General features: G+C 41.9%; 3 protein-coding genes across 4 annotated transcripts in view; 2 read left to right on the forward strand and 1 right to left on the reverse strand.

The window, feature by feature from the left end:
- Nucleotides 1-30925: 30925 nt before the first annotated feature.
- pcdh20 (protocadherin 20) lies at nucleotides 30926-73326 on the forward strand (the record flags this gene model as incomplete). The annotated part of the gene is made up of 2 exons (XM_080730300.1): nucleotides 30926-31063; nucleotides 70705-73326. The coding sequence occupies 2 exons, from the start codon at nucleotides 30926-30928 to the stop codon at nucleotides 73324-73326; spliced, it is 2760 nt and encodes a 919-aa protein (XP_080586426.1).
- A 23694-nt stretch (nucleotides 73327-97020) lies between these two features.
- tdrd3 (tudor domain containing 3) lies at nucleotides 97021-122806 on the reverse strand. 2 transcript variants are annotated; one of them, XM_080729280.1, is made up of 13 exons: nucleotides 122630-122806; nucleotides 120123-120207; nucleotides 117991-118056; nucleotides 114506-114666; nucleotides 111863-112004; nucleotides 111143-111214; nucleotides 109680-109829; nucleotides 109030-109182; nucleotides 107103-107280; nucleotides 106300-106428; nucleotides 103060-104117; nucleotides 101672-101797; nucleotides 97021-97160 (listed from the first exon to the last, which is right to left on the reverse strand). In XM_080729280.1, exons 1-13 carry the CDS (start codon nucleotides 122665-122667, stop codon nucleotides 97116-97118), a joined length of 2403 nt encoding a protein of 800 aa, XP_080585406.1. In that variant the 5' UTR covers nucleotides 122668-122806; the 3' UTR covers nucleotides 97021-97115. The 2 variants fall into 2 exon arrangements, with proteins under 2 accessions (XP_080585406.1, XP_080585405.1); XM_080729279.1 differs by having other exon boundaries at nucleotides 108997-109182.
- A 7348-nt stretch (nucleotides 122807-130154) lies between these two features.
- Nucleotides 130155-144179, forward strand: part of LOC308287880 (protein diaphanous homolog 3-like) — a gene marked incomplete at its 5' end in the record, with an annotated part of 315168 nt that continues 301143 nt past the window's right edge. The window contains one exon of the mRNA XM_080729203.1: nucleotides 130155-130289. Coding sequence (XP_080585329.1) covers nucleotides 130155-130289 — 135 coding nt within the window. The remainder of the gene's footprint in view (nucleotides 130290-144179) is intronic.

The following is a 144179-nucleotide window of genomic DNA, read 5'->3' on the forward strand; positions in this document are numbered from 1 at the left end:
CTGTGCGTGAGTGGATGAACCTTAAAATGAACTCTAGTAACCTGACTGTGGGACAATACTGTAAAACATTGGCTTTTGGTACTTAGATATAATATAAAAATATAGATTTACTTAAATCAGCTTAGATCAGATATTTAGCAAACGTTTTGGTACAAAAATATTTACAATGTCATCACATCATATCATCAAATCCCCCTTTGATCTGCCTCCAGGGCAGATCACTAACTAGTGATGTGATACTTGGCACATTTTTCAGAAAAGTTTAAACTCCCCCTTTGGACTTCTTTTAAGAAGTCCACCTAAACTGGGTAACGTTTCTGAAAAATATGGTGAGCGGGGGTCAACAGAATCAACACTTGTTTTTTTAATAACTTAGAAACAATAAATGGCACCCCCTTTGGGATGCAACTAACACATAAACAATGGCACAGGATTCTATGTTTCTGATGACATCTATTTCATACTTGTCAGTTTCTATCTTTTGACCATAAGGTCAACTTGGTCCCTGAATCCAGAGTTTTCACTTGGTTGGACAGACCACAGTTTTTAGCCACTGACATGTCAGTCTATAGTGGGGTATTGTTGATCAGATTCCCTAACTTTTTCTGTTACAATTGTGATCAACATACCCCTGTCATTCCTGTGTGACTGTCCAACTTTACTTTTTTTGGTTGTAAGACAACATCCATAAGATGACATCAGAAAACATGAATTGACACAAGACCCCCTTCGGGGTAAAACAGAAATCAGTGCAGAAAATACCTAAAACTATATCACCTAGTCCTTTGGGGATGCTAGGGATTCACACAAGCAGGGAAAAACAATTTCTTATAGAAAACAACGGGTTCAATGTGTAAGTAGACTGGAGGCTGGTCTATGCGTGGGTGGATTAAACCATCAGTATGTAAAAAAACAAAAGCTCACTCAAATGCCTCCTCGTAAACAGGAGGTGGACGGACCTGGTCCGTAACAAGATCCAGGAGAGGTTGGTGGACCTCTCCTTCGGTCAGTTGGGCTAGCTGGAAGTCAGTAGAAGGGTAAACAGTGCGGACAGCTTTGTTAATCATGCATTTCAACATTGGTATGGCTACGAAAATGATGAGCCCTACGATCAACAGGACTGGGAGAATGGTGGTGACAAACCAGTTGCTAAAGCCCCCTAGTAAGCTAAAGTCAAACCAAGTGTTTGGAATCTGGGGCTGTGGGATGGTAGCTATGGCATCACGAGAATGGGAGATGAGGGAAGAAATGTTAGCATGATTATTAGGGATTAAGAAACAACATTTTCCACCTAGCATTTTGCACACACCACCTTCCTTAGCCGTCATCCAGTCCAGGGCAGCACGATTTCTGAGGACTACTGTCCTGATTTGGGACTGTTCGTTGGTTAGGAGCTGACCTGCCAGCTGGAGGTCAGAGAGGGAGTCATGTAACATTAGCAGCTCGGCAGCTAGAGTGTTAATCTTTTTCAGGGTGAACTCTTCAGTTACACCAGAGGTGATAAAGGTGGTGGCACCTAGGCCATAGGCCATTTGGGAGTCTGAGTCAGTCCATGGGTCCTTGAATGTGTAACCTGGATATTTGGCCCTAATGTATTCTAAGTTAGTCTGAGTCTGGTCTGGAGTGGCCCAGGCAGTGGTGGGTGTTAGGCTCCTCTTAACTCTATTGTGGGCATTGTCATCTTCTGGGGGAACAACAGGGTAAATTATAACACTGGTAAAAATATAACCCGGGTGGCAGCAGCCGTTCCATTTGGGTGGGAGAAAATGTCTTGCGGCTCTGCCGCAAGTCCACACAGCTGCATAGCTGAGGTGAGAAACGGATACATTAAACCATGGACATGAGACATTTAGCAGGGTGCCATCTAGAGCCACAGAGGTGCAATAACCGTCATTAAGATGGATATTGCGTTCGCACAGAGATATACCTAACGCTACAGTGCCTGGGGAGGTGTCGTGGGAACACAAACATACGGGGGCCTTGATGGGTTTGACAGGTAGAACGTGAGTACGTTGGGTCATTGATTGGGCTGGTTCAATACACTTCAGGGTACCATCTAGGGAGGAGTTGGTGATGGTTATGTTCCTGTCTATTAAATGGGACATTGCTAGTAACTGGAGCATGTCACGGGGAGAGGTGCAGTTTTCAGTGGAGCTATCATGGTCAGTGAGAGAAATGGGGGTTACCCTAAGATCAGGACGGTGATGGACACAGACCCAACAGTCAGCGTCCTGCATTGCATGGTGGGCGGCAATCGCTGCCTTAACACATGCAGTATTACCTTCACACCTCTCCAAGTATCCGTGGACACGATGTTTGGTGATGTCTGGCAGTTCAGAGTTGAGGTCTCTAGTAAGCCATTCATCGAGCTCCTCCTCATCATTGATTTCTTCTTCATAAATGATGCGTTCAGGAAGTTTAGCTGTGGCGTTAGGTTTGGGAGAAACGTCAATAAACAGTTTAGCATAGGAGTCTCGTCCGGTCAGAGTTAAACCTAACCATAATTGACCTGTGTCGCCAAGTTGTGGGTTTCTTAATTTCATGATCACATAAGGACCAGCCCGAGCCAGAGTTAACCTTCCGTTAGCTCGCCCAGTTGAGTCACCATCAAAGGATCCCCAATGTTCCCTTTGGGCTCTGCAGTCTCCGTTATGGCGATTGGACAGGGGGCGGGATCCTGCAATAATTTGACAATTGTCCTTGCAATTTCCTAAGCATGCGTATACATGATAACCAGTGCCGTAGTAAGTATACCAGTACCCTTTCACGTGAGTGGAACAATCCACTCCCTCAGTACAGAACATGTAATGATGATAATAATCTGATGCTTGGTAACTTCCGGATATGCGGTTTGCACTTTGGACAGGAGTTAGCAAGTGTACAAACATCCATATTTTGAGGAGCGTAAGTACAGTCAAGAGCATGGTATACTTCAGACGGCTGGGCTTGGTGTTCCTATATATCCTAATATCACTCTCTGACTTACTATATGTTTTCAGATCTTTCTTTTAAATCTGGGCGTAGTCAATTTCTAAATTATGTGTAAGTGTAGGTTCTTATCTAAACGCCCAGATCTCTCAGTTATCCTGTTTTGGCGTCAGAGGTGGTGTTCATGCAGTTTATCAATGGAAGTTTCTGTGGAGACATAAAACAACAAACATTAGTACATGACAGCACAACATTTAACAGACTTACTATCATTTGAGCAAAATCTTTGAGTAGTGTGCTATTACACTACGTTCCCCACCATCCCCCTTATGTTTCTGATACAGGACTACATTGAAAATGCCGTCCTTCTCGGAAACATCTAATAAATGGCTTATTGGCTTCCTCTGCTGCAGCTACCCTCAATCTTCTTGGGCAGCCCTAGTAACCTTGGTCTTGGGCGTAATTTTGGTTCTGGCTGAAGTAGTCAGTCATTGCTGCTTGTACGGCTATGTGTATGTCAGGTGGGGCTGTAGTGGGGGCTGGTGGGTTTTGGCCTGAGAGAGACCTTGGAGGGACCCGTCCATCCCTGCGGGAGAGGGTGCTGTGTAAGGGGGGGGGGGGGGGGGGGCAGGTTATATGGACTGTGAGTGGGTGCATTTTGGTGTGACGGAGGCGGCCCCTGGTCGCTTCGCTGATTTGGAGGGAAGCCCTCATAATCCTTTCTTTTCCTCTCTTCTGCTCTTGCAACCTGTTCCTTCCATTCTAACAACCTTTCTCTTTCCAACTCTAGCTTTCTCATCTCCTCAATCCTTCAGCTGGGTGTCTATCCCTCACCCTGGCCCTTTCGTCATCTAATCTCTCTCGCTCTGAGCCCTCAGAGGAGTGAGCATTTTCACTTCTCTTTCCCCTTGTGTCAGAGCTCCTCCCCTTCAACTTACTTTTCTTTCCTGTTTTCTCATCCTCGCTGGAGGACCGTCACTATCTTTACTTGCGGTTTTCCTTCTTCTCTCTTGCTCCCCCTTCTCTTACTGTTACTCTTTCTTCCCCTTTCCCCTTCCTCAGATTCCTGACCAGGGGAGCCTCCTATGGGTGTTTCGAGTGATATGGGTGTTCCTAGAGTTGCTAAGTTAGGGTAGCAGCCTCGCATGGGGTCTAGCGGGGTGGACTTCAAGAACTTCTCTCTGTATTGGTCTATTTGTTGCCACTCACCGTTATCAGTTAAACACATGGGGCAATGAATTTGAAAAGGCTCTGCAATACGGTGTAGGAGTTGATCGTGATTCATTAATTAGGGTAGCACTCCAACTAAACAGTTCACCTTCAAGGTTAGAAGCGCAGTAAACCAGTGGACGGATGTCAGACATTGAAAATTCCCAAATTGTAAAATCTCAAAGGTTCTCTATCCAAAAAGGACCTTGGTTCATATAAACAGAATTCTAACGGGTGGTGAGTACAAATAGGCTCTGCAATTGGACGGAATGGGTCTGTTCTGAAATATAATTTATTGAAATGTATAGAACTATTAGAGTCTGTTTGTCCTTCAGTCTCCTCTCCTAATGAAACAGAGACAGCACTGACGGGTTTCGACCTCAATTATCCTTGTTCCTAATTGTGCCCTATTTTCTAAAATCTCTGTAAACACACAATGGCAATAACCAATGACTATGTCGAAACACCATTCAGGGCTGGGAGTTGAACTATAACCTATAAGTTTCCCATCTCTTGTAAAGTAGGCCGCTACAGTAGTACACATTGACAATTGGACTTCTTAAATTTGACTGTTCAGCTCACAATATTAAACATGCAGGGATTATCAGCCCTTCAATGATTGGATTGGGATTGTCAGCAGGGGGAACAAAGTCCTGAGGCGGAACCGGCGCTGCAGCAGGCACCCCAGATGGGACGTCTGGGCTCTGGGGCGGGGCTGATGCTACTGTAGGTACCGCTGGGACGTCTGGATCCTGAGGCAGATCAGGCACTGAAACAGGGGCCGCAGGAAGTAACAATAGGAAAGGAGTTGACTGATTAAGAGAACGACGCTCAGCGTCTGGGGGCAAGAATGGATTAGCCTGCTCAACTTTAGGGAGTGGAGTCAATGGAGTAGCACAAGTCCGACCTGTGCACTTGTGGTCTTTCCAATTAGGAATAGTGCGGCCTGCCTGTAAGTCACTCAATATTAGTCTTGCTCTGAGTTTGGTAATTTGGGACGCCCAAGTGTGGGTCCGTCCATATCCTAATTTCACCACTACTCTGCTGCCTTCCGAGTTAGTGGACAATTCACAGAACCTCTGGATTTCTGGGTTGTTCCAGATTACAGTCGGGTTTTTCGGGTTGTATGTCACCGAAATCGCGACATGTTCAGAGAACCCTTCAGTTTCAGGTTCGGAAGTGAATGGATCTCTGTCGGGCAGCAGAGACACAGATCCTGATTGGTGCTGGTCAGACACGTGCCTACAGTTTGCTAGAAAATGTTTGTAATGAGTCGTAGACCAACTTATAGTCGGGGGAAAGTCCCTCTCGGTGGAGTTTCTAGAGTGGAGTAGTACTGTGTGTATGGGCCTTAGCCCTTCATTTTGTGTTTGGGAGGAAGAAATAATGGTTTCAGTTTCTTCCCCGGGTCTGTCGGTTCTGATCACAGCTACCAAACACTCATTTGGCAAAAAGGGGAAAAAGGGAAAAGCCCAGGGATCATTTCTTATACTTTCCAATTCTTTTAGAGTGTAACTAGTTCTGGTCCACCCAGAAGGCTCTCTAAGTGGTTTGGGGATTTTTCTCGATGTCTTGCAACCCTGGCTCACTGGTTGAGTCATAATTGGATTGTCTTTGCCTTTTGAGAGTCTGTGTCCTGATTTTTTAGGTCTCACTAATTTGTCCATGTGTCTTCTGAATTTCTATGAACCAATGTTTATGATAATTGACGGCAATTTTAAAACACCAATCGAGACTGGGAGATGAATTATAACTTGTTAGTACACCAGCTTCAGTAAAATAGGCTGTTACTGTAGTACACATTGACAAAGATATTCTTACTTTAGCTGTTCGTCTTACAACAGTACACAGGCAGGAATTGTCAGACTTATACTAGGTTTAATTAATGATTTAACACTGTTTAAGTATTTTTTATCCAAACCATCTAATGGTCGGAAGCTTCTTAAGACTTTCTAATTTCTGGACTCTTTGAGACAGTCAAGATTGGTTTTTATTCTAAAATGTTCAAAAATGGTTTTAATTCAAAAATGTTCACTTAGAAGGAATCGCGCGGCGCAGTCAGCGAGGACAGGGCAAATAGTCAAACCAACACTTACAACACCTCAAATGACAACCTTTGGTCAATCACATCTCAAACTCGACTTGTACTTGGCATCTTATGCTATGTGTATAACATTACCAACTGACTTGCTTGTTTGAAACTGTTAACCAATATTGTCAACGCTCACAATAACCACACTCACTAAATGCCTGCCCTCGCAGTGAACCACCAATATCAATAACAACAATATACATGTCCCATGCCTCAAACTGTAGTCCCCGATTTATATGCTGACAATATATATAATATATATGCTCAGAAGGAACGCTGGGATGTATTCTATCTACTAAAATTATTTAGAGAGCTTACAAAATTGTTTAACTATTTTTAAAACAGTCCGTTATACATTGAGTTCATTCAAATCATCAATCATTCACTTTATTCCATTCGCTCTCACAATCTCTCACAGTCCCTCTTGTCCTCCAGAGACACTGTTTAAACATTCACAACACGGCGGAGACACCGTAACAGCCCCCCTTGTACTCCAGAGACACTGTTATTATTTACAATACGGCGGATACACCGTTGTGTTATTGGGAAATGCACTCCCCTCACACTTTTACACATAGGCAACTTCTTTATACTGCGCTCCTTACAGTAGGCAACTTCTTTATACTGCGCTCCTTACAGTAGGCAACTTCTTTATACTGCGCTCCTTACAGTAGGCAACTTCTTTATACTGCGCTCCTTACAGTAGGCAACTACTTTATACTGCGTTCCTTACAGTAGGATGCAGTTATACTACGCTCCCAAGCAGTGTTTGTCCCACAGATTTTACTGTAATATTCCTATCGAACTAGAATGTTTGACAGTTCATACAACAGCACAACTAAATTTAGAACCTATGCCAATGTGCACAATTTCAGTTTAAGAGGTTTGTGCTTACCTTTTTAGAAGATGTAGTAGGCGGCCGCCCGTTGTACTGGATGGAACTGGAACACTCGGGGAAAGCAACAACGCGTTTTTTCCGAAAATTTTGAATCTCGAAAATTGTTAAAAAGGCACAAAACTCATCACGTCGGGGTCACCATGTTTTGGAAGAACCTCTCTCCAAACGAGAAGAACAAGGCTCGAGGCCCGAGCCTCTCTACTCCGCCTAAGTTGCACTAAAACTTCAGAAGGTGAGGTTATGCGTAGAACAAGAATGAGTATGGATGTGCCAGTGAAATCAATACTAAAAACAGGAGACTTCTATTTAAAATAATAGCAGTTAACTTTATTATATCAATACCGTTTGCACAAATGGGCTATTCTAAGTTCTAAGTAAAATCTATGTAAGGAGACAAAAGAGAAAATAATCCAAGTACCGGTACCAAGAGGTTCGTTCAGTAAAGTACACAACAGCCAGCTGTAGTGTTCTCGTAGAGACGGACGCAAAATGAAAGTAACAAGAGTCTTTATAGTATTTCGCAGGTCTTCAGCAGGGGAGGTGAGACTTTCTGATTGGTTCGTGGGAGGAGTCCCGGGCTGGACTCTATTGGATGTTTCTTCAGCTGGGCAGGCATGATTGGGCCACACACTCAGGGGGGCAAGGCTGTCTGCCTCCGCCCCATCACCACGTGATCTTCACTCCTCCTTCCCCCGCCCCTGGGCTGTGCCAGGAATCGTTGGGTTTCTCTTTACAGATAACAGAGAAATGTAGCTTTTCCAAGGCGGCTGAGACCCCGCAAGTGCGTGGGTGCGGGTATCTGCACGTACAGGCTGACTTGTGCAAAACAGGTGCAAAACATCATTCACAGAAGATAACAGAGAAATGTAGCTTTTCAAGGCGGCTGAGGAGTATCGGTGCGCACAAGCTAACTCATGCAAAACAACATTCACAGAGCATGCACTACTATATCATTGGTGACATGAGGTGAGCATGAGCTGATCACGCTCTAGGTGCATGCTGGCGTGCGTGTGAGACAGGACTGTGCGTGAGTGGATGAACCTTAAAATGAACTCTAGTAACCTGACTGTGGGACAATACTGTAAAACATTGGCTTTTGGTACTTAGATATAATATAAAAATATAGATTTACTTAAATCAGCTTAGATCAGATATTTAGCAAACGTTTTGGTACAAAAATATTTACAATGTCATCACATCATATCATCAATACACAGCACTGTGTACAAGCTTGCCCCATGGTTTTGAAAGAGGCAAGGGGTGCACTCAACATCATTCTCTTTTATTGTGTTTGTGTTAACTCTTTTAGTGCTAAAACCGAACAATTTCGTTTCTTTTTTTCAATCCAATACAATTTTTTTTTTTGCTATTTTACTTACCCTGAGCTGCTAGTAGCGACGTGGGTGGTCCTGGCTCGTCCATCGCTTTCCAACGAGCCATGCTACATGTTGCGATGATTTATTCCATTGAAAATGGTTTAGAATAAAGTTTAGAGCCCCCCCGAAACCGAACAATTCCGGTTTCTTTAATAAAATGAATTAAATAATCAGAGGCCTCGACGAAGCCTGACTAAATTTTTTCATCCAGGCCGCCTACAGCGATCTCTTTCCACGGGCCCGTAAACGGGTAACGCCGCCGCACCGCGCCGCCGAATCCAATACATTGTCACATCTTTAGAGCTCATTTTCTCTGAACTGTGTTCCTAGGGCAGCGGAAAAGTTTTTTTTTTGCGTCTGAATAGCTTCAGATCGGTCTTCAAAAAAAAAAGAACAGCCGATAACTAACTGTTAGCTCACTCCCTCCGGTTCACTCTCATAACACTCATTGCAGTGAAAAGCCAAGCCAGTTCTGCCTGGATACCCGGATGTGATAGTGAAGGCTTATGGGAGAATGTCTGGCACTCTAGCGGCACCTTGTGGCCCCTGGCAGTTATCCAGTTAAGTGAAAATTAAATCACTGCACCCTCGGGGTTCCTTGGCAGTTCCAAATGGACCCTTGTCTGTAACTCTGAGAGTGTACAAATGGAACCAAACACACGCTTACGGGTCTGTTTGGTTCCGTTTGTATGCTCTCAGAGTTAGCGGGGTCTTTGAAATAAATAAAAAAACTTTGAGAAACACTGCCTTAAAACTACTTTTCATCAAGAAATTCAACTCCTTTCAATCTTTCAATCCAGACTCATGCCACCCCACTCAGTCCAGGCATGCTCTTCGTGTCTTAATGGGCAGACAGGGCATGCGCGCGCGCGCGGACACACACACACACACACACACACACACACACACACACACACACACACACACACACACACACACACACACACACACACACACAGACAGATAAATACTAAGCACCTACAGGATTAAAATCAGGGGCACCTAATCATTCCAGTGGGCCATTGCTCCTCCCTCACCACATACCTGCAGTCACATTTTGGCTGACATTCTTCATTCTTGACATTGTTGAGGACACGGCGGGCTGCAATATTGTGGATGAATTGTAGGGTCTGAAGAACTTCAGGGGCCTGTCGGAGAGAAGGAATTGTAGTCATGGTGGGAGAATGCTAAATATTCATCAAGGAGCTGGGCAGTGTCCTTGAAGAGAGGCTTTCATAGAATAGGGTGTTGCAGAATGCAAATGTGCAATAAAGGCTTGTGGTTTTTCTGTGTGAGCCTCACACAACAGCTGATTGTTGAGGACACATCAATTTCACTGATGGTCTGGGCTTTCAGTGAGTGGAGCTCCTGAGGTGTCAGTGGCAAAAGAAGGGTCTTGGATTCTCTCTTGAAGAAGAGCAACTTAGTGATGGCAAAGAAAGATTAGCTTGACTTGGTGGACAGTAGGGGTGTCTTCAAAAATTCGACGAATCGACGCGTCGTTTTAAGCCCCCGGAATCGACGGCAATTGTTTGAGTCGAGCCGTCAAAAATATATTATTTTTTATCACACCGGTGCGGTATGAGAGCGCTGGACTGTCATGTTCTTCCTATTTAGTCCCTACTTCCTACTGCTTGCAACTAGACTTAAAAATAAAACCAGTTCACGTGACTTGAAAGTTGCCTTGATCATATAACAAGGTGCTCTTATTTTGAAGTTAACCGCTTTGAAAGGAAATGCGTCGACTTGTTGTTATTCTACTTGTTAAAGCTGACCAAGAAGCAGCAGCGCGATGCGCTTTCACTTTCACTCACTGCCGCAGCTGACTCGCTGAGTGTGGCTCTGTGGTGGTGGTCTACCGTCTAAGGCAGAGGACTGCGGTGGAGTAGAGGACTTCTTAAAAAGTTTTAGATTATGACAATTTGCTTGCATTGTGATGCAGCCGTGTGCCGCTCTGCATCTCTGTGATGTTACATTATTGTTACCTTTAGCCTACTTTGGTGTTGTTTTTCCTCCTGAAGGAACAGGGCTAAATCGTTAGCATGCTAGCGCTTTAGCCCTGTTCCTTTAGCCTTGGAGAGGCATACAATCATTACAACCAGGCAGTTTTCAAAGCAGAGAATCCACCAATCATAGTAGTTTACAACAGCTGTTGTACCGGTACTCTATCAATGCGTCGCGGTCGCGCCTCCTCTCCAGTCATTAAAGCACAACTTTTTTTTACACATAAACGATTCGTCGACGCGTCGGATTAACCCCCGCGACTCGAATCGACTTGATAAATCCTGAGTCGAAGACAGCCCTAGTGGACAGACATAATAAATGATGTCTGTCCACCACTTCCCAGGTGGACAAGAGAGGAAAGGGGACTAAGATTTACCCCTGAGGAACCCCAGTGGATAAATTATGTTGTTAAGAGAAGTGTTATCTCCCCATACGTGATAAGTGTGGTCAGTACAGGTATAAGCCAAAGCTCTATCCTGTATCAATATATCTGAACTCAAAGGCTTATGTTCCACTCACAATTTAGCTGGCATTACAAAGATTTTATTATTCCTTCGTTAATCCAATTAAATAAAATTAAGTAAAGTAAATACTTTTTACAGCTGTTTTGCCCGTAGTCTAGAAGTGTAACAAATGAAGTGCATTCTCTTCCCCTCTCTCTCCAGAATAGTGTTTCTCTTTCACTTATGCTGTGCAAAAATATCTAATCTACAAACATACAACGTGTCACACCACAGTCGTTTTTAGCTTGGAGATCAGATTTTGTTTTAACATAAATGTGAATATTTTTTGGTTTGTCAAGAGATCACAGACAGTCACATAATTAGACAGTGGCTACAGTGATTATGACGGCCATGCATGCACTTGGACATCTCTCCTTTCAATGTGATGTTTTGATCTTTTGATCTCACCACTTAAAGGGGCTCCACCAAATTTTTCATTTGTTTCTTCTTGTTTTTTGATCTTCCCAGTGTCTCTTCCAGCCCCAAAAAACCCAATTCATTAAGTCTAAGACTTGCCTTTCATTTCAGTGATTTTCTGAATGGGCGTGTCTGAAACGGTCCTCTTTTGAAATCTGTCCTCAGTCTAGGTCAAATTGGGCTCATTTCCTATTGGGCCCCCTCGAGAAGGGGCGGTACTTTTTGGGAGGCTATATTCTATTAAGACTATGGGGTGGGCGGGGTAAAGTGGTGCTAAAATTGGAACAATACAGGGAAGATTAGCATGGTGTCAGTGCCATGGTACCATGCTAATCTTCTCTGTATCATTCCAATTTTAGCCCAAAGACAGCGCCCCGTTGCCAACAAAGGGCATTTTGGTATTGCATCTGAAATGGCTTGGAATTAGAGACAGACAGAACATGAAATCTCAATATCCGAGTGGTTGTTTAGGCTAAAACCCGTATAAAACCATATTATGGACCAATATTTATATAAAATATATTTTTTTAATGGTGTGGCCCCTTTAACGCACGGATATTTGCGCTGCAGGGAATGGCAGCCAATACTCAGATTGGTTTGATTAAAGTAACACCCAAACCACACCCATGACTAATTCAGGGCCGTTTAACCGTCTACCGCCTCGCGCAATGAGCATTTTACCGTTTAACTTTGAGCCTGGGATCACCAAGAATGCATTTTATCTCAGGAATATTGCCAGAATAAAGCAGTTTCTCTCTCAAGCCAAAGCCAACTAGTTGGCACCCTTTTTATTTTTATTTTAGATACGCATGGATGCCTCATAGATTTAGGTGAACCAGGTCTGAACTGATGTACTGTAGGCGTAGGCTACTGGTTATTGGTACATGAGAGAGAAACTGGATACAAAACTACAATATTTGAAATGAACCCCAAGTCGCCAATAAAACATAGTCGTTATCCTTGATTATGATTTTTTGAATCACATCAGGAACTTCACCAAGACAGCATTTTATCACGCTTTTATCACATGCAGGCTGGATTGCTGGAATACTATTATTGTGTCTGTTCTTGCAAATCATCAGGAGCAGCAACAGCAACAACAAAACTATAATTAGGTTAGTTATCCAAAAATCAGCTTCTGAATTACTGACCTGAACCAGAAGGAGAGCTTGCAATCCTCCAATTTTAAAGTCATTTAAAATTTAAATATTTTTTCTTTTGTCACTTTAGTCATTATACCAATTTCATCATTGTTTTCTTTTTGGATCGGATGCACTGGATAGGAACTTGACACTTTAATTTGATATGCCTCTTCAGATTTATTTTCAGATATAGCGCAATACATCCAGAAAGAAATGCACTTTGTGTGAAAGACGCTGTACTGCGTTCGGCTGCGTATACAGTAGGTAGGTAGCTGTGTGTGTTTAAGCCCGTAGCCAATCAGGGACCAGAATTCCTGGTGACGCGAGTGGTGAGTCACTGAAGGAACACCTCATGGCGCGCTCTGCTGGTGCACAAGGCGCAAGTTGGCACCTCGACAGAGTGCAGTTCTAGTTTTTATTGTGTTGTAATGGTGACATATGGCCCCTACCAGACACACTTTGTCTAGGAGAGAGCAATGGAAATACTGTAAGTACTCAACACAGGCTCTGTACTCCTCAGTACTGGAATGAGCCCTGTTGGGGTCACACAGGACAGGAAAAGATGATGATGGGAGGCTTACTTTCTAATTAATTGTCTGCATTGTGGCATATAGTATAGCTGACCACACCTTACTCACTGAGATCCAAACTCCAAATGTGAGCCAGGCCACCTCAGCAGGTGGTCTCGCTCATCCCAAGATCCCATCTTGTACTGTAGGTGTGATCGGGTAACTAATGACACATTGGAAAGTGTATATGGCCATTATAGGACCTACTCAGGAAGAGGAGAGATGTGTGCCAGTTTGTACATTGTCTCACCTTCGCCTGTAGGCGTCTTACTTGTTATGAATGTAATTATAGCTGCAGCTACGTTGCTTACGTCACAGTGTACGGTCGGCCTGCCATGTTTTTAGCCTTATGTCATTTTCTAACCTGTACAGGAAAGCAAACTGAACATTTGGCTTAGGGTTTCACTTCCATTTAAGTGTTTGGATTTGAGAGGTGAAGGTAATGAGGGAATTTGCGAGAGGGCAAGAGGGAAGCTGGGGTGTAGATATTGCCAACCTTCTCTCTTCTCTATACTCCTCAAAATAGGTGATGAAATCCAGTGGAAAGGTTAGGGTGGAGCTGGTGTAGTGTGACTGACGAAAGAAGAGAAGATGGAGAAAGGTTTCTGGGACTGGGAGTTAGAATAAGAGCAATGGATTTTAGAGTTGTCAAAGATTGATTCATCCGCAGGGATGGATACGTACAGAGGAGAGATTGGCAGTGGTAATGTGTGTTCATAAATGTTATCGTACGTTTCCTTGCAAAGCTAACATATGACACTATTTTATTTTAACTTTCTCTTTGACTCAAGATTGAGCTGTGTAATGCAGTCCAGATATAAAACTGTCACATGCATTTCATGAATCTGCCTTTCAAAGAGTGTGAATAAAATCATTGAAATATTACTAGATCCATATTGCTCCTTCTTTCTGTTTGATTCCAAATGATCAGAACATGTTGAGTGGTTTGCAAGACAGGATGCGAGTACAAAGAATGTTGACCTATTCATTGTGATGATCGCCCTTAAGTCCTTTTTGGTATTCCAGACACCAAAAAAGGTCAGATTTCTTTCTTATCTTTTCTTTAAATTACTTTCAAGTGGGGTGTTACACATCTATGAGACGTATTGAAGGAGGGTCTGTCCTGAGTATTGCAATATTTTTTTCGCATTCAAGCAAGGCCTCCAATCCCTTTTTGTTTCTTGTCTTTCTGTCTATCAACCTCTCCTTTGTTATTAGATTCAAATAAGGAGAGGGGGGGGGGAGACAGAAACAACAGATGAGTGCTTGAAATATCCTACTGAGACTAGAGCCTCATTTCAGATGGCGTCCTAGAAACATAAATCTCATTAGAATTTTCCAACATCAAGACAATCTACTTTAGAGTAACACAAAATTATGAGTAGAGATTAAAAAGAAAGAAAAAAAAACAGATTTAAAAATAAACATATTGGGGAAAGCCAAACAACTTCAATCCATGCATATGCATAGACCACGTTCCACGAGATGAAGAAGAGGCTCTTAGATATCAGGGGAAGAAAGACACAAATAAATAAATAACATGCAAAGAAATCTTTTGAAACTTTGCGCAAATAATTAGCAATGTTGTTTTCCTGTCATAACTCAGACCCCAAGAATAAGTCCATGTTTTTGAACAATTGCCTAATTAAAAATACTGAACTGCCTAAGTCAGACGCTGCTTGAAAATGTAGGCACATGTATGGAAATAAATACTGTACAAGCGGTTGAACATAAATGTTTTGTTCTCTTTTAAAGTAGTCTGTTAATAAGGAGTAGGAACAATAATGCAATACTACCCCATTATCCCTGTATGGTTGGCTTCATTTTGTCCAAGTTCTTTCCACACCTCCCATAATTATGCTTTATGAATAATGAGAACTCATTATCATCTCAAAATGTTCTTTATTCTCCAACCAAATCCTTATTATCAAGTTGTCAAGACTTTAATTTAATTTCCTCCACTGATGAATGTGGAGCCATTGGGGGTGGAGGAACACTAGACACTTTGATCATTCTTCTGGAGAAGTAAGATTACAAAGTAAAAAACGTTAACAACTACACTGTACTGTATTCCCTGTTTATCACACAAACTGAACAAGTGAGAGATTTATGTTCTCCACGTGCCTTCAGCCATTTAACATATTACTTAACCTCTTGATCGCCATATCATTTGTCTTAGCCAATCATGTAATAGCTTGTAGATGCAACTTTGTCTGGTTTTGGAAAAACAGTGTGTGTGTGTGTGTGTGTGTGTGTGTGTGTGTGTGTGTGTGTGTGTGTGTGTGTGTGTGTGTGTGTGTGTGTGTGTGTGTGTGTGTGTGTGTGTGTGTGTGTCAAGGTCAAGGTAAACTTTATTATCCCGTTCAGGGAAATTCATTTGGTCCAAAGGTGCGAGTACAAAAAATATAAAAATCACAAACAACATCTAACATTAAATACTGACAATACAGTCTGCTGTACTTAAAAATGCTTAAAACATGTTCCTACAGGCTATAACCACTACATGTATCTATCTGCTGACTTTTTTATTTAGAAGTCTGATTGCACAGGGGACAAAGGAATTACCAAACCTAGATGTAGTAATATTCCTTTGCAGCATCCTTCCATTGCCCCGGCGACTGCGTTCCAATTTGCTATGTAAGGGATGAGCAGGGTCACTAAGGATGCGCTCGGCCTTGCTCACAATTAGGTCTTCACATAATTGCGCAGCAGACGTTTGATTGCACCCGATAACCCTGCTCGCCATCTTGATCATGCGCTGCAGTTTTGCTTGGTCCTGAATTCGCATGTTGCCAAACACACATATCAGACCAAATGACAGGATGCTCTGTGTGTGTGTGTGTGTGTGTGTGTGTGTGTGTGTGTGTGTGTGTGTGTGTGTGTGTGTGTGTGTTTAAAGAGAGAGAAAGAGAGAGAGAGAGAGATTTTCGCCTATTTGACAAAAATAGGGATGCCTGCTTTTATGTGGTTAAGATTCAGTTAGTGGTTTTGTTGATGCGTTTTTGCAGTCTTCATGATTTGTCTCCACAATGAGTATTTCAATATTCAATAAACATTAGATTAAACTGTCTGTGAGTGGCCATTTACTGTACACTACTGTACATGTAGCTACTGTATGCTGAAGACGCTTCTTACAATAACTTCCTTCTGTTGGATGAACAGTATAGGCCTGCCCTACATACTGTACATTAGGGTTAACACTGAGCATATTGTAGTATATTATTTACCTAATACATTTATTGATTAATTGGTTGATTGATTGAATACTTTATATTCAGTTGTTTACATTGGGGTCCTTTGTACTCAATTCATTGAGGAAATACATGAAAACGAGATTTTAATTTGAACATAATTAGTGTAAATACTACTATAATATTTTTTTATTTTTTTTATTTGTTTTGGGGCTTTTTATGCCTTTATTTTGATAGGATAGTAGACTGACAGGAAATGGGGAGAGAGATGTGAATGACATGAAAGGTCGTCCGGATCGGGAATCAAACCGGCCAGCAGGCATCATAGCCTAGTATGTGGTATGCGCCTTGACCACTAGGCCAGCGGGCACCCCAAACTACTATAATATTTCTAATGACAAATTGAAAGTTTATGGCTGTTTGAATTATCCATTTAATTTAATCAAAAGAGTAACACCTTTAATGAATAGATAAAAGAAGAAGAAGCGCTGTGTGGGTCTGTGAGTAATATAATAAGTTGTAAACAGGTGCTCTTTGGAGAGGGTATACATATTTAGGACAAAAAAATCTAATTCCATTCATCAGGACCCTGATGAAGGCCACAATTGGCCGTAACGCGTTGGTCGTGTTTTAATCTTGCTGCCATGAATTTAAATAAACATTTTCTACTTTCAACTGAACAGAGCTGCCTTGGATCATTTCTAAGTTCTCCGCCTCATCTTTGCACTTTTTTGATACCTTTTTAACGGAATGGAACATTTTTGTCCTGAGTAAAGGTCGTTGCACACTGCTGCATTTTCGGGCCAAATATCGGAGTGAATTTCGGAGCGCTTAAATAAAAAAAATAACCCCACGTTATGTCAATCACGTTTGCACACTGCTGCCCGTTTCGTATTTATTTTAATATGCGTGCAAAGTTTCACCACAAACGATTTGCAGTGGCCTGTTTTGTTCAAAACGGGCCACTCCTCCGTCCGTCCGTCCGTCCGTCCGTCCGTCCGTCCGTCCCTCTGCCCGTCCCTCCGTCCGTCTGTCCATCCATCTCCTTCTTGCAGAAGGGGAGTATACAGTATTGCATTGTTTGGTCTGTCTGTCCAAAACTTTTTTTTACTTCACCCCCAAGCTGTAGACTTACATTATGCAGCCGGCCATAAACCATGCATGGGAGTCTAACCATGGGAGGTTTGTTTTGAATTTTTAAATCAGGGCCAAAGCTAAACAAGGCCCTTTAGCCCGAGGGGAGACTTGAGGACCTTAACCACTTGAACTCCTGCACTCCCTATTCTGGGGGGAACACTCACTAAAGCTCACAATACAATAGTCGTGTTTTACTAAGACTAGAGGTTTTTTTTAGGTAGTACTGACCGTTTCCCCTCAGAGGATAAACGTTGCAGTCTCACCTCGCCAGAATTCTTTCCACACTTGATTTACTAGCTGTGCTAGTGCATGAGAAATATCTGGCTGAATACATGATAAAATTCAGTTATTTTTCATGGGGGAAAACAACAATAACAACATTAAGGCTTGTTTGTAGTCCTGGAAAGCAGAAACAATTATCCAGAGATGGTGGCGGTGCCACCTCAAAAACCATGTATGTCAGAGGGAAGGCGATGTTAATGTAGAACCCACAGGCTATGGACAGGAGAGACAAGCCTGCCATAACACAGCATTAAAACCAAGTGAGTGTTGGTGAGAGAAAAATGCATAAATCACTGAAACAGAAAATGTTCATCCAATTTACATTATGAGTGTGTGTAGCCTGCTAGCTTTAGCTGACTGACTGCTTGCATTGACTTTTTAGCTCAGAGTTAGATGGGGGGGTTGTGTTTTCACCCCATTCCATTAGTTTGTCTGTTATCGTTAGCTGGATAATTATCTCCAAATACTAGGAACGGATTTGCATGAAACCGTGTGGAAAATGTTGGTCATGAGCCAAAGCAGAACTGACTCACATAACAGCATGGGACTTTGTGTGAGCACATCGGAGGCAAACTCCGAACAAACAAAACCGTGGTTTTAGAGAGTTTTCAGCCACTGAACAAATTGAGGTGTTTGACTATGGTGGAGTGATAATAGCCGACATTAATATACTTAATAAGGGTTCAAATTTGGAGAGACATCTCACCAGTAAGACTCCCTAATCGGGAGATAAGCGACGGCCAGGTCGAGAAATGTGTTTAGCAAAAAAACGGCCTGATGGTGGCGCTAAATGGGACAGATCCATGTTGATGAAATGACTGTAGACATACTGTGTACCGCTTTGTGTGATTTTTAGGCAAAATCTGTAGCCTAGGAGTGTCCAAAAATGTGTTTTGCAAGAACGGGCCTCATGGTGGCACTAGAAGAGGGCCATGTGAGAAATGATTGGAGGTTGTGGTTTGGCAGGCAAGGAGTGTGTGTGCAAAGTTTGGCATGGATAGGGGCAACGTTGGCGGAGATATGAGTAAGGCAAAAGTGTGATGTGACGTGACTGACTGACCTCCACAAAACCTCCACAGCCGGTGGAGGTTTTGATAGTAACTGCGACCGGACGGTCGCAATTACATACTTTTGTGTAAATGATATACAAAAATATTTGAAAGTTCTTTATTTTATTTTGTTATTCCATAATAGAGGATCTACAAGCTCACAATGTGAAGTGTTGTACGTTTTTTTGTGTCTTTTTTTTTTTTTTTTTTTCAGCTTTTGTATGATAAGACATTCATTTTTTCTGAGAGAAAAACAAAACAAATTAATAAAAAGATGAAACGATGCAAGGTTCTGCCTGACAGCGACAATACTGTATTTCTGTTTCTCCTATACGGTGCGTGGCTGTCACCTCGTTGTGAAGCGGTTGTTAGAAGACAAGGTAGTGTTGTAAATTACTGCTTCCTGTGATTATGCAAGTGTCATCCAACACCATAAGGCAGGCTCTCTCTCTCTCTCTCTCTCTCTCTCTCTCTCTCTCTCTCACACACACACACACACACGCCCATCCCACGCACACACGCGCGCACGCACACGGGTGTCACAGCAAATTCTGGGCCCTGGGTACAAGGATTCACTCACATTTTGTGCGTTAACTATTGAAAAATAGCAGATATACAAGCTCACAGCGCGGCACCGAGTGCCGCGCTGCGAGCTTGTAGATCTGCTATTTTTGAAAAATCGTGAAAATGTGTGCGGAGTCTGGATATTTTTCAAATGCATCTAAGGTTTTTTAGAAAAACCTATGTTTCTATGTCAGTGGTGCTCAAATATTTTCACGTGAAGGACCCCCAAAATGATATGTATTTGGCCACAGACCCCCATCTCAAAATATTTAGTTCCAGGGACCCCCCAGAAGCAACATTTGAGTTACAAATGTTCACTTAAAAAGTTTTTTAAAAGATTTGTGCACATTTTCACAACTTTTCAAAAATAGCAGATCTACAAGCTCGATCTACAAGCTTATCTGCTATTTTTCAATAGCTAAAGTTTAAAATAATTAAGGCCCCACCACCTAGGCCCTAGTAACTCAGTCCGACTTTTCCCCCCCTTGTGACACCCCTGCACGCACAACACACACAACACTCACACACGCACTCACGCACACACACACCAATATAATATTAAAATGACTTAGATGAAAAGTGCACCATCAAACCTTTCTGTGCACCAGATGATTTAGAATGACTTAATGGGTTATTTATTCATTCAATCATAATAATATATTTTCCTACAGAGTAACTGAATTCCATCAGTCCTTGCCACTCCCTGGGGCATACAGATGTTTCACATGCCCATATGGTGTCTTAATCTCTCTCTCTCTCTCTCTCTCTCTCTCTCTCTCTCTCTCTTCTCTCTCTCTCTCTCTCTCTCTCTCTCTCTCTCTCTCTCTCGCGCTCTCTCTCTTTATCTATCTTGCTATCTTGCTATCTATCTATGTCTCTCTGTCTGTGCGTGTCTCTCTCTCTCTTTCTGTCTTTCTTTCTCTCTCTCTTTCTGTCTTTCTCTCTCTTTCTCTCTCTCACTCACACACACACACACACACACACACACACACACACACACACACACACACACACACACACACACACACACACACACACACGCTTTCACCTGTAATTCCTTTTACAAAGAAATAATGACAAAAGCAAAACTTTCCACCAATTTATTAGCTCCACCGGCTGTCCCTCCCTCCGTCCCTCCGTCTGTCCGTCACATCACACACACTTTTGCCCTACTCTTATCTCTGCCACCGTTGGCCCTATCAATACCAAACTTTGCACACACACTCCTTGGATGCCTCCAGCCCTGGTTTCTCACATGGCCCATCAGGCCGATTTTTGCTAAACACATTTTTGGACACTGCTCCTACAGATTTTGGCCTAAAATCACACAAAGCGGTACACAGTATCTCTGAAGTCATGTCATCAACATGGATCTGTCCCATTTCCCATATTCCCTCCTGATTGGCTACGATTGCCTTCTAAAGTTTGTGTATGCGACCTGGCGGTCGCTTATCTCCCGATTAGGGAGTCTTACTGGTTAGTATTAGTATCCCTTCATGGAAGTGGTCTTTTCAATTGCTGTAGACTAGAGAGAGAGTATATGATGACACCGTAAATCGTACATGCTCTTATCATAAATATTACCCACACAAGCATTCATGTGTGACCTCAACGTCCCCTTGGCGAAGGCAGAAACAACCTGCCCATCTACCTACCCATCCACCACGTTCTGCTTTGCTTGAATTAATTCCAGGACATTTGAAATATGATGCAAAATACAAAGGCGCCCAAGGCTGACATGTAATACATCACGCAAGCCCCTTATAAACAAGCCCAGACACAGGGTGTATAAAAAGAAAAAACTGCATAAAACAATTCAACCAAACTGCACAAGGGCGTGTGTGTGAGTGGTTCTCAACCTTTTCAGGCCGCGACCCCCAAAATAATCAATAATCAGAGCCCACTTGAAAATCTCAAAAGATCAGTGGTGGAAAAAGCATTACATTTTCTTTACTTAATTAAAAGTATCAATACTGCAATATAGAAATACTCTGTTTATAAAAGTCAGGAATTCAAATGTACTCGAGTAAAAGTACAAAAATATTGGCAGCAAAAATACCAAAAGTAAAAGTAGCTTACATAATGGAAATTAGAAGTAAAAGTATTGGAAATTGGAAATACTCAAGTAAAGTAAAAAATACCTAAAAACTGGTACAGTAAGTACAGTAGTTGAGTAAATGTACTTACAGTAGGCTAGTTATACTTTACACCACTGCAAAAGCTTTCGCGGCCCACACATCTGATCACTTATCACATGGCAGCTGAAAGGTTAAGAGGTCAGAATGCAGGTGTAAAACAGTGGTTGAAGCAAATGTTTCCGGTGTTGGTCATGTGGGTGGGCCGTGTACATTTTCAACCCTACCCGACCCGACCCGACGTTTTCGGGCCGGGTAGGGCCTAAACAAATGTATGCTAATTTCAGGCCCGTTAAGAACTCTACCTGGAGTTCGCAAACCAAAGAGTGGTGGGAGGTGGGAGGTTGGAGGGAGGCGGTAGACTGGCTAGTGGGAGTAGTTCCGCTAGCATGGCTGTGATGACTTCTTGTGGGAGACAGAATGATGTTGCTGTGATGTACCTGTGGACCTTGGTTGTGCTGGTGTAATGGTTCTGTGTCTGGTCCTCTTTGCTCCTCGCATGAGGAGAGAGACTAGGGGACGATGTCAGCAGCCAGCAGGCACTGTCTGGCCGACTGGCATGAACGTGAACTGTCATTGGCAAGGTATGCAATCCCTAGTATGCAGAAATAACACCAAACACTACTCAAAGTGAGGAAAACAATAATTCAATATTTATTATAGCCTATATACTAAGGCAGGGGTGGGCAACTTTGATGATGGCGAGGGCCACTATATTTCCACCTTCATTCTAGAGGGCCACATTGCATATTGCTATGTCCTACTTTGTCATACAAAAAAAGCAAAAATAGCCGATCTACAAGCTCAAAACGCATCGCACCTCTTTTGAATTGAAATGCTGAATAATTTTTTTGTTACATTTAATTGGAATCCTGAAATGTTAAATGTGTATTCAATTTCAAATGCATTTAGTTATACTCATGTTAACTTAATCAACTTAAATACAAATACTATATAAAATGGTAAATGGTGCATTTATATAGCGCTTTTATCCAAAGCGCTTTACAGAGATTGTGCATTACATTCACCCATTCACGCACACATTCATACACCGGTGGCGGAGGAAACCATGCAAGGCACCAACCTACTCACCGGGAGTAATTAGGGGTTCAGAGTCTTGCCCAAGGACCCTTCGACATTAACTCAGGAGGAGCCCGGATTCGAACTGGGAACCCTTCGGGAACCCTTCATGCTCTAATAACGGTTTCTCTACCCCTGAGCTACTAATATAGACTGAAGGAAGTAAAGTGGGTCATGTTTGCATGTTTGTAATTGCAACACCTGAAATCAAAATATATTAGTATTCCGATATTAACCCGCAGGCCGCATTAAGTGAAGATGGGGGCTGCATGTGGCCCCCGGGCCGCCAGTTGCCCATGTATGTACTAAGGCATTAACCACAAAGTCGACAAGTCAACTCAGTCAACTTCATAACACAAGTTGACTCCCACCAGGGAAAGTCGAAAGTTGAGAAAAAAAGAAAATAATTTTTTTCTATCATTATTCTTTCATTATCCTTTTCCAACAGTGTTTTGTCAATGGAATGAAGCACACTAGCACAGGGAGTTTTCACTCAGCCATTAATTAACTAATCTATAACAAACAAAAGCCTTAATGAGGGACAAAGGATCGCTTTAGGAATGAAGTCCAGAGGTACGTAATTTACGGGTTTTGTTTGTTTCCTAACATGATGCGTTCTAATGACAAAAGTGTAGTGCCTGTTTAAATTAATCACATCATGCAATGTAAGCTAGAATCAAGCTTTCAGAATGTTTTGCTTCTATTAAAGAAGTCCATACCACTGAAGCTACTTCGTTTCGCTTAGTCTACATTTTTCATTCGCTGTGTTTGACCCTGTGAACCACCAGATGCCACTGGGCACCCTTGTTGACATGAAAGTCACTAGGTCTACACACCCATAGTTGATGGAACTGGGAGCGTGTTGCTGTTTCTACATGTCATCTTTTCGACAACCAAACCTAACCCAAACCCTAACCCTAACCTCCGTGGGGTGAGTCGCTAACCTGCCGACGCTCCGTTGTCAAAATGTTGTGTTGTCGAAAGAGATTTCCCGGATGGAACTACATCCACATGGAATAAGTCACTGGCTTCATCACATTCAGTCCCATCTCTGCATTAAGACTGGTTCTTTCATCGTTTACCCATATTGTTTTTCTATGATACCACTATTACTGTATACTGGCCTGAAATCCAGACTGATTTGCTCCGTTCAGCTGATTATTTTCAGTTGAACGGAAAAAAGAAACAAAGAAAACTAGAAGCAGTGCTCTTCCGAGCACAGGTCTCCACCAGGCCACACAAATCGGCCTGTTATAGCGCCACCATGAGGCTGATTTAAAAAATGTGGGGCAGAGGTTCTGAATTAGCATCCAGGGAGTGTGTGTGCTCAGTTTGGCAGCGATCGGGCCAACGGCGCCGGAGATTAGCTGGTAACAACCAGGCCACACAAATCGGCCTGTTATAGCGCCACCATGAGGCTGATTTGAAAAATGTGGGGCAGAGGTTCTAGATTGGCACCCAGGGAGTGTGTGTGCTCAGTTTGGCAGCGATCGGGCCAACGGTGACTGAGATTAGCTGCTCACAAACTGCGAGGACGCACGGACGCACACACGCACGGACGGACGGACGGACGGACGGAGGGGAAAACATACTCTCCCTCAGCCTTCGGCTGGTGGAGACAAACAACGAAAAAGAAAAAAAAAAGCAAATCAGTCTGGATTCCAGGCTACTAGTATACTGGCTCTCAACGTAAACTGTATTTTTCCACCACTGATTGACACACCTCTGTCCATCACTTCTAGCTCATCCTTAACAGGATTGAGCAGCTCTTCTACTGTCTGGCAACGCTGACAACATCTCCATCATCCCGTAGCCGACTGCCAAAAATTATCTCAGTGATTGCTAACCACCTACAGTATGGCCATGCAAATACAGTCACAGCCAAACACTGGAAGTGTACACTCCACAGCATCTGGTGAATCACATGTTTCCTCACCGGGGATTCTGCTCAGCACTTTGAGCAGACTCCAGCCATATACCATCTACTGTAGTGTACGCTGCTGCTGCTGCAACCCCCCAGAGGCTTTCAAAGACTCTTAAGCCTATAAAACTCATCCAGAACATAACAACCTGCTTTTCATTTCATCCTCCTTAAAACATTGCATGCCACTCCCAGTACACACCCTCCTCTGGCAACGTGCTCCATGTCTGGAATACAGAACTCTGTTGGTGTATATAGGAACTGCACTCCCATGCAGTACTTACAGGCTAAAATCTGTTACTGATGCTGATGCCTATACTGCAGGGGTCTTCAACGTTTTCAGGCCAAGGACCCCTTAGTTGAGAGAGAGATGAAGTAGGGACCCCCACAACCTTTTCACAGATTCCATATCGTTTCATTGTTTGACAGCACAATCAGCAGTGTATTTTGGATTCATGTCAATTTGTATTGTCAGATATTTAACCACTTGAACCGTCCTCTGTCAATACTTAATACACTTGACCTTTCACTCTGTATTTAGTGTGTTCTTTTTCCCATCTACACCAAACCATTGCCAAAAAATAGTCGATCTGCTATTTTTGGCTAACGTTCTCAGAATATGGACGCTAGGGTTTAAGTGGTTAAATATAAAAAAGGAGAAAAAAAAGTTTCTATCACACAAAGATTTGGAGGACCCCCTGCAGTAACTCTGAGGACCCCCTAGGGGTCCCGGACTCCCTGTTGAAGACCCTTGCTATACTGCTAAGAGTGTTTGTCAGGACAACATCATTTCTATATTCATAACACGTCCCTTGTCAACAAATCTTTTACATATAATTGGTACTACTGAAATACATGCATTTACACTCATTTTGTGCTGCATTTAAATCACCTGGGATAAAGGCCATCTGCTGAATGTCTGAATTAAATATCTAAACTGTTTACTGAACTTCAAAAATGCGCAATGGATTGAAATTTAAAAAATTACAATGTTTTCCCAATCAGGCAGCTCAAATTCCTCATCTGGAGAGAGAATACCTTTTTAATATATTATTGTGTTTGCTACATTAATTGCTGACATTTATAGAGATTATTGCCTCATGAATTGCCAAACTGCTGAGCATCCAGCTTGTCATTTGCGGAGCAGCTCTTACACACCCAGACTGAACTGACATACAGTAGTGCCAGGGCACTGAATTGGCTGAGAAAGGTGATGAAACATGACAGAATTTAATGACTGTGTTTCTGTGTGTGCATGTACACTGTCACCTGACGTGTCACAGCAGAGTTAACCGACAACCGGTGTGTGCGCGAGTGAGAGAGGGGTGTGTGTGAGTGTGTGTGTGTGTGTTGGGGAGGGGGGGGGGGGGGGGGGGGGGGGCAGGCACGTGCACACATAGACATCAAAGGGGGCTTGAGCCCCTGCCCTTTTATCCATCTGTAAAAAAGTGCCCTCTCCAGACCATGATTGCAGTTTTCACTATGGTGAAAGAAATGCAAATGCCCTCTTTCCATGCCATACCTGAAGGCGGCATTCAATAGAATTGCTTCGTCCAAACTCTCCTTAACTTGAATGCAGCATCTTATGTTGAAATAATTGCCCTCTCTGTGTAGAAATCCATGCCGTTACGCCACGTCTCCATTGCCCTTTTTTATGCTTAGTTTTGTGTGGTATCAAGTACTGAAAATAGCCGACCTCCAAGCTATTTTCGATATTTCTACCAAAAGGCCCTTTTAGAAATGTCAGCCCCTGCCTCTCTAACATTCTCTGCACGTCCCTGGACAACAGGATTATCCTTTCAGTCCCAGACCTCTGTTCAAACAGGTTCAATGTGTCTCATTTGGAGGAAGCCCTCTTTTCAGAAGCTGTGTCTCTGTATCCCCCCCACCCCTTAATATCACCATGTATTTCTGAGGATCATGTTCCATTTAGTTTCTGCTACCAGCGTGGCTTTAACCTTATTCCTTTCCTCTCATTGCCCGGGGGCCAAAGGCAAATGGAGGATTCTATTAGCTCAGGCCCCAGCGCTGCAAAAAAGCTTTCAACTCCACCAATTTAACCCGCGCGTGGCACAGCTGTCAAGCTAAGCTGCTGAAGGATGTGATAGGAACCAGTGAGGGGGAACAAAAATACAAATGACCATTACTGTTTGTTTATACCACTGGAAGAGGATGAGAGGGGGAAGACGGTCAGTGAGTAGCATACTAAAGAACATGTGCCTTGATGCAAACAAAGAAAGCCTCAGCATGCAAGATTAACTGTCATCTTAGCCTTGACTGGGTGCAAGGCTCTCATGCAATGATTCAGACATGGTGCAGTGGTGGAAAAAGTATGATTTTTTACTTAAGTAATCAATACTGCAATGTAGATGTACTGTTACAAGTAAAAGTCCAGAATTCAAAATGTACTTGAATAATAGTATGAAAGTATTGGCATCAAAATGTACTTAAAGTACCAAAAGTGTTTGAAAATAGCAGATCTACAAGCTCACAACGCATCACAATGCGACACGTTGTGAGCTTGTAGATCAACTATTTTCAAATATCCTTAGTATAAGGGCTAAAGTGGTTAATGTATGTTTTATAATATTATAATTTATACCTGCAAAGTAACTAGGAACTAAAGTTTTCAAATAAATGTAGTGGAGTAAAAGTACTGTATTTGGATCTGAGCTGTAATGGAGTAGAAGTAAACTTTCCACCACTGATATGGTGGCACAAATATGGTGGCACAAAAGACACATTTCCCCATACTGATTGGGCAATAAAATTCGGGACAAAAATAAATAAGTGAATCTACGCCCTGGATCTGTGAGCTCTGGAGAATGAGACAACCCTTACAACTCTTACTTGTTCTCTAAAGGCTTATCAAGATTTTCCGGAGGCATGACTTTATTTCAAGAGGTGGCTTGAATTCATAAGTGTCTTCAGCTATGTATTTAAACACAGAGAGAGTCTCTATTTGTTTGCCGAGAGCTTTTCAAATTTCCCCAGGGAAATCGGCTTTCAAAATATACTTATGCAACAAAAAAAGGCCTTGAACTCATAACCTAAACTCTACTGTATAGTCCAATGTTGAACACATTGACCTACAGAAACTGAGCAACTGTGCACAGCTTTTTAAGCTTCCCATTAGACATGCCGATTTACGTTTCTTCCGGTGGTTGCTCGGGTCAGCTCGACCAAGAGAAAACTGCTGGATTAACATGGACTTCTTTTCTGTGCAAGCTCCCAAGAGTACAGGCCCTGCTTCTGGGGGTGCATGACCCCATGGCCTTTCCTCTATAGCTGCATCAACATTAGACCAACATTTCCAGTTGTACACAACTTGAAACACATATCCAAATAGCCTATATATTGGCCGGACTATCATGACACTTACTTAGTGCAACCAGTCTGAGCTGGTGGAGGATAAACCCCAATAAAACCCTACTGATTTCATTGATCCCATTGCCTTTCCTCCAGCGCCATCCATAGGCCATCAATTCCATTTACAAACTAGAAATACTGTTCCTACGAAACAGTGTGGCCTTGCATGTAACACCATGTATGGGCACAAAGATCTACCCTTTGGCTGCACCTCATTGACTAAGGGCCCTGCCTTTGTACTGTCGGTACACAGGCAGTGTCTTACGTCATTTTGAGGAGAACTTGACCGATAGATTACGTCATTTTCAGGAGAACTTGACTGATAGATTACGTCATTTTGAGGAGAACTTGACTGATAGATTACGTCATTTTGAGGAGAACTTGATAATAAATAATGAAGATAACATACGTGTGCGAGCCCACAATTAGATATCTCAAAAGTTGAATTGCCAGATTGCCATAAAACTTGCTGAGTAGCCTACATGACTCCCAGTGGATGTAACGCAACCATTTGAGTAGGCTGTCCGAGCTACGTTCTATGACCCAGAAGGGCGGGGATACGAGCTGCTGGATCTCGTTTTTTTTCAGGAGCTCAGCCAGAGCTCTTAATTGCTCCCTTTGAACTTCGAAGGGGTTGTGAACTGAGGTAATTGATTGGGCCATAAAAGTGTCAAGAGTTCGTTAGTGATCTCTCTTATCAATGAAAGCATCAAAGACAACGACCTGTTTGTTGCCTGTCATTGACTTAACCACAGTTACTGGGGGCTTTCCCCAGGCTTTTCTTTCTTGAATGAAATGCCTGGATCCCAGGGCTACCAATGATTTGAGTGACCTCATGGTCCCGTCTTGTGCCTCCCCAAATATCTGGTTGGCTTGTAAGGAGCAGCACAGCTTTAGGGGCAGCTACAGTAGCATGGCTTTATACTCGTAAGTCCTGTTGATAGACAGCCCCCATAACCGCCCCCCCTCATATCCAAAGCATGACGTCAAAATCTGATCCTGTATCGACTTAGCTCCCTTCCCTGGGCTATTGATAGATTTCTGGAAACACCTTGGCATTTCCTTCGCTCTTTATAATCTGCTCACCTCTCATGCTTTCCACTTCTGCTTTATGGTGGATTATCTGGGCCGAGATTCATTCTAACTGCATCCGACTGAATGGCCCGTTACGATGATCTGTATTCATGCAAAAAGTAATATATTTTTAAATAGAAATGTAAGCTATACCTATGTGTAGGCCTACTTGCTGCACCTGCTGACATGATAACAATGTGTTTGATTCGTCTCCCTTTTTGTTTTTAAAGACTTTATTTGACTACCATGTTAAATAAATATAATGCATAAACACAACAGCCCAAGTGAGCAGTATCTCTGTAGCCATTAAACGAAACGGGTTTCTTACATTGATGCTCCTACATCATGCAAGCACCAGTTAAAGTTACTTTCCATCCCTCATATACTGTGTGCACAGTGCACATCCCATAACCCACACACTGCACATCATTTTGGAGCTCATATCTTTGAACGGTTAAGGGCTAGTGTTAATAATAAAAGAAAGAGACCAAGGTTTAACAGGCATGTCTATAGTTCTTTGCAAAACTCAAATATCTTTGCAGATGGTAAACATATTTGAAGAGGGTAATATACAGCCAGCACTGTTTAAAATTGTATCTCTACCCCATGAGGTACAACAGAATTAACAATTTGGCACATCATTCCCTGCCAGAAAATAAAAAGCTTGAGGACTCTTTATTTTCCTATTGCTCGCTTTCCCCGACCACTGTAATGTAATATGCTTCCATAAAAATATAACAGCCCCCCCCCCCCCCCCAACACACACAGACACACAGACAGTCACAGACAGTCACAGACACACACACACACACACACACACACACACACACACACACACACACACACTCTCTCACACACACACACACACACACACACACGCACACACACACACACACACACACACACACACACACACACACACACACACACACACACACACACACACACACACACACAGAGAGAGAGAGAGAGAGAGAGAGAGAGAGAGAGAGAGAGAGAGAGAAGAGAGAGAGAGAGAGAAACAGAAGCAGAAACAAACAAAAGCATAATAAATGAAAAAATAAATAAACACAATGTAATGTTTCAGCCATCCCCATCCTCTACTGTACTCCAATTTTCATATTGCCTGGGGCTCTTGGAAAACAAGGGCCCCCGTTAGAGACCGTGTCCAGCCGGCCTTCTGACTCGGCAGGAAAGCAGATGGTTTTTAATAATGCCCTGCTCTGCGCTTCATGCCCCCCAGCTAATACCACCATACACAGCCACTCCTCCACTGCCCTTGGAACCAACATCTAACAAGCACTGCGTTTCACTCGCCAATGCAATCCAGATCGCGCGCATCGCTCTTCCTTCGTCATCATGGACAGGGGCGTCACAAGGGGGGGAAAAGTGGGACTGAGTTACTAGGGCCCAAGGTGGAGGGGCCTTCATTATTTTATGCTTTAGCTATATTGAAAAAAAGCAGGTATACAAGCTCACAGCGCGCTGCGAGCTTGTAGATCTGCTATTTTTTAAAAGTCGTGAACATTTTTGCAAATCTTTGAATGTATGTATACCGTATGTATTTTTTAAGCGAACATTTGTAACTAAAATTTTGCTTCTGGGTGGTCTATGGAACTAATTTTGAGATGGGGGTCTGTGGCCATTTTTGGGGGTCCTTCACATGAAAAGGTCTGAGCACCACTGACATAGAAACATAGGTTTTTCAAAGACTTTTTCACGATTTCTCAAAAATAGCAGATCTACGAGCTCGCAGCGCGGCACTCGGTGCCGCGCTGTGAGCTTGTATATCTGCTATTTTTCAATAGTTAGCACAAAATAATGCGTAATAATGCATTCCCAGTCTAAATGGGTTAAACCACCTCCCCCTATGAAGAACATCCATGGGGGTCCCGCAGTGAATCCTTGTACCCAGGGCCCAGAATTTGGTGCGACGCCCCTGATCATGGATGTAGTTGTCCTAACCTGCTCTCCAAACTGAACAAATGAGCAGGCACAAGGGCCCTCAGCTCCGGCGCGCTGAGCCGCTGCCCTCAGGCATGCAGGCCGTGGAGTGGCATCGAGTCACACTGGCGCACAGCTCTCAGGGTCAAGCCAATAAACACCAGCCAAACATTGAGGCTGTACAAGCGTTCGAGAATTAGTTTCGTGACTGCTGAATATATTTTGGAACAAATTGTATTCCTAAAAAAGGGCCTATGTTAAATTCATCAGACCCAATGTTTTATCGATAAGCATGTGGCTGGTTTAGCCCTGAAACATGACGGTCGCTGATAACATGACGTGCGACCGTCATGGATGAGGATTTTACCCGGGTTTGCGGAAGCGACTTCGACAGCCTATACAAACTACACAAACATTCAGATTTCACAAACAAAGTGCTTAATAAAGCCTCAAACCTGTCTAAATGCTGGCGTGTTCTTTAACTCATTTGGTGCGAGTCCCGATACTCATGAGAATTTCCCTATGTAGCTCACTGCCTTTCTTCTCTTACCTTTTAACGTGGTCGTGGTGTGCATGATCGGCCTCCAAACAATGAATCGTGCGTGTTTACGTTGTAGCTTCCCGTGTTGTATAAACAGTGAGTGAATGGAACCATCCCATGGCTCGGACGGATGGCGGATAGTTCAGCTTTTTTAGTTCCGGTTTTCGATTAAGTATTTTTTTTTAATTAAAGCTTATTAAATTCTCTGGATTATCGGGCCTGGCAGGGAGCTACATAGAAAGGGTTATTTTTTGGCAAGTACTGTGTTTAATAAGAAGCCTTTTTATCCGATATTTTCTGTTTTCCCATGTATTTCCGGACCCTTCCGGACCCATTTTTGCAAGGCCACGTCCACATCTCAGTGTTCAATAGATGGAGTTGGTGTGCATGGAGAACACCAGGAAATACATGGGAGAACAGAAAACGATGGGATAAAAAGGCTTCTTATTAAAGAACATGGAGGATCCGGGTATACAATGCCAGACAGTATTTAGACTAGAGTTCTCAAATTCTGCCCGAACCCGACCATACCCGAACCCGACCCGACATTTAGGGTAGGGTAGGGCCTAAAATGTATGCCAATTAGTCGGGCCGGGTAGGGCCTCGGGCTCAATGAAAAAGGAAAATGTATTTATTTTTGTATTTTATTACTAAATTCTTTCCAAACCCGACCATACCCGACCCGACCTGACGTTTTTGGGCCGGGTAGGGCCTAAAATGTATGTTAACTAGTCGGGCCGGGTAGGGCTTGTTGATAACTCTAATTTAGACAGGTTTAAGACTTTATTAAGCACTTTGCTTGTGAAATCTCAATGTTTGTGTAGTTTGTATAGGCTGTCAAAGTCGTTTCCGTAAATCCTCATCCATGACGGTCACACGTCATGTTATCAGTGTCCGTCATGTTTCAGGGCTATCGTGGCTGGTTGTAATGTAAATGAGTGGGTGGCTGCTGCTCGTCTTTGTGATTGACTGCAGGTGGCAGATGATTAATGTTCAAGGTAGAGAGAACTATGAAAAAACAGCAACATTGTTGTGTACAGTCTTGAGCCCTTGATGCACAGCACCGTGTCAGTTACGGTGGTATAGAGTCAGCTTTAAAGCATAAGGAAGGATACTTTGATACCTTCTGTGGGTCTGTCAAGGCAATATCATGAGTGGTGAATAGGTTTGACATATCGTCACTGTCGGGCAGAAACCTCGTATCTCCAAGTTTAAAATGTGTATGTTTTATGTAAAGTAAAGCCCTGCTTCATCATACAAGACTGCCGCGATGCGATGTGTGCTTGTAGATCATCTATTTTCACTATTTTAAATCATTTTCAAAATGACAAATACAAAACGAACGGTTTTGGACCTAGAAGGTTTCCACCTGACAACGATGAACAATATAATTAATACATTAATAAATAAGGTTTGAAAATATAGCGTGCAACCACATCTACTTTATCTAGTTATTGGTCTACCAAATGCAGTCCTGCGCGATTGAGCACGCCCACGAGTTACCACTGAGATACATGAATCCATCAACAAGGTAGCCAGAGAAGGACACTTCAGGACGTTCTTGAAGTGACTCCTTTCCCCATTCTAAATCACTTTGACTAATGTTTCTATTAATTACTGTATCTCACTGGGGTGACATTAAAGAGTTACGAGGACACACTGCTCATTCAGGCAAGAGCAATAAGCTTATTAAAGATTTAAATCAAGGATGTATGGGAGTGAGTCATTCTTTTACAAATTCCGCCTCAAGCTTTTCTGTCTTCGGGAAAAGGTTGTGAACTGTCCCACGTACAGTCCTGTTAAGCCTGTAAAACCTTTTATCTGCGAATGCCTCTGGCTGAAGAGGAAATCATGCACCTCCCTAAGTGATTTCTTTTACAGAGGGCAGCGGAATTTGGGCTTCTAGAATTGATTTATTTATATTGTATACAATAACCCCCTCTGCATCTGCATCTGAATGTGATGCCAGGACATCACATTCGGAGGTGGGTGCAGATTCTGCAGAAGTTGCCCGGCTATTAGCTGGCAAAAGATCAAAATCATGCAAAAATATCACTCATTAAAGCTTAGTGAATGAGTAGCTTGTGACGTGTGATGAGGAAAAGTCAGAAATCACAAGCAAAACAAGGAAATACGTTGGGACTGATCACTAAAAGCATGTTGTTACTAGTCTGGGTGGCACAGGGGAGTAGTTTTTGCTCTCCACTGCAGAGACTAATGGTTGGATTCCTCTGGCTTGGCCGATGAACCGGCCATCATGTTCAAGGGTGGGAAGCTGGCAGGGGATGGCGATCTCTGTCACTTCACTAGTGCTACTACAGGTTGGCCGGGGTGCTTGTTCAGCAGAGAGAAGAAATGGGAATGTTCCTCACCTTCAGGTGAAAAGAAGAGGCAGGCAACTCCATTTATTGGGGCAGAAATGTGCTCGTTTCCACTATGCCACATGACCAACTGTGGTGATTAGCAGTATCAGGGACTACACATATTATTATGTGTCCAACGTTGTAAATAGTTTTATGGAAAAACAAAATCGTTTTATGGAAAGGTGATGTTTATTGAATGGTTTATTGAAGACCATACACATTTTGCACGGGAATTACTTATGGAAACGATTTAATGCTTTGCTATAATCATCGGTGATGATGGCTTAGCATATCATCAAGCATCACGTAGCAAGCCTTGTAGTAACAGACAGTTTACAGAATGTTTGCACCGTGGGCCAGGTGTAGAGCTACAGTATGAGCATCATACCATCGTACATCCTATCATGCACCTGGTCCATTAACAGATAATCCATCATCTCAGTGAATGAGCTACTAAGCCACAAAGGAGTTTAAGGAGATAGGCTAATGAGTTCTCTGTGACAGTACTTCAACTCAAGAAAGAAATGTATGGAACCTTAAACTAAAACGAAGGGAAAAAAGGAATATTGACATATAATGATAAATAATCAATGCTAAATACTATATAATATGTTTTGTATTGATTATAGTATTGATTGTGAGTGACATTTAATTGCCAATGTGCCATACTGAAGGAATTCTTTGATGTATTTAATGAATGTGCTGACACTGACAGGTGGCCAACAGGAATAAGTTGGAACAGAATGACAGGCACTAAGGCAGGATGACTGGCACAGGGACACTGGGCTTGAAGGTGTGCTGACAGGGGAACTGATGGGGTGGACGAGAGAGAGGGGAGGAAGACCGAGGGGCTACCAAAACAGAGCAGGAAGAAAAGAGAGAAGGGAAAAATCTTTTAATCCCATCTGCTCCTTCCTCTGCCTGCTTCTTGTTTTTACCCAGCCAACCAATGCCAGAGGTTGCTTTTAGAAAAGCTTTTCGTTTTAGTATTCATCACACACCCTCGCTAGCCACCAGACATATCCCCTCTAGAAATTGAATTAGTATGTAACAATTTAAAAGTATTAATATTCATTAAAATGGCATTTTGCACTAATGCAAATTGCACCAGATGGAAAGTCCATTTCTGATTTAGGAAAAAAAAATGTTTGGGATGTATAATGTTTAATGTATTAGAAAGAAGAGGGAAAAAAACATTTGTAGAAGAGAAATGAAAAGGAGGTGCACAGGCTTTAATAACGCAGCTTCACAAATTACATGAGAGAGAGAGAGCTGCATTATATCATTACGATCAATTACAGATACTGGCAACCAGTAATGCACTGAATGAAGCAGAATCATAGGTGGGCTGTTTTCAAATTATTTCTTACATGAATACACAAGTGGTTTTACTGAACCGCTTAAACCCTATATACTTAGTTGACCAGTGCCCCCAGGGCTCTATACTGGCTCTACATACTCCTTATTTTCTCTCTGTAAAGTCTCTTTGCTGAAAGTAGCCGACCTACAAACTATTGAGGTTTTTGCAATGTGGCGATCTACAAACATTGTGAGCTTGCAGATCTTTTTTTTTTTTTTTTTTTTTTTTTGCTGAATGTTGGCAGCAGAATAGGGACGCTATGGTTCATGTGGTGAATAATATCAATGGTGTAGCAAAAAGGAAGAAAAGACAGTTCTCAGTTACACTTCAAAATGTGCCGTGGCTGGGAACCAAACACTTCATAGCATACCGATTAGATTAATAGCCCATGCGACAGTATATGTTAATAGACTTACTTAGTATAATTTGTATTCAACGTTACTCATGTTTTCACATCGTCTTACAATCACAACCGTTGGTACATAATTGATGTTGACACGGGTTTATTGTGGTGACATTGTGGGTTCTCTAGTTATTTATGAGCTCCCTTAGCTGACTTCCACTTGTTGTTAATGTATTTTCAACTACATCATCAGTATAGGATGCTTTACCTCAATACAATGAATATATGAACCTGGAGAAGTCTCGGGATATACAGAACCCACACCATAAATAATCCACTGTCCAAAGCACTGATAGATGGCCTAGGATGTGTGCACTGAATACTGTTATCTCTACTACTGTATGTCTTCTGTTGAGGGCATTTTGGCTTTGGTGTATGTAGTAGACTTTAACATAGAATCATCTGATCATTGTGGCACAGATTAGTGTGTGTGTGTGTGTGTGTGTGTGTGTGTGTGTGTGTGTGTGTGTGTGCGTGCGTGCGTGCGTGCGTGCGTGCGTGCGTGCGTGCGTGCGTGCGTGCGTGCGTGCGTGCGTGCGTGCGTGCGTGCGTGCGTGCGCCAATCACAAGTTACTAATTATATTTGTATCATTATTTCTTTTTTTTTTTTATACATTTTAAAGTTACAGGGACGCTGATACACATTTGTGAAAAGATGCCAGTTTAGTCATTTTGTCTCATTTTCAGCTGTAATCCCTGGTCAGATGTAATGACAGATACACAGTCTAATCATCAGTGTTTGTGTCATTTTGTAACTCAGAGTATACAAATGTAAACAAATGGGCCCATCCATTTGAACACATGTAGAGATGACCAAGATGACTGTTGACTTAGTTGTGCAATGAAACGTGCCAGTGAAGTGATGCGTAATGTGAATGACAGAACGTGATCTTCACAAGACCAGATCCATGCGGGCTCAGTAACACTTTTGTAGGCAATGGTGTAAAGTAACTATACGCACATTTACTCAAGTAGGCCTACTGTACTTGAGTACAATTTTGAGGTATTTTTACTTAACTGGAGTATTTCCAATTTTCAATACGTTTACCTCTACTCCCTTACATCTCAGAGGCAAACTTTGTACTTTTACTCCGCAACAATTATTTGAAAACTTTAGTTACTCAGTTTAGCTTGCAGATATACATTATTATATTATAAACCACTTTAGCCCTATTTCTGACTTATACAGTAGGCTTTGAAAGGCTTTGAAAATAACAGATCTACGACCATTGTGAGCCAGTAGATCTGCCATTTACTACGTACTTCAAGTACGTATATTTTGATGCCAATACTTTTGTACTTTTACTCCAGTGACATTTTGAACACACTTTTCCTCGTAAAAGAGTACTTTGATATTGTGGTATCGCTGCTTTTACCTATATAAGTCAACTATCGGAGTACTTCTTCCACCACAGTTTGTCTCCTATAGCTTTCTTTCCAAGGGAGAGCAGAAGGAACTCGGTTATGGAGATAAGGGATACAGGCCATCTGTGAGGGCAGAGAGGACTGTCTACCTTCAGCTGTGATGCAGAAGCACGGGTCAAGAGAAGCCATGTGAATCAGCTGAACCGCTCGGCCCCGGCCAACTGGCCCACACAGCTTGAGAACAGAACACAGTTGTAAAGGCTACAGAAATGTTCTTTTTTCTTTACCTTTATTGTAATGATGTTGTTGAGATGAACATGTCTTTTCTAAACTAATTAATTAATTTAGGAAAACAACAACAACAACAACAACAACAACAACAACTGAAAGAAAGATCACTGAAAAAAAAACGCATACCGGTATATCCTTGTTGTCGGGTGGAAACCTTGGTCTGTACAGGTATGTTCAAAACCGTTTGTTTTGTATTTATCTTTTAAAAAAATGATTTAAAATAGTGAAAATAGCCGATCTACAAGCACACAACTGTAGATCTGCTACTTTAACTAGTTTTGTGCGACAGTATGATGAAAAAGCGTACACTTTTGAAATTGCTCGACGTGTCACTTGGAAAAGTTATTTCCAAGTGTTTCGATGGTGAGGTATTACAGAATGAGGCAACATTCATACACACTGCGTGCTTCTCAAAAAATAAGTTCTTGTTGTATTTATAACTTATAGCTCGAGGCCTATATCATATTGACCAAGATGGATGACTGAGGTAAACACAGAAAAGCAAAAACCATGGCACCCAGCCAGTATTCCAGTTAAAATGCCTTTATTAAATTGGCATGTTCAAGGTGGAACAGATAAAAAAATAAAAAAATAAAACGCTCAAACGCTCTCGTCGACATGGCCTTCGTCACTCCTTGTTGAAGGCCATGTAGCTAAAACGCACAAGAGCGTTTTTTATCTGTTCCACCTTGAACATGCCAATTTAATGAAGGCATTTTAACTGTAACACTGGCAGAGTGCCTTGGTTTTGAGCTTTTCTTTGTTTATTTGTTCTCCCCCACCAAAGAGCGCCTCCCAGGCATTTAGCTGCACCAAATGGCTTACTGTGTGCCCAGCCAGTGCACCTCTCTCCACTTATGTAGTTTTGCATGGATGCTGCTGCTGCTCTCAAATGACACAGCACAGTTACCAACATATTGTGGTTCCAATGAGAAGAATGTAAGACAGAGATCACATCGGACCGTGAAATTATCTAAAATAAATCACTGGAAAGAATCACAAAGGAGTACAAAAAGAAAAAAAGAGAGAGAAATTGGAAAAGAAGAAGAGGAATTTGTATTCCCCGGAGACTTTATATTATTTACACAGACTAATAAGAATAACAGGAAAATGTTCTCTGGGCCACATCACATCTGAAAGACTGAACCCAATGAAGGCGCTGGAGTGCACCATTCACACTTGAAATACTTAATTAACCACATGAACTCTAGCGTCTCTATTCTAGAGCCAACAGTCAGTGAATAGAGCCAATCTGCAATCTCACAATGCCTCACATTGCGCCTTGTTGTGAGCTTGTACTTTTTTCTATAATTTTAATTTTGTAGGCTACTACTATTTTCAGTGAAGAAATATGGGAAAAAGGAGCAGACCTAGTATAGGGCCATGGGGGACCCACAATATATATATATATACCGGTATATATATATGTATATATATATATATATATATATATATATATATATATATATATATATATACGTATATGTGTGTGCTGACTCCAGTGCCGGCTTAATGCAAGGGCTTTAGGGCTTTAGGTGTTGCAGCACATGGCACCAAGTTTGGGAGGGGGCACCAAACGGCGGGGAGAAAGTGAAAGAAGACTCAACTATCGTCACAAGAGCACCACAATGTAGAAGTAACGGCTGCTGAAGGAGCGGTAAAACCGCGAAACGTGTCGGTGAAGCGACTAATTGCCTGCACTGAAACGGGCCGTATAGCACCAGGCACCACAAAGGGTCAAGCCTCTATCATAGTCCAAGGTTAGGAGCTATCACCTCTCCGTGGTGTAGTTTTCTAGCTATCACCTAAAAATGTATAACAAAGCCTACCGCGGTGAGGTGATAGCTCTTCACCTTGGACTATGATGGAGGCTTTAATCCGCCCCTGGCTGATTCAAAACCTTTATCATCAAACAACAATAGTGAGTGTCTTTAGGATGAACCGCAGACACACAGCATGATGTGGCTGCGTTGAAGACGAGGCTACAGCAGCCGTGCAGTCCAATCCCCGGGAGAGGGAACAAATGCATCTGGAGTTCCAAATGGGTAAATTAACACTGAAGAAGTCTGCTGGAGCAGGCCCAGGGAAAGGTCACCGGTTCAGTGGAGTGTACTCTAACGGTTCCCTTGGCCAGCAAAGTGAGTGGCTGCCCGGCAGGTGTGTCTCACTAAATCCTGGGCCCTGGGTACAAGGATTCACTCACATGTTGTGCTTTAACTATTGAAAAATAGCAGATATACAAGCTCACAGCGCGGCACCGAGTGCCGCGCTGCGAGCTTGTAGATCTGCTATTTTTGAAAAATCGTGAAAATTTGTCTTTCAATATTTCAAATCCTTCTAAGGTCTATGTCAGTGGTGCTCAAACGTTTTCATGTGAAGGACCCCCCAAAAATGTATTTGGCCACGGACCCCCATGAATCTCAAGATATTTAGTTCCAGGGATCCCCCATGAAGCAAAATTTGAGTTACAAATGTCCGCTTAAAAATACATATATTCAAAGATTTGCACACATTTTCACGACTTTTCAAAAATAGCAGATCTACATGTACAAGCTTGTATATCTGCTATTTTTCAATAGCTAAAGTATAAAATAATTAAGGCCCCTAGCTCCACCTTGGGCCCTAGTAACTCAGTCCCACTTCCCCCCCTTGTGACGCCCCTGGCTGCCGGGGGGGCGGGGCTACCGGGGGGCCCCAATAAGCTTTACAGTGTCAGGCAGGGGGATACAAATAACACTCATATAACACAAACACACAGGGAGGGCATCGAAGCGTGCCGGAGCTCAGCGTGAGCGGCAGATCAGCCGTGGTACGGAGGGAAAACAAGGTGGTGTAGGAGAGGTGGAGGAGGAGGGGGGGGGGGGGGGGGAATTGGCTGGAGGGGCGGGAAGGGGGGGATGGGGGGGGGAGACAGCAACGGGTAAATAGAACCAAGCCGGAGACGTACGGTGGAGACAGCGATGGGTGGATGGAGGAGATGAAGAGGATAACGTTAATCCTGTAAGGCCCGAATTAATTTCCACTTGCAAAAGAAATCAACCAGCTTTCAGATGGTGTTGTAGGAGTAATGTAATGTATTTTTATTTATAAATATATAGTTTTTGTAAGGTTTTATAGTCATAAATCATAAATCATGCTCTAATTTACATTTGGGGGATATTTTTCCACAATAATAACGTATGTACACGTTCTAGACATTCTAATGATAACCCAAAAAATGATTACAGGCATTTTACTTATGCTTTTGTGAGGAATAGCTTCAGTGAAAAAGTGAGATGTTGTTCGTCCAGACTCTGGTATGTCAGCCTCTGTGGGTGGTGTGAATGTCAGCCTCTTTGGGGGGTATTTATATGCAAATATCGTGGCCAATGGCATTGTAATACTAAACAATAGGATCCAATGGTGATGTTTGAAAAAAGAACAGGAAAACAAATGATTTAAACTCTTTTTTTTTTTTTTGCGACAGTGGGCCTTGCAAGGTTAAGGTATAGAGAGAGAGAGAAGTAGAGAGAGCTGAAGGGATAAAAGTGGGGAGATGCGGGGGCGCAAGAGGATGTAATGGGAATGGATAACAATGGAGAAACGAGGGGAAAATTATCAGCTGCGCTCAGGGAAATTGCAGAGTTATATACCTGGGGAGGGGAGGGGGGGTGGGGGGCGTTGACAGCATGAACACATGCGCAAAACAGAGCTTGCATTCACCTTCGGTAAACTGAATTGCCTTTCATACATCACAGCCACGGGGAACAGCCACAGGAGAGCCGCACTCGCAAAGTTCCATTCCACGCACGCGCGCGCGCGCACACACACACACACACACACACACACACACACACACACACACACACACACACACACACACACACACACACACACACACACAAATAAACACAGATAGAGAGCAACTTGAGCAATTCACATTTGCATAATCGGAGAGTTTTCTCAACATGCATTCCATCACGTCGCTGCTGGTACCTTTTAAGCATATCTACCTCTAATCTGTGCACACATGGACACGCAACGTTAAAATGATTATACTTTCCAATTTGGTCCATCTGTGCTGTGTTTTTGTCTAAGACTAAAGGCCTATCCATACTTCGACCGAAACCGCCGTTTTCGGTCAAAAGGTCCTTTTCTACCATAAAATTATATCCCTCGGGATATAATTTTTTTGCACGTCGGAAAACACAACTCACCGAACATTTCGGTCGAAGTATGGAGAGGCCTTCAGACTAAAGACTAAGTCGACTAAGATTTTGATATTTAGTCGACTAAGACTAGACTAGACTAAAACAATTTCAGAAGACTAAACCGGACTAAGTCTAAATTGTATGATTTAGTTTTAAGACTAAGACTAAGACTAAATCAAAAATGTCTGACAAAATTAACACTGCATCTGTGCACCCCCATGCATGGTCCTTGGTCCTGCCCAGCGTCATGCATCTCTCTCTCTCTCTCTCTCTCTCTCTCTCTCTCTCTCTCTCTCTCTCTCTCTCTCCGCTGATGACAGCCATGGTTGAATCCACTTGACCACCTGACACGACCAGCGTGTCATAAATCCCCTTGCTTGTGACTGGACTGCATATCGTTGGGCGGGTGACCTCATCCTCCTTCCACCCACAGCCATCTTTACAGCACTGTAGCGAAGTGACCTTTAAGAAAGAGTCTGGAGGAGGGGAAGAGGCAGACCAGGCACGTGCACACATAGACATCAAAGGGGGCTTGAGCCCCTACCCTTTTATCTGTCTGTAACAAGTGCCCTCTCCAGACAATGAATGCAGTTTTTGCTATGGTGAAAGAAATGAAAATTCCCTCTTTCCATGCCATACCTGAAGGCAGCATTCAAGAGATGAACCTACCGTATATACAGCATCTTATGTTGAAAGAATTGTCCTCTCTGTGTAGAAATCCATGCTGTCACGCCACATCTCCAGTATTCACTTGCTTATGCTTAGTTCAGTGTGGTATCAAGCACTGAAAATTGCCGACCTCCAAGTCTTTGGAGGTCTGCTATTTTCGATATTTCCACCAAAAGGCCCTTTTAGGAATTTCAGCCCCTGCCTCTCTAACATTCTCTGCACGTCCCTGAGGCAGACTGTGGGTGTGCGTGTATGTGTGTATGTGCGTGCGTGCGTGCTTGCATGCGTGCGTGCATCCGTGCGTGTGTGCATGCACGACTTTGTGAGTGTGGATTGTGCGAGGGGGACATGCAGCCTCCCAGACAAGGGAAATAGTGGGACTTTAAAGAAAACAGAGGGAGGCCGGATGGGATGGGGGAATGGGAGGCACGTATAAGCAAGCGTTGCCCCGCGGGGCGATGGGGAGTGCTTGTTTGGTGTGCAGCACCGAGGTGGAAACGTGTGCACGGTCTGCTGCTGACGTGGTGGAGCAGTGGTGCACCTCGAGCAGTGGCTGGGCAGGAAGAGAGAGAACAAGTGTTAACAGATTCAGCGTGATTTGCAGACTGCAACCGTGCCTAGTTACCACTGTACAGGCACGTGCACACATAGACATCAAAGGGGGCTTGAGCCCCTGCCCTTTTATCCGTCTGTAAAAAGTGCCCTCTCCAGACCATGAATGCTGTTTTTACTATGGTGAAAGAAATGCAGATGCCCTCTTTCCATGCCATACCTGATGTCCAAACTCTCCTGAACTTGTGTTCTTTCATCTTAATGTGTGAAAGAATTGCCCTCTCTGTGTGGAAATCCATGCCGTACGCCACATCTCCAGTATTGACTTGATAATGTTAATGTTAACTTAGTTCAGTGTGGTATCATTGTATCAAGCACTGAAAATAGCCGACCTCCAAGCTCACAACGCGTCGCAGTGCAACGCGTTGTGAGGTTGGAGGTCTGCTATTTTCGATATTTTCACCAAAAGGCCCTTTTAGGAATTTGAGCCCCTGCCTCTCTAACATTCTCTGCACGTCCCTCCCCAGAGACGGGAATAAGAAGCAGAGAGTGGAAAAACAGACGCGCTACTCTGCTGGATGCAAGGTCAAAAGGTCACGTGAGAAGAGGACAGGACTGACGCGTTCCGTAGTCGTAGTTGAACGCGTAAGGTAATATCGTCGTTGTCGGGTGGAAACCTCGTATGTCCAAAACCGTTCGTTTTGCATTTATCATTTTAAAAATGATTTAAACTAGTGAAAACAGCCGATCTTCAAGCACACAACGCCTCACACCGCGAGGCGTTGTGTGCTTGTAGATCTGCTGTTTTCACTACTTTTGTCCGACGGCCTTCAATGATGAAGCAGGGCTTTACTTTGTGAAAGAACGTACACATTTGAAACTTGGAGATACGAGGTTTCCACCCGACAACGACGACATGTTCTCTATGTGTTAACGACCTACTGTACATTTTTGTTAAATTACATTTCAAATTCTGATTCTGATTCTGATTCAAATTGTAGCTCAATCTTCTATAGCTCCGTATGCCATTATTCCACTCCCTACATTATGACCACACACTTATACCACACACAAAAATTACATTATGTGAACACGGCTGCAGTCCAAATATGTAATAATGATGTTCACTGTTGCTGACTGATATTATGACCTTTATTGAAAGGATAACCCCTATTCCACAAGTTTTCAACAGTGAATACATTTTGTATATATAAATGCTCCCGGAGAGATACTGCACTGCTTGACCTTGCGCTGTGACCTTGAACTTTGACAGATTTTTGCAGAAAACAATTGTGCAGGTCCTGCCTCCAATTCCGCTTCACTAGCCATGAATGCAAAAAGCAAAAAAAGTTTTCATAATTCCTTGTCTCTTATTAGGAAAACATACGTGGTAGATATATTCTTTGTAAACAACAACAGCTCGTTTCTTATTCCCATATGAGACAAAATAATTAATCACAAAAAAATAAGACAGGAGAGTGAATCAATATGTATATTTAGATGTTTACTGTGCTGAGAGAGGAATCAGACAAAGGTAAACAGTACAGAAATAATGGTTTTTGTGTGGTTTTTGACAGGAGTATAATAAGTGTGGTCATTTGGTCATTCAATGGATGACGTTTAAACAGTTCATAGGATGTTTCTTGTCCACAAGTGGGTTCTATATACGTGGCAAAGAGTTCATTGTAATCCAAGATGTCAGCGAAGCCTTATGAACCAAAACAATCCACTCTTTGTCAAATCCCGCCCCATTTTGCTCTTGTTACTAAGTGGGACGAAAGGGCCAGGGCAGATTGTTTTTATAATGGAAGTGGATGGGGGGGGGATATTTTTTCATATCCTCATTATTGCTATTTAAAGTACCAAAAGAAAAACATCTACGTGATATTAATAAAAAGGGAACACAAAAGTACAATAGTTACATTGCAAAACATTAAGATGAAAGAACACAACATGTATTTTAATTGTAATTCTGCCCATTTAAAATATATTACCCAATCGAATCTCTTAGTTACATCAGACTGGTTCATGTGAACCAGTCTGTTGAAGCTTATAATTATCGAAATCGTTATGACCGCGCAGCGCGGTACTGCGCCCCGGCCGTGCTCCGCATCACCGCACCACGGTGAAAGAACGAAAGGACTTCGTCCCACTGCATAACTCCACCCCCGGTAGCAAAAGTGAATGATTTTTAATTTTTTTCTGGTTGGCCAGTCAGGGAGTCTCACAGACCAATCAGAAGGCTGACAAACGGTGAATTCTCATTGTTTACAGGCTCCATGGCAGTAGATAAGACCTGTTTCTACCAGACAGTGACCTGGTCTTGTGGGTACTGTAGCCTACACCGAATTCCACAAAGCCAAGGTTGTAATCTGGTCAGTGTCACCCAGTCACAAACTGGACCTTGGTGTCGGATGGTCAGTTAGTCATCAATATGAATTGATAAAAAGATGATATAAAGTTTAAATTATAAACCATAACAAAATACCTATCAACATGTTATTCTAGTATGTGTCACCAATTATTTATTTGCTTAGGCTATAATATGTTTGGCAATCAACATTTCTCAGCCGGCCAGTCAACTATATATATATTGTTTAATCCCCAAATGTAGTTGAATGAAATCGAAGGCACTCCAGTACAAACTGTACCAAGAAATTGTGGGACGTGAATTTGCATAAACCGGAGGCTGAATGAATTTAGCAGCCAAAAAGTCAAATGCACCTGTGTTTTCTTTCAATTGTGTTGCATTAAACCTTCTCTTTATCTGAAGAAGCCCTTGACTAAAGATTGGTTTAATTTGGAAACGAGCTAATGTATTCTCCGGAGCTCGTACAGCCGCTCACAGCTGTGCCTTCCGCGGCAGACAGGAGATTCACTGTGCAGTTCTTTTCAATACCTGATTAACACTGTTTGGCCCTCACACATTACAAACACACACACACATTACAAACACACACAAACACACACACACACACACACACACACACACACACACACACACACACACACAGGGGCGTCGCCCAAATTCTGGGCCCTGGGTACAAGGATTCACTGCGGGGCCCCCCATGAATGTTCTTCATAGGGGGAGGGGGTTTAACCCATTTATTTAGACTGGGAACGCATTATTATGCATTATTTTGTGCTTTAACTATTGAAAAATAGCAGATATACAAGCTCACAGCGCGGCACTGAGTGCCACGCTGCAAGCTTGTAGATCTGCTATTTTTGAAAAATCGTGAAAAGTCTTTGAATATTTCAAATCCTTCTAAGGTTCTTGGAAAAACCTATGTTTCTATGTCAATGGTGCTCAAACGTTTTCTTGTGAAGGACCCCCAAAATGATATGATTTGGCCACGGACCCCTTCTCAAAATATTTAGTTCCAGGGTCCCCCCCAGAAGCATAATTTGAGTTGCAAATGCTCCCTTAAAAAATACATAATATTCAAAGATTTTCTCACATTTTCACGGCTTTTCAAAAATAGCAGAGCTTGTGCTGCAAGCTTGTACATCTGCTATATTTCAATGGCTAAAGTATAAAATAATTAAGGCCCCTCCGCCTCCTTGGGCCCTAGTAACTCAGTGTCCCCCCCCTGTGACGCCCCTGCGCACACACACACACACACAGGCCTGCACACATGCATGTGCTGGACTCGTGGCATGCATCTGAAATAATCCCTTACAACGAAGGCTAGGCACACATGCGACAATCGTAATGGATAATAGAGTGCGGAGGGTTGACAGCTGAAGAAACGCTCTGAACACACATAAACATTTGCACAGCGATACACAGCAGAGAAACACAAGTACACACACACACACACACAACACAAGCGTTTGCTGCACATTTCCACACAAGCGAGCAGACTCCTTTATCTGTTTTTCCTCTCTGTGTCACGCTGTCATATCCAGCACTCTCACTTTATTTCTCCATCATTTTCAGGCACAAACTCGCACGCACGCACGCACGCACGCACATACACACACACTCATTCGTTGACAGTGGGGTTCGAGGGAGGTGGAGTCTTCTTTGTACCTTCGCCGGGAAATTCAGGAGTTGTGATTATTATTAAATTCTCATAGCTGTCTGTTTCTATTTCTCGCATGAGCCTTACTGTCCAAGGGAGTTATTGATTGTGGTTTTAATCTACAAATAAATATATCATGCAGGGTTTTTTCCATGCTGGCAGCAATGTTAAAAGAAGGGCACAGCTCATCTGGCTGATGGATGCGAGGGATTGCTGCCCTGCGGGGCCTAAAGTTGGGCTACAGGAGAATTGGAACACCACCCGCCCCTCTCTCTCTCTCTGTCTGTCTCTCTCTGTCTCTCTCTCTCTCTGTGTTTGTCTCTCTCTCTCTCTCTCTCTCTCTCTCTCTCTCACACACACACACACACACACACACACACTCATGTCTCTAAACTATTCTTCTCCTTATTTCGTGTATCATCGTCCGTCCTTGATGATTGGTTGACAACATTTTATTTCACAAGATTTCTTGTTACTTAGGGGAGGCCATGGGGCTGGCTGTCGTCTTCACCCCCTTGCTGATGTCGGCTTAGCCAGGGTTTGAACCACACACCTTCCGCTTGAAGGGCATTATGCACTAAACACTACACCAACATCACTCCCCCTCTAAACTATAAACTGAGGTGAACTAATCTGGAGGTGATGTGTGCATGTGTTTGTGTCAAAAGTGTCGAATTAGCCTTTCAGTGACCACAGTAGAGGTCTTGCACTTCCACTTTCATCCACAACAGCGGCAAGTAAGCGATCTGTGCGTGTGTGTGTGTGTGTGTGTGCGTGCGTGCGTGCGTGCGTGCGTGCGTGCGTGCGTGTGTGTGAAGGTGGATGAGGGTGGGTGGGGGTCAAGGTGGAGCAGAAGGGCCCCCTTGGGAGCTCTCCTGCCCTTCCACCTTTTGAGTGTCCGCGCCTGCTGCTCGTTCCCCAGGGGTGTCAGATGGGAGGCTATAACCAACAAGTGGTGTGTGTGTGTGTGTGTATGTGTGTGTGTGTGTGTGGGGGGGGGGGGGGTTAGAAGGTGAAAGAGGACGCTGATTGCAGGACAGAACGCAGGAAAGGAAAACAGGCGAGTCAGAGGAATGGGAGTGGGACTGAGTTACTAGGGCCCAAGGTGGAGGGGCCTGAAATTATTTTATACTTTAGTTATTGATAAATAGCAGATATACAAGCTCACAGCACCACCGAGTGCCACGTTATAAGCTTGTAGATCTGCTTGAAAAGTCGTGAAAATGTGTGCAAATCTATGAATGTATGTATTTTTTAAGCGAACATTTTGTAACTCAAATTTTGCTTCTGGGGGCTCTCTGGAACTAAATATTTTGAGATGGGGGGTCCGTGGCCAAATACATATTATATTAGTGGTCCTCCACATGAAAATGTTTGTGCACCACTGACATATAGGGTGTGCCAAATGTAGTTCTAAGAGCGGCCATTTCTTGGGTAAACACAGCCTTACACAGGTGTTCTGATTAGACTATAGCATTAGTTCTATGCAATCAAACAATTGAAACACCTGTGTTTTGACCCAAGAAATGGCCGCTAAGGACTACAATGACGTAGCCGCTGGCACACACTATAGAAACATAGGTTTTTTCAAAAGAAAACCTTCAAAGACTTTCACGATTTTTCAAAAATAGGAGATGTACGAGCTTGCAGCGCGGCACTCTTGAGCTTGTATATCTGCTATTTTTCAACAGTTAAAGCACAAAGTTACGCAGTGAATCCTTGTTCCCAGGGCCCAGGCCACAATTTGGTGCGACACCCCTGGCTAGGGGTTGTGAGGGACGGTAATGACTGTGGAAGGAGAAAGCGGGGAACGCTGGGTCTATGCCAGCTAGCCGGTGGGAGGGATGGGCCGAGATGAGAGGCAGCACTGGGGGAGAGAATACAGTGAAGACGAGGCTGCATTAGTAACAAGTCTCTGGCCAATTATACCACTGCTGCTTCTCCTCTCTTCTCTTCTATCTTCCTCCTGCCTCGCCTTCCTCCTCTCCGTCGTCTGTTCTCTCTCACCAATTCTCTCTCTCTCTCTGCTCTCACTTTCTCTATCTGTGCTCTACCTTCCATGTGCTGTCAGCGGCAATAGATCCCTAAATGATACCAGTTCAGCGCTGGCAGGTCTTATCTTGCCCGTGCTACAATAGGTAGGAAGGGATCCAAGGAGAAGATAAGATAGAAACCCAACAGTGAACAGCATTAAAACAGGACGAGGCTTTAGCCGAAGTGCTTTGTTGCCATCTAGTGGCAATTAGACCCCCAGGCCACCCAAAGCAATGGTGGTGATCATTAGCGAGAGTGCATAGCATGCAGGAAGATTCTGTTCTGTTCTATTCTGTGCAGCTACGCATGCAGAATAAAATATTCTGTGTTCATTTAACTCATTGTAAAATGGACCCAAATAATCTCTATGGGTCCATATACTCAGGTTTAAACATCCTATATATACCTCTGACGTCACTCTGACTCAGACTAACCATAAACAAACCCCATATGCCCATATATAGGCAGGACCACGGCCTCGCCACTCTTACATTTTTATCCCACGATTTTGTAACCCATTTTTTCACCCAGTGCCAATTGCCTAAGGCCCTAAGCTGTAATCCTGGGTGCTGCGCTCCCTCAGCGGAGAGAGCCCCGAACTGAGCTCATGCTTCCTTCAGTGCATGAGGAGTGAGCAGGCAGCTTCTTATCACCTGACAGGGGGGGAGCTTCCCCAGTTGGACGTAGCGTGTGGAAAGAACACGTTATTCCAACCCGTTCCTTTCTCCTCATCAGGCGACCAGGATTACTGCATGTTTTTATGCATACCCTAGGCCTAGGGGACAACGGGTATATGCAAACTCCACACAGAAAGGCCCTTTCGCGGCCTCGCCACTCTGACTTAGACAATACCTTAGACAAACCCGACATGCCCATATGTATACCGTAGACATGACACTATGACTCAGACAACTATAAAACAAACCTGACTCCGGCCATGTCACTCTGACTTAGACAATACCATAGAGTCTATGGTATCGCTATGAATATGGGCATGTGGGGTTTGTCTATGCCATAGACAAACCCCACATGCCCATATTCATAGCGGTCGGATCTGGCTCTGGACAACCAGATCTCCATCTATATTTGGGCATATGGGGTGTTTTATCGTTATGTCTGAGTCATAGTTTCGATATGTCCAGATATGGGCATAAATGGATATCCAGTTGTCCAGAACTGCCCGTCCAATCAATATGCCCATATATGGGCATGCCAATATTGAGGGTGTGGGCTGTGGGCATATACTAATAACATGCATGTGTGGTCCTGCTTCCACATCAATGCTGAAACCTGTGCTAGCCAAATGACTGACAAGTGAGATTGGTGTCAACCCTTATTCAACAGCCTATTATGACATCTGACATCAAAGTGGCACTCTATATCAATTAGGAAATGTGATTGGCTGCTACCATTTCTACTCAAGAAAGGCTATACACATATGGTTTCTCATTTTTGACAGGGCACGGTCAAATGTAATCAAACGTTCACAGTTCAGAAATTGATCATCATGAACCTTAAAATATGTTTATGAAAATGTGTGTTTACCGCCACTCAGCCATGTTCACACTTGATAGCACCACTGAGATTACTTTTCTACAGTCTTTTCTCTGTGAGTGAGTTATTCTCTTATTCTATTTACAGTATATGCTTGAATTCGTTGCACATTCGATTGAGACACTGCTGCTATCGATTAGATAGGTCACACTCGAAAAAGAGATCATGTCTCAATGTGTTTTTATCTGGTTAAATAAAGGTTAAATAAAAAAATTAAAAATATACATTTTTGGTACTGCTCATAAATTATAAGCTATTTTTAAAATAGCTTATACAATAATCGAATCGTATCGTATCGCCATGAATGAACCAATATCGTCCTTGTATCGTATCGTCAACCATGTATCGTGATGCCTATCGTATCGTTGTTAAAATGTATCGTTACACCCCTACGATTTTACCTGTCTGAGTGCTTTCTCACTGTATAGTTTTATTAATACACTATATCTTTTTTATATTTATTATTATTTTATTTATTTGTCTTTAATATACAGTATCTTTACAATAGAATGTTTTTGCAGAACAAGTCCCAGCTACATTTCGCTGCTTGTACAGTTAGTGACAAATAAACCTTCCTGCTGTCTTCTACCGCATTGTTTTGCACTGTGTAAAACCACTAACTTGTTTGTTTTTGTTTTTCCAAGATGGTTGCTTTGCCAAGTACTCCTAGCTCTCAAGGGGTCATGATGACAATAATTAAGGTAGTTACTGTAAGTGCTGCATCCAGCATTCCAAATTAAAACGTGTACCTAAGACTGGGGTGTAACAGAGAATGTGTGAACGTGTGTGGGTGTGTGCGCGCGCCCATCTGCAAGCGCACACACGTGTGTGTGTGTGTGTGTGTGTGTGTGTGTGTGTGTGTGTGTGTGTGTGTGTGTGTGTGTGTGTGTGTGTGTGTGTGTGTGTCCGTGTGTCCAGTGACCCATTACAGGTGGGAGTATAGGGGTGCCAGTGCTAAATGGGCAACTAGGAGAGTGGGAAAGACAGATAGAAAAAATAAAATCACAGGACCACAGCAGAAATAATGGGACAGGTGGTCCTGACATCTGGAGCCAGAGGACTTTTAGGAGCTTCCCAGCATCCGCTCACCTTGCGGGTAAATTAGCAAAGTGAGAAAATATGGCAGGGGTAAACGATGCTGACAATCACACAGAGGGTGGGCTGGTCGAGAGAGCCCAGTGGGGAATTCATCATCTGCACATTTTTCATTTCCACCACGTAAAGAAACCGGGCGGAGGGTGGACGTCAGGGCAGTCGGGGTACGGTACGGGTTGAGGGGTGGGGGGCATTACATTATTACAGCTTGACCCGAATTGATGAAGATATCATTTCTACCATGAATGTGGTTAATCGGTTCTCCTTTGCGCTGCAATAAGTCTATATATTGTGGTAATACAAGTTGATTGTGATGTTCTATCAATCCATGGCATGCGATGATGACCACGGATGGAGCACCAAATTGGTCAGGCAATTTGGTGATCGCAGGCTAGTGTAGCTACTATGTGGCTCTGCCACGAGCTGTTTGAACAGGTGCTGGTGCACAAGATGAAGAGAGATGATGTCAGAGGCATCTTTTGTGTGTGTGTGTGTGTGTGTGTGTGTGTGTGTGTGTGTGTGTGTGTGTGTGTGTGTGTGTGTGTGTGTGTGTGTGTGACTCTCATTTCCCCTTGGCCAAATGGAAGGTCACGAGGGAGAAGGTGGGTACAGCAAACTGCCACCGAGCAACACTGACAGCTTGACCCTTGGGGAAAGAAATAGCCTTTTCATCAGATGCACCTCCTCCTCCGTGTTCGCTGCATGCATCCCTCTTCGGCTCCTTTCCACTTTACTCTCACTCCCTCGGCTGCTCTTTCTCCCCTCCCTCCATCTGGACTGTGCCCTTCCCGCCTTCCACTCCCCTCTGTAACTCCAATCCATCTTTACTTAACCTTTGCTTCTCTTACTTCTCTCTATACGCTTTCCGGCAACGCCTGATGTTTTTTCGTTCTTTTTATTTTTTATTTTTTTTTTGTCAGCCGGTGCTCTCGTTCCCTCTCGCGTCTCCGTGCTCTCATTTCACCACCCCAGCCCTCAGGGGCGTCACAAGGGGGGGAAAAGTGGGACTGAATTACAAGGGCCCAAGGTGGAGGGGCCTTAATTCTTTTATACTTAATAGCAGATATACAAGGTCACAGCACGGCACCGAGTGCCGCGCTGCGAGCTTGTAGATCTGCTATTTTTGAAAAGTCGTGAAAATGTGTGTAAATCTTTGAATATATGTATTTTTGAGCGAACATTTGTAACTAAAATATTGTTTCTGGGGGGTCTCTGGAACTAAATATTTTTAGATGGGGGTCCGTGGCCAAATTTCATTCTGGGGGTCCTTCACGTGAAAAGGTTTGAGCACCACTGACATAGAAACTTTTTTTTTTTTTTTTCAAAAAACCTTATATATATTCTAAGACTTCAAAAATAGCAGGTCTACAAACTTGCAGCGCGGCACTCGGTGCCGCGCTGTGAGCTTGTATATCTGCTATTTTTCAATAGTTAAAGCACAAAATAACGCGTAATAATGCCGCGTTCCCAGTCTAAATGGGTTAATCCCCCTCCCCCTATGAAGAACATTCATGGGGGGGCCCGCGGTGAATCCTTGTACCCAGGGCCCAGAATTTGGTGCGACACCCCTGTCCCCAGCCCTCCCAACACTCCCCTCCTCCTCCCATCCTCCCCCCGGCCGTTTCCTTGGGCTCCGGCTCTAATGTCACAAATAGATAATAAAGATGCCATCAAAAGGACACCAGAGGATCCGCATGCTGCACGACGTCCCATCCCTCTCGTAACTCTCTGGAGGGCAGAAGGACACATACATCAACCTGCGGAGGAGCCTAATGGCATGGAATTATGTCGCTGTTAACACCGCGATCCAAATAGATGCACGCACGTACGCGCGGGGAACCATGCCGCGCTAACAAAGTGTGCCCACGCGTACGGAGGCGCATATATTTGCGAGAGCGACTGTATGCCATTAAGTTATCAGGAAAAACGGTCCCTTTACGCCCCCTACTCAACATGCTAAACACAGAGGCGGGGACGAAGGGGAGGAGTGCGTGCACGTGTGCGGGCGTGTGTGGGGGAGGTGTGTGTGTGTGTGGGGGGGGGGGGGGCACATCTTTTATTCCCCCATGTGCCTCCTCCTCAAACCACCACTCAGACAGTGGAGATGGACTGTGCCAGAATGTCTAGTCAGATATGACCTTGAGCCGGTCTGCTGTCCCGTCCCACAAGGTCTTCACTCTCACTGTCGCATCAAACGCTGTCGTTCTCAATAAAAACATCGTTACAGTATTTCAGTGTTGCCGGACATCAGTTGCATTAGCAAAAAGCCACGCGGGAATACAGGCTGATGGCGGATGATATGAGCCGGTGTCAGTTTATGGTCAACTATTAAAAACCATGCCATGCAGTATAAATATCTTACTAGCTCACCCAGTTTACCCGATTCAGCCTGCTTTACGCTTCTTTCTTGCTTTACACAGCAGGCTGGTAACAATGCACATCACACTATTAGTAGCCTAATTGAAAAAAGAAAAATATTAACAGCCAAACAGATAAACATTCTTCATACAGCAATGAACTAGAAATGTTCACCGTTTGTTAAATGTGGTGTGCTGAAGTGTTTTGTATTGATGTGATGATTGTCATCTACAGTATGAGTTACTCAAGGCAGGGAATCGTCCTTGACACTCATGGGTAAATACATTGCAGTGAATGAAAGCCAGCTGGACAGCTTATGAACAAACACTATTTCTGAACTATTGCGACCTTTGTCATATCTCTGCTGTCGGGCAGAAACCTCCTAACTCCAAAATGTTCATTTTCGGGAAACTGAGCTCAAGTGGAGTTAGGAGGTTTTGACCAAAGGGGCTTTTTACTACTTTTCATTGGTTCAATATTATTTTAACCAACACACAGACGTAAAGGGTCTTCAATAGCCCATATTTATGAAAAAAAGAGAGGGCCAATCTGGTGGAGTTAGCTGGTTTGGCAGAAAGTGTGGAGTTAGGAGGTTTTGTCCCAAGCACTTTTTATTACTTTCCATTGGTTCAATATTATTTTAACCAACACTCAGATGTAAAGGGTGTTCAATAGCCCTGATTTATGCCAAAAAATCTAAAACCTCAAAAATGGAGTTAAGGAGTTTTGGCCAGACAGTGACGGATAGGCCTGTAATTATTTCAGGGATATAAAAGAAGACACATACTAGTATCACAGGTTTTGTTTCATGATCACTGGGTTTCTGATGTGCACACTACATAATGTTATTGAGGCATCTAAACAGTGCCAAGTATCGTTTCTGGCAGGGTAGTATTCAAGATTTGGTTGTTAGACTGGCAATGATCAGTTTTGCGATAGTTTGGCACGTTCAGAAACGTGCCAAAGCCTGACTCCCGGCTGCAGTTTGCCAGCCATGTGCAACGAATCTGCCAACTAGATTTGCTTCATAAAGAAAATGACGTTGGTGTACTTTCCTTAAAGCTATACTGTGTAAGTTGCTCAACTAGTGGTCAGAGCTGTATAGCAAACCGTGGTCGCGTCCGCGTCTTTCGGACGTTTTTCGCCGCGGACCGGGCCTCTCGCCACTGCGTCTGCCTCCACCTCGCCGAGATCTATCTTTAGAGGGGTCCCTGGTTCCTGTGCGTTCAGGCATTCCGGAGAAACACACTCCTTCACCCGAGTATGTTGTTATGTTGAGGCAAGCTACTTCCTGAGAAGTCAGCAAGATGCGCCTGTGATTGGCCGGTAGTGTACCATGTGTTTATGATCGGCGATATGATTGGCCAACGTATACACATGATGCAGATGACGTCATTTTGCTGCGAAATTCTCCCCCCCTCACGGCTCATAGAAAACATATAAAGAGAAGGCTTTAGGAAGCTGAAATTAACGGAGTGGGGGTTCTAAAACTTTAGCGATTTAACAGTTAGGACAATTTTAAGATTTGTTTTATAAAAAAAGTTACATGGTATAACTTTAATGTACCTTCCTTGGTTCTCTCTCTTTCTTTTTATTATTACTATTATTATTACCCATGCTGCTGCATTGTCTGAAGGAAGCCGAACAAAAATAAGTTTTACTCTTACGTACTTAAGATGTACAATAACAATACAGTAAAACCTTGAACCCTTATACTGTAGGTGGCTCGTTAAAACCACCTGGAACACCTGAGGAACCTGGTGTGCCCCAGATTTAGACATGTCTGCTGCAATCTCTTCCTCTGCTTCTCCTCACAGGCATCTTTGGTTTGCTGTTTGTAAATTATCTAGTTATTTTGCTGCACTCACATCTCACACTCATCCATATTTCACCCTACTAACAACACTGATTTTCACACTCCATAATATGTTTTGACAGACAGACAGACAGACAGACAGAGATAGTCTGCATAGTTCAATTGCCAGAGCAACTCTGGTTTGACATTTTTTGAGGGAGATACAGTACATCATGATTATGGTTTTGATCCAAGGTTGCGGTTTGTTTGGTACCTTTCCGAGGTTGTGTTGCTATTGTTGAGATATGGCAGCATTTGTGAAAAGGATCAGATATGGGATTGGTGTGGAAGGGATGCAAACTTAAAGAGATTAGGAATAAGGTTGAACATGGTTGAACATGGTGTGTTACAGAATGTATTTTGTCCAGGCGTGGGGGATCCAGTGTCTGTGGTTGTTAGCGCACTGGTTGTACGTTTGAGCAACAGAAGGAGCAGTTAGTAATGCAGTTTGAGCAAGAGAAGTTACGGTTAAAAGAGAACAGGATAACAGTCGAGTAGCAGAGTGGGAGAAACAGGTTGAGCTGGAGAAGTTGCAAAAAGTATATGAAATTGGAGATAGAGCACTATAGGTTGCAGTTAATCTATGAAAGCTTTCTCCAGGGGCTTTCTCCAGAGGATGGCGTGTACGTCTAGTGCTTCCGTTGAGTCTGCACTGGGTGGTATTGATGTTGTAGACTGGTTTAATGAGCGTGCCCCCTCCCCCTGACATATATTTTTTTTACTTTCTTTGAAGGGGTTGCTGATACAAAAGAAAAAATGTCCAGATGCAGACAAAGTACTGATGCTTCAGTGCGTCCTCACTGTGCTGAGGACTGGATGTTATGATGAAATCGGCTGTGCAAAGCACACGTCTTGGTCCTGGAGGCATATAGCCAGAGTTTTAGAAATGTGGTAAAGAGTAACAAGCCTTTTCAAACTATGTTGTTGTCCAATTTTCATTGTTGGTGCTCAGACGAGAAAGTTGTTACTTTAGAATTGTGTTAGAACAGTACAATGGACTGCCATGTACGTAAACTGTAAGAGCTTATTGTTAGTACAGTGTAAGTGCTTATTGTAAATCGCTCTGGATTAAGAGCATCTGCTAAAGGCCTAAATTGTAAATGAGCTAGACACCTTCCATACTTAAATCATCTGAATTGTCTGGTTTTGTGTTGATGCATATACTGTACATTTGTTTAAGTGTGCCGAGGGTCCCCCTCAGCGGGGGACTGTAATCTCTGCAATGGTAAAAATGTCATGAAGTCTGGTCCCTTGCATACCGGGCAAACCGAGGGCACCATGGTATGCAATTATTGCTGTCAGTTATTGGAAGTTCCAGTGTCCTCTGTTGGAATGGTGCAATTGCATGAACTATATGTTCCAGTTTTGAACTGGACACTAGTATGTGTGGACCTACTGTAAGTACTGGATCTGTTCTTTGTGCCATTCATCAACAATGCTTTTGTGTCCTTGTGGGTAGTAAGGAGCGTGTACCAATTCAGAATTTGTGTGACAGAGATTCGACACTCATATATTGTGGAATTAGTTCTGCGTTTTTTCTGTCGGGTGCCCTGCATGTTGAACACTTGGGTGGTGATGGTTTTGGGCAACAACTTGGCTGATTGTGCCATTTGGGCCAGTATGTTGCACTGTGCCATGCTGCTAGTATCCATCAACCAGATGAGATGTTATGCGTGCGCACAGAGCCATGATATGTCTGCCTCAGGCCTGCCTGTTTAGGGGTGTTACATAAAGGCATGTTGCCTGCAGAACATGGTACTGTAGGTAACCACTTTGATTTGTAGGTAACCGCTTCCACTTAATGTACTTTTGCAGAATATAAAATAGTATACTCTGCAAAAGTACTTTGAATCTACATGGTAGAAAGTCCATGGAACTCCTTCTGGTGGAGTGACTGTCTGTGAACTAAGCTTAGAAAAGTGTAGAGGTATTTGGGTTCCACGTTGTTGGTATTTGGGTACCACGTTGTTGCGACTGTCAGGTCGCAAGTTACTATGAAAAGCTCTGTACACAGTATCTCTACAGTCATGTCAACAACATGGATCTGTCCCATTTCTCATATTCCCTCCTGATTGGCTACTATTGCCTTCTAAAGTTTGTGAATGTGACCTGACGGTCACTTATCTCCCGATTAGGGAGTCTTACTGGTAATCCTGTGAACCATCCTGGGAACCATACACATTTAATGTGATACTATCTCCTCCACTCTGAGCCAGCTTGGGGCTAATAAAATAAGCAGGGAGATGTGTTCTAGGATGGAGTTTAAGGATCAACTAATTCATTTTGAGAGGTCTGTAGCTTCTTTTTAAGGATCGTAGGGGTGCTAGTCTACCAGGATGTGCAGGCAAAAAAGAAAAGAAAAGAAGAGCTCTGGAAATATTGGCAGGGGCACTTGTAAGTTTTTCTTTTTTTTTCTGTCTATTAAAGTAGATATTCTCTAGTAATAACATTAGCTTTAACATTTTAGTGCTTTCCTCTCCAGATAGTTATTGTCTAACACAGCCTAAATGAATAACTGCTACAAAGCTTTTGTAGGAGGAATGGGTTGAGCTCATAGCATTGGTTGAGGTAAATAATAGTCCCTTGTGCTCTAACAGGATATCTTGTAGTGTCCTTTTATCTGAGTTACAAGGGCCCAAGGTGGAGGGGCCTGTCTTTAGCTATTGAAAAATAGCAGATATACAAGCTCACAGCACGGCACCGAGTGCCGCGCTGCGAGCTTGTAGATCTGCTATTTTTGAAAAGTCATGAAAGTGTGTCCAAATCTTTGAATATATGTATTTTTTAAGCAATTTGTAACTTAAATTTTGCATCTGGGGGGTCCCTGAAACAAAATATTTTGAAATGGGGGTCCGTGGCCAAATACATATCATTTTGGGGGTCCTTCACATGAAAAGGTTTGAGCACCACTGACATAGAAACTTAGGTTTTTCAAAAAACCTTAGAAGGATTTGAAATATTCAGACTCCGCACGAATTTTCAAGATTTTTCAAAAAAAGCTTGTATATCTGCTATTTTTCAATAGTTAAAGCACAAAATGTGAGTGAATCCTTGTACCCAGGGCCCAGAATTTGGTGCGACACCCCTGTGTGTGGGGGTGGGTTATGACCCCTGCTGTTATCTGGGGTCTCTGTGGCTCCCTGCTCCTTTGTAGGTGGCTCATTAGTATAACCCACAGAACACCTGAGGAACCCGGCGGTACCCCAGTCCAGCTTTATAAGGCCAAATGTCTCAGCAAGTAATAGAATGAGCCGGGACTTGTTGCTCTGGTTGTCAAGGAACTTTTCCCTTGGAACAATGCATTTTATGTCTGGGCAGATCAGAATGTTGCACACATCATGACACACAGGATAACATGATGCAATCTGACAATGAACACTCAAACACAAGGTTTAAAACATAGGAACTAACAGGACACAGGTGAACTCGAATGACATGATTGGCTAAGGGACTAACGGGATACAGGCAAAAACTAATCACAAGGTAACGAGACAAGAAAGGTAATTAGGAACAAAGGAAAACAGTTGACACTTGTAACATTACTTCAAACTGAACACCATATTATCTTTTGAGCTACTGGTAAAGACCATTACAGTTTCTGTTTGTAATATTAATATTTTAATGCAAATATGTAATACTTTAATAGAACCCGTCACCCACCCCCACAAACAAAAAAGAAAATACCATAGATGTCCTTTGAGTTATGCAAAAATTGACAATATTATATGTCTCATGGACACACAAAAGTTGGTGTGGCCTATTTTATGGCCAAGGAGTCGAAAACTAAATGGTTGTGGACTCAGCAGCCCAAACATACCCTAATTCACCCTTTGTTAGCCTCCTGGTTGGTCCCTGACTGACCAACCAGCAGGCTCTATCTGCCTTGTCCCGCCCTGGTTCCGCCTTTTATATGTTGAATTAGCTAAAACATAATTTTTGGAGAAATAAAAACATTTAAAAACATGCTGATTCACTATGCTGCCACTGAGCAGCTCCAATTGACTGAAACAAAGTTTGAAATTAGAATTGAGCACACAGAATAACAATATGAAGCAACTGAATTAACATGGCAGTGGATGGAATGTCCCACTGAATGTCCCTCCAAGACAAAGCAACCAATGGGTGTGTAGAGGGGCAGGACAAGGGGCGGGACATGACAAAGGGTGAATTACACAACCCAGGCCCTCGGGGTATCCCCAACTTTGATTGGATCCCACAAAGTTTCCCAAGGGAGTTGTGATTGAAAAAGTTCAGAGGTGACACCTTTATGAACACATTTGTGAAGAAAGCAATTGATAAGCATTTAGTTCCCAGATTGGTCCAACACTCGGCTAACTTTCCCTCACTAAAAAAAACAAGTTAAACAAATAACCAAGGCTCTCAGTTTTTTATTGCGACCGTAGGTCGCATTTACTATCAAACCCTGCACAAAGTGTAAGTCAGTCCGTCCCTCCCTCCGTCTGTCTGTCACACCTCACACGTCACACTCTTGCCCTGCTCATATCTCCGCAACCGTTGCCCCGATCCATGCCAAATTTTGCACACACGTTCCTTACCTGCCAAACTACAACCTCCAAGGACCCCCAGAGCTCCAGGGACCCCCAGGTCCCTGGGGGACCCCCAGAAAAATGACCAAATGTGCTAAACTGACCAAACGACCACCCCAACGGGGCTGCTCGCGGGGAATTCCCGGGGACCACCGACTCCTGGTGCTCCAGAACGGATGCAAAAGTGGTGGCGCCCCCAGTGGAGGACCCCCTGCCACTGCAGCTCACATAAAATGCCGTAACTCGGGCTAGGAGCGTCCGGGAGAGCCGGGGCCGGTACCTATTCGTCCGCCAAGGCAACGCGGAGACCCCCACCCCTCATTACTCACATGGCCCCTTCAGGCCGATTTTTAAAACACATTTTTGGACACTGCTCCTACAGTTTTTGCCCTAAAATCACGAATATCACTACACAGCATGTCTACACTCATGTCATCAACATGGATCAGGAAGATTTTGGAAAAACACATTTTTGCCCTATTTGTGGAGATAAGCCACCTACGGTCGCTTATCTCCCGATTAGGGAGTCTTACTGGTGTATAATACTGTATGTAGAGATATTTTTAATTACAGTAGACTTCATCTACTAATTTGGATGTACGGGTATTTATGCCATGACTTCACTTTATGTAGGCTATAAAGTACTTCAGTCACAACGGAGCCCCCCCAGTGGCCCAGTAGCCCCCCAGTGGCCCTTCAGTGTCCACTGGAGGGAAAAAATATATATAATGCTAATTCATGGCCACGAAATAGTAATTGGTGGCCACAAAATACTAATTCGTGCCCACGAAATAGTAATTGGTGGCCACAAAATACTAATTCGTGCCCACGAAATAGTAATTAGTGGCCACGAAATAGTAATTGGTGGCCACGAAATACTAATTGGTGGCCACGAAATACTAATTTGTGCCCACGAAATAGTAATTGGTGGCCACGAAATAGTAATTGGTGGCCACAAAATACTAATTGGTGGCCACGAAATAGTATAGTAATTGGTGGCCACAAAGTAGTAATTGGTGGCCACGAAATAGTAATTGGTGGCAACAAAATACTAATTGGTGGCCACGAAATAGTATAGTAATTGGTGGCCACAAAGTAGTAATTGGTGGTCACGAAATAGTAATTGGTGGCCACGAAATACTAATTGGTGGCCACAAAATAGTAATTGGTGGCCACGAAATAGTAATTCGTGGCCACGAAATAGTAATTCGTGGCCACGAATTAGCGTTATATATATTTTTTTTTCTCCAGTGGCCACTAGGGGGCTCCGTAGACATGACAAAATAGCTTGGCAGTATAAGAAAATGCAATCACAAAATACGCAGCCTTTGTGAAAAAATAAACTGGAAAAGTTCTTTCTTACAGCCTTTGTTTATATTTTAAACGTAAACACAAATGATGTAAGGAAGAGCCAGGGAGGCAGATTTTGGACTGCTGTCACATTATGGCTGCCAATTGTTCACTCGCTTAACACTGATGGGTGCATCTCTCCACTCCGACATGTCTCCTTTCCGACATGTCTCCATTCCGACACTAACCCTATCTCTAACCCTAACCCTAAACCTAACCCCCATGGGAGTGTCGCCACTCCGACAATAAGAAGTCAATTTCGGAGTGGCGACATGTCGGAATGGAGAGAGCCTCCCACACTGATGTGCTGTTTCAAGTACAATCCTCAAACAGCACCAACATTGTGACAACCTCATTTGCATAACACTTAATTGGTAAATTGGGAGCAGAATTGGACAGACTCTACATTTTGTTTTGTACAAGGTGAATGTTTCTACTTGTCTTGATAGGTCTACTCTATAGAGAATAGAGTGGTAAAGCAAGAAAAAATTAAATACATTGCTCATTAGTCTCCTACGATATAATTATCAGGGGCATGATAAACAAACAACGCAACAGCCTTCTTAAAACCAAAAGACCTTGCTCTGAGCTTAATATTTGAATAAATCAGTAATTAAAAAAAAAACTCACTATGGGACATCTGAATCTGTCATTTCTACTTGGCCATTATAGGCTTACAGTCATCTCCAGAATAGGTTCCTTTTTAATTGGTGGGGGTCACAACACGTGAAATGTCAAATGCCACCCGTTGCAATTTCACGTCTTTCCGTTGAAGTGATAATGAAGGAAACATTGTTTCCTAAGGAATTGTTCTTCAGATTGAAGATTTGTTTACATGAAATTGATCTGTAGATTCTAGGACCAATGAATCAACACTATTTTATTATATTTTGACGTATTCTGGAGCTACGGTGCTTTTTCCTGTACATATGTGTGTTATCTGGTAACACGAGAAGCACATATGGACGTGTACTTTCAGCTGTTGTGTGGGCTAGGGCTTACTAGATTAATTTCCATCAGCAAGTCCATCCCTTGAAGGTGCCTCACAGTATATACTATAATTGACGTTCTCGTAAAAAAAAAAGAAAAAAATGAATTGGGGCTTTAAGAGAGTCAAACTGTTAGCAGGCAGAAACAAGAATCTGGGGTGGGCCAATCGATAGAAACTTCATTACTGGGAAGGGCTGCTAGTAATCTCCCTGGCTGCAGCTGTGAGGGGCATACATTCTGCCTCAGCACCTGTTCCTAATGATGTATCCAATACGTGCAGGCTGAAGCACAAAGGCATACTCACACGGCACAGAGGTTTAAGAAACTGTCAGCCATCTGTCCGTCTGCTGTTCTTTGTGCGTTTGCCTGTTTCCCTCTCTCTGTCGTACTCTGTATCTCTTTTTCTTTGTCTCTGTCTCCACTCTCTGTCTCTCCTCTCTCTCTCTCTCTCTCTCTCTCTCTCTCCCTCTCTCTCTCTCTCTCTCTCTCTCTCTCTCTGAGTACCAGTGGCAAGGCTAATCTCTGTCCAGATGAGCTCTCTCACACCATTGCCAGGGTGCATCTTCAGCATTTGACGAGATGGGAAGGGAGAAAATAAGAGGGAGAGAGGCGAGAGAGAAGAAACGAAGACAGAAGGAGAAGACGGAGAGGTGTGGTAAAGGAGAATCAAAAGAACAGAGGAGCGGGTACGTTAAAACGCTGCAGAACAGCTAGTTTTAATCAGTATAAAAATGAATAGATCCTGAGTCACACATAATACCATGTGACGATAGTTCAATGTCACCTTATTAATGGTCTCCCTGCATGTGACAAAAAAAACTAAGCATTCGATCACTTTAAAGTACATAAGATAAGAGAAGATAACAAGATAAGAATATAGCGATAACAGGGGCCAAGCAGGAATCAGAAAAAAGAAAGAAAACAAAACAAGAAACAAAGATATCTACACATAGTACCTGCAGAGAAAAGGTATAAAGGTGCATCTATAATGCCTCCCCCTGGCCAGCCGGGGCTCCTGATGGAGGGGAAAGGAACGGGAAGCGCCCCCCTGTGATAAGAAGTGGCCTGCTCACTCCTCATGCACTGAAGGAAGCATGAGCTCAGTTCGGGGCCCTCCCCAGGTTGGCAGAGGGAGAGCAGAGCCCAGGATTACAGCATAGGCAATTGGCACCGGGTGAAAAATGGGTTACAAAAAAATGGGTAAAAAAGAATTACTAAAAAAATAATAAAGGTGAGTGAGCAAGAAGAGCAAAGAAATCGAGTTTCAAACAGTGCCAACATTCAAGCACATCCCAGTTGCCTGGTACCATGTAATTTGGGTTAGCAACTATTGTGTTTCTCCATGTGTCATCATTAAACATAACAGTGAATGTTTTTTTCCCCTCCCTCCTACTTATATCTTTCTTTTTTGGGGGGCATTTTCTAACGTACCCCCTGAAGTACGTATGCGTACCCCTAGGGGTACACTTACCCCTATTTGAGAAACACTGGCCTAGAAAATGACCGACACCATATTACCCTTTAAGCCAGTGGTTCCGAAACCTGCCAATATTTAAGCAAATTGTGTATAATGACTTTCATTTTTCCTACTTGCTTTGATGATGGCCACTAGGCCAAAACAATAAAAATGATGACATTTGGATTGGTCAACTTCACTGAAGATCTGTGTGTCCTACCGTTTACCTTTGTGTTCAGTCCAGTGACATCATGATGTCACATGGGGGCAAAAGAAAAACAGGTCTGCAGCCTATTTTGGGCTCAGAACCAATAGAGTCCTCAGATCCATTGGTCAAGAAACAGGGACTGATTTGTGATATTTGGATGTTTATTAGTCCAACCAGTAGATGGCAGTGACACTGCAAAAACACTGTAGGGTGACAATTAGGATTCAATTAAAACACTTTCCAGTGATTTGGGTAAATATCTACTTCCAGTATAATAGAAATAACTTGAGGACTGGAGTGTTCTCTAGACCAACATGGCGGTGGGGCCTCTCATACAGCCCGGCAAAGAGTAAAGTCTATCTTATCAAGATACCCCCTGAGAGTACAGGTTGCAGCTGCAGGGAGGTGATGCACTAGAAAGCACAGTGGGAAAGTGATATTCAGGAAAAGAATAAAATAAATAGTGAGTTGAGGGAACGGCCCTATACACTGTTACATTACCTACCGGTGTATATGTGCCAATCCTTGTAACAACAGGCACTGCTAAGACGTTGTCAAGAGGGAATATCTATATGCTAATAGTTTCTATCATGTGCAAGCAAGATGCAGCAACAAGGTATTGTATACACGACCACAAAGCAATATATTCTATGACCCTTGTCCATGGCCCATCTCTCGGTTAGCTCCCAGGTTGTGTTAAGACTGAATGAGAATTCTGCCTTGTGGAAACAACAATTCTATTGTGATTTCTGCATTGGTGCTGTTGAACTGAATTTAAATTACAACATTTTTTTTTCTTCCTCTTCTTCTTTTTCTTTTGGGTGCACAGGCTTTATTTACTGAATTAAACAGGCAAGCTATGCCGGGTTATCCAAGAGACAACTCTACAGACACTTAATTATAACTTGGGGCCGTTGTGGAACTTTTCCAAACCTGTCCTATTATCAGTGTACCCAGCGTTATGTTTCTCGGGTTACCATGTATTAATTCCAGTTGGTTAAATAATGTTTTATACAATTGCCTTGTCAAATAAATCCTCTCTTTCGGTGGTTTATTTTCTGGTATTTATTATTTGCAACCCGTGTCCTCACACTTTCTATTGATCCTATTGCCTGGGCCCGCTAACGAGTCTGGTGCATTTAAGAGTCAGAGATAAGATACAAACTACAGTAGTCCATCAGCCAGTTAACTTTGTGTTCAAGTGAGAGATGGCTGCTCTTAAGTAAAACTTCCCAAATTAAAAATAATAATACGTGTTTGAGTGTAGTTTATGAAAGCAGTGTATTATAGTGCAATATGGTAATTATCTGCATAATGCACAAATTGCCTACAACTGTTCTGTCATTGTTTAAAAGTAAAGGTTGGATTGAACACCCCCTCCCTGTGCTTTTATGGTAAGCAGTGAAACACAAAAGATCTGAGGTTTGAAAAGCTTGCTGAATGTGCCCATGGACTGACAACGGCGACATAATTGCCTGGAAACGTATTCTTTCTTGGGGAAAAAGCATCGGCGTGTATTGTGTCCCACATTCATGGGAACTTGAATGGCAAATTGACACCATGAATAACTAAAATGAGAGACTCCAGCCAGATGAGTGGACGCTTCGAGGTGATTCAGACAATTCAGTTTGAACCACTTTTCGCTCTACACTAAATATCTTTGGCAAAAAAAACAAGCTCAAATACATCGCAACGCAATGTGCTGTGAGCCTGTAGATCTGCTATTTTTTTGCTGAATGTTCCCCTCGAATAGGGACGCTACAGGATTTATGCAGTGGTGGAAAAAGTACTCAAATGTTTAAGAAAAAGTACCAATACTGCAATGTAGAAATACTCTGTTAGGGTGCCCTCACACCAAAATACCTATGAGAGTGGAATCCGTGTTCCGCCAATGCATTTCAATGAGAGTGAAGCGGTTTCATGCCAGCAGAGGATTTCTGCAAAAAACGCTCCCTTCTCATTGAAATGCATTGGCGGAACGCGGATTCCACTCTCATAGGTATTTTGGTGTGAGGGCACCCTTACAAGTAAAAGTCTGGAATTCAAAATGTACTTGAATAAAAGTGTGAAAGTATTGGCATCAAAAAGTATAAGCCACTTAAAGTACCAAAAGTAAAAGTACAAAATGTTTGAAAATAGCAGATCTACAAGCTCATAACGCGTCGCGATGTGACGAGTTGTGAGCTTGTAGATCGGCAATTTTCAAAATTTGGATAAAGTGATTAATGTATGTTTATGTTTTATAATATTATAAATATCTGCAAAGTAACTAGTAACTTAAGTTTTCAAATAATTGTAGTGGAGTAAAAGTACAATATTTGGATCTGAGTTGTAGTGAAGTAGAAGTAAAAGTATTGGAAATTGGGAATATAAGTAAAGTACAAATACCTCAACATTTTACTAGTACAGTACTCAAGTAAATGTACTTAGTTACTTTACACAACTATTTACATGTGGTTAAATTGCTGAAATATTATTTTGTCATCAGAGTGTTTAGAAACAGGCGGATTCTAAACTAAAACCTAATTTATACTTTTTCGTACGGAACAGGGTCGCCTTGTGGACTTGTAGATCTGCTATTTTAGTCGCACGCCACATTACAAATGATGGCGTTGTCTCTCTTGCCCATGCAGATGTTTGTCCCTGTATTTTTGCGTGGTCATATCCATCTTATTTCAAAGCTACGTCATTGTCTCCCTGCTATCAACTTAGCTTAGCAGCACTGATTAAAATGGAAGAGCAAGGTTAACATGACATCTGTTTGGAAATCTGGACTGACATTACCCAGCCTCATCTCACACAGTCAGAGCAGCAAATTATGCAATTAAGACTATAAGTAATGCTGCCTCTTGGCCTTGTTCAACCTTTCTGTAACTTTGTTCTGCGGACTGACAGGCACATAGACGCACGTACACGACAGATGAATGCACATACTACCATTATCCTTGACATTTGGGAACTAATGAAAAACCCTTAGAAATAGCTGTCTTCACCCAATAAGAATTGAAATTCCGTTCATTCTCTCGTTTGTGTCCTTTCACAGATAGTCTGAGATGAACCTGAGATGCAAAGAGCAATTGGTTCGTTCCATTTCAGGAGAGTTGAGTGTTACAAATTGACATTCTTGGGCCCAACCTTGAATTAAGAACACGTCCTTTTGAGACCTGTTCAGCCATATTATTTGCTTTCACCTTAACCAAACTGCAAAATCAATATATTTATATCAAGAACGAACATTGACCAGAGATTAAAAAAAGTGGATCCAGTCTTATTCACTATACGTTTGGCGGATTATTTTCTTTCTTTTTCATTTTTGTTGCGAGTAAGAAAAATTATCGCACCTGTGCGAAGTGAGCATGATATCAAACACAACACCCAGTCCCATGCATATATATCTCCTTGTATGGGCAGTTCTGTATGTGAAGTTAGTTATCTCCATACATGGATTTCCGTGCTCATACGGACATTCCGCGCTCATACACACAAAGCCAGATGTAGGAGTGGTTAGCACCGCTCAAAAATCCGCCAAACGTAGCAAAGAAGTCTGGGTCCCCCAGGCTACACATGTGGAGTCATATCATACTGTAGATGTTTCATAGATGACTTGAGTGATGACATGAACGACTGACGTAAAGTCCAAGATCCACATTGAAGGCACGCTGTTCTCTGGATCCTCAATCCACATCATTTTGATTCACGTGAAGAGGTCACTAAAGCCCCTTTTAGACTGCGGCTTTAGCACCACACTACACGACATCTCACCACACCGCACCACATAAAAATCTACATTTTCCATGACACAAAAGTACCCATATCGGTAAGAAACAAATTGACCCTTTAACTGTGATTAATAATACAATATAAAATTGTATTACAACTATCCTAATTATAGTACACTATAGTATAATGGATTATAACTGTGATTATAATACACTATAAAGTATTAATGTATTGTGATAACTATAATACACTATAATAGATTATAATAGTGGTTATAACACAATAGAATCTATTATCATGTATTACAACTATATCCTGGTGGTCTAAATGAAAAGTCATTATGTGATCAGTCATTATGAAGTGTTTGGCCTGGCTCAGACCTAATCTGGAGTGGATACTTTTTAGTACCACGTTTAGTACCACTTTCACACCACTCTACCAAGGTCCTTGTAGTGGAAAACCTGGCACAAGTGGGCGGTGTGGAGTGGTGTGGTGTTGGGCTATGTCAGTGGAAAAGGGGCTTTATTGTTTTCACAATTTTCCACACTGAAAACAAAGACTGTTAAAATAGAAACAAAATATAAAATTAATGGAGAAATCTATTCACCTTATTCTTGGCCCTTCTTCAGGGCGACGCCATTGAGTTTTTCTCTGTGAGCTGCTTCCATGGCTGCTTCATTCAATATCTGTTCACTTCCGCCTAGGCTGCTGAAGGTGTGATGCAGGTAATCAGCAGTGATGGCAGATTTTGCAGGAGAAACAAGCATCCAGGTTTATGGAAACAAAGCCCAAAAGAAGCGACTAGTTTACCACTTCACCTCAGCTATTTGAAAATAGCAGATCTATTGTCGCATCACAACGTGTTGTGAACGTGAACGAATTGTTACGCAGACAGATGCATTCATTCTGGGGGTCCTTGACATGAAAAAAAGAATTAGTAATCAAGCTCAAATAAACAACTTTAGAAACAAGCCCCCCCCCCCCCCCCCCCCCCCCCCCCCCCAAGCGACTTAACAGAAAAACAAGCCCAAAGTCGCTCATAATAAGCAGACATGGCAATACTGGTAAAATTGAGTCGCCCCCCCCCCCCCCCCAAACAGTGGGCGCAGCTAGGAATAAGGTGATGTGGCAAATATTTGACATTAGTATAAACTTGGCATGGAAAACACACACACACACACACACACACACACACACACACACACACACACACACACACACACACACACACACACACACACACACACACATACTGTATATTGATCAACACAATCACTTCAATACAATTGCCACGGTTGCCTTGCTTAACCATCTTAATGTTCAGAAAATGTTTTTGCAAACACTTCAGCACCACAGGGTATCTTAAGTGGAAGTGGAAGATTTCTTGAATGACCACTTTGCCACGCTCTACCACCTCCTGGCTCGTCGCCTCTGCACACTATGCTGGCAGAGACCCTGTATGATAGATGTTCCAAGATCACACTCCATAAAACTCTTACAGACTGATGTTTAAGGCTAATGCCTCAGAATAGTATAAAATGTCTGGCTAAATCAATATGATTATGCATATGATGCTGTACATGAGTGCCTCATAAGCACTTACATGTCCTTTAAAAATGTGCATGGCCCATATCATCAACCTTTACAGTCTACCTGAATAACACATTTAAACGGCATGAAAGTGTGAATTAACTCTACTGTAACATATTAAAGCTTTATGAAGCCTGGAGTAATGACTGCAAAGATCTCTCTCTCTCTCTCTCTGTGTGTGTGTGTGTGTGTGTGTGTGTGTGTGTGTGTGTGTGTGTGTGTGTGTGTGCGTGCGTGCGTGCGTGCGTGCGTGCGTGCGTGCGTGCGTGCGTGCGTGCGTGCGTGCGTGCGTGCGTGCGTGCGTGCGTGCGTGCGTGCCTGGTTGTGTGACACTGTCTCAATCCTCCTCTTTTGCAGAGAACTTCAATCAGACATTCTCTCTGAGCAGTATGCTTCCAATCCCAGCAAACAGCTGGCCTTGCATTTAGAACACATGGAGATTAGAGGGTAGATTTATTTAAATGCTCAAATCCAGAGTCAAACTACACTATAGCACTATAGCAATGCTACTGTAAGTTCAACTCAATGCCAAGTGGGTTAGGGTTAAACAAATATTTATACATCTTAACTTATTATTTGAAATAGTTGAGCTTTATAGACCTGCTGTTTGTATTATCTGTTCGTCTGTCTGTCTTGTATCTTTCTATTAAACTATTCTGTATATTGCCCCTCCATCCTTCATCTGTCATCTATTTTTTGATGCTTTATGTTTTAAAATCCAAATTGATCTTATTTGCTCCGTCATGATAATGCAAGAGAGAGACCATTATTTGTGACTTCCCAAGAAAAGCAATCAGCAGAATGGATGAGTGAAGACGTGTGCGGTGCACTGTCACACCATATAATAAGTAAGGGGAGAATTAAAACTGCTTTTCCAAAGGCCTTCGGCTCTCATTGGCTAGCATAAGGGACTGATTTGCATATGGTGGGAGTGTCCTGAGCCAGCGCTGGGATGAATGACTTGTTCAGTTCAGATGGCAATAAGGCAAAGCACTCAGCAGAGGTCTGCGCTGCTCAGCACTCAAAATGCCTGAGCGACTTAAGACTGCTCTGTCTTTGCTGTAGAGACAAAAATTGTTGGACGAGAAAACAAACATGTTCAAAATCAAAGCCCCCGGCCTTAGAAAGAGAGGCACTGCATGGGTAAGTGTAATTATTATTCATGTATAAACAGATCAAACTTTAGAGAGGAAAAATAAGGCTGCCTTGTTTTATAAAGAAAATACTTTATGGTTTAAAGATTTCATTGTACTTTTGAACTCCTTTACTAAATGTATCTTTAATGATGATTTTTCTTCCAGGGTTTGTGCATCCTCTTGCTTTGCACCAACCCTCCTTTCTGTTTAGCAAATTTCAACCAAGCAAAGGAGCTCATCTATAAGCTAAAAGAGGGATTACCCCCGGGGACACTCATAGGGGCCATCGGAGCAGACTTAAATTTGGATTTCACTGCCGACCCCCCCTTTGTATTCAGCCTGCCTCAAAAGAAGGTCAGCGAACAGTATGTGAACCTAAGCAGTACAACAGGGGAGCTTCACACATCTGACGCAGAGATTGACAGGGAGACCCTGTGTCCCGACACCTCCAAGCATCAAGGATGTATCCTCTCGCTGGACGTGTTTGTGTTGCCCCAGCAATACTTTCAGCTCGTCAAAGTCAAGATCTCCATTGAGGACGTAAACGACAACAGGCCGAGGTTCCCCATGGAGGAGATTTGTGTGTCTGTCCCAGAGAACGCACCCGTATACGCTCGCTATGCAGTGGAGCAGTCGGCCGTGGACCCCGACGTGGGGCTTCACGGGGTGCAGACCTATTGGCTGGTCAATGACTTTGGAGTGTTCACGCTGGACGTGGAGGAGAATGAGGGAGGTGAGTTGACACCCTTCCTCATTGTGACGGAAGCACTGGACAGAGAGACGCATGCCGAGTACATCACTGATATCATCGCAGAGGACGGCGGGACCCCCCCACTACTGGGAACAGCCACCCTGAAGATACTAATCACTGACGTGAACGACAACTGCCCCCAGTTCACAGAGTCACAGATTAATGTCACTTTCCTTGGCAACGCCACCAAAGGAGCACATTTGGCCCGCCTGCATGCTTTTGACCCCGACCTCGGCGCTAATGCCCAGATCAACTATGCTTACAGTGAACGTGTGCCAAGGGACACCAGGAGCCTGTTCCATTTGGACAGAATCACAGGGTTGATTAAGCTTGCAGGGAAAACAGACTCGGCAACCAGCAGGACCTACAAGCTCACTGTACTCGCCAACGGCCCTGGTTGCATCCCCGCCGTCGCCACTGTTACCATTCATGTCATCAGAGTGGTCACAGGCCCTCCCGTGGTCACGCCGCGCTACATTGCTGTGGAGAAAGATGGCACAGTGTCGATGAAGGAGTCAGAACCGGCATTTTCTCCGATAGCATTTTTTACTGTGAAAAACACAGACATCAAACAAAGAGTTGACTGTCATTTGGAAGGCTCCGGCCCCTTCAGGTTAACCCCTTACAAGCTGTTCATGAATGAATACCTGCTTGAGACCACTGAGCCACTGGACTATGAGCAGACACAAGAGTATGACCTGATTGTGGTGGCCAGAAATGCACAAGGGCTGGTCATGAAACTCTCCCTTAAGGTCCAGGTGCTGGATGAAAATGATAACGCACCAATGTTTCAGCAGGCTCTGGTGGAAGTATCTATAGAGGAGAATAACGCCCCAAACACCTTTCTGGCCCAATTGCAAGCCACAGACCCGGACAGTGGAAAACGCGGGGAGGTCAACTACCGCCTGGGGGGCGACACCCCTGGCTTATTTTTGATCGATCGCGTGACCGGCGTCTTGTCTGTGGCCACGTCACTGGACCGCGAGGAGAAGGAGACATACCGCTTCATAGTGAGGGCAATGGACCAGGGGACACCCAGGAGGGAGTCCATAGCCACCGTGGTGTTGACGGTGCGAGACCGCAATGACAACAGTCCACGTTTCATCGACAAGGATTTCACCTTCTTCGTACCAGAGAACTTCCCCGGGTTCGGAGAGATTGGGGTCCTGTCTGTGACGGATGCCGATGCCGGGGAAAATGGCTGGGTGGCCCTTTCTATCCTCAACGGCAGTGACATCTTCATGATAGACACCGGCCGCAGCGCACTGCGGGCCAAGATGCCGCTGGACCGCGAGCAGCAGGGGACCTACCAGCTCTGGGTCGAGGCAGCCGATGGCGGCGAGCCCTCTCTCTCCTGCGTCACCATGGTGACCGTGCTGCTGCTGGACGTAAACGACAACCCGCCGATCGTTCTGTTCCCTCAGTCCAATCAGTCGTACATGTTGGTGCTGCCCAGCACGCTCCCCGGAACCTCCATCACGGAGGTGTACGCCGTGGATAAGGATACGGGGATGAACGCTGTCATCGCCTACAGCATCATCAACAGGAAGGGCGGCGAGCCCGGTTCGTTTGACATCGACCCAGAAACGGGCAACATCACCCTAAAGAGAGAGCTGAGTAACAGAGGTCTCTATAGTCTACTGGTTAAGGTCAGTGACCACGGGCAACCAGAACCCCTCCATTCAACCGTCATGGTTAACCTCTTTGTCAATGAGACCGTCAGCAACGAGAGTTACATCCAGAGCCTGTTGACTAGAGAGTCTGACATTGAAGTGGAGGAGAAGCCCTGGTACATTGGCCAGATGACAGAGGGGCCGGAGAGCTATGAGCTGTTCCCCTGCCAAACTGCACTGGTCGCTCTCTCGACCACATGTCTAGGGCTGTTGTTCATAGTCGTCGCATTGACATCTTACATCTGCTGTAACAGGGTACAAAAACACAGAAAGAAAAGACTGGAGGTAGAGATACCCTTAAAAATGACTAGTGACTCGATGCAAGGTGTGGACAGAAAGCTCAGGCAGATCTCAAGCATCTGACACTTGATATGACACGCACACACTCACTCACACACACACACACTAGCACTGTTTACATTGATGTTTACAACACTCATTGCGATGAGTCTTACATGAAGTTGCTCTTTTTGCCTTTGATAATAGGGTTGTTATTATTACAGTACAATATTTTATCATTTAAGCTCAACGTGACAATCTGCCAATAGGAGGATGTTCTTATATTATGGGTACATAATCAGCTGTCCTTATTCCAGCCACCATTTATCATAGCAAGGACCAGTAAAACCAATATGGACCAACAGGATCAACAGCCTAATTGCATAATGCTAAGAGCAACTTGATGAAGATATCACAGCATAAGATATTTTGTAAATATTGTATAAAATGTTTTATACATTTATATAAAATCATTACCTTGGCACGTAAAAGGGGAAAACAAGTTTAACATGAAGTGTATTTGGGATACATTCGTAACACATTGCATGGGTCTTCGTAGAATTGAATATAATAGGCTTTCACCAGGACATGCAGTGCAGGGCAGTACAGTATATTGTCGTTGTCGGGTGGAAACCTTGTCCAAAACCATATTTTTTTGGTTTAAAAACGATTTAAAATCTGCAAGCACATGATTTAAAAAATATACAAGATCAGCTAGTTTCACTAGTTTAGTCAGTGCAACAGACTTGTATGATGAATCAGGGCTTTACTTTACGGGGGGAAAAAACGTACAAATTTGAGATTGGAGATACAAGGTTTCTGTCCGACAGTGACGATATCTTAACTTGTATTTAACAACCCAAAAGTGGGCTCCAGACCATGCTGACAGTATCAAGAACGTGACCACATAAAAAAATTACCAAACCTCCCAAACCTTTAGATAAATAACATGCATAAAAACAGTATTGGGATCTAGTATCATTATACAGTACGTCTTCAGGATGTATTAAGTTAAGTATACAATGTACTGTACAGACTTTAGAGTACATTCACTCATAGATAAACAGAAGTCTTATGAGCTCTTTGACGTTATTGTGAACCTGTTTCACCTGAAGCACATTTTAGTCTTATGTGCTTACTAAGAAGGTCACCCACAAGAAAATCCATTTCTTGTTGAGGTATGAATTGAAAAACTAATTTAAACTAAAAGGTTTGGGGGAGCTCAAAGGGGAATACCACAAATTTGAACTATTTGAAACATTGAACTATATGTCATTAATATACCTTAGAGTTGTTGTGTGGAAATAAGAAAGAAATATTGATTGTGGGGTCATGTATATCAGTGACATCACGAAGGTGTACTCTGAAAGCCAAAGAATACACATTCATGATGTCACTGATCACATGACCCCACAATCAATCCTCCAGTTCTAGGCAACACAGAACTTTTTCTGTGACTTTTTTCTTATTTTCACACAACAACTCTAAGGTATATAAATGACATAGTTCAAAGTTGGTAATGAGTGGTATTCCCCTTTAACGAAACACTAGATGTTTAGCTCTGTGCAAAACCTGCTGAGAAATAATATTATATTCCAGTCATGTTCGGAAGATATGTCAGTGCATTTCAAGTTAAACTGTAGGGCAATTCTGTCAGCAGTTGTATGTACAACACACACACACACAGTATATGAATACATTTATTCCCATGCATATTGTATACAATGATTGACAGCCATGATAAACTAATTGTCCTGCTCTCTGTGCAGACTTTCATTGGAGTAGCCACAGAATGCTGATGTGTGTAAAACTTTCCACTGCTATGCTGTTCCCACTGGTTTGTTTTATTCAAGCTCTAGGGTTTTGTGGACATTTTAATGTCACTCTTTGTCATGATGAGACCTACTGTAGCAACACCAAATCACATTCTACACAAACACCCAATGCTCAATGTGTCTGTGAATAATGCTCAATGTTTATGATAGAAAATTATTAAAAGTGCTTTATTTTTTATATCACATTCCATATTCTCTCTAATCAATTATGCACGTTTTCACTTATTATGTATTCACAATATGTACAGTATGTGCCATGCTGGTAAACTATTCACTCGTGACATTCAACAGCAATTCATGATTTTGCTTGTATTTTTCTAGACTCTAATTATCCAGATAGGCAGACTGACAGATGGAGAGAGACACGGAAAGCCAGATAGACCTACAGACATCTGATATCTAGAAAAGATCTAATCTAGTGTAGTTCCTGGTCGTATATATCGAAGCACTCGGATAATCTCACCAAGATGAGACAAGCATTCGATTGGTCTGAACTGTTTAACTGGAACCATTACAGCCAAGAAAACTTTCCCCTAACCACATAATTTACCACTACTTACAATTAATACCTTTCTTTTATGGTTTTGTTAGTTATAATGTATATGAAGACCTTTATTGTTTTGTGCCCTCGAAACAATGCACTTTTTGTTTTCATGCAATATTTACAGTTCTCAGCTTTACTGTTTATAAAATGGATAAGAGACTAGTGTGTAGTTACTACAACTGTAGGTAATAAGTTCACACACTCCCCTAACAGGAACTCACAGTAGTGTTGACTTTGTGCATAATCCTTTCTTTCTTCACTAAAAACCTGTCTAGGCTTGGCATCAACAATACAGGATACGTAATACAACTCCGGTGAGAAAACAATGTACTTGAACAGTCCCTTGAAAGATTTATCTCTACATGTCAAGATTGCTGCCTACATTGTAAATATATCTTATGATAGGTGTATGCTACTACTTGGTGGGTATTCATTTAAAGGAGCTATAGTCAACTTTTTCATTGTAGGGCCGACACTTTGTTTACATCCTAGTCTATAGACTAGAATGTAAACAAAGTGTCGGTCTGACAATGGCCAAAATGATTATTTTATCATTATTTTACGCTTTTTGTGGTCATTTTTGAATAGAAACACATATTATATGAAGCTGTATAGTGTGATAGTGCGTGTTGAAACCAACTTGAGGTTTGTTTGTTGTCACTTAGATACATAGATTCTGCTGAATCGGGCACCAATACCTTGGCAATACTATCTGCCAATAGGAATTTATTATAAGTAGCGCTTCTGAGGAACTGCGATACATTTTCTTTAATGCAATGCAATGCACACTGCTACAATTTCCTCTTAAGTACAGAACAGTCAACCAAACAGGACGGGCAGAAACATGTTCAGGTTCAAAGTGCTAAGCTTCTTACTAGCATCAAGCTGTTTGAGATGAATGAGTCATAGAGGGCTAGATGAACATACCAAATGGTACGCTTGCTCATACCATGTGCCAAAGTGAAAGTGTGTGTGGCCAGGGTGATCAATAGGGAGGGGAAAGTTAATAATTCAGAAATACTTCATAAAAAAAATCAAAGGTTTCCTTTCAACAAACTGCTGTTTCTTATTTTGCAAGAACAGAGATATAATTTATAGTATAGTTATATGAATTATATGTGTTCTGTACTACACTTCGATATGAACTTCAATGCTGTCCTTGACTAAAGAAATGATTACCTGACAGTGACAGGTAGTCTGAGGGTAAATGTAATCAGTACTGTATATCTATTTTTCATCATTGTTTTAAGATTAATTTAATCCAGTACTGCAAAAATGATACTAGTACCTCAAAACTGTACTGAAGTACAGTACTAAAGAATATACTTCGCTAGGTCTACTTTCCACAAGTGCAATGTTTATTTTACATTTTGTGTTTGTGCCATTGGTGCATTTAGGTGATACAATATTACAGTATATTTCTAGCAGCAATGTAGGGCAACCACGGTTACTATGCACACCAAGTTAATTACATGTATGTTTAAACAAGCAAGTGCTGACCCCTTGCAGAGTCGAATGTGACTTGATGAGTTCATTCCGAGCATTACGTTACACCACTTTTTACACAGAGTAAACAATTGCGACACATGATGAACTACCACAATAACAATGGAGGTTCACTGTTTTGTGTCGACTTCTTCCTCCTCTCACACCCCCGTTTTCAATCTGACGCTGTAAAAATGCAGCAGCTGCCGGGCGAGAAAAACACACCAACAGTAATACTAGCCCCGCAGCCATGCTGTGGCTTTAATCCCAGCTGTGGTCATGATGGAGTGTGTGCTTCTGTGTACAATAACACACTGATTCTGATTAATAAAAGGTAACATTTCATCATGACTTAACATTCCACCTGCATGAGGACAACAGACTGCTGTGTTGGAGAGGTTAGCACAGCACATTAATAATGGTTAATACAAAGGTATTACAAAGGTTTTTGTTTTGTTTTTATATTGTATACAGTCTCTGTAATATGTCATTGTCTTTGTTGCCTTCATCATTGTCGTATCTTCTTTATCTTTATTAGTCTATAGTACTATACAACCAGACTATAGTACTTGTCCGACTTTATTCCATCCATCTTTCTGGATAAACTTCATTTTGCCACGCTACTCCTCCCACAGTTTTGGTGGCACGCATACATTATGTCAAATCGACCGGCTTCATCGGAACTCGTCTGCTTGCATTTTGCTATGAGATATGTTATATAGTTTAATTTATATTCATTTATGTGTTAATTAACTTTCTCCAATGACTTGAATGGGGAAAATGCAAACATTAGAGAGAGAGAGAGAGAGAGAGAGAGAGAGAGAGAGAGAGAGACGGACAGACAGCTTTCCAGATCTTTACTGTCAAATACAACTTCAAATATATTGTCTGCTTCTTTAGACAGATTGATTCATGACAGATTGTCTTCCGTGGTCAGAGACTGGCATCATGATGATTATACTGGAATACAGCTGTACTGTCTGCTGTCCAACATGATCCTAAAAGTGACCCTTGACCTTGCACTTAATCTTAAGCACAATTTTTTTGACTGGCTACAGTAGATAATGGCGTCCCTGTGTCTGACAGCGAGTGGACTTTTACATACCTCAAACAGCTGGGGGCCGGAGAGCATGGAGTCTATGGCTGGGTCACCGAGACGGCTTTTCCACATGACTGATCACCTCGCAGTAATCCCGAGCTAGCTGTAATTATACTGGTCTGGTTGCTTTACACCTAATGATCAGGCGGAAGCGGAGAATATGCGAATTTGCACAAATCTCATAGTATGTTAATGCCCTTTGAACCGCTGGTGATATGGGTTAGTGTTCTGTCTTCCACTTAGAGAACATGGCTGAAAGATCATTTTAATTCAGTAGAGATTCTCTTCAGATCATGAGAGTGCACAAGACACTCTGTCAGACCATCAGTGTCACAAATATGTTATTACTGTTCTATTTTTTGCGCTGAATTAATAAATGAATAGTTACAGGTAGAAGCCATGTACTGTCAGACATTACTACTCGCTTCCCCCTCCCTTCAGCTATCTCTCTCTCCACTCTCTCTATCCCTCCCAGCTCCCTCCCTCCTGGAAAGACTATCTGAAATTACATTAAATTGTTAATGGTGTAGACAGCAAGTAATTACTATCAGTCACGGCCCTGATCCCATTTCCAGATTGGCTTTATTGTAATGCCTCTGCCTCGAAATCAAACAAATACAGACACAATGAGGGGCCCAGGTAGGGTTACACAGGTGGAGTGAATGAGAGAGGCTACATTTCCCAAGTTATGACACCAAATACCCCCCAACCTCCAGCCAACTTCATTCACCATGCTTCAATAATGCATTTCCATATTATTCTCTCGCTGAAAATCACTGCCTTTGATCCAATCATTCTTTGACATGCTGTGATGCAACAGAATATAATCCAATAGCACTCTTTTTTTTATCCTGCAGTGGATTATGTTACTAATTTCCTTCATTCACAGTCCCCCAGTTTTGCCCTTGATTTCATCTGGACTAGCCAAATAGAGGCCAATGTGCATTTCATTGGAGATTTGTTTTAATTTTTTTATGCAGCGCTTGTGTTTTCCCACTACAGCAGTTCTTATTCCAGAAGATGATGTCATTTCAAGATGTCTGACACATTGCCATGGCTACTACAGCCAAACACATAAATGCAATCCTGGCTAATGAGTGTGCAGGATTTATGTTACAGAGATTAGGCAACTTTACATATGACAACAATACAGTATGTGTTTCAACTGAATCATTGTCAATTAGAGGCGAAATGTATTCACATACTTGGCAGATGACCATGAGAAGATTGTATGGACAAAACAATACGAAGCAATAATTAATCAAAATCACAGTGCTTTGTCTCTAGGCTATTAGATAAAGGCTTCCCCTGTGCTCCCTTGTAAATCCTATAGTGCAAGTGTATTGTCCAGACTGTAGAAGACCATGTCCAGAGAACCTTAACTAAGCTTTAGAATGGCACTATAGCACTTAAAGGCCATCTGAAAACCTCTTTATAGACTGTATTCCAAGGCCAAACATGATGACCCACTTCTAACAAAGGCATTGTTCATAGCATTGCTTGCATCTGTCGTGAGCCACAGACACACTATTGTTATTCACTTAGTGTACATCATTTTTATTTTAGTTTTGTAACACGTGTGGTTAAATGAGACCAGTGTGCGTAAGGACATTTTAGGTGCATTATGCTGAAGTGATGGCCACTATTTTAGATTTCTTTGCTCTTGCCCATGGGATTTTAAAAGAAATCTAGAAGGACTGAGAGGAAAGTTTATGAGAGAATGATTTGTCAGTACAGGGAAATGTGTTCAAATGGGTGTAGAGGCTGAGAAGAGAGAACGAGTAAACTTCAGCAGTTGTGGCACATCTACATAGTGTTTACAGGAATCGATTTGTAATACTTTGTTGTACGACATACAGTGAAAATAGCAGATCTACCGTACATGCTCATTGCATTGTGCATTGTTGCATTGTGACATGCTGTGATCTCTGTTATTTTCACAATTTTCTAAATAAATAAAGATTGAGAGATACGTATATTGAGAAATAATTGGATTTTTACATTTATTGTATGGCAAAAATAGGGACAGCAGGGTTGATGTGATTAACATACATTTTTTACAAAATTGTTAAATTGATATCATCAAACAGAAATACCTAATATATCAGTCTACATTTCCATTCTATTCAGTCTGACCAGAAGTAGAGAAATCCTCGACCACGATATATAGGTATATGGAAATAAGTGTGGCGAAGATATATTAAATTAAAAAGGCTACAACAATAACCTGTCTGCAAACCTTGCCACACTTCAAAAACAGGTTATTATTAGAATGAAGGCAACCGGAGGCTGATGTACCACTAAACCAACGGGTTTAATGAAATATTAACATGTTAGAAGGACACATAACTCATGGACACGAGGTGCATGGCAGGGTGGACAGCAGTATGTGGGGTACTCAATCAATAAAGGGACTGGGGATTAAGCAAATCTGGGCCAGTAGGCCTATCTGGTGGGGAAGTAGTAAAGGGGTCTGATAGAGACCCAAAATGGCTTAGAACAGTGGGTCAGGACCCATTTATATGGGTCGGAATTCAAGTAAAATTTCATTTCATTTTCCTACATTTAAAATATATTGGCATATTCCATAGTATATTCAATTCCATACTATTAAAAAAACTTAGTGAAGAAGTAGTGAAAGTAGCATCTCCTTGTGAGCTTGTAGATCTGCAATTTGCAGTAGTTTATGGGTACCCGGGGAGACATAACATTTCTCGTTTGGATCTGAATCTAAAATGTTTGGGAAGAACTAGCTTAAGACGATGGGATGCACTACAGATATCAAGCAAAGATGTAAAGCATAAACCATACAGTGCAATCATAATTGTCACTATATGACATTTAAAGCATATTAATACCATTAACACTACAGACTCAATTTCACATAAGGGGGGATAGGTCTCATTGCCCTAAATGCCCTAGTACCCACAGTAAATTAAGTACCGTATCATTCATTATTACATACTGTATGCCCAATTAGTCAAATAATTATGGCACACTGTGTGAATGTACAAAATATAAAATAGAGACTGCACAAATTAGAAATGGTCCTCTGTCAATTTGGCACAAGAATAAACTGCAGTCCAAGAAGGCTTGTTCCTATGAGAAAATGAGAGAACCATAATGATTGCAAACTTCAAGGCAAACAGAAATAAGCAGCATTTGTGGAAGCCAATGTTTGCAAAATAGTCAGGGTCATGCATAGCTGAAATGTGTGCCCAATATTCCATCAGCAATACTAGAGAGAAAATAAACATTTCCCCCATAATATTTATAAATTCTATAACACACAAAAACAAGATCACAACCTGCTACAAACAGGCTGCTCCCACCTTTTAGAAGTTCTCTTTCCTCAACAATTCGTTGTATTTGTTCATTGGTATGAATGCTTAATGTATGAGGACTTTGAGGCTGCTCACACATTTCAGACTTCTCTTTCGCCAACAATTCAATTTATTTGCGCTTAGAGTTTCTCACTTCTGCAATGGCACCAGGCAAAGAGGAAAGTGCCAATTAACTCTGTTCGTATCATTTCCATTTCCAAGGGTTCTAAGCCTCCAAGTCACACACAGAATATCACAACCAAATAAACCAATAGTTTTCCTGAATATATATATATATATATATATATATATATATATATATATAGTTCTCAAATTCTGCCCGAACCGAACCCGACCATACCCGAACCCGACCGACATTTAGGGTAGGGTAGGGCCTAAAATGTATGCTAATTAGTAGGGCCTCTGGCTCAATGAAAAAAGAAAATATATTTTTGTATTATTTTATTACTATTACTTTGTTATAGACCCGACCATAGGTAGGGCCTAAAATGTATGCTAACTAGTAGGGCCAGGTAGGGCCTCGGGCCTGCCCAGTTAGGGCCGGGCCTTAATTTTCAGGCCTGTTGAGAACTCTTATATATATATATATATATATATATATATATATATATATATATATATATATAAATGTTGTTACAAGAATGCTGTAACTCGCACTACTTAGGATTGGTGTGCATATCAGCTACCCTGTTGGGCAGGCTGCAGTGGCACAGGTCAATAACAGGGCAGATCCTAATCTGCACACTGGTACCTTGTTCAACTTGGTAGAACAAACACGTTGAACAAATAGTCAGCACTTGTTCAACTCTGTTCAACAAGGGATGAGCAAAGCCGGTCGCCAGGCTGTCCTGACAACACAGGTACTTTTCTGTGTGTATAAGACTGTGGGGGCGCTCTGCTGCTGCTGTCCTGGCACTGCCACTTTGAGTTTACTCTGACATGTCTGATGCTGCTAAACGATGTCAGTCAGTCAGTCAGTCAGTCAGGCCGGTCCCCGACTAGACGCTCGGCCGCCCGAAGGGCATCACGTACGACATATGAGTCAGCTGACTCATGGGCACAAAAGGGACACAGTTGCTCAAGATGAAGAAACAAACCAAAAGCTTCACTTTATCAGCAATGGTGTCTTTCCTGAGGTCCTGACAATATAAATGTATAGTATATCACATTTCAGGCCTTTGGTCTGAAAAAGAGATCTCCATATGGGCATAAAGGGACACAGACAGACTGATACAGAGCTATCCATATATGTGCATAAAAGGACACAAACAGACAGATACAGAGATGGACAGACAGCTAGAGATATCCATATATGGGCATAAAAGGACACAGACAGATACAGAGATCTCCATATACGGGCATAAAAGGGACACAGACAGAGAGACACAGAGAGCTCCATATGGGCATAAAATGGATGCAGACAGACAGATACAGATATCTCCATATTCTGTATGGGCATAAATGGACACAGGAAACAGATGATCAAATGGGTCCTATGACAACAGGTATAATGGGGTTTGCATTAAAGAGTGGGGCATTCATTCCCTATTCACATCGTTCCCGAGTAGGCCGGTCCCCGACTAGACGCTCGGCTGCCCGAAGGGCATCACGTACGCCATATGAGTCAGCAAAAGGGACACAGTCAGAGGCACAGACAGATACAGAGATCTCCATATATGGGCATAAAATGGACGCAGACAGACAGATATCTCCATATATGGGAATAAATGGACACAGGCAAACAGATGGTCAAATCAGGTCCTATGACAAGAGGTATAATGGGGTTTGCATTAAAGGGTGGGGCATTCATTCCCTATTTACATCGTTCCCGAGTAGGCCGACCCGGCCAAGCTTCTAGTGTTTTTTTTTTGTAATATGTATTTGTGCGGACTAGCTGATTGCTACGGCATCAGCTAATGCGGATCCTTTTCAAATAAATAAATAAAATAAATAAACCTCCTTCATTGCGATTTCTGCTATATTCTTTATGTACAGTACTCATACAGCATCAGTATTCTTCCCTTTCTTGAAAACGGCAAATGATGGGAGCTTTCGTACGCTTGTGTCTCTTGTTTGCAATAGTCACTCTCAGTTTTCTCATTCCCTTCCACATACAGTATGTTAATTAGTTCATGGTTTAATTGACTCCCCAAAGAAAAAAACTGAATACTAATACTATTTTCTTTGCATTTCCAGATCAATCATTCTCTTTTAATCTTGTCTCAGATGCTTCGGCGGGCCATGGAAAGCATGGACTGACGGACACACGGAAACACAGACTAACGGACGCACAGAGGACAAATCTACCGTGATAAAGAATGCTCTTACTAAGTTACTAAATTGATATTTTTATCCCTGCCAGCATTGAGGCTCTAAGGATGGATGGCAATTTTTGACCCCCTACTGATTTTATAATCCCATGACCTTTTCTCTAGCGCCACCCCTAGGTAATATGCATGTTTTCATAATCTAATAATTAGATCACAGGAGGAATTCTAGTGATTGATGACCTCATGACCTTCCTCTAGTGCTACTTTTGATGCTTTTTTTGCTCCCCGGATTCGAATGCCATCAATGCACTGAATGGGAATTTTTCACGTGTATTCAGACCATTGAATGTTGCAGTAGCTTCATTGTCATCATTCAATGGGTTGATGGCAGTAGGTGTTTGTCATCATTCAGTCGTTGGATAAAGCTGAGTCGGCTCAAGCAAACTTCGCAACGCTCGACACGGCAACGCGCTCGCTTTAGCCCGCTTGGCGGTGTCTCATGTGGCTCAAGTCCACTTGAGACGGAGCGTCTCCGTCACAGTCCAAAACTATACTTTATACAGCGCACCTACTGAGCCCCGTTGGTAGGTCAGTATCTCCCAATCAATGGTGAAACACGTTGGGTAGGCCAGTATCTCAGCTACTGCTCTGAATACACGTGAAAAATTCCCATTCAGTGCATTGATATAATTCGAAAGGGGTGAGGGCGGGACTTTGAGGATGGTTGGTAATGCCAGTCGTGTGTAGCTGGTGGGTTTTTTAGACTCTTTGTTCTTCATAACGTTCTGCATTCTTTTGTCTCACCTGTCCAATTAATACATTGTACTAGTGAAATTTACCTTTTTGTGAACTGTCAGTTGAACCTGACAATGCCTGACTTTGCGCCTTAAAATTGTGTATAACACACTGGTATTCTTTTAGCATGTAGGCTAACATTACTCGCTGTTGATGCACCATACGTCTATAACCTCATGTACCGGATGGATATGCTGTATTTACGCACCGCGAGGCGTTGTGTGCTTAGATCTGCTATTTTCAAATGTGAAACTTGGAGATACAGGTACAGGGTTTCTGCCATGACGATATGTAGATATCTTTTTTTTTTCTTTTTTGCTTTTATGCCTTTATAGATAAGAAAGTAGACTGACAGGAAATGGGAAGCGAGATGGGGAGTGACATGCAGCAAAGGTCGTCGGATCGGGAATCAAACCGACGACACGCTGTCAGGCATCAGAGCCTATGTGGTATGCACCTGGACCAGTAGGCATTTGTCTCCCCCCCCCCCCTTCTCTCCCAACGCCCCTCCTCTTATTCTCTTTTAGCCTGGAAAACTATAGACGAATATGCCATGGCCAGGCTAAGTCTCCTTTCTGGAAATAAAAAAATGGGTTGTCAATTGCACAAAAACAAATTTCAAAATAGTAAACTTTTTTTCAATCCCAGTTTGCTTTCTACCCACCCACCCAGGCATGACAAAGGGGACAGAGACAGAGACAGACAAGAAGTGCAAACAGCAACATGCAGGCAGGAAGATAAGGGCTTGTGATGTGGCTTGCTTTGGTCTCAGGTTCTGCCACTGCGGGGACCGATGCTAATCTGCCATATGGCATCAGTGCAACCTACTCTCCATTCATCCGTAGAGCTCACAACGCTGCAGAATTATTTCCTCCTCTTGCAAAGAATCCACTTAAATGGAACACTTGAAAGAGTTCTTTTGGAAATAATTCCGTGGTTGGGTCTGATTTTGAAACATTTACAACAAGTTGACTGCTGGGTTCAACTGGTGATGTTTTAAATGAATGATATGAGGGTGACAGTTAAAAAAGTTTCAAGAGCTCATAAGTCCAAGCTGTTCAGTGACCAACAGTATCTATAGATGTTCTTGGTTGTTCCTCCTGTTCAACCGCCGTTCTTCTTCTGCCATAAATCTGGCTTCCCATGCATGAAATGAAGAAAACTGAACATTTGGACGTACAATCACATGTTGGCTAGGATTGACTTCCAAAGTTTGATCTGCGCTCCAAGGAATGCACCTTTCTAGTTTACATTTGTATCACTGATCGGGCTATTCAGATCTTTCCTGCGATTGAGGAGAGGAGGTAATAATACCCTTTAAGTAAGAAATAAATAACCTCCTATGGTGTATAAATCCTCTTATAGTGGATGAAGCTTTATAGCTCTGTCTGTGGTGAACTCTGGGCTGAGAATTTGAATGCAAAATCTCTTCAGACCAAAGGTCAGCCAAAGGAAGATTACAGTATCGCTGTGATGAGTTACAGAGAAGGTGTAAAGAGGGAGAGAGGGCACTTGCATTAATCAAACTGCTTAATTGCACAGAGAATATGACGGTGAATCAGCGAGTAGTGATAACTATGGATATACTGGTTATCTGGTTGGGACGTTCGTTAGGACGTCAGGAACCGTGTACTTTATTGTGTAGTATTGTTACTAGTGTTTCCTGTCTGCTGTAGTTGTTGCAATCTGTCTTGTCTCACCAGTATGTAATTGTAATTAGTTCACCTGTGTCCTGTTCAGTCCTATCCAATCATGTGTTAATTGTCCTTGTTGCTCACCTCTGTCCTCTTAGTCTGTCTATTTAAACCCCTCAGTTCAATGTGTCCCTTGCTAGGTCTTAGATGTTGTTATGGGTATTGTTATGTTCCAGTCCTGTTGTTATGTTCCATGTAGTTTGAAGAATAAATCATGATATATTTGACCTGCTCTGCCTCTTGACTGTCTGTTCTGCTATTGGGTCCTACATCTCCTGAGTCGCACCGTGACACCTAATTTTCTTCCACAATTAGAAGAATTATGTAAAAATGGCTTAATACAGCTACCATTTATCATGGTAAAATAAACAATGTTTACAGTTTACCAAGCTCACGTCAGCAGGTTGTTGAGACATTCGTTTGTTCTACAACCAAGTCTCGTTTCTGTACGCATCAATATGACTTAGTGCTCCTTGACTGAACATATACAGTATCTAAGCTTTCACCCCAGTGACCCACAGTGTACACGACTCCTTACACACATTTCCTGCGGCTTTACGGGCATTAGTGCCTCCTCCTATCTATTCTCTTTCTCTTTCCTCTCTGTCCTCTTAATTAACTCCACTCAGAGGGTACCACAGGAGATGGATGAGTGAGGTAAGCCATCTGACATCACTGACATTGGACCGCGAATGTTGCCTCAAAGCTCTTAATCATATTATTGGAGGATTTTGTCATGTTTTAATGGAAAACAACTGACCCAGAGTCCAGTGCATGCACAACAAAACCTCTGGTGTGGGCATAACTTGTTTGCTATTCTATTCCATTCTATTCTATTCTATTCTATTCTATACTATGCCAGTGGTTCTCAACCTGTGGGTCGGGACACAGTAAACAAAACAACATAGATTTTAAGTGTATAGAAGGTATCTGCACATTTCTAAAGTGACAATTTAAGGACTTTTTAATACCTCTAAAATGTCAAATTAAACATTGGCCAAATATTATAGGTAGAAATTGTGAAAATAGCCGATCTACATGCTCACAACGCCTCGCGTTGTCACAATAGAACCATGTTATACAAAATGAAATTCCTCAACTCTTAGTGCTCATCAGGGGGGGGGGGGGGGTCCCCAGTTAAAATATGATTATTTTGGGGGTCGCAGCCTGAAAAGGTTGAGAACCACTGTTCTATGCCAAACCAGTGAAATCCATTTATGTAAAAAAAATAAAAAGTGGATTAAGTTTTACAGTAGGCTGCAGTTTTAATGAGCTAGGTTGGTGCTGCTTTCGGTGCCGTGGTAATGGCTGTTTTCAATGTGCAGCAGACCGCATCCCATACACGAGTTACTCTTCAAACATTCACAACATTATGAAGCACCTCTGCTGTTACTCATACCGTGACAATTTAGCTGACAAATGGCCCAGTTAGTTGGACCTGAGACAGGTGTAAGGGTGAATGATAAATCCGGTACCCTGCTATTGATCTTTATCATTACCACCTGTAAGACCACACAGCACAACAAACAGGTCGTAAAGCACCTCTCAATCACTTTTATGGATCCTGTCCAGTTACGCTAGGTGACTTCAATGTAAGAAAAAAAAAAAAACACAGTCTAGCAAGAGTGTATTGTTTTTGTTATGTGCTGGTTGGGTCTTTTATAGCATGTGTCTTCGTTGATTGCCACTGACAAGGCTTGCCGTATTATATTTTTCAGCCTGTCAATATAAAGCTGAGGTGTTTTCAAAACAAAACTACTTGTATTTGATGTCATCAAGATAAATGTATGCTCCTCTGGGTCAAAGTGAGTTCTAGAGCCATTCACAACAGCTTTATACACATACTGTACCAGTATGAGTGGCCTTGCTTATACTGTAGATGCAGATACAGAATTTGAATGTTATTAATGTTATGTAAATGAACACTAAATTGTGCTCTCTATAAAACATGTTCATGTAAATGTATGTACAGTATTCTCAATTCTTATTCCGAGTTGGTTCCTTTGTCCAGGCTAACTCAAGCAGTCACAAGACTTTTCTTGACCTTGGCTTATATTTCTTGTTTCTGGTTCCCTGACCATACTAACAAGGTGATGTTTTGTAGGCAGCAGCTTGTGAAGCAAAACCCTTCTGACCCAGAGGGCAGAAGGGCTTTCTTTTACTTATTCCAAAGGATTCTCTTGTCGAAATTAAGTAAGTATTGCATGTATTGTACTGAATGAGTTAAACAAACCACATGGATGTGTAGCCGATTGGAAATAGCGCTGTAATCCCCCTAACATAATATAATACAAGGGCACAACTCAAGGTCCTTTCAATTCATACTCGGCAGCATGTGTTCCTTTCTGTCTCTCCCTAAGTTTTTCTCTGTTAATGTAATATTAAAGATTTGTTCAGATCTAATACTTGGGATAATACTTGAATTAAGCTCAATATCTACTTTTACACAGTGGTCTGCTTTAAGAGCATTTGATAGACTGTTCATGGGCATAGGCATCAGTAAAGTGATGTGCCACAGTGCTAGATAATTCACAACTTGGCTCTTATGTCAGGAACCGTGTACTTTATAGTGTAGTATTGTTACTAGTGTTTCCTGTCTGCTGTAGTTGTTGCAATCTGTCTTGTCTCACCAGTATGTAATTGTAATTAGTTCACCTGTGTCCTGTTCAGTCCTATCCAATCATGTGTTAATTGTCCTTGTTGCTCACCTGTGTCCTGTTAGTCTGTCTATTTAAACCCCTCAGTTCAATGTGTCCCTTGCTAGGTCTTAGATGTTGTTATGGGTGTTGTTATGTTCCAGTCCTGTTGTTATGTTCCATGTAGTTTGAAGAATAAATCATTATATATTTGACCTGCTCTGCTCCTGCCTGTGTGTTCTGCTACTGGGTCCTACAATCCTGCCTCTCTCCGGATGGGGACCCGCTTCGAAACGGGTCCCCATCCGGAATCAATGGGGGTAAATTTACTCGAATCAAATGTTTGTCTTAACACATCGGGTGCCCCTGGATTGAGCCCCATTTATCCCCTCTCGCTGCCCAGGCCCACCACCATTGTATTGAATCCGGCCCTGCTGTGTCAATGCATGCGTCATGACGTCACTTGGTCACATGAGCGCAGACAGGATGTTGTTGTGTAACTTTCTGTATGGACCAGTGTTGATCATAACTGTTCATTGCCGATCAAAATTTTGACATTTTGCCGCACCCCGCCACAGTTTTAGCCATAAAACATCAGAGATAAAGGGCGTTAAAGATGTGGAAATGCATTGGAGTATATGGAGAAAAACGGCCGCGCGATGCTCTCAGCGTCGAAGTATTTTGTTCCAAAGATTTGTTTGGCAAAAGTCAACCTGCTGGTGGCACTATAACAGGCCAATGTGAAAAGGGTGGCATTTTGTTCCTTGACCTAGTGGGAATGTGCGTGCAGAATTTATCTGTAATCACAAGCTGCGTTCATGATTTAAGTCATTTTGTTCAAAATGGACCAATCCTGCAAACTTTGGAAGCCAATGTTAGCCAATTAGGATGGAATATTAAATATCGGACAGGACAGATATGTCTTGATCACATGACTATAGAGATACTGCACACTGATTTGCATGATTTTTGGATACAATCTCAAGGAATAATAGGACAAATATGTTTTACATAAGTTGGCCTCCTGGTGGTGCTATAAAAGGCAGATATGAAAAATGCAGGGCAAAGGTTTTTCCTTGGCCTCTAGGGAGTGCACATACGAAGTTGTACACTGATCAGTGGAGTTATAGGTAAAAACAAGAATCGGCCTGTTATAGCGCCACCATGAGGCTGATTTGATTTTTTTTAAGTGGCATTTATTCCTCTGCCTGGTGGGAATGTGCATGCACAATTTCACCAAAATCGCACACTGCGTTCATGATTTCAGGCATTTTATTCAAAACTGACCAATCCTGCAAACTTCGGAAGCCAGTTTTAGCCAATCAGGATGGAATATGGAAAATTGGACAGATCCATGTCGATAACATGACTGTAGAGATACTGTCTACTGATTTACGTGATGTTTGGACAAAAACTGTAGGAGTACTGGCAAAAGGTTAGTTTAGCAAAATCGGCCTCATGGTGGCGCTAGAACAGGCCCATGTGAAAGATTTGGGGCAGAGGTTCTGAATTGGCATCCAGGGAGTGTGTGTGCATAGTTTGGCAGCGATCGGGCCAAGGGCGCCGGAGATTAGCTGGTAACGGACGGAGGCACACACGCACGCATGGACGGACGGACGGACGGACGGACGCACAGACAGGGGCGAAAACATACTCTCCCCCATGGCCCATGCCTTCGGCTGGTGGAGACAATTATAATATTATAAAACATACATTAACCACTTCAGCCCTATTTTATACCTAGGCTGTTTGAAAATAACCAATCTACAAGCTCACAACAACTTCCCAGCGCAACGTGTTTTGAGCTTCTACTTTAGCGTTGTAGCGTTGTGAACTTGTACTTTAAGTACATTTTGAATTTCGGACTTTTACTTGTAACAGAGTATTTCTATAATGCAGTATTGATACTTTTAATATGTACAAAATCTTTCCACCACTGCCTATGTAGATACTGTACTGTACTGTAAATGCTGTACATAGACATGTCACTGTTTCTTGTACATCTTCAACAATTTGTTTTGGGTCCTGGAGGACATTTCTACTTTGTCCTACACATAAATAAGAGACATCTGCCAAGGTTAGAATAATAAAAAACAATTTGATACCAAAAGGTAAATAAATACATTCGGTAGCCCTATTTGGAAATGTGTCAGGAAAATTGTCCAAACATGGAATGCAAACTTGGATTTGAGCTTATGTGACTGTTTGACTGCTTGTTCAATATTCAATCAGGAAGACTAACATACCACCCAATCATGTTACTATTTCCACAAGAGGAAGGAGAAGTGTGTTACACATTGGTAAGCCTATTGAAATTTCATCCAAATACGTTAGGCCTCCGTTTTGCAAGACAAATCAAATTTGCATAGAAATCCCAGCAGCAAACATATACAAACACAGACATGTGCGCGTGTACACACCCACACCTGTGCGAGCGCGAACACACACACACACACACACACACACACACACACACACACACACACACACACACACACACACACACACACACACACACACACACACACACACACACACACACTTTTGCATGTTAGTGGTTCAGCTATGCACCAGATGCTGGTTGTGTTAAGCCTGATTTATTTTTTGCGCATCACCGAAAATAGTACATCTACAAGGTTACAATGTGTTGCAAGCTTGTAGATCTGCTATTTTCGGTTAACAACACAAGGTATAGGGGGTAAATCAGGCTTTAGTCTTTGGAATCCTTTCAATTCTCAAACACAAACTGTTCCCTCGCTACCTCTTGCAGCATGAATGCCCTAACACTGTGCAAACACCCAATCCTAGACATTGGAAGCCTCTCAATTTCCTGTGCTGATCATTCTACATGATATTAAATCTTTTTAAGCATATTTAAAGCTGCCATTTCCTCATTCCTGTTTTTCTTCCTTGTCTTTGAAGAAAACCCTAAGTAGTAATGGTTTCACATTACAGAAGACAGCTTCAATTGAAGGGCATACAAGCACACACCAACTTGTGAGATTACGCTTTCATTTACTTAAAAGTCTGCATTTACAGATTTGTTAGTGATCATTACATACCACATGACACTATTAGGCTACGTCAGGGGTCTTCAACAGGGGGTCTGGGACCCCTAGGACGTCGTCAGAGTTACTACAAGGGGTCCTCCAAATCTTTCTGTGATAGGAACTTGTTTTTTCCCCCCTTTCTTATATTAACCACTTGAACCCTAGCGTCCATATTCTGAGAACTTTAGCTAAAAATAGCAGATCTACAAGCTCACAACGCATCGCGCTGCGAGGCGTTGTGAGCTTGTAGATCGGCTATTTTCAGCAAAGAGCTTTGGAGGGGGAAAAGAGCAGACTAAGTACAGTGAAAGGTCAAGTTTATTATGTATTGACGGTTCAAGTGGTTAAATATCTGAAAACATTAACATGAATCCAAAATACATTGTTGAAAGTGCTGTCAAACAATGAAACTATATCTATGAACAGGTTGTGGGGGTCCCTGCTTCATCTCTCTCTCAACTAAGGGGTCCTTGGCCTGAAAACGTTGAAGACCCCTGGGCTACATAATTATCTGCCAGGCTGGGAGTTGAAGATTATGTTTTTGCCCCTGTGTGTCTGTGTATGCAGCCAATCCTAGGACACTGCTGGACCAGTCAATGTCAAACACTGAAGATACTCCACCCAGAATTAAAATTAGCCTCATGGTGGCAGTATACCAGTCCACTTTACATTTTGACCTATAATTCTTGAATCACATTTTTTGATACAACTCCTACTACTTAATTCTGTCCAAAATACAGTATCTCTGGAGTGTATCAGATTTGTCATATTCCATTCTGATTCTCTTTAATTGCCTTCCACACTTTGTCCAAAATGTTTCATGTCAAGGACCTCAAATTAATAATATGTATTTGGCCCGCGGATCCATCTGAAAACATGGGTACCCCCATACAAGATTTCTGCATCAAATATTCTTTAAATCTGTTCTGAAAATAGTCACTATGCAACCTGTTTCAAATAGCCAACTACAGTGTATACAGTGTATACAGGGTTCAAGTGGTTAAAAAAAATGTTTGCCTTGGACCCCTGGAACTCACCCAAGGACCCCACTTTAAGAACCACTGTTTTAAACAACACAGCAACAAAAGCAATAGGGGCACCACGAATGCTACACGTCACTGTTGCAGAAACATGGATTTTTCACCAAATTAGGTACAAATGACAATGAGTGTTAAACAGGGTTTTGATATCCCATACTATTTGCCTGTAATTGGCTTCCATAATTAGTGAGCAGGGCCTATTTATTAGGGGGGGGAAAAACACCATGGACACAACATCCATTCAACCCAATATAAATTGGAATCACATGTTGAGGGGCCTCTGAGTATACCTCCAAAAGCATGGAAAAGGGCACTAACTACTGCCCATAGGGATTCTGCACCATTTTGCTATTTCCTCCCCACAGCATCCTCGGGTCCTGACAGGTGCAACCCACACCGTTCCCCAGCACTGGCTGGGCAACCAGCCTGGCGGAGATATGTGCATTGTGGAGCGCCCCTTTCTAGATGTTTTCTTTTTGCTGTCATTAGAATTCTTAGATTTCGAGGTACATGTCTTTTCCATTTGAGTCAGAATTATAAACACAATTTAACAAAAAATGAAATACCGGTACAAAAGGTTTCCCTAATGCACTGCCCTTTCAAACGAATCCATAATGTGGGCTGAATAAATGACTCCACAGTGGGGTCTTTAATTACTCAGTTGGAGTTGTAAGGGATACCATACCACCCTTACAAGGGTCCCATTTTATACAGACAGGACACAGTATTGCATTCCTCCGACTCCCCTGCCTCTCCTCCAACTTAGTAGTGATTCTAAATAATCTCTGGCCAGTCATAGGCTACCGTTCTACTGTCTATGAGGAGAGAAACAATGGCCATTGTTAAGGCTGATGTAGAGAGGTGGACTGGATTATGTATGGAGACTTTTAACAAGATCACAGGGTTCAAATGTCACAGCCACAAAGGTGCTATAGTACTGTGATGAAGGGAGAGGGGTCGGGCAAGTGAAATGATAATAGCCAGCAGCTGTGAATGGGGATGGCTGGAGAGGGAGGCAGGTGGGAAACGAGGTAAGGGGGCAGAGTGATGGCGCGTTGGTGAGGGGAGGGCGGCCATTCCCTCTCAAGGGCAGAAAAGCATTCCTCCTTCTATTACTAAAGCTGATCGGGTTGCAGGGCAAAGGGACTGTGAGCGACTGGGAGAGAGGGCTTGCCTGGGAAAGGCAAGGCAGCAACTGAAGAACATCTTTTCAGCTCTCCGCTCTCCCTTACCCAAGTGTGCATGTGCCCACAAAAACAATAAACACTAGGAACTGTGTCGCACAGTCTGAGACATATTTGTCTGTCCAGCAATCAAAGTGTACAGAATGTCCAGGTTTCTTACAGACATTGTTGACTCAAGGAACAGAGTTGAAGACAAATAAGTCTCTATAATCCATAGGCTGCTGCAGTGCATCATGTACACAAAAACAGTTGTTGTGTGTGTGTGTGTGTGTGTGTGTGTGTGTGTGTGTACTGTACTGTACAGTATCAGAGAGAGACAGAGAGAGGGAGAGAGAGAGCGAGTGATGGTGGGTTGGCAGCAACAAAGGGTCAACCTCCCTTATTTTGTATAGCTCTGCAAGAGTGAACCGATTGTGAATAAATTAAAGAAATGAATGATAATCACATTCAGTTTTTATAATTCATAATTGCTATTCTGGCAGCATTAATAACTCTTTCAAAACCAGAGGGCAAAGATCTGAGATTCTAATTAGCAATGAGACATTCAAATGTACAACCCAGCTCTAACAACAGTAAATAAAATACTTATGTGTGGACAACAGTAAATAAAATACTTATGTGCGGACAACAGTAAATAAAATACTTATGTGCGGACAACAGTAAATAAAATACTTATGTGCGGACAATAATAAATAAAATACTTATGTGCGGACAACAGTAAATAAAATCCTTATGTGCGGACTATAATGCTTTGCTGAATTCCCACCTCTAACATATTTTTAGTCTAACAATGTGAATTCCTATGACCAGCAATACTGTAACAGTACATTATATACTGCCATTTCTGAAGAAAAAAAAACAAGCGTTGCAGCAGTTGCTATAGTGCTATGCTTTCATCATACTACAGTATATGGATGACAACACCCTCAAATCAAAGTTGACTGCTCTTTGCCTCATAGTACTCGTATGATTTCAGAAATTCCCAGTGAAAATGTACATTTCAGTCCAAACAAGAAATGGTGAAGGCAAACTGTTTCGACGGCATAATAACTGGTCGGTTATGTCAAATCCAATTTTGTTGTGTGATCCAGCAAATGTAATCACGCAGGACCGGTTTGTCAGGGGAAAATACATCTCCGGATTTCCTCTAGACACATCAACAAGTCTTCATTAAGACTTGAACCCAGATACACCGACAAGTAAGCAACTCCTAATCTGTCTTGGGACACCGACAACTTTTTGCTAGAGGTTTAACTTGGCTTTTTATAGGATTATATTCATAATAGCCTAAAGATGCGAGCCGACCCATTTAACGCAGCTTCATTACATTTAATATGACCCACGAGCCAAACACTTTTAATTAAGTGTTTCATCCTGAAGGTTTTTTATTATTATATCAAATATTAGTACCTAATTCCAATGTTATAAATCGTCAAACATGTCAGGAGCCTTTAATCAATGTTATTTAAACTGCTACACAGCCACAGGAAACAGCCGAATTGGCCTCTCCATTCACTAAGAATCAGATTACACTCGTGTAGCTCAAAGTGACAGGAAGACTGGTGCACTAACTCATATTTCCAACTGCATTACTTTTCCCCAGATGACCTAAAAGCAGGAATATTTTTGTGCATCAGATTTTGGGCACACTGTTCTGCTTAGCACGCACCACCACTAAGTTAGCACTCTGGTTAAACTTCCTTCACGCCAGGTTACTGGTTACGCCAAGTTACTGGTTAAAAAATAAAAAACACTTGTAAAAATAACTGTTGCTCAGGACAGGTTTATCTTGTGGTCTACATTTTAGACCACAAGGAAGCGCTCAACAGCTTCACTTTCAGTTCCCTGGCTGTTGGATGGGTTTCCATATTACTGGCCGTCAATTATTAATATATCTGCTCACTTGGAGCCTCGGTTGGAAAATAGAGCAAATCCTTTAGACCGGTGATATAGAATTGCGAGGTGACCTCCCTGCTGAACCCTAGTTCCTTTGTCCACTCGGCCCCACTGTGGGTAAAAGTGAAATTGAAGCGGAGATGGAGATTGTTTCTCAATGTGTAAAACTTGTCTCCTGCACAGCAACAGTCCATAAATAGCTAGCCCAGAGGTGTGTGCAGCATGCATGGAAAGCTAGCGATAGTCCCTTTTGTAATGTGCAAAATGATATCTCTCCAGTGTTACCATCTCTATTACAGGCAGATGAGATTGTCTTACCCTTTGGTCTTGCTTCAAAGAACATGACAAATGAGCTAGAGGTGCACACGTGTGATTAGCAGTGTCTTTGCCCATGCAGCATTGAAGAGAGGAAATAACAAATAGAAGCTACAAACAAATAACAAATCAGTCAAGATGGCGTGACAGCATTTCAAACCAATACTATTAATGCCTTTTTCTTTAGATGGTAAACTCAATTGTTTCACAAGCAATTTGTCTTGTAATGTGATCACCTTCTGTGAAGTTTTAATGCCTATTGTTTTATCCTGTTATTGTCTTAAACCTCCTATTTTATTATTACTATGAATAGATTTTGTACAGCACATTGTTTTGAAAGGTGCTTTCCAAATCAAATTGACCCAATACCATGTTTCAAGTTAGACCATCAGGTCATAACTGTAATATTATATTACTAGTTATAATAGTTTTCCTGTTATACATTAAATCATTTGAACATACATACAGTATATACATATACACATACACAAAAAACACATTGAAACACAACAGGCGTATACTAGAATTATCATTTATTAACATGACAATGCAACCGTTTTACAAATCTTCACACCATTTACAGCAAATATGCCCATAACAAATTGAGTGATGTTCAATTAATGTCAGTTTTTGCATATGTGTGTAAGCCCTTTAAAAGGTTATTGACGGTACGGACACTTCAACTCTCAGTCAGGAAGAACTCTGGATTGACGATGAGAGACATGGTTCTTCTGTGATGCAAGGGACAGGCAGAAAGAGAAAGAGGAACCATTATTGCACTGACATTACACCATTACAAATTATTACATTTTGTCTGCATTCCAAGTAATGTTCCTTCTATCATCTGGATGTGTGATTTAGACAGTTGACAGCATTGTTTAAAGTGAGTTATTAATTTTTATTCATTTAAGTTATTAAGTTAAATTACTAACGCTATCTAATGGAGTGGACCTAGGATACTTTAACCATATCTTCTTGCTATGTTGTGTGGAATTTATATTATATTATTATTATTATACATTATTGTGCAGTATTTTGGTAAAAATGTAATGTTAGTTAAAACATTAATTACGATAAGATGCCATTGTCAGCATGTTTTATCGTTATATGATGATATACAGTACAGTAGCTGAGCCAGTGTATTCACTGTACACAACACTGTTACCTGCTGCTTTTAAAAGGCGTACAAGTATAATATGGATGGGAACACATTTTTGTGATTTTACCCCTCAGGTCAGGAACACATTTGTGTACAGTATGTAGCAACATATTTGTTTTTGTAATTTTTGAATAATATTTGAAGTTTTTCAGAAAACCTAGGTCAGGCCATAGATGGCGGCCTTAAAATCGACCTCAGGCCTAAAGTCGGGACCAAATATCAGTTTTTAATTATGCTTGCGGAATTGTTGTGGAATAGCTACAAGCTATACTGTGTGCCTGTCAAAAACGTTTAATTAAATGAGACTTGAGAGTATGAAAAAGCAGCTTCCATTGCCTTTGCTAGGTAATCAATCATTGTTATATGGCTGTTATTTTCATTGGATTAAATAGGTACAGTCAATGCTGATGGAGGGACCTTTGTGGTCTTAATGCGAATTTGCCATTAAAGTGGGTCTCAAGCACAGCATTCTCAAGCTGTGACAATGACCACAATGATTGATTTAGTAATTTGAAAATTAATGAACCAGAAATTATGGAATGGCGTGTATGATCACCTCAAGATTTGCCAGTTCCTAACACTTCAGCTGATCAGAGGTTTCCAAATAGAATATCAGCTACAACCATAAACAAGTACTGCAGTTTTGTGTGCAATGGCAGTATTCCTTGTCTGTAAAGAAACGTGGGCATTGAATTCAAGTACTTCTAAAGACCTTGGTTAAACCTGGTTATCCTGATGACACGTGGCACTCACTCTGCTACCAAAGCACAACACAATAGAAGTCAACCTTGACCCGCACTGATCTCACAGGGAGGATAAAAAGACAACTTACTAAAGAAAGCAATAGCACAAAGTGGCACACGGGGGCTGTCCAGTCGTGTTTCAACAACATAATCACAATGTGTCCGCATTGATGTCGACCGGAGACGTGTTGCATGTCTTACCCCCCCCCCCCCCCCCCCCCCCCCCCCCCCCCCAACCTTAGTTTCCTGTCGCTCAACTATCCTATCCATTATCCATTATATCGTCACTGTCAGGCAGAAACCACGTATCTCCAAGTTTCAAATTTGTACGTTTTTTCGTAAAGTGAAGTCCTACTTCATCATACAAGACTGACCCACGTCAAAATAGCAGATCTACAAGGCAGCACACCACGCGATGCGAGTAGGGATGGGACGTGATTATTGTGACCATATAAATTGCGATTTACAATATCGCAATAATCAAAATATCCCCAACATACATTATCCTGGGGCCGCCGGACTTTTGCAAAGCGACACGTTGTGAGCTTGTAGATCTGCTATTTCCTTGGCAAAGAGAATTGGTAGTGAGTGAATAAAAGACTGTATCAAGTACGTTATTTCCAGGTTATAGAGGGTTTAAGTGGTACCGGATATGCAGCTCGGCAAATAAAAGGTGAATTGATCCCAGTGCATGACGGAGGATAATTTCACAATAAATTTAAATCTCCACGATACGATTGTTATTATTGTTTTTTTTTTATCACGATAAACGATAATAACGATTATCTTTCCATCCCTAGATGTGAGGTGTTGTGTGCTTGTAGATAGTCTATTTTCACTATTTTAAATCGTTTTTAAATTAACAAAAAAGGTTTTGGACGTACAAGGTTTCTACCCGACAATGACGATAGATCGTATTAGATTTATTTTTTTAAATAGCACAATAATGCGTTTCATTATGTTGTTACCTGCCAGGACACATGGAGATGACTCAATCACGTGCCCTAGGTGGCTGGTAGTACTCCTGTGTGGGCCGTGTGCGTCTGGGCTGCCCATCTCCCCCACGACGGAACTCTAGTGAACTATCACTGTACCCATCATCTTCCTCCTACCAGGAAACATGCAATGCTGTTGTGGGTGCATGTCAAAGTGATCTGGAACTTTGGCAGAATCTGGTGTCGTAAAGCTACATGGGTGTGATAGGAGTCCAAATGTTGCCTTCGCCTGTTGCTTATGGGCTCTGTGAGCAAGGAACCAGAAGCAGTGATTCCTTTCACCTGTATTGTATGGCAAAATCAAGTTGCATACTGGATATTTTCAAATATTGGTGACCTTGTTGTTGTGCTATTATTTGTGCGTTTTTGTTTTGTCAAGCGTAATATAACTAGCCATTTCACCTCTACATCTGGATTATTAATATTATTATTATTTTAATATAATGGTTTGTGTGAAGTGTGTGTATCTGTCTGTCTGTCACACAGTCCCATAACTCGGAAAGTGTACGACCAAGCAGCCTCAAACTTGGCGTGTGCCTCATACGTCTCATAATGTGTGCGCTGTCGAATGACAATTCGGACGGTCCAAAGGTTTCCGAGAACCGAAATAGCACAAAATATCACAAATATCTGTATCTGTGCGCCCGCGGGTCTGAAGAGAATGCACACGAGTGTGTTGGGAGATTGTAAGCATCAATTTCTCTGGTTGGCCAACCCAAACATTTGGCTTCACAGATTGGAAGAGGGTCACATTTTTGCGAGGCCTTTCGAGGCCACCGCTCCAAAGGGCGTCGTCCTAGTAATCATTAAATTCTTTTGCTCATGGAACTCAGAAGCAACAGATAAATATGATGGACAACATTTGGACTTGTATCATGGCCAGGTAGTTACAGTAGCAACATACTTTCACTTCTTGACCTAACTCATCAATCCAATCTAAACAGACTAACTAAACTAATTAAACAATAAGGCCATTCGTGCAAGGCGACCTCAATAGAACAGGACATCACTCATCCACTCAATCACCACATTACCCTACTGTCCAGAACACTGCACAACAAGGACTCACTTTGGGGAAAGCCTAACACCCGCACCACTGCCATAGCCAAAAAAATATAGGCCTCCCTCTGTACTGCTGTCTGTCTGTATGTTGTCATTGTGTGGTGTTGTTGTGTGGTGTGGTACTGTACAGTGCTGTGGAAGGGAATTTCCCCTTGGGGACCATAAAGTCTAACTGTGGACGACAAGGAATCCTATTCAATCTTGGGCATTTGGGAAATATTCTTTTATCACAAAATCAATTGTGAAGGACTCTTCAAAGAGGTGTTTAATGATGGACTCTTCAAATAGGTGTTTAATCTTGTGTGTTTGTGTAAAGCAGATTGATATCGTCGCTGTCAGGAAGAAACCTTGTATCTCCACATTTCTTTCATCTTTTTTTCATAATTGATGCTCCATTTTATACTTAAAATGTACGATCTACAAGCTCTCAACGCATCACATCATGATGCATTTAGGTTTTTTTTATTTTTTTTATTTTTCTTTCTCAGAATGTTCATGTCCAAATTAGGGACACCATGTTGCCTAGTTTCCAGCATCTTCTCATCTCCAAGGAGAAAAGCCTGGTCATGATCTAAATAATGCAGAGTGTGTCTATAAAGGCGGGACTTCCGACGCATGTCCTTCCCCTGGAAACAGTATTAAATCTTTTTCCCGACCAATAACCACACTCGTTTCATGCAACAGAATTTTAAAGCCTCAAACTAATGTCCTTGGCCGGTACCATATTTCTGTACCTCTGTTTAGTGGGAAAATGGAGGAGTCCTGCACACCGTCTTCACTTACAACACCTTTATTGGTAGACAACGTTTCGGTGACCTGTCTGAGTGACCACTTGTCAAGTTCCCTGCTCTGACGCCCCTGTCCCTCTGGTGTGCTAAAGGACATTTTTCTTCCAAGTTTGTACCTCTGTTTAGACGCTGAACTGGCAAGATCTTGCTCAGCCAGCGTGGTTCAAAAGTGGTTACGTCTGTCTGTGGGTTTAAGAAATATTTAACCAAAGAAGCATTAACGAGCTTTTGGAATGCAGGCAATTTATTTTCTCCTATTTCCTGTAAAGTGACGGATTTGGGCATAACTGTACAAGGTTTTCCGCCAAGACAGCGACAGTATAATCTTTCTCCCTATCCGGCAGTCAGCCACCACAGGGTTGGTGTTGTGCAACAGGACATTGTTTTGTCGGTAGACCACTGTGCTGAAGCCAATTAAGAGCGCAGTGCTTCCACAGAATGTTTATTGAAGAAGTTCATGCACGCCGTGTCACCCGTGTCTCATTCATTGCTCACCCAGCAGTCGGCATCCACAGGTTTGATGTTGTGCAGCAGCACTTCCTCGCAGTTTCCGTAGTCGCTGAAAACCACCACAGCTGTAGAGCCCGATGGATGCACAGCGTCTATCCTGGCACGGTAGAACTTTGGGACACATGATGCAACACACAGAGAGTGAGAGAGAGAGAGACAGACAACATGCAAAACATCATCAGTTCTCTGAGCACAGTCACATATTGTACGACGACGACCACTACTTCTTCAAATTAAAAATGCTACAATGTCGCCTCCACAACCGCGAATGAACGCTAAATTAGAATTCAGTGCCATGGATGGATGTTTGTGGTTAATTACGGTTAACTATTTTGCCGCCATTTAGGTTGTTTACAGTCTGCTCGCGGTCGTCAAAGTAGCTTACCCTTGCGAATTTATAGAAAAATAGCCATCCATTATTTCCAATCGCGGTCTTGTGTAAAAGGCGGCTGCATCGCTCACGGAGTCGTGAAAAAAAAAAAACGCAACATTATGGGAGCAGCCATTTCGGAGCGAGAGGCTGCTCCTCCCCCTCAGTTTGCATCAGTTTTCAGATATAGAAATAGAGAAAGTAGATCAAAGGCTGAGAAAACCCCCAAAGAAGTGATCCTGCCGCCATTATTGTTATGTGCGCTAAAGATAACAGACGAGCGTTACGGGAGCTGCTGCTACTGTACACACCCACGCCACCCCTCATCTGCTCAGACAGGCTGTGGCGGGGAAAAGTACGAAAGCTCGTAATGGTGCCGGGGACGTGTGTAAAAAAAAAAAAAAAAAAAAAAGGAAAAAAAAAAAGGAAAAAAATAAAAGCGCTCTTTTAGCAGTAAAATAGTTAAGATTCCCAGCAAAATAAATCATGCTTTCATGTAAATGTTCAAATAAACAATGAGTCAGAGAGTTAATCTCACATTACAAAACTTCAGGACGCATGGCTCTAGAAATTGAGAAGAGTTAATGCAAAACTGTGACTGACATTTAATTTAGTACAATCTGTTCAGTGGTGGGAAAAGTACTCACATTCTTGAATAGTGAAATTATAAAATGTTAGACGATCTACAACCTCACAACGCGACCCACTGTGAGCTTGTAGATCATCTATTTTCAAACAGCCTAGGTATAAAATAGGGCTGAAGTGGTTTGTGTATGTTTTAAAATATTATAATTTATATCTGCAAAGTTTTCAAATAATTGTAGCGGAGTAAAAGTACAACATTTGGATCCGAGATGTAGTGGAGTAGAAGTAAAAGTATTGGAAATTGGAAATACTCAAGTAAAGTACAACTACCTCAAAATGGTACTTAAGTACAGTACTTTTACACCACTGCATCTGATGAACCCCAAACCCATGTGTGGACAGCTAACTCTTACTCTACCTTGCTATCCTCCCAGTAAAGTGCCAAACAGTGGTCTCCAGGTTTCCAAAACTGCTCCGTCGTATGACCTCTCTCTGAGCCCTTGGGACCTTGGCCTCTGCCTTGTCCCTGCCTCTTTTTAGGCCCACTGTTCTGAGGGGGGTTCTTCTTATGGAGCTCCTCCTTGTGGGGAGGAGGAGGAGGAGGACCAGACGAGTTCATTAGCTTAATGGGCCCAGTCCTTTTGTGCTCCACGTCTCCATTTTGGAGGCGAGGAGTCTCTCCCCCTGCTGGCTGGACACTCTTGGACCCCCCTCCCGCTGCCTGGACGTCTTTGGACCCTCCTCCCCCCGCCTGGTTCGAGGTGGGGTTCCCGCCCCACGAGTTACAGTTCAACGGGCCGTTGTCCCTTTGGTGGTCAAGGTGTCCCGAGAAGGGCCGGTCATTCCTGCCCCTCCTCCTGTTGTTGGTGTTGTTGGTGGTGGTGGGCTCCTCATTTCTGCTCTCTGCTCGCCTGGAGCCTCCTCTTCCATCTGGTGCGTTGCTAGTAGTGTCAGGTGCTTTAGATGTGGGTGCATTGTCTCTGGGCCCTCTCCTGTGTGGTGGCTGTTCAAACAACGAGCTGTCTTTTGTGGCAGGTTGAAAACCGCCGACCGTACCCCCACCGCCACCGTCTCCGTTTCTCGAGCGCTGGTGGAAAGGTCCCGCCGGTTCCATCTGTGGTCGCGTTTCTTTTGAACGCGAGAACGCGGAGAAGGAGGGAGCGCCGCTGACGTGCTCGTCTTGCGTCTCCCGCTTGTCACTCTGCCATCTGTCGTGCCCACCACGTGACCCCCTCTCTTGGCCCTTCCAGGGCTGAGCTGGGCCTGAGGTGTGAGGAGGGGGTGCAGAGGAGGTAGAGTTGGGCTCCTGGCCAGGTTTGGGAAAGTCGGTGTCCCTATGGAAGCGGGGCGGTCTGTCGTTCCTTTGCGGTCTGCTGTCGTTTTGGAAAGAGTACTTGGTGTGTGATGAGGAAAAGTCGGAGTTGGAGAAACTCATTCTACCATCCTGGTGTCTCTGAGGTGGCTGGCTCTTTGGCTCTAAGAAAACAACCACACACATACAAATATTAAAATATTTGAAGAATATTGACAAGAGGGTAACTGAAGGTCAAATTCATAACGGCATTAAGAAACTTGTTTCTTTATTAGACCAATACATATGTTGCATTCTCTTGTCTGCCCACTTAAAATCCATTATCAACAACAAGCTGAGTCTCAACCAGCTCTAGCCAAACCAAAGCTGGTGATTTTGCGACATGTCTGTATTTGAAAAGGTATGAACGCCCTCAGCACAAGACAGCCATCTGTCTGGGCATTATGGTGATTCTCTGAGGGCTATCATCATTCATCATAGTCGTCTCCAAGATTTTGGATGTGGGTGGACCTGCATAATGTGGTGTTGGCAAGGGGTCAAAGAGTTTACAATGTTATTTTGCCCACTGGCTTACTGTACCTCACTTGCTCTTTTAACTAAATGTGTGCTTCAACATTTGTTTCAGTTAAGAGGTGTTACAGTAACATCTATAGTAACCTATCTAGTAACACTGTTACTAGATAATGGCACGATGTTAAACCAGCTGGTTTGACTAGAGCATGAAACACATTTTGTTTGTAAAGACAGGCACTGTTGTAGATACAGTAAGTGCATTTGCATCATGTTTGATACACCATCACACCATGTGTGTGATATCCAGACTAGAAGACATTATGACTTAAAGAAAAAGAATAATTCAATGCCATACACAATGTTGTGACCGTTAGGTCGCAAGTTACTTTGCACACACACTACTTGGCTGGCAAACCACAACCTCCGCCCCTGATTTCTCACATGCCCCTTTTCTAGCGCCACCATGAGGTTGCTTTTTGCAGACAACATACATGCGACCTGTCGGTCGCTTATCTCCCGATTTAGGGAGTCTTACTGGTTACCCTTCTACGTTCAAATGATGTGAAGCCTACAGAGCTAGTTAAAGGGATATTTCACCATGGTGACAAACCAAACCAAGGTGAAACCAAGGTTCCAAGAAAGTTGAACCGGCACTGGTTCTGGAACCAAGGTTCTTTTGGTGGAAAAGGCCCCTCTGTCTCTCGATAGGGAACAAAGCATGCCATTTGTGTCTCCAGCATAGGGAACCACTACTGGTCATTAAATGATTGGAATCTCCATGAGGTGAGTAATCGATAGAAACTGAAAGAAGTAGTTTTTTTAATCGACAACTCAAAGGCAGACAACTCAAAGCAGCTCCTATAAGAGGTGATCAGTCAGTCACATGCACTCTTCATCTGACTGGGTCGGGCTATTTAAACCTCTATGCTTTATTGCTTACCTGATCATTCCTTGCTCTGCAAACTTGCAGCCCAGCTTTTTACTGTACTGCTGCTGCTCGCTGTGCTGTGCTATTGCTGCCACTGCCTGCCGTGCTGCCTTACTACTTCTTTCAGCCTTAATCACGTTTTGCGATCCCACCGCCTCCCCAGCATCCACCTGTGGGCTCCGTTTCTATGATCCCCTTTGGGGTCTTTCTAGTTCATTCCGTCATATCTATTTGGCTGATCATTTAATTTATTATAAATATTTTCATGCTTACATCAAATGAATGAATTTGGACACAGCCTTAATGCCAAAATATGTATACTTATACGTTATATCTATGCTCAAATATCATGTTCATGCTCAATAGACAGATTTTAATACAAGAGTTGGCTGACTGAAATAATTATATTCTGAAGGGGGCAAATATACTTTTTGGCAAAGTCCTTTCAAAATCCCTCTTGCCGTTTAACAATGGCAATACAATAGTGTTTTCCTGTGCTGGAAATCTTAAAGGAGAATTCCAGAGGAGTGTTTTTCTTACGTGATGTTATTCCATCCATTAACCAGTGATAAAGACAGGGAAAAAAGTCAATTTCTAGAGAGTTAGCTTTGACCGGAGGGGGTAGGATTTGACGGAAGTTCGCCATTATTGACATCAGTCCGTGGACACATCTCTGCCATGCATTATGAAGGACATTATGTACAAGAAAAAAGGAATCGTCGAACGATACAAATAATCGGTTTAGTGTAAAATCCCACCGCTCGTGGTCGTAGCTGCTGAAGACTCAAGATGAAAAAATACAAAATAAAAAACTGTACTGATTGTTCTGAGTTATCAGAAGGCTAGCCCGGAATTCTCCTTTAAGCCTCCATCACTTGAGAAAGTTAATCAGTCATGTCACCCACCATCGATGGAGAAAGCTCCAATTTTGGATTCCAGGAAGTCAAAGAGAGTGCTGGGTCCAGAGGGCCTTCCTCCATCCCTTCCTTCCTCCTCATCCTCCATCCTGGACCTTCCTCTTCCCCTACCTCTTCCTGGAAAATACCAGAGGAAAAGGGATATATAGTAGATCCTAATCATTCTAGGGGTTATTCTAGTACAGGCCACACCATTAGATATTGTTGGTCAACATTTGACTTTAGTTGATTTCCACTCTTCATTTCAAACTATTTCCAGTCTGCACTCCTCAGGAACAGAGAATGTTCCTTCCTATTCCTGGTTGTAAGATATTTTGTTCAGCATGATGCCAGAATATTATTGATGAACATTTAAAATAGCAGGCAGAATGCCTATCTTTTAAATCTCGCAGCTTCAGTATAATAATTCATGACTGCTGCTGGACACGATCCTTTCTTTCCTCTTTCCAAATACATTGAAGCAGTGGTTTTCAAACTTTTTTTGCCTGACCTACACCAATGAGCAAGTGAAACATTGATTTGTTGTAAAAGTAGCCTATCGAGCTTGTAGTGTTTTCATTTCCAACAATTATATGCCCAAAAATAGAATACCGTAGTTAGAACTTGAGAATAAATAAAAACAAATTAAATAAAAAATAAATGTGTATAGAATTTGCCTCTCTATTGTATAGTGTGTAAAGTCAATAAATAAATCAGTAAATAGAATAATAATTCACAGCGAGCACATAGGCTCTATAGGAGTGGGAGAGGTGTGTGTGTGTGTGTGTGTGTGTGTGTGTGTGTGTGTGTACCTCTAGGAGGGGGCCTGCTAGGCTCTATAGGTGTAGGAGACGGTCTGTTGCCAGTGGCTCCGGTCAGCAGGCTGTTGAGCGCCACCTCCAGGTTGTTGTTGTTCTCCATCAGGGCCTGGCGAGCAGCCTCTCTGTTAAAGCCCATCTCCATGATGTCCCTCAGAGCCCGCTCGTCCACCTGGGGACCGCATTGGAGCACAGACATCACATACTGGGAAAGCATTTTTGTTTTGTTTTCCAAAACTAAGCCCACTAGGTTTAGCCTAGGGCATTAACCAAAAAGTCGACTCATTTACACAAGTCGACTCCCACAAGAGAAAGTCGAAAGTCGAAAAAAATAAAATAATAATACTTTCTATTGTGAAAATAGCAGATCTACATGCTCACAACGCCTCGCAGTGAGCATGTAGATCGGCTATTTTAGAGGCATTAAAAAGTTCTTAACTCATACAGTGCCAAACGACTTTCAGATCAACTATCTCACTATGGACTTCCCTGCCAAACGACTTAAATCGACTTTTACTTAGAAAAAACCCCGTTAAATCTAGTAAACATGATTTCAATCGCGATTTTGCATGTTCCACCCCCCATACAACCCCATCTTTCATACAGGGCAGCCATCTTTGCTTACATAATGTAAAACATAATGGCTATTTTCTCAAGAATGCCTGAACGGATTTCCAATCTGATTTTTTTGTTTGAAAGCTGTGAACAGCCTGCACAAACATGGTGCATGATCTGTGCATGGGCGTGCATGATCTGTGCACTATAAATTACATGGAAGTCTATGGAGATTTATGGCAGGGAGAGCCGAAAGAAGGCATATTTAATTGGCAGGAACTGAGTTAAATTGGCACTTTAGAAATGTGAAGATACCCTCTATACGCTTAAACTTTATGTTGGTTTGTTTACATTTGAGTGAGAAAACAATGTGTCACATTAAGTTAATCACCTGGGGAATTATTTTGAGGGGTCGTGTGTGATGTGATGACGTCATCAAACGATAAAGTTGTCTTCAACTCAACTTTTTACTGAGTCGAGTCGACTTGCGAAAAATCACAAGTCGTTAATGCCCTAGTTTAGCCCATAAAATACCACGTTGAAAACAACGTTTTTGTGCGCCATCAGGCTGCCACCAACCTCACTGGAAAGCCTGGCAAGGCTTCTGAATCGTGACATATTTCTTAATGAGTACGGATAATAAGCAATTATGAACGTCTCAGGGAGCTGGATCCAGGAGAGAGGCATGCGACTGATTAACATTTAGATTGTGACTGTTAGACTGACCCTGTCTGAAAGTCACAAAAGGAAGAGATAAAAAAATACCATTTGAAGTAGCGGGCAGAATGTCTATCTTTTAAATCTTGCATTTGGTAAGGATAAATTCAAGTTTCAGTATAATAATTCATGACTGCTGCTGGACACTTGCAGTGGTTTTCAAACTTTTTTTTGCCTGACCTACACCATGGGCAAGTAAAACATTGTATTTTTGCAAAATCAGCTCACAACACATCACTTATACATTAAGCATTTTTTCTTCTACCAATAATGACATGCCCAAAATAGTTAAAACTTGTGGGGAAAAGGGGGGGGGGGGGGGGGGGGGGGGGAGAGAGAGAGAGAAAATAATTAATAAAAATAAATGTGTGTATAGAATTTGCCTCTGATTTGGAAAGTTGCAAAGGGTCAATAAATAAATCAGCAAATAAAATAATAATTCACAACTTTTTATATAGCTGTATGTATTGCAAACTTGTGGTTGTCACAAAATTCCAAGAGACACCTGAACTTGTCTCACGTCAAGGCACACCACTGTGCCTCGACGCACTGCTCAGGACAGGAACCACTGCATTAAAGCGAACATGAACATTACACATTTACACCGACTACTGACTTTCAGGTTCAGACCAAGTGTCTGTCTTCTCACCAGCTCGCGATAGTTTCCATCTTGTCTGCTTTCAGTCCTCTCGACCCTTTCCTCCCTTCGACGTGGCTTGAATGATTCACGGCCGCGGTAGGAGGACCCAATACTGCTCAAGTTGCCACCTGCATTCACTCCACCACCAAAGGTACGGGGACCCTAGAGAAAGCACTTTTTATAAAACACTCTCCCAACTTTCTACGGATTGGCAAGCCCTACCGAAGAAAGTTCTTTTGTTTGTTTGTTTGTTTGTTTGTTTGTTTGGACTATGTAGCCCCCATTTCATTTGTGTATACAGTACCTAATCATTGAATAGCATAATTAGGTATATAAATGATAATGTTAAAATGTAGCCACTGATGGACTATTAGTGTCCGCAGTAGACATTATTGGTAAATACAGTTCAATCAATTCAATCATTCATTTGTGTCCCTTAAAAACACAAAAGGAAACCAAATATTGCTCAAATACACAAACGCAGAGAACAGGGCATTGAATATCACAGAGACATAAAACCTGAATGGCTCAAATTACAGGGAACTAGACAATGACCCTGTGGGGAAATGGAAAGTAAGCTTTAACTTTTACTTTCAAGTCAAGTGAGCTTGATGTGATGACTCGTATACTGAAGAGAAAAGGAACACACACACACACACCTCTTTGGCCTTAGCCACCTCAGCAATGGCCGCTATCCGCTGCTTTTCGAACTCATCGTTCTCATCGGCTGTCTTGGCCGTAGTGGTGCTCTGCAGTGTCTTCCTCTGGTCCAGTTCCCTGCTGTCCACCTCATCCTTCCTCGCACATTTCTGCAGGAAACGGAGAGGGACAGTCACATCCAGGGGCGTCACAAGGGGGGGAAAAGTGGGACTGAGTTACTAGGGCCCAAGGTGGAGGAGCCTTAATTGTTTTATACTTTAGCTATTGAACAATAGAAGATATACAAGCTCACAGCTGCGAGATAGTACAGTAGATCTGCTATTTTTAAGCGAACATTTTTAACTAAAATTTTGCTTCTGGGAGGTCCCTGTAAAAAAAATATTTTTAGATGGGGGTCTGTGGCCAAATACATAATTTTGGGGGTCCTTCACATGAAAAGGTTTGAGCACCACTGACATACAGTAGAAACTTTATTTTTCTTCAAAAAACCTTTGAAATTTGAAATATTCAAAGACTTGCACAAATGTTCACGATTTCTCAAAAATAGCAGATCTACACGCGCTGTGAGCTTGTATATCTGCTATTTTTCAATAGTTAAAGCACAAAATAACGCGTAATAAAGCGTTCCCAGTCCAAATGGGTTAAACCCCCTCCCCTATGAAGAACATTCATGGGGGGGCCCGCAGTGAATCCTTGTACCCAGGGCCCAGAATTTGGTGCGACGCCCCTGGTCACATCATCTATCATGAGGAGGACTGAGCAGATTTCATTTTCATTTTCAGACCAAACAATCATCTGGTGCACAGCGGCTTATTTATGAGTGACACACTATAGGTTAGAATGTCGCACACTACGTTTTTCAACTGTCATCCCTTCTCCCTCGTCTTTCTTTCTGTGTCCTTCAACCCCATCTTTCCCATCACTCTGTATTCTGTTCACTTGAAATGCCACAAGTAAAAAGAAAAACGTGTTCCAGTTACAGCACGGTTGCTCAATCATTCGTTCGTCAGTAGTGTCAGTAAATATAAAAAATAAATATATGTAGTGTATATCTGTTGTTCCCAAACCTTTCAGGTCGAGACCCGAAAACCCGTTTTCACCGTCTTATTTTTCAACATTTGTAGTCTAACTCATGTCATTTCTTAGATTTTTCTTTTATTTATTAATGAAATTACAAAAAATCATTGTAATTTTTTTAATTAATGAAAATCTTTTTGGGGAATGTTTTTTGAAAATGTTTTGAAATAATACGAATTAAAAACAAAACGTTGTAAAGAAAAAAAGAAATAAGGGATCCATAAAAATGTGTCCGCGACCCACAAATGGGTCCCGACCCAGTGTTTGGGAAACAGTGGTGTAGGTAATAAGTCGACAACGTAAATTGAGTGAGGGAATGCAGCGATGGTAAGCCTTGAAATAAAACAAAACAAATGTGTGCTATCAACAATAACATCCATCCCACCTGTCCAAACGGCACAAAGGGAGGAGGTCCACCTTCTGCACCAATGTTACTCCTGCTGTGTTTGGCCAGGCTCTGGAGTGAACAGTGAAAACACATGGACATCAGCCATCACACACAGCATTACCATGTGTAGAATAGATGCAGGTCAGACACTGCAACACACTGCTTCATTTTCACGACCTGACTGAACGCAACATTTAATCGTTAAAGGTTGAAGGTGAATGATGGAACTTTCAAACAATCAAGCATGGTTTTGTAAGACAGCTATTTGTGGACAATATTTATGTTGTTGTCCCCGATACATCATTTATAACACTTAAAGAAAATATATATATAATAAAATATTAAATATATACTAATTATATTTGTTATTGTAATGTCATTCTTACCTCTGTAAAAGTGTAATAAATGAATACATTTTGAATACGTACTTTATGTCTACAAAATGTATTGCAGTTCAGATTAGCGGCTTAAGTGCCCCACCCCTCATTTGTTTAACAGGTTCCAGGTAAACTCTCAGTTACCAAATGTCACACCCCGCGCTCGTGATGTGAAACGACTGTAACGTCCTTGTGTTCTTTTGTCAGAAGAACATACGATACAAGACTTAGGTTCGCCCCGATGTGCTCAGTGGCAGCACCTCGGTGGCCAAAGGTTCCATTGTTCACCTTTAAGCTTGCATAATTGACGAATTATAATTAAAAGAAAACTATGCCTCACCCTCTGCAGCTCCCATTTCTCCACCATGTGATCCACCTCTCCACCCAGAACGGAGATTTTGGAGTCGTCCAGGAGCAGAAGACCATTTTTCACTTCAAGTGTACCGAGGAGCTTTACCTTTGTTCCAGGAGGGGTGTTTAAACTAAAAAGAATAATAAAAAAATAAAAAATAAAACAGTTCATTTGTAGGCCTAGAATTATTTAATGCTTTAACTATTAAAAAACAGCAGATATACAAGCTCACAGCGCGGCACCGAGTGCCGCGCTGCGAGCTTGTAGATCTGCTACTTTTGAAGAATTGTGACTTTGGATACAGTATATATTTTTAAAAGATAATATTTGTAACTCAGATATTTGCTTCTGGGGGGTCCCTGGAACGACATATTTTGAGATCGGGGGTCCGTGGCCAAATACATGTAATATTGGGGGTCCTTGACATGAAAAAAGTTTGAGAGCCGCTGATTTAGAGGAAGAATTTAGAAGTCACTTATAGAATCGGACTTGCACAAATGTTCACGATTTTTCAAAAATAGCAGATATACAAGCTCTGCCGCACTTATTTTTATAGCTAAAGCATAAAATAATGGTTAAAGTGGTACAAATATAATGTGACACAGATTTGCGTCCAGGCCTAAATGGGAGTTAAACAAATAAAGAATAATGATAATAATGGTGCATTTATATACACCTTTAACCAAAGCACTTTGCATTACATTCACCCATTCGTGCACAACATTCTCACAGCGATGGAGGTGGAAACCATGCAAGGCTCCAGCGTGCTCATCGGGAGCAGTTAGGGGTTCAGTCAGTGTTTTGCTCAAGGTCACTTCAACACTAGCCTCGCTACTTGTACACTAACCCAAGGCGAGGCCGGGGACCGAACTGAGAAGACCTTCCATTTCCCAAGCTGCCGCTTTACCGCCTGAGCCACTGCTGCCCCAGAACCAAGGCAATGTGAAATGCATACACTGACTGCTGCTGAGGCGTGATATTTCCACCATCTGCACTACAACACCGACCTTAACAAAACTTTTACATATCAAAAGGGCAGTCCCTTCCACATCCTATCCCACTATGCATACTATTTTCTAAATGACATGGAGCAGTGCCAGGTTATGGCTACTGAGGGTAGAGGGGACTATGAATAATCCCAGTCCCTCACCCATCCTCACGGTAAATTAAAAGCCCTTCTATTTCATCAGGCCTGATAAGGCCTGTGCCGCTCTCATTAGGGAAGCACAGGGACTTAGAGGGATTTCCAGCTACTGATGCCGGATGCCAAAGCAGCAATTAGGGATTTTGTGACGAACCGCTGAGCTGGACAGAGCGCCCTCAGGATAGTGGACAGTGTGGAAAACGAGGCACTCTGTACTTTCCATGATGGCACACATGCACAATCGCGCAAACACACTACTCACTCTGCTCAATCTTGCTACTTAATGCTTAATTCTCCTCTCCCTCTATCGCACTGCACTCTCACACACTGATCAGCCACGAGCTACATCCTGCTTGTAATCCATCTCATCCCTTCTCTCTCACACACACACACACACACACACACACACACACACACACACACACACACACACACACACACACACACACACACACACACACACACACACACACACACACACACACACACACACACACACACACACACACACACACACACACACACACAAAAACGTGCACTATCTAGGAACACTAACCAGTGTTGTTGCTAGAGCCTGCGTCAGTGTGTGTCTATGTGTGTGTAAGCACATGCAGCTCATGAAGAGGGTATTTGTTCTGTTCGCTCTCCTCTTCCTAACAGCGAGTCTGGGAAAGCTTTCTTGCCACTCCACCTGTACACACTAGCTAGTCACCATGGCAGCAGTCGCCACGGCCACCGTTTCCAGGGCTGGAGATGCCATTAGCACAGGGAATTGTTAGCTGATCAGCTGCCACCCAGTGGAAATTGAAGTTAAAATGGAAAATGGGGACATGTGGTGGGATGAGGGTATTGACTGAAGGGGGAGGGGAGCATATGTGCAATGTTTCGACAAAGATGAGATAAAACTAAAAATCTACATAATTTCCTGCTATACTGTATGTAGTATTAAGTTCAGAGAACAACAGGGACCTCATGGATTGATTTGAATTCATAGGGTTACAACTGTAAAAACTGCAGGAATAAAGAATTATAATATAGTTATTATAGTTTCAAAACGTGTACACGGTGTACATATCTTTCAAAACAATTTGAATTAACTTTATCAATAATAACTACTGAGCTACATACTCAATTTAACGGGTGTGCCATCAGAGAAGCTTTGTCTGTGAAATGAATCATGTTTATAGTCGAATATCGTCGATGTCGGGTGGAAACCTTGTATGTCCAAAACCTTGTCTTTTTTGTTGGCACACAACTGGTGAAAATAGCAGATCTACAAGCACACAACGCCTCGCCATGCGAGGCCGACAGTCTCATATGATGAAGCAGGGCTTTAGTTTACAAAAAAATTACACATTTGAAACTTGGAGATACAAGGTTTCTGCCCGACAGTAACGATATGTTGTGAAACAAAAAAACACACCAGACGACGTTCAGAAAGTCAGATTATACCTTGGCATTTCAAACGAACGGCAACACATTCTTACCTGATCTTGGACAGCTGTTTGACTTCCAGTCCCACACAGGTGGTGTGTCCATCGGTCATTTGTAGTCGCAGCATTCGGGGCGCCGCCTGAGACTCCTCGTGGTCTTTGGGCGCAGAGATGTTCCTCACCTTCTGTAACTGAAGGACACATGGCCCTTCCAGCTGGCCATATGCAAGTGAACCAAATAATCAGTACGGTAATTCCCACAAAAGTGTAATAAATACACAGAGACGGGTACTACAGTGTATACCAGTGGTTCTCAACCTTTTCGGGCCACGACCCCCAAAATAATCATATTTGAACTACCCCCCCTCCCCCACACACACACGCACCCTGCACAAGCACTTGGAATTGTAGTTGGCAATACATTTAGTTTGACAGCATCTATTCCATTGTGAATGTAGCCGATCTACATGCTCTAGATCGGCTATTTTCACAATTTCTGCCTCTAATGTTTGACAATTTGACCAATGTTTGACCAGAGGCTAAAAAGGTCCTAAAAGTCCTTAAATTGTCACTTTAGAAATGTGCAGATATATATGTACACACCTGTATACACTTAATGTATACTGTATGTTGGAAAACAAGGTTAACCCATAAACATCTGGAGACCCCCCAAAATAATTTCGGGACCCCACTGGGGGTCCCGACCCACATTGCTGTATATGTATAACAGTAAATGCCAGGATATCACAATATACTAATAGTAAATATAACAGACTATATGACATTAAATGTACAGTAACACATTTCATTGTCAACTGCAATAGTAAAAACCCATGACTGAGCAATCAAAAGTACAACAGAAGTTAAGCCCCTGTCTGTTCGTAGCCTTGTGAGCAATTCATCAAGAACTGAGGTTGCCTTCGAATGAGAATTGAGGATGCCTGGGGCAAAGGTATCCAGAGAGGTGTTGGGTCGCTCAGAGTAATACTATTACACTGACAAATGGAGTTATCCATGGAGTTGGGAGTATCGGCTTGCTGAAATGTCTTTTGTTGGCCCTGATTGCTAGTGATGTTGTGACAGTCAGGGAAAGCTGAACCTTCCTGTAGCACTGTTTGCTAGCATGTCTGACTAGGATGTTTGATGCCGGTTTGTTTGTTGTTCTGTTCAGAGTTGGGAATATTTGCTGTCTGGTTTGCTTTGATAATGCTAATTTGTAAGCATGGCAATTGTTTGTGAACAATTCAGATGGACATACTGTATCTGACAAGCTGAGCGAGCCAGGGAATCCACTGCATCTCACTCATGCCGGGTCAGACGTAACTCTTTGCTTAGCTAGCCTATAGCCACAGTTCCTTGAAATATTATGGTTCTGTCTAATATTGTAGCAGTTGTACTGAGAAAGGTGTGGGTATTTAGGGCTGAGAGCACTTATGCAGTGTTGGCCATAGGTTAGTTTTAAAGCAGTGTTAGTGCTGTATGCAGGGGTGTCGCACCACATTCTGGGCCCTGGGTACAAGGATTCATTGACTGGGAACGCATTATCACGCATTATTTTGTGCTTTAACTATTGAAAAATCTTGAAAATGTGTCCTTCTAAGGTTTTTTGAAAAACCTATGTTTCCCATCTCAAAACAATTAGTTCCAGGCAGGGACCCCCCAGAAGCAACATTTTAGTTACAAATGTTCGCTTAAAAAATATATATGTTACAGTCATTTTGGGTAACTCAGGGAGACTGTGGTAAGAGCGCTCGTTTTGTAGTTCACCACACACTAATCACCACCAGATGGCGACGCAGCCATTCAATAGTGAAGGCGCTGGTCACTCGTTTGCGACTCTCTTTCTTTATTTACTAGCCTAGCCTAGCCTAGCCTAGCCTAGCCTAGCCTAGCCTAGCTTAGCCATTAGCTCCATTGTAGTCACTTGGACAGGGCGTTTATCGTGGGCTTGCCCAGGCCTTACGGCCTGGGCATAAATATAACGATTGCATTCACCACGGCTTCGTAACTCGCGCGGCCGGCCGCTTGCAATGTCGTGGACAATCGAGTGGCTCCGCCTGGAGGACGTTGTTGTGGCGACCGCTTGTTCCGCCCTGTGCGGCACGGCAAGCGCTCCGTTTCTCTAATTCTCTGAGACGCAAAAAAAACGTGACATATATACTGTACATATATTCAAAGATTTGCACACATTTTCACGACTTTTCAAAAATAGCAGATCTACTAGCTCGCAGCGCGGCACTCGGTGCCGCGCTGTGAGCTTGTATATCTGCTATTTTTCAATAGCTAAATATAAAATAATTAAGGTCCCCCCCCCACCTTGGGCCATAGTAGAGGGGGGTCCCGGCTGGTTCTGGGATGCTGGAATGAGCCCTCTGTGTCATGAACCCAGCTCTACAGAACATCAGTTAAGAGGAAGGTGCCCATCTGATGATGACACCATATGACACTCTCGCAAAATAACAGCTACCTTGCATTCAGAATTCATAGGTGTGGTGTCATGGAGCTCACATTGGGTTCGGTGAGTTGTGAATGGTGACACCTGCCACATGGTCCAGTAGATTCATGATGGCATAGCCTGCACTACAGTAACCACTGGTGGGTTAGTACATAATTTAACATCTGTATGGGGCTTCCAACATCACTCAAATTCTGTTATATCTGGCGATGGTTATGAAGTTTCATCAATATATATACGTATATATAGGCCTATATGTATGTATGTATGTATGTATATATACACACACATATATACACATTACACACACAGTATCATATAGAGATACATGTATATACAGATACTCAAATCTTTCTGAATGGGGGATCATCCCGCATTGCATACCTATGAGTTTGGCCTTACATTCACCTTTAAGTTCAATAGGTTCACCTTGGATTCACTTACAAATGCAATTAAAACTGATTATATCAGATATATGTGAGCGGCTCTAATTGCATTGATTTTTGTAAAGGCACTGCCTTTCTTGAGGATAAGAGGTAGCTTAAAAAACAAAACAAAACAAAACAAATAGTCTATGGGTTGTAAATAAAAGTATTATATTAGCAGCTCTGATGGCTCACTTCCTAAATACTCATACTTGGGGGTGCACATGTCCCACATGACACAGGACAGGGGTATGCAATATCTTGTTCTGTGCCTGAGGGGAGCAGCACCGAACCCTCAAATTATCTTCTGCCATCATTTGTGACATTTTCACTCCGACTGCAGCACACCAGCTCTGTGGGTGAGGAAATTGATTCCATGAACATTCCTTGCTTGGTGCGTCAGGGCCATCTAGTGACAAAGAGGGAAACTGCATTGCAGTAGTTCAGAATCTTCAGGACTTCCGAGAGCTATTAAATCTCAAGTTTGAATCTCTAAATGCCTCACAGTATTCCATTAAACCAACTTTTGAAAGGGCTTGTGGGAATAATGTAAGAATGGATTATTAAACATTGCCATTATTTCCCCACTAACCACAACCTCAGCAGTGCAGAGCAATAGCTGAGGTCCAACAGGGAACTGAAAATACAGCATCACTCACCTTCTCGACCCTTCCACTATTGATCTCTGATGGTAGGAATTTTTTGCCAATAGGCCTAAGATCAGTCTGCAAAGAAGATAAAGTAGAATTAAAATAACCATCAAACAGGGGAGTCACTCTAGATGAATGATTAAGCACTTAAGCCCTATATACTTGGTTGTATGATGAATAACATAAGATAGTAGATTGAGATGTACAATCTCACAATACAACACATTGTGACCTTGCACATCTATTTTTGCTATATTTAAAACAAACAGAAAAATAGTACAAAATGTTATTTTTATTTGTTTGTCGTTTTAATGTCAGCTATAATGTGTGTGTGCTTTGATTTTCCATTTAGTTTATCAAAATGTCTCGATGTCTTGATTACACCCGCACTCCTAGCCGAGTGGGCGTACTGTCACATAACCCATCAAACTTGGCAGGTGAGTTGGAGCTGGGGTCAGACCTGCCAGATCATTTTTTATTTTTCAAGGATTCAAATATCAAGGTCGCAATGCTGCTTATACACAGCATGTATATGTAGCGTGGGTGCAGCATCTCTCTGAGCGCATTCCTACTTTTAAACACGTCTTAAAAGTTTCCTCTCATGCTATTTCTCATACCATTCGATGCATTGCAGCATACAAAATTGTCACAATTATGGACCTAAACGTACAAGTCTACTTCCCTGCAAAGTGCACAGTAAAATACATAGTGTTAACCCATTAAAGGAGTAGTTCACCCCCAAAATAACTTTTATTCTATTGATTACTTACGCCATGGAGACTTGAGTTCAATAATATTTTTTTGTTTTTTGTCGCATTCCTAAGACACACGTTTGATTACAATAAATGTACCTCCATTGTTTCCGGATGGGGACCCAAATGGATTTGGGTCCCCATTAAATATCTATTTTAGAACTACCGGTAATCTTAAAATAATAACCAAGAATAGCCTATCTATAAACTCTCAATGCGGCTGCGACACATTGAGAGCTTGTAGATAGGCTATTTTCGCTGTGAAACATGCTTCTAAAGAAGCCTGAAATCAGTCATGGTGATGGAGAACTTTAATCCATGAGGAAGTGTAAGCTACAATGCAACCAAATGGACCTGTATTTGTACACTCTGAGGGTTTTACTGACTTTACTGTATGACCTGTGTATTTATGTATACTATTTATGTATGCTGACCAAAAGGATTTTGACAATTGCCTTTTGAAGCCAGTGTTCCTATGAAACAACACTAAAAAAGATTCAAACTTGAAGTTTACTGTTTAGTTTACTATACATTTATGTTGGCTTTTAGGCAAAAGGTGCACAACGCATAAATGACAAATAACTTGGATAATGTAATACTTTATATGAATAGCCGATCTATAAGCTCAAAACAGATCTGCTATTTCCACTATTTTAGAAAATCTGACATGGAAACGACAATTATGTAGAATATACACAATTGTGATTATTTTTATTTTATTTTATAATTGCAATTAGATGATTAATAAATTATTGTGAAAGGCCTACTTCCTCCGGTTGCTTCTGTTTTACTCCTTCCAACATCAACATTACATGTAGTGGTGCTGACAGATTACAATGACCATGAACTCTCAAAGGTCTTCAACTCCTTGAAATGGATAAGGGTCAGGTGGGCACTAGGGACACCTCAAGGTAAAATTGTTATTTTGTCCAAAATGTAAAAAATTCTAATTTGAAAAATGTAAAAGGAAAGTATAGCCTACTACATGATGTGAACATGTATGGTACATCATTATCAGACTTAATTGTATCCTTCAACTTCTTGTTTATGCCCCAAAATGACGGCTATACAGGTTTTGTATTAGACCCTAATTGTCAAATGTTTAAGCATGTAATATTGTGCTGGATATTTAGGGATCTTTAACAACCAATCCTATACACAATCCATGTATACTTTCTTTACCATTTTTCTAATAGTTCATATTATAACATTTTGGGCAAAATAGACAATTTTACGTCAAGACGTCCAGATGTCCCTAGTGCCCACCTGACCTGTTACCTTTAAAATATAGACTAGAAGCTCGGCCACCCGAATGTAAATAAAAGTCCACAAGAAACAGCACTGCATATCACATCGAAGGAAGTCAAATATTTGTAAGAGGTAACTCACATTGAGTCCAATACGAATAATGTCATGGTGTGATACTTTTTCTGCTCCACCTTTCAGTTCTGCTATCCCCTCATCACTGAGATACCTGTATGACAACGAAATGGCAATTGGTGAGAAGATTGAAATAAAACATTAACTATAGACAAATCCACAGAGCGGCAATCATAACTGCCTTGTCAAGCAGCACCGCGACACTGCAACTAAGGGCACCATTCTGCGGATTCATTTCTAGTATAGCTTGTAAGGTGCCGGCTACACGTAGCTGGATATTTCTGAAGCTAGACATTTCTTTGTGCAGTTGGGGCTTGCAGCCACACAAAGCTGGATATTTCGGCCGCGAACCTGGATATTTTTGAAACCGGATAAATAAGTGAAGACATTGAAAAATATCCGATTCACTGGATCCGTGTAGGCATGGAACCCGGATATCTCTGAAGTCTGGGGACTATATATTTTTCTATGTGGATATGTGAAAAACCGGGATATATGAAATATCCACTGAATACCACCACTACTACTACTACTAATAATAATAATCTTTATTTGTATAGACATGGAATGTAGCTCAAAGTGCTTCTACTAGAGCCTACTAAAAGAAATTAAGCTATTTTGATTCTTCAATATCTATAGCTATATCACATACTGTATGGCTGGCAGTGCTACCAAACCACATTGTGATATTCTGACATTTGAAGAGAGTGCAACAATTTAATTTGGGGTACACAAGCATTATGTCTTTTAGAGTCTCTAGATCAGGGGTTTTCAAAGTGGGTGACGGGGCACCCTGGGGTGCCGCGACAGCAGTCCAGGGGTGCTGCGAGATAATAATATCTGGAATTTATTTGGACACTTAAAATAATATTTAGTAGTATCATTTTAAACTTGAAAAACATATTTTCAGTCAGTTCTAACCAAAACTACTATTATTTCAAAGTTTTCCTTGCAACATAATTGCTAAAATATGCTATAAATATAAGGTGCTGGGAGTGAAAATTATGAATATAATGTAGGGGTGCCTTGGATGAAAAATATATTTATAGGGGTGCCCTGAGCCAAAAAGGTTTAGGAACCCCTGCTCTAGATTTGAGTAGGGTGAGTCCCTACCCTCTTTTAAAACAGCTCTGAAAAGTCACTTAAGTTACAGGTGGCTGCAACTCGAAACTGCTAAAAAAGACAAAGCCCATCCTTACCTCCCCCTGACCCTTTTACTGTAAATACTATTTATCTTTGATTCTGTTTTCTGACTGTCTTGATTGATATTTTTTTGCATAGTACTGTGTTTTATTTGGCTGACATTTAATGTTGTAACTAGAGTATGAGTTGTAATAAGGGACCCCAACTTAAACAAGCCCAAAAGCTTTCTTGTGGTCTTTATCCTTAGTTAGTTGACCAGTGAACTGAAATGTACTGTCCTGTACCTTTTCCTATGCAAATCTAATAAAGTATCCAATCAATCAATCAATGAGCCATGACAGTTCAATTTATGTAAAGAGTTGAACACTAGGGGAACTCTCCTGCTGTTTACACCAAACCCGCATTTATGGAGGTCTCATGTAAGATGGTGAGACCTCCATAAATGCGGTATGTATTGTATCTGTCTATATCAATATAGTATAGATCAGGGGTCTTCAACAGGGGGTCCGGGACGCCTCGGGGATCCTCAGAGTTACTACAGGGGGTCCTCCAAATCTTTGTGTGATAGAAACTTGTTTCCCCCCTTTTTTATATTAACCACTTGAACCCTAGCATCCATATTCTGAGAACTTCAGCCAAAAATAGCCGATCTACAAGCTCACAACGCCTCGCGCTGCGAGCTTGTAGATCGGCTATTCTTGGCAAAGACCTTTGGTGTAGAGGGAGAAAAAGAGCAGACTAAGTACAGAGTGCAAGGTCAAGTTTAATAACTATTGACGGTTCAAGTGGTTAAATTAAATATCTGAAACCACAAATTGACATGAATCCAAAATACACTGTCGATTGTGCTGTCAAACAATGAAACTATATGGAATCTATGATAAGGTTGTGGGGGTCCCTGCTTCATCTATTTCTCAACTAAGGGGTCCTTGGAGTTGGACTGAAAACGTTGAAGACTCCTGCTATATAGAATAGATCTCACATACGGGGCTAGGGTTAATCTGTTTATTTTTGTATTCGCGAGGTGAGTGGACGTTTTAACCAAGATCTTGGTGGATAAAGGCTCATGCTCGTCATCATTAGCATTTGTCAGACTCTGGTTAACATTGACAGGTGCTGCTTGGACCGTGCACCATACACAGGCTATTTGTCTCGCTATAGCTGCACCAAACTAGCATCACATCATGCGATGCGACAATCCGTGACTGACTGGCTGTGTAAACAGCCATCACTGATGATGCTTTGTGTTTGCTACTACCAGGGCAGTGGTGGCTAACGTAGCCGACATACACACACATTATAGAGATCAGAAACAACCGATAATAATGTTATCACAGCTCGCTAACAAAAACGTTAGCTACACAGCTACCTACCAGCCTTCTTTGGTCAGCGATGCTATCAAATCGCTCATTTTCTTCAAGAAAAGAATATGTGTAAAAAATAATAATAACAATGATGCCTAGTGTATATTTAATGTTTCGCTTTTAAATAAATTACTATGTGATATTGCGATGCACATTCTCGAATTAGCGACGAACTTGCTAGTTGTGTGACTCATAGACGAACGGCTTTACGTTCAATAAGCCCACCAATGGGATTCCAGAGATGCGCTGCATGCGCAGGCTTTCTGCCTCTGGGGTTGAAAAACGTGTGGCAGACGAGCGAGCTGCGGCACAATGCTGCCCACCTCTGGTCTTCAGTGGCACTGCATTGGATCTATTTGATGTGTACTGTGCAGTGGTGGAAAAAGTATTCACATTTCTTAAATGTACTTAGTTACTTTAGACCAGCGTGTGTGTGTGTGTGTGTGTGTGTGTGTGTGTGTGTGTGTGTGTGTGTGTGTGTGTGTGTGTGTGTGTGTGTGTGTGTGTGTGTGTGTGTGTGTGTGTGTGCGCGCGCACACACACACACACACACACACACACACCCTAACCCTAACCCTAACCCTAACCCTAACCCTAACCCTAACCCTAACCCTGTGTACTGTGCAGTGGTGGAAAAAGTATTCACATTTCTTAAATGTACTTAGTTACTTTAGACCAGCGTGGGTTAGGGGGTTACACCTTGCCATTCCGAAACACCGCCATTCCGAACATTGACTTCTAACCCTAACCCTAACCCTAACCCTAACCCTAACCCTAACCCTAACCCTTACCCTAACCCTAACCCTAACCCTAACTAACCCTAACCCTACCCCTAACCCTACCCCTAACCCTAACCCTAACCCTAACCCTAACCCTGTTTCGGAATGGAGGTGTTTCGGAATGGCGGTCTGACACGGCCTATTATATACTACATTAGAGAGCAGTGGTTCTCAAACTTGGGGTCGGGACCCCAAGTGGGGTCCCCAGATGATTATCTTAATGTACAAAAAAAGGGGGAAAAAAATCTCACTCAACGGTAAACAAACCTACATAAGTGTATACAGGGTATCTCTACATTTATAAAGTGACAATTTAAGGACTTTCAAGACCGTTTTAATACCAAACTGGCCAAACTGTCAGATATGAAGTAAGCAAGAGGCAAACATTGTGAAAATAGCAGATCTACATGCTCACAATGCCTTGCACTGCAAGATAGATATGCTATTTTCACAATATTTATCTGTGGAACCGAGTCACATTAAATGTAACCCTAACCCTATAATTTCAAGTGCTTGCCAGAGTGGGGGCCGGTCCCCAGTTCATATATGTTTATTTTGGGGGTCACAGCCTAAAACAGTTTGAGAACCCCTGTTATAGAGTCAATATTTTGAGCAACAACAGTATGGACGTGTCTAAGTGTCTAAATTAACATAGTTGACTCTTTCAGTTATTCGTATGATACAGATCTGAAATGTGATAACCGTGGCTATCTGTCTCTATGTTTTTGTATGTTTCCGTCCAAGTCCAACATCTGTTGAAAGGCCTGAATATCAAGAATTGATCTTTAGACTAGTCTACTGAACTAAAGCTCTAATTGCCCAGGGTCCACCATATTTAACATACCGGTATGTCGTTATAATACTTCTCAACCTTTTCAGACTGCGACCCCAAAAATTATCATATTTGAACTACATGCTTATTATCATATTTGAACTACATGCACACAACGCCTCACGTTGCGAGGCATTGTGAGCATGTAGACCTGCTATTTTCACAATTTCTGCCTCTAATATTTGACAATTTAGACACTGTTTAATTTGCCATTTTAGAGGTATAAAAGGTCCTTCAATTGTCACTTTTTTTATGTATAGATACCTTCAAATGCACTTAAGCTTTATGGTGGTTTGTTTATGGTTGAGTGAGAAAACAACATTGCACATTAAGTTAATTATCTGGGGACCCCCCAAAATAATTTAGGGACCCCACAGGTTGAGATATAATGTGCATCCCATGAAGCAATGGTTCTCCACATAGACTGTATTTAAACATTCTGTTCTCTACACCCACATCTGAGACATCCTGCTGTCAACTGTGGGTGTTCCTGGCCCATCACACCTGCCTGATGACTTACTGTAGTCACTTTTCTATAAATGTTCATTTCTTTTGATTGCGCTTCGGCTTATTGTGCCCATTGTTCTAGCATGATTTTATTATGGATGTTTAATTTGTAGGCAAGTCATGTTTTACTTGGTGGTGGTGGTGACTTTCTCCCCCTATTTTGTTAAATGTCCTTGAGCTCTGAACAAATTAAACTTACCTGATCTTAATACTCAAAACTATTCCGAGACAGAGAGATTATTACCGTATCTAATTGGTATGCTAAAAATGCATCACTCCAGCTGAATTTAGAATTCTACAGCTATTTCTGAAGAAGAAAAAAGAAAAAGAAAAAGTAATAAATCAAAGTACACCCAAAAGGCTTTTTGGGGACATTTCCTTGAGTGGCAATGTTTGATTGGGCCAACTCGGAAAATGCCCTCTGAAATGTTCTCTTCCTTGGCTAATATCCAGTAGCGACAATGACACTTTTATACTCAATTATGTTTATCAAGGACTTGTCTACAAAGTGCTAAAAGCCATATGAATTTTCCATCTGAGTGTTTGATAAATTGCAGTGAAAAGTACTCTTTCAAACATCCTTATACTGCTCTGTAACACATGTTAAAGCAGTATAGGGATGTTTCAGTCCAATATTTTGGCGACATTCTTTTGGTAAACAGAGATATATATTTTTACCAAAAGAGTGTCCCTAAAATATTAGACTGACCCAACATATGGGCAATATATAAATATCAATATTGATATTATGTAATGAGAGCAGACATCATCTCAGATTTTGGTTATCATAAAATCATGATATGGCATTTTAAATGTTGTCTTTTCCAGGCTGAACATTTCTGAACTGACTGCATGTTCTAGCTGTTCTATGATTCCCTTATCCATTTATATAGGCATTATTACTGGTGAGTATTCACCTCAATATTGATATACGGTAAATGTATTTAGTCAACAACATTTTATTTTGTCCATAAACCATCTTCACAAACATTGTACCGGTAAGTCAATTGGTTCAGAAAACGTTATAGCCAAGGCAACTGACTATTGGTGGTGTAATGTATGATTCAAAATGATTAACTAGGTTAAGAAAACAGCACACTGTTCTTTTCCCTTGGAGAGGTTTTAGATATGCTTGGCCTGGCAAAGAGACACCCTATAATTTTTGTCCAAAAGTGCTAAAAATGCTAGCTGAAGTAAACAAACACTGCTTTTGCTTTTGGTTGACAACGTCTACACAGGAAAGGTATTATGCTACACTCTCAAGTGAACACTGAAATTTTTACTGTGAGGCTTTACAATAAACGTTGTCTCAAGGATATAGAATTGTGTTTGGTGGATTGTTTTCTTAACAAGCTTGTCTTCTGCATGCTGACCTTCAGCTCATCTCAAAATCAGTTGGGTGTCACTGTCATTGCAGCTCGGCTTTGGTGTGAGCAGGAGCAGAGTGAGGTGAATGTGGGAAAGAGTGATGCTGTCACGTAGGACTTATTGGAGGAGACAGCATGCCCCTTCTGCATCAGTAAAGCTTAATTTGACATCAACGTGAACTGCATATCCAGTGTTCTGGTAAATGCAACAACAGAAAAAGATCAAAGGTGCTGGTTGTAGTAAATCCAAAAGTAAAGTAAATCTGCAGGGTTTTTAATTAAAAAAATTACGACTTATAATCCTCCCAAGTGTTCTGAATGCCAGTGGCAAAGAAAAGTAAGGACTAATTGATTGTGTAGGTAATCATGCTGCAGCACATGGAGGATAGAGAATGAGTGGAAAACAAAATGCAAAAGCAGTGAAGATGGACAGAGCAGAGGTGAGAAAGCTCAAGGATCTGGGATGGATTACATTATTTACAAGGAAGAAATAGGCAGATATAACTAGTAAGACACCTGAGGGTGGAATGCGACCTCCGCGCCAATTCTTGACTCTCTGGCCAACCACAGCGTTTCTCTGACGATTCTAGTTGTTGTCATTCTGGGGGGAGTTTGTTCATGTTTTTGTGAGGGTATCAACCCTAGGAGACACGGGAGAACATGCAAACTCCACACAGAAAGGCCGTATCGCCAACCCCACCTAGGGTGTGAGCGATAGAGCCTAAACATGGAGATGTGGACACTATATATGGAGATAGTCCAGTCCATCATGTCATATGGGACTACCGTCATAGAAAGTAGCCATTGTTAGGCCGGAGTGAATGGCTGTCTGACTGACTGTCTGTACAGGAAGTGATGTCACATAACATACTTTTTATGCCCATATATGAGTCATTCTGTACCACATCTCCATGTTTAGGCCAAACAGGTTCGCTCCATTTCTCCATGTATAGGTCCGGATGCCCAACGTCGAGCTTAACAAGGAGGATACCGCACATTGTACCTCATCCACCCTTTCTTCTCTCTCCTTTTGGTATCTTTATCCTCCTCCTCCTTTTTTCTTTTTTATTCTTCTCTTTTTTTCACAGCCGCCCCCATATTTACTTTAGAAAATATATATTAAATTCTAAGAACGTTTCGAGTACTAGTTTGATACAAGAGCGAATAAGCGCTACACTTCTGGAATAAGTCGGATCCAGGCCTAATAACTTTATCTAGCCGCCCGTTGCCACTTCCTTGTTACATTTTCTTTTCTGAGACACATTGTACCTAATTCACCCTGCTTCTCTCTCCTTTTGGTATCTTTATCCTCCTCCTCCTTTTTTTTCTTTTTTATTCTTCTCTTTTTTTGTCTTTCATAAGGCTCATTCCCACCGGCAGCGATAACGATGACGATAGCCATAAAATATCACAGCGATAATTATGCCTTCACATTTATGTCCGATAAAGTTATCGGACATAAATGTGAAGAGGCGTCAATTAACAACAGCCGCTCGCTCAGTGCGCATCGCGAGCATGTTTGTCAGAGACCCAGTTCCATATCACTGTGATCTTAACCACATCGTTGTTGATCCTAACGATGTAGTTGTCGGCTATCGTTGTCTTTATCGGTGTTGGGTGGATGCTGCCGATCCACTTCAATTGAAAACCCACTTTTTTAAATCGTTATCGTCATCGTTATCGCTGCCGGTGGAAATGAGCCTTTAGTCTTGTGTATCCTTCTCTTTTTTTAGTCTTTCGTGTAGCCGCCCCGTACAGGAAGTGATGTCACAACTCGATGACATCACACTGACATCACTCCCTGTACAGAAGGAAGGTTACAGAAGGAAGGTTACGGAAGGAAGGTCACTCAAGTGACAAGGTTTTTCAGGGTATATGCGACCTTCGGTCGCAAATAAGTGAATCAAGTGGATCAGATAAATGTTAAAAAAGCAGAGAGCATAAAGCAACGTCCAAAGGATAACACAAGTTAGAAGTGAATGGGATCAAGAAGTGAGGGGCATCAATCAACCACAAAAGGAAACTATATATAACATCAACATGAATGTGAGAATTAGACTATTCTACTCAATCTTTATTTCAGACCCAGGGAGTTCCATATCACAATTAAAGTATACAACACAACACAAATAACAGAAAGGAAAATAACAAAATAAAATGCAAATAGCTCATTGTTCAGTTTCTGACATACACACATATCCGCCAATGGTTCCACATGCAGTCTAAATGAGGACTTGACAGAACTGTGTGTATTGGGTCCGTTATGACAAGGAAAGGTTGATTGATCAGACTACAGTCTACAAGAGATGTTTCAGTTATTGCCAGGACATCAGCTAGCCAATTGTTTCAATTGTCGAATTAAATAGGAATAATACACAGATTTGTATCTCCTTTATCTCTTTGTTAGATGAGAATTATGTGAATCTGTGATTTCCTGCCTGGCCATCTTTCAAAGCACAGAAAATTGAATGCCAAGCCCAAATATCTCACACAATAACAAGAAACAAACGTTTAAATCACAAGGTTGCAGCAAGGTCAAATGAAAGTCAAAACAAAGTTAAGCAGAGAACTGGGCATTTTATTTTTTTAGTTAAATTATTATAACACACATTAAATCAAATGAAAATGGAGTGGGCAGCTAGGGCACATCAGCTGTGTTGCGGGACGGCTGAGTGTTGGTCATTCACTTTTCCACCCAGATTATTTCTGCCGGTCCATGGAATCTAACCTGGAACTAGGTCATCCCCTAATTTCATATAACACCTGTCACATCCCGACGCGTTGTGAGATTGTAGATCTGCTATTTTCAAACATTTTGTACTTTACTTTTGGTACTAGTACTTAGTACCAAAAGTAAAGTACAAAATGTTTGAAAATAGCAGTAACAATAAGTAAAACAAGTAAAAGCCCTGAATTCAAAATGTAGCCTACATAAGTAGTACCAAACTGATAAAGGCTACATTTTGAATTCAGGGCTTTTACTTGTAACAGAGTATTTCTACATTGCAGTATTGATACTTTTACTTTTTGTAAGAAATCAAATGTGAGTACTTTTTTTTTCCACCACTGGGATGTACCCACATAAACTGTAGAAAATAGTACCATGATGACTGTACCCAGTAAGTATGCAGGTTTGACAAAGTGCCATTGTTCTCCCGCGTACACTCGTTCCAAATATGATGCGCTTGTTTTAAGTATGTTGAAATGCCTGTGTGGGGTGCATGAAGTGTCGAAACATCATATTACACCAAACAGTCACAGCAGTCACGCCAGTGAAGTTTGCAATGACGTTGGTAGACTACTGTCGTTTCAGGAAAACACCCCAAACACCATCTAAAGTCCTAAACTGACTCGGTGGACTGTAAACTCCGCAAACTGTTTCAGCATGCAAAACGATTCCGGGACAAGTTGGTGGAATAAAACGATCGCCTCTCAAGAACATCACCGGAGTGAGTGACAGCGCGCACCACCCAATCCCAAGCGCTCTGCGTTGTAAACAGAAGGAGTTGAACCAATCGAACGTCCCCTTCCTTGTCACCGTCAGATGCTATTGGTCGAGTTGAACGAGCATTGGTGCCAGCTTCTCGCGCGGGTCTGTCAAAAATATATGAAGGGAATTCATTGAATGTTGCGGGACTGCTGTTGTGTTAGTTTCGCTCGCATTTAATTCATACCAGCCAACTGACAGTTGTTATTTCCGCCGAGAAAAGACGCGTTTTCTGACGGTTAACGGAAAAAGCCAACGTTACCCGGCTGGGAATCCATAAATAGGATTAAGTAAAGCCACCTCTGATAGCTAGCATAGCAACGTTTAGCTAGACGTGGCTGCTGGTTCGTGTGAGAGTGGAACATTAGCTAATGTCATGGGTGTGTGTGACTGTCTAACCCTGACAGCACAGCTATGAAGTAGTACTGCTAGTCAGATGAGGTCTGAGACACTGACTGTTTTCACTGCTGTTGTAGTTTGTATGTTACTAGTCTAGTATTTGCTGATTAGCTTTGCCAGTCAGTCCTGCAGTCCAGTTCAAGTCAGTCATCATCAAGTCAACATGGATAGTTATCACCAACGATTTGAATCGGCTGCTGCAGCACACAGGGAAGGCAAACTTCAGAAGAAGAAGGGCTCGACCAGTCACTCTCACTTCACTGCTGGCTACGAGGAAGGAGACAGAAAACCAAAATTTGTGAGTATGGCAGGCACTGGTTATTGTTTTATATTTTAACAAATGTGAGGTAAAATGAGGCCAAACTCAATTTGAGGAAGAGGGAAAGCTCAAAGATGATTATACTCCCCCATTTCTCTCTCTCTCTCTCTCTCTCTCTCTCTCTCTCCCTCTCTCTCTCTCTCACACACACACACACACACACACACACACACACACACACACACACACACACACACACACACACACACACACACACACACAACTAAATGATCAAGTTTTATTTAAAATAATGCTTAAAAGGTCACTCCTGCCACTGACCTTGACCTTGTTTGATATTTACTCAACACACACAATGGCACAACCTCATAAGGTTAAAATTAGCACAGGATTTAGTCTGTTGGTTTAATCCTTGATCTTCCTACTACTGCTAGCTTACAGCTACTGTGTCTGTCCTGTATCATATGGCTCTGTCTACACTGTAGAGTAGACACTGCCATACAGGACAGGCACAGTACCTGTTAGCACCATTTCCACCAAACTTGTGAGGAATGTTTCTCCAACAAGTATATCATGCCATTTGAACATTAACATGAATTCATGAAAATGCATGTCCCCTGCGTGCGTGTGTGTGTGTGTGTGTGTGTGTGTGTGTGTGTGTGTGTGTGTGTGTGTGTGTGTGTGTGTGTGTGTGTGTGTGTGTGTGTGTGCTTATCTAGTATGATTCTACAAGGCTTTGATTGATTTGTATACTTCATCAGTCAGGAATGTAAATAGCACCAGATACAGTCAGACATTAAGGCTAAAAGGGTAACACGAAAAAAGCATGCAACAGACTATTCAAACGAGAAACAACCATAAAACACAAAATAAATAATATACCGGTATACTAAAAGTATTCAAAAATCTGGGACTGAATGAGAAGGACAACAATTATTATTTTGTGACTTCACTACACCATCACTTTCCCATGACCCCACTTGGGTTCTGAATCTGAGCCATAGTTTGAGAACCTCTGATTAAGCCCAAACCACACCATTGATTCGCCTTGCAACTCCTTGCAACCCAACAAGGGAAGTTGTGACTAGTTGCATTGGTGTGGTTTGGGCTCAGTGTTGCCTAATCCAATTATTTTGTCAGACCATCCCTAGGGTCACTGGCAGGTGAGCCACTCATACTCATACTCTACCCTCATAGTCAGTATTAAAGTATCTTTATGTACAAAGACACTTTATAACTGACTATATATGATGGTAGTTATAATATGTTAATGCACAGAGCTTATGTAATGCATTATGACTAGACCAGCACTTAAAATACTTCATAAACCTTGTTACAAGTTGTTATACACGATTATGAACATTTATAACGAATGTTATGAAGCCTTATAAATAAGTGCATTACAAATATGATTATAAATGTGATTATAATTCATTATATGCCCGGCCATTATGTAAAGTGTTAACATTATCTTTTTTAATAATTTTGTATTAATTCAAGAACAATGGCTTCTATTTCAACATGCTTCAATTGTCCATTTAGTCTACCAATGAAATGCAGAGTGATTAGACAAAAACTGTGCCATCATATTAATGAGCAAAGAGCATTAGTGAGGACCAGTTTCACGAAGATGAAACTAGGTGAAAATATGTGAAGTGCTCTTTTAAAAAGGAAGGGGGAAAGACAAAAAAGTAGGCCTTGAGACTTGTATAGAGTAGAGTAGTAGAGGATGTTAAAGTGAGCATAAAAAGGAGGAACTCATCAGTACCACTTGTGCAATGTTGATGATATTTGAATGGTTGTTTACAGTCATAATTAGTGTGACACATAATTTATTAAGTGGTCGTTGCTCTTAAAATCTCTGTAGCTGGTCTATGGCAAGCCTGGGTGGTGTGTAGGGATGGGACGATATGAACATTTCATGTCATGATTATTGTGACCAAAATAGCGATTTCTGATATTATCGCAATAATCAAGATATCCCCCAACATCCATTATCTACAAGCTTGCACGTTTTGAGCTTGTAGATCGGCTATTTTTTGGCAAAGAGATTTGGTAGAGATTTCCCGGTCCGTTAAATGGTTCCGATAACTTCCGTATATGCAGCTCGGCAAATAAAAGGTGAATCCATCCCAGTGCATCAAGAGGACAATTTCACGATGAATTAAAATCTCCACAATACTAGGGATAGCCATTTGGAGAAATGTTATTAACCTGTTGCCATTAAGCCTTATCGGTGGTTAATTAACGGTTAACTGTTAAGGAAATGTGTTGGAAAAATGCACTATTTAGCCATTGAAAAATACATTGACAATACACTGTGTTTTCCCCCCCATTATTAAACGGTTAACGGTTAGCTGTTAACTGTTGGCTATCCCTACTCGATACGATTATCGTGAGTGGTTTTTATCACGATAATAGTGATTATCGTCCCATCCCTAGTGGTGTGAGCCCCCAGGCCTGTATTGTTGACCGTGTCCAGTCCAGCCCTGCACTGATATTGACTGTATCCAGGTCGGGCTAAAGATGGCTAGTGATGATGACTTGAACAAACCATGCACGTTCCATAAATCATCTTATTTGAAATGTTGAATTGAAAACATATTGCCCCTACCCTACCTCCTAAATGCATCTGAGTTAATATTCATTATCTATTCTAGGCCTATGGTACTCTTTTTGTACTGTAAAAAAACAAAGTTGTTCTTTAACTGAGGGAGAGATAAAGCAGGGACCCCCACTACATATTGTATAAATGCGTTATGCAGATTTTCATCGACTTGTTTGACAGCACTGTCACCAGTCTTATGTTGGATTTGTGTTAATGTTTTTTCAGACATTTAGCCACTTCAATCGTCGATACGTAGTAAACTTGAACTTTCACTCTGTACTTGGTTTGCTCTTTTTGACCTCTACACCAAACCTCTTTGCTGGAATAGCCGATGTACAAGCTCTCAACGCCTCGCGTTTAGAGGCATTGAGAGCTTGTAGATCTGCTATTTTTGGCTAAAGTTCTCGTCAGAATTGGGATGCGAGGGTTCAAGTTTGGTGGCCCCCCTGTAGTAACTCTGAGGACCCCCTGTTGAAGACCCCTGATCTAGAGTGAGTGATCATGCTGAAATATTCTGACAAGAAAACATTTGGAATATAACCAATACCAACACAGACATAAACAGGAGATAGTTAAGGCATACAGTATTACACTTTTAAACTTTATTATTGAATTCAGTGGTGGACAAGCACAGTGCAATACCTACTGACATGTAAATACACCAAACAGAAAAAGGCCCAGCATTCATCTGCTTAGATTTAGATATTTTGGTAGAAACAACACAACTGCTGCATTTTAGAAGCATTGATTAATCTCAAATCGATAAACACAATCCAAGATGGGAAACGACATGAATGAAAAATTCTATTTCACATTTGGAGCATTTAGAATTCAGCACGACACTTAATAGATAAGAGCAAGTGAATAGTTTAAAGCATGACTGCATTTCATTTTTCCTTCTCAGTGTTTGTCAAAGTTTTAAGTTTAATTCACTTCCATTACACTAACATAGACAAATAAACAAAATTCGACAGTGCTATTGTATTTTGTCTGTAATGCATTCATCTCCACTAACCTCAATTACCGCTACATGTTCAGCTACGTGTGACCTGTAAACTTGGGTGTGCAACAAACGCAGCACTTTTCAAAAATTAAAAGTTGAGTGGGATTTACTATGTGTCCACCGTGACATCTTGACAACCATTCAAGATACAGGACAATGCAGGAACTTAAAATCAATACACACAGTGGTGACACGTTTAGCTGCTAGATTGACTAGAATCCTAAGGTGAAGTGGAATGTTGGATATAGTAGTAGTCAGTTCGAGAACACATTCTATTTGACATTCAGTGACAGGCCATAGCTGTTTATTACTCCTACTAAGTACTAGTACTACTAAGTGTCTTTTATAGCCAAAGTTGTACTTGTGGTATTACTATTGTATGACCATGCACTGTTACTTGCGTGCTCCACTGCAGCCAATGAAGGAATCCCATGGGGAAAAAAATAATATTGCTGAGCTGTACAGTACATACATTTTCATTTATAGCAATGTTTTCAACATTTTCTGTTTGCAAGTAGTTTAGCAGTTATTCCAGTAGATGTCACTAAAGTACAGGCATATTAGTTTTTTTAATGGCTACATACTCTGAACTGTCACTTGCACTTTGTGTTCCCTAGAGCATGCAGACACAATCTGAAAAAAAGAAAAAAAAAGAAAAAAAACAAAAAAAAAACATAATGGTAAACATAAAAGGTAACATACCTTTTCAAAGTGAGCAAAGAAAAAAAACATTAAGTCATTTCCTTGTATCCCCTTTATTTTGCAAGAATAAACCTCTTGGGTCCCCTCAGAGCTAGGAAAAGTTTCTATTTTCGATAATTATATTTATATTGAAGCCGTAATGGCTTTCATCAAGGAATATACAACTGCGTTTGTTCACCTCAGTACTCAGTGTTCCCGTTCTTCTAATATGCAATGAATGACAGTTGCATTGCAAACGCATTAGAAACATCTACAGTCAGACACATCATTCGTGATGTGACTTGAGTTGATTTAGATCATACATGGGCAACTGGCGGCCCGGGGGCCACATGCGGCCCTCACCTTCACTTAATGTGGCCCGCAGGTTAATATCTGAATACTATGTATTTATTATTGATTTCAGCTGTTACAATTCTAAAACATGCAAACATGACCCACTTTAATTACTTCAGTCTATATCAGTAGCTTAATGACTAGTACTAGTCTTTTTTTATTCACAATGTATTTGTATTTAAGTTCATAAAGTTACAGTAAGAACATATAAATGCATTGGAAATTAAATAAAACATTTTAACTTTTCAGGATTCCAATTCAAAAATAGCTAAAGATAATTCAGGATTCCAATTCAAAAATAGCAAAACATAGCAGATCTACAAGCTCAGAACGCGTTTTGTGAGCTTGTAGATCGGCTATTTTTGCTATTTTTGACTGTATATGCATTGTGGCCCTCTGGAGTGAGTGTGAAAATATAGTGGCCCTCTCCAGCATCAAAGTTGCCCACCCCTGCTTTAGATTATCATGCACATGCAATGGCACATGCTGTTATGTAGTGGTTCTCAACCTTTTCAGGCCGCGACCCCCAAAATAATCATATTTAACTGGGCCCCCCCCCACCCTGACAAGCACTAAGAGTTAAGGCATTCCATTTTGTATAACACGGTTGTATTGTGAAAATGGAAGATCTACATGCTCACACCGCCTCGTGTTGCAAGGCGTTGTGAGCATGTAGATAGGCTATTTTCACAATTTCTGCCTCTAATATTTGACCAATGTTTAATTTGTCATTTTAGAGGTATTACAAAGTCCTTAAACTGTGACTTTAGAAATGTGCAGAATGATACCCTGTATACACTTACTTAAACCTTATGCTGGTTTGTTTATTGTTCAGAGAGAAAACAATGGTGCACAGTAAGGGAGGCCGCTTCAACGTTTACAAGCCGTTCTGGGGGCTTGATGTGGACCAGTAGGCCAGCGGGCGCCCTAACATGTCCCGACTCTTAACCACTTTCAACCTGGTGTCCCTAATTTGGGCATGTCATTGAAGTAAAAGTAAAGTAAACATAGTCTAGGGGTGTGTACTGGAGGGGGTTACACAGCACGCACGTGCGCAGTTACACTGGACAAAATAAGCTTGTTCAATCTGAATTCTCAAGAAAATTAGTGTGCCCATAATTATCTTTGGTGAAGTGCTTACAAGAAAAAGGTTATCCCCTCCAAAAACACTTATTTTTACTGCAAATTGCACCACCACAGACACACTGACACAATGAAGCAATCACAATTAAACCCAAGTGACTCCCAAATAACACGTTAAAATAGCACTGTGCTGTCGACCTTAAATTGAACCGATTAGATGGGGATGAGGCAAACAGGTGTTCCTATTAGTGACATTTTGCCTCTACCCTTCAGGATGCCATTGTCCTGCTGCAGAGCAATCCCCTGTCCCATCTGGATACACCAAGAGGAAACTGGGACAGTTCTAACAAGTGAAGAATGATGACACACTGCATGGGTCTGCTGAACTCACTGAGATTACCTCCAATTAGACAATAGCAGAGTAGCATTGCATTTGGTGCTTAACCCTGATGAGCAGACTGAATAGATAGGGTAGGGTAATAATGGTGGAGGCAAGCGTAAAGTAGAGGAGGAGGGAGAGTTAGGGGCCAGACCGGGCCGACTCGTGATTGCCAGACAGTGACAGAACATCTGGAGCGTTAAACATCTGGCCTCTCCTCTGGGTAATGTCCCCTTTCTCCTTTGTCTTTTATGCCTCCTATTGCAAGGCTCCAGAATCACAGGTTTCATCTGCTTTGTGATTTCAAGTGCTTATTTAATTATGATTCATATCATCGTAGTGTATGTACTGTGTGTAAACGTACGAATGCATGGAATAATTCATGAATGCATGGTATAATTTGATCAAAATTTAAATAGTAGGATTAAAGGTAAACCTTGTAGCTTACAAAGTAAGTAGGCCGGTGCTATATGAAGAATACTTAAAAACCCTTAGCTTAAAGGGCTTAGAGACATAATAATTCAACGTGGAATATGAAATATGAATTGGGGTTTGCTGAGAGCTACAGAGGTAAACGGTATTTGTTTAAAGAGTCTGGCTTGAACTTAATTTCCAGACCTGTATGAACCATAACTGACTTCAAAATCACCTTTCTGGAAGTTATATGTCTCATCCATGAGTCAAGACAGCATGATGACTTATAAATGCATTGCTCTGTCAGAGAAGAGCAGTCTTTTTCTTCACTGAACTTGAGCCCCAAACGTGCACTACAGTGTTTTATGAACTGTTATGAGTTTCCTCACATTCAGAATGTTTTGATTTCAACTTATGATATTTGAATACCTCTCAGGGTGAGTATCTCACCCCTTAATATCGTCTGAAAGGACAGTGAGACCCCATCTATCTATAGTTTGGTATAACTGACAAATACAGGGCAATGTTATGTAATTGACCACACATCTGCTCAATAGCAGACTCCAATACAATCCTAAAGTGCGATAGTTTACGCTGTCAAACACCTTGATACATGTCTGTATTGAAACATGGTAAACTCGCAGCCTAGTCAGACATGTCTTATGTGCTACAGAAAGGTAAAATGGTTGCTATCAACACTTTCTATCTGGATTCATTATCCCCGCCAAGCCGGAAAGGCTGAAAGCAAGTGATTGTGTTTGTGTGCTTGAAACTTTACATGCACGGTTTATGCATGGTTTATGGTTGTTTCCAGAGATCAAATGAAGCAGTCGAAGGGGGGGGGGGGGGGGTAACCAGACTATTAGTAACCACGCTAGCTGTAGAAAGTTTAGAAACCGACCGAGTGTCACTGTCTCGCTGACTTCATTTTTGAGAGAGAGAGAGAGAGAGAGAGAGACATAGATACAGTAGATAGTCCGTATCAGTTGCATTACTAGGCCTTACAATAATTTATAATAACATAACAACAATAACAATCGTCATAATAATAAAATAATAATAATAATAATACCTGGATTCAACAAAGATCAATTATTGACAATATGTCAATTCTAGTTTCCTTGAGATCTTCACTTCTTTCCCTTCCTGGCTGTACCTTTGTTATCGGGCAGCGCTACAATTTTGAGGTTCCCGTTGGAAATCAAGTGTGGAAGTTTAATACTTAAAAACAAATGTTCAGAACTAGAATATCGCCCGCCTTTGGCGGGCGAATCCTAGTGTCACTGTTCGCACATAAATCCTTAGTCTAGTTGTGGGAAGAAAAGGATCATCATCATCATGGCCCCAAATAACTTTTAAATATCTTGCAATTGGCGACGAGTCTCGACTCTTAATACATCGGCAAGAGTGCCTCTCATTTTCAATACAAAGGCTAAGCTATATAAGCTCTCCATCATCAGCAATAGTAGTCAGTGGTGCGTGTTGCCCACACTCCCAAGCCCCCACCGTTGCGCTTAGTTAGGTTCACCGGGAAAAACTCGGTCGCGAGAGGCGACATGGGTTCTGAAGGCAAAGGTGGAGTCAGTGACGTAGCGGCGGCTCCGGCAGAGAAGTATAGGTTCCACTTGCGCAAAGGCACGTCGCATCCGCATACGTCAGGGACGTTTACTTGAGAGACACGGAAGAAGGAGAGACTGTAAAGGATAAGTGATTGTCGTCTCAGGAAGAAGGACAGACCTTTCAGGAAGAATGATATGTGACGTAGCACCGTTCGCGGCTGAGGCAGAAAAGCGGGGCAAAGAAGGTAAAAGAATGCATAAAGAGACAATAAATAGCGACGGTCCAAAAGCGAGAGGTATGATTGTGCTGTTGGTTAAATGGTTTTGGGAATTGGGCCGTGGGTCTGTGCTAACATAGCTGCAGTGTAGCAGCGGGATACAGTACACGGGGCGTGATTAACTTCTCAGGGAGTGGCTAACTTCTAAATTGTATATAAGGATAAACATCCTGCAAATACACAAAGGTCTAGGTTGGAAAACATTGATCCTAATCTTGATTATTGTAGAACGAAAGCTGGCATGAAGCTGTACTGTATGAGGAGATTCCTTCCCATTATGTTTGCCTAAACAGTTTTTAAACACAGAATATACAGTTATGTTGTGGATAAATAAAGCAAAACTAAAACAAAAGTTATCATAGTGAGTGTAGCGAGTTGCAGAGAGCATTCAGATTAGGAAAAAGGTAATGTTTTAACCGTCCTTGTTCAACAATGTGTTTTGGTTGGGTAACTTGTCCAAGCGCTGTTAATTGAAAGATACTATCTAAGCTTAATTAAAATGAACAGGATGATAAGAGTACAAGGTGAAAAGAATCCACTATCATTACAAACTGTTGTAAGTTGTGTGAGGGCCACTTATCGTATCTATTGAAACAAGACAAGACACATGGCTTCGCTGTGAAGCACGTGCGTGCATGCACGCACGCACGCACGCACGCACGCACGCACGCGCACACACACACACACACACACACACACACACACACACACACACACACAACGTGTTAATCAGATTCATTCAGACGGTACAACAAAGTGGTGATTATTATTAGTTTTATTTTGTTGGTGTAAAATGTAATATCATCATGCGTCCCTTAGACTTGAGTTTTTTCATCCCGTTGCAATGAATGAAATGCATCTCTTGACACTGAGTGCGTAGCTAGCAAACACATCACTGATTGCTGAGGACCTGAAGGAGTGCAGCAAGCAAGCGGTTCTCCAGAAATCATATCTATGAATCAATCCATGTCTCTGTATCTGTCTGTCTGGGTGCCTTTCATGCCCATGAAGATCCCTGATGTTATCAATATGACATCATAGTACTGATATCATAGACTGTCCTCTAATACTACAGTATATAACTATGACAATAGGTACAAGCCAGGGGTATTGAGGCGGGCATGCCTTCCCAACGACAATGCCCTAGTTATTATTATTAATTCAATAAACAGATAAAATAGACAATACTTTGAACAAAAAATACTTGAACTATAGATAACAGTCCTTCTCTCCCCCATGTCATCTGCTGCAAAAACCTGATGATACTGAAACAAGGATGGATAAGGGGCAGGGCTACAGCTTTTTCTACTGAAATTGAGCCATTGCTTAGCATGTAACTGTAATGACAACTTGGCATGCATAGACCATCTTTGAGAATATATTTGCCTCAGGCTACCTACCTAACTTTTAACTTAACCAATTAGCTTGTTTTGGTACATTTCAAATGTTCATAAGCAGTTGATGAATCCTTCATTTACAGACCTTTACAGCCATTCCACCCATGGCATTTTAAGCATTTTCATTAGTTACTACTGTGCCTACTGTAATTCTAGATTCCAAAGAGCTATACAGTAAGAATGTTTGGGAAGTAGTGCCTGATTACAAAATAATTTGGGGGTTACTTTGCACTGGCAGTAGCTCAGGTGGTAGAGTGGCCACTTGAGAATTGGAAGGTTCCTGGTTCGATCCTGGGTTTCCCCTGTGTTACTGTCGATATGTATCAGTGTCCTTGAGCTAGACAGATACTGAACCCCTAACTGCTCCCGATGAGCAGTTTGGTGCCTTGCATGCTTCCTCTGCCATAGGCATGTGGATAATATGATGCACATTGTAAAGCACTTTGGATCAAGGCTGTAAACTAAACGCACCATTTAACACGTTTATCATTTGAAATTTTTGCATTTTCTACTGTGATACGAGTTCAATTTAGGAGCCCTAAAGGTCCATCTGTCAGTTGTCAGGACGTGAGCTGCTTGAAAACCAGCCATTTTCCATATTGGACCACTCCTGAAAACTTTAAGAAGCCAATCTCAAATATTTTGTTTGATAGGAACTTTATTTTTTCCATTAACCACCTCAACACTACCATCACTATTTTGAGGGGAACCATCGTAGATCTACAACGCCTCTGCGCTTTGAGATTGTAGATCTTCTATTTTCGGCAAAGAGGTCTGGTGCAGAGGGAAAAAAAGAGTACCCAAATGTAGATTTAGATATAGTGTAGAGGGGGAAAAAATCAAGTACAGTACTACTCTACACCGATGATAGTGCTGTCAAACAAGTCTTCTTATGAAATCTATGAAACACAATTTCATACAATATGTAGTGGGTTCCCTGCTTCATCTCTCTCAGCTAAGCTAGGGGTACTTGACCTGGAATACTTCAAAGACCCCTGGGTTAGAGGATTATTCGTTAACATCCTTACTCAGGACTATAACAGTTTTTATGAGAATTGTCAACATCTAACCTCAAGATCAGCCTTCTTTGTTCTTATTGCATCCTATGGCTATTACCGTATATAGCACAAATTGTCTGAGTGTGGGCAGGTGAGAATGTTTGACAGTACAATACATATTGTTTTAATTATGCATTCAATTATTTTGACACATACTGTATATATTATTCTATATCTATCAGGGGTTGACACTAAGGTCTGAGAGGCACTTGCCTGCCCAAAGGTCATAATGATGAGTAACATTTTAATTACCGTTCAATTGTACACTTATGTCATACCTCCATCTTTATCCAAATACCTACATAGTTATGATTGAATATGACTTCACATATCACACCTATTTTATATTTTTACAGTGAACAGTGAAAACAGCCCATTATAGGTAAACAGTGCTTTTACTTTACATTCCAAAGACCAGAAGACGGAGCGCTTTGGCCACGCGTTCAGAAACTAGCCCCCCTTTCAAACTAGTACTTGCCCGGTCGGGCAACCTGAAAGCAAACTCCGAAAGTTTTATTTACCTGCCGGGGGCAAGTTGGCAAGCCTTAGTGTCAAGGCCTGTCTATACATATGCACATTACATCTTTCTGACTCTGTAGAAGCTAATTGCTGAATTGATCAGAGAGGGGGGAAAATGATTACTTCTCTGCACTTAGTGGGTGACTTCTTTTTATTATCTCCCTCTCTTTCAATCCTTCTATTTCCTGCCATATCTGTGCAAAAAAATGTAGAATTAATCTCAGAAAACTCATTAGCGGGCAGACTCATTGACAGGTTGACATGTTTTATTCCAGCCTTGTGGAGTTTATGGTAATTAAAGACGGTGTGTATTGATTGATGTCCCTGGGCTCTTCATGCTCTACTGTGGTGCTTGAGGGAGAGACTAAATGTAGCCTTTCCCTGTCAATTTAGTTTTCATGTGCAGATGGAATATTTTATAATGTGGCTCAGGCTTTTCTCCGATACTGTATCTGATCATGACAACATTCAAAGCTTTATTGCATTAATAAGGCTCATCGTGAGATTTCCACTGGCACTGTGCCGAAGGGACTGTGCTTAAGGTTGCCACTCAACCAAGGCAAAGAAGCTCTAAACCGCTAGAAGCAATGTTGCAAAATGGAAGGGTGATATTCTCTCTAAACCGCATGACTTTAGTCTGGGATAACCAAGCTTGTTATGGATTTCTTTTAATAGTATATCAAAATAATCAAGGGGTGCCCACTGCCCAGAAATGTAACATCACATACATTCCAGATTATTATTCTAAAGTGGTTTCAACAAAATCTACGCAAAGTATCTGAATAAAGTATTCATCTGTAAAAGTTTCAAACCTTCCCAAATGGCTACGGGTTGTAACATCATGATTACTACTGTACATGATTTACTTATATTTTTATCGTAATATTGTAGATTGGATAATATATTGTTAGTTAATTTTGTTGCTCCCGTAGTTACAGCTGTTGCTAAAACAATCTACATTTCCACAAAAATTACAATCAAGTTCAACTGTTGGATATTAGGCGTATGTGTATATCATTATACTTTGTACATCATTTATTTCATTTATTTCCGAACGTAACAATCACTGTATTTAATAATTGAAAGATTGTTTCGCCATTTTACATACTGTTGATGCTAGTGTTGGCATGTTGAGCGTGAAAGTCCATTTCCTTGATTATTTCCAATTTTCAATATTAACTTCTACTTAACTTCAATATATCTCAGAGGCAAATATAGTACTTTCGCTCCATTACAATTTTTTGGAAAACTTTAGTTACTAGTTACAGCTCTATATACGTGTTGTGAGCTTGTAGATCTACAATTTTCAAAATATGTTTTATGCATTTTGAAAATTTAAAATGAGACATTCTGCTTAAAGGGGAAGACCACCCATTTACAATATTGAACTATGTCATTAATATACCTTAGAGGAGTTGTGTGGAAATAGAACAAAAGGTCGCCCCCTTCTGTGTTGCCTAGAACTGGAGGATTGATTTTGGGGTTTGTATTGTAAAGTACAACTTGATGACATCACACCGTTGTACTTTACAATACAAACCCCAAAATCAATCTTCCAGTTCTAGGAAACACAGAAGGGGGGGAACTTTTTCTATTTCCACACAACTCCTCAGTTATATTGATGACACTAGAGGTTCGCGGCCCTTCGGGCCGCTCACATCTAGAGATCGCGCCTGCTTCGCAGGCGCTCACAGCTACGTTGCAGCAGTGATCCACCCACATCCATCCATCCATCCATCCACACACACATCCATCCATCCATCCACATCCATCCATCCATCCATCCATCCACATCCATCCATCCACATCCATCCATCCATCCATCCATCCACATCCATCCATCCATCCATCCATCCATCCACATCCATCCATCCATCCATCCATGCATCCATCCATCCACATACATGCATCCATCCACATCCATCCATCCATCCACATCCATCCATCCATGCATCCATATATGCATCCATCCATCCATCCACATCCATCCATCCATCCACATCCATCCATCCACATCCATCCATCCATCCATCCATCCACATCCATCCATCCATCCACATCCATCCATCCATCCATCCATCCACATCCATCCATCCATCCATCCATCCATCCATCCATCCACATCCATCCATCCACATCCATCCACCCATCCACATCCATCCATCCGTCCATCCACATCCATCCATCCATCCACATCCATCCATCCATCCACATCCATCCATCCACATCCATCCATTCACATCCATCCATCCACCCATCCATCCATCCATCCACATCCATCCATCCACATCCATGCATCCATCCATCCACATCCATGCATCCATCCATCCATCCATCCATCCACATCCATCCATCCATCCATCCATGCATCCATCCATCCATCCATCCACATCCATCCATCCATCCATCCATCCACTTACTGTACTGTACTTTACTCTACTGTACCTTACTGTACTTTACTGTACTCTACTGTACCTTACTATACTGTACTTTAATGTACTCTACTGTACCTTACTGTACTCTACTGTACCTTACTGTACTCTACTTTACTGTACTCTACTGTACCTTACTATACTGT

The sequence above is a fragment of the Nannobrachium achirus genome (genome assembly GCF_963921795.1).
Source record: "Nannobrachium achirus genome assembly, chromosome: 7".
Lineage (NCBI taxonomy): Eukaryota > Metazoa > Chordata > Actinopteri > Myctophiformes > Myctophidae > Nannobrachium > Nannobrachium achirus.

Bases quoted from the DNA above. Each gene is read 5' to 3' on its own strand.
- tdrd3 (XM_080729279.1), bottom strand. From the start codon at position 122,667: ATGAGCGATTTGATAGCATCGCTGACCAAAGAAGGCTG. The intron at 120,208-122,629 runs GTAGGTAGCTGT...GTTGTCATACAG, and splicing joins TCGCTGACCAAAGAAGGCTG to GTATCTCAGTGATGAGGGGA. The intron at 97,161-101,671 runs GTGAGCAATGAA...CTTGCATCACAG, and splicing joins CTGTGGATGCCGACTGCTGG to AAGAACCATGTCTCTCATCG.